The 144179-nt window shown below is 44.9% G+C and overlaps 1 protein-coding gene across 1 annotated transcript; it reads right to left on the reverse strand.

The window, feature by feature from the left end:
* Positions 1-31185: 31185 nt before the first annotated feature.
* LOC146798057 (olfactomedin-4-like) lies at positions 31186-119356 on the reverse strand. The gene is made up of 5 exons (XM_085627903.1): positions 119277-119356; positions 78132-78284; positions 63814-64020; positions 58191-58338; positions 31186-33057 (listed from the first exon to the last, which is right to left on the reverse strand). The coding sequence occupies exons 1-5, from the start codon at positions 119331-119333 to the stop codon at positions 32246-32248; spliced, it is 1377 nt and encodes a 458-aa protein (XP_085484029.1). The 5' UTR covers positions 119334-119356; the 3' UTR covers positions 31186-32245.
* Positions 119357-144179: the final 24823 nt, after the last annotated feature.

Raw genomic sequence — 144179 nt, forward strand, 5'->3', positions numbered from 1 at the left:
CGGCCTCCGAAATTGTCATACAAAAATAAAAATGTCAAGATAACTTGGTGATTAATGTTCTTCCTGGAGAGAAAAGGCGTTTTGTCAAGTGGTATTTTTAACTCATTTTATGTATCACAGAGGGTTAATGTGTGTGCTGCAAAGAATGTGTACCATGCAGATCACAAAATGCATATAGTTTAAATAGGTCAGTGCTTTTGTCAGAGAGATCCTTTCGGTAAAAAAAAAATCATCATTATGAAATGTAACCTCCAACCATCGGGTTCTGATTTACTTTCTGAGTCTGTGCTTCTCCAGACCAAGCACTCTTAAACTATACTGCCTACCAGTATGGATGACATGCAACTCTTACACCTTGTAGTCCTCTGTATTATGTAACATTTCCTATACACTGATTTACACACCTATGATTGATTGCATCTGAGTAGTGTTTGCGATGTAAAGTGCTCTGACACCCTAAACTGGTACAGGTGGCACTATTAAATACATCTGAGAGAGAGTGGTTATGGAGACTTGAGGGGGTACTGTACTGTTAAAGGGTAGTAGTGTGGGAGTCTGTGGGGAGCGCCCATGGGGGGCGCCAACAAACTTTGTCGCACAGGGCGCCACCAGCGCTAAACCCTGAACACTCTGTAGCCTGAGAGCAAGGGGTCTTCTGAATGAAGTTCGGGGGGGGGGGGGGGGTCGATGCATTATTCTCCCAAGTCAAAAACCGAGGTTGCAGCATAGACCGGATTTCAGATCCCACTAAAACGTACACAGACTTGTGTCAATGACATATCTATCTGCCAGTATGCACCCTATCATGTCTGGCAGGACGTCCCGACCCTGTGTTTCACTACCTCATATCCCCCTGCACCCCACTCCCCACGCTCACTGCCTCATATCCCCCTGTATCCCACTCCCCGTGCTCAGGGCCGGCTCTAGGGCGGTGCGACCGGTGCCACCGCACCGGCTGCTGACTTCGTGTAGGGGGCCCTAATATGATGATTTTAAAAGCACCTGCTTCTTTCCTGGACTCCTAGAAACTTTCAGCCACCTATAAAAATGTCTAAATGACTGCAGTGATTAATGCACTTCCTTAGAGAGAGGGAGAGATCAAAGTTTTGTGTAGTGGAAGTTTCTACTCATCCTAAGGTAGCGCAGAGGGTTACTATGCTTGCTGCAAAGAACGTGCAGCTCACAAAGTGCGTATAGTGTAATGTAAATAGGTCAGTGGGTCACACTTTTGTCAGAGAGACCATATTGTTCATAACTCTTTATGAGTTAAAATCCTAATGTGGAACAGTGAGCAAGTAACTGTTAGCAAAGATGCATGCAAACTGGGCTAGAGCGTTATGATTTCCCCCCAGTTTTTCATTATCCTAATGTGGCAAAATGGGTTAATTTGGGTAGAAATCAATTCTTATTAATAAAGAGAACCCCCCCATTCATGGTGCTAGGTTTTAAATTCTAGGTTTCTGATTCTCCTGACCAAGCACTCTTAAACTATCCTGCCTACCTGTATGGATGACATGTGACTCCTACACCTTCTTGTCCTCTCTCTTATGTAACATTTCCTATGCACTGATTTACACACCTATGATTGATTGTCTCTATGTAATCTGTGTGATGTAAAGTGTTGTGACACCTTACACTGATAGGAGCGGCGCTATAAAATGAATTAAATGCACCTGAGACTGAATGGTTACGGAGGCTTGAGGGGCGCTGTGAAAGGATGGTTATGAAGAACCTGTAGTGGAGGTGGTCATTGGGGGTGCCAAAAAGCATTATCGCACTGGGCCCCACGAGCGCTAAAGTCGGCCCTGCCCACGCTCACTGCCTTATATCCCTCTGTACCCAACACCTCGCGCTAACTGCCACGACATATCCCTCTGTACCCCACACCTTGCGCTAACTGTCACAACATATCCCTCTGTACCCCGCACTTCGCGCTCACTGCCACATATGCCTCTGTATCCCACTCCTCACACTCACTGCCTGATCACTCATTTTACCCTGCCATTCATCTTCTACGTGTTCTCTCCCCTTCCACTCGTTCTACCTCTGTTCACCCCTTACTTCTTTTTGTGCCTTACTTCTTTCTCAATAGCTCTACTTCTTTTCCTCTTCAGTAACATCTGTGACACATCTCTGCACTTCCTTTATATCAACGCACCCCTCTACCTCGCCTGTGTACCTCAGTCGTTATTATTCCCTCTTCCTCAGCTGTCTCTACCTGTCTCTGACACACCTCTCCCTCTCTCTACCTGGCCCTCTCTGGTTCTACGACTGCGTTATTCTCCCCTCTCCAGCTTTGATTTACCTGTCTCTGCTCCTGAATCTTTTACTTCTACACCTCACTTCTTTGTCTACCCTTCACCCCTCGCTACCCTTCTGTTTGCCTTACTACGGTCTTTACCCGACCCACCTTCAGTGCCTCTTCCCATTTCGCCTCACTCCCTCACAGCGCTCTCCTAGCATGCATCTGTTTTTCCCCTCACCACCATGCCTGCCTCTACCCCTCCTTACCTTTCTAACCAGCCTAACTTTCTACTTTCCTGTTATTCCTGGTAGTGAACCTTTCATTTCACCCCTCCGGTTGTATTATCTACGCATTCAAATTGAGTAGGTCATTGCTGTGCTCCCAACCTGACATCGAGACCCAGTCCCCTAGCCTCTCAACATGCCCAGATATAACAACAAGCATTGGCATAGCCAATTGGTCTCGCCTTTGGGACCTGCTGCAGAACTAAATACTTATACTGCCGGCATCATACTTACCCAGCGCCAAGACGCCTTGGCAGAAGTGCGCTATATAAGTTCTTCAGTCAGTGAGTCAGTCATAAGGTCCCAAAGGCGAGACCTATTGGCTATGCCAATGCTTGTTTTTCTCAGGTTGGCCTGAACATTACCCGATCCGGATTGTCTGCCATTTTAGCCCCGCCCCCATTAACATTAGCCACGCCCCTTCATTTGCCAGGTTCGCCCCCCCCTGGAAAAATTTCTGCGGACGCCCATGCTTGGCGCCCATGCATTTACAAGAGCTCAGATCTCACCATGCACTCACATAGGCTAACCTCTCACCATGCACTGTCCACACGGACTACTCTCTCACATAGGCATGCCAATCACCCTGCATGAACATCAGCTCACATCTCAACCGGCACTCACAGAGGCACACCCTGCATTCACAAGGTCTGAAGTGCATTCACAGAGGCCCCCCTTTCACACTGCATTCACACGGCTCAGCTGTCACTCTGCAATCACATGGGCTCAAAATTCACTCGGCGCTCGGACAAGTACATCATCCATCCTCGGCTCAGACGGGCTCACCTCTCACGCTGGAGTCACAACTTTAGCTCTCACTGTACACTCACAGCGCCACATATCTCAATCTGCACTCGCAGTCACACCTCTCACACTGCATTCACAGCAGGCACGCAACACCCATTGGACTCAAAGGGCTTCAGCCCCCCCTCCCCCCCCCCCCGTCGTGAGTGGCAGCCCGGGATGCCGGGCACACACGAAGCCGCACCCGAGCACTTCACAGGTCTTTAAAAGACCATTTGCATGTTAATGAGGCTTTGCTGTTGTTTCACCCCTTCTAAGAGCTCCTGCAGCTCCACTCTGCATATTGCTTAAAGATTCAGCCTCCCCCAAATTTTTTCTTAGCCCCCCCCCCCCCCCGAAATTTGGCTCTAGTTGCGCCTCTGATTCACAGCCACATCTCTCCGAGCGCTCGCGTGGGCACACATGCCTCCACAGACACTCTTCTACCAGGTGGTAGAAAGGGTTTGGATCGTTGGCGGAGGTGGGACTTTCCCCGCGGAGCCGAGGCTCGGAGCAGCTGGGCTTGGATTCATATCCTGGGATTTCTTCAGACAGCGCCACCTTTGAGAAGGTTGCTGCCCCGTTAGCTGCTCAGATGAAAGCATTCTTGGGACTGGCACTTTCATTCTCTATCACTCTCTGCACATTTGGCACATACGAAACAAAGGGCACGTCTGCAAATAGGGTGAACCGTTTCCTTGAAGGGTGACAGTACAATGTTTAAGAAACAGAAGGGGGAAATGGGCGTTTGTGTAGGGAAAGTAGAAAACACCCAAGTGATAGTCATGCAAACTAACCAAACTGACACAGTTTAATTGGTCACAGCTTGGCTTGCATTTACATTACTCCGACTTTACGAGGGAGTCTACCTTATTGGAAGCATTGAATTTCTTATCTAAGTGACGAGGCGGGCATGCAGAGGTAGTGTTTAAACCAAGCCCCGTAAGGGCTGTGAGTCCTGTTGATAGGACGACTTTAAAATACTCAGGCCCAAGCTGCTGCCAGAGGCCTAACAAAACGTGAGAGGGCCCCCCTGAACGATGTGCTGAAGGAGCCCCTCACACCAGATAGGGCTGAGGGAGGCCCCCTCCAGTATGGGTAAGACTGGGGGCTGTGGTGGCCTTTCTTACGCCCCTGCGTGCACAGCTTAACTGAGAGCAGTTAAAAATGTAAAATGACCAGGCGCGGTCAGACCAGGAACAGCGTGGGGTGGTGGAGCTGGGGCGGGGCGGGTGGGGAAGGAAGTGGACAGATGATGGAATAGGGAAAGTAAATTAAAACAAGCATTGGCATAGCCAATAGGTCTTGCTTTTGGGACCGTATAAGTATTTATTTATGCAGCACAATATCCTTGGTGCAACAACATCAACTGTTGCATGGCTAAACACTTATAAGGTACAAGGTTTAGCCATGCAACAGCTGATGTTGTTGCACCAAGGTTATTATGCTGCATAACTAAATACTTATAAGGTCCCAAAAGCGAGACCTATTGGCTATGCCAATGCTTGTTTGTTTTGATTCAAATCGGCTGATGTTGTTTCCCGTACCTTATTTCCTGGACTTTCGTAGTAAATATCTTTGCAACAAATGCCAGCCATTAAAAGGTGAAGACTGCTTGAGGAACAAAAAAGCCATATTTTGTTCATGTTAATCGCACGTACAAAGTACAAATCAGCAGCAGATTCAGAAAGGATTGGGAAACTGGGAAAAAAAGAAATCAGTTGCCGTCCATCAGATCAATGACAAAAAGGGCAAACGTAGCAGCTAGAGACATGGGCAGGTTAGCTGGCCCAGGTGGGCCTTATCTGGGATGCAAAGCTAAGTATATATTTATCACACTTGTTCATTGGACGAGAAGCATCTCACAATATGTGTCTAGCATTGGTTGAGTGATGAGACACTTTTCTAAAGGCAGTGGTTCTTTGGGGTCCCATCCCAGTGCGTTCCAGTGCAGAGCATGCTGGCCATTATAAACTGTAGCACAGCTTTTCTTCCACAGGAATTGTGAAGTGCCAGAAGCTACAGTGTGCTCTGAGCAGAAGACATAGTGAAATGCAACAGTGATGCGAGCAGCTGTAACCTGGCTACAGAAAGGCTAATAAAACAATTAAAAGAAGGAAATTACAGCTAGGAAAATATGGTAAGGGAAACTGAGCAGTGAAATTTCCGCTTTCTCTCCTGCTGTGGGTATCTACACCAACTGGTTGGAAAAACAGACGGGGGCTTGATCAATTAGACCTAAGGAAAGCTTTTGATGTGGAACCATGCCTACAAATAGTAGGCACGCTGAGTAGGACTGGAAAGAGAGTAATGCTGCCACATGAGTTAAAAACTGAATGATATGCAGCGACACTACGGTAAACATTCAGTTCTCATGTAGAAGGGCGCGGTGTGCCACAGGGATCAGGTTTTCCAAGAGTTTGGAAGATCAGGGTATCTATTTTCAGATCACGGAGGCCTGCTATGGGATCAATGCACCAGAGGGAGCCTGTCAAATGAGGCTTGAATACAACCTAGCAGGGTTGTCCGGGAGGTGAAGATATGTTTTAATGCAAGGGCAAAGTCATACCTTTCTCTAAAGTCAAACCTTTAGAGCTCACACCCAATCAAATGGGGACATGAGGTCTTCAAAAAACATCAGACTGGAGGGTTTGTAGATATTATAGTGGATGATTTAAGTATGACTAACCAATACAAAAAAGGTATTGAGAAAGAGCGTCAAAGTCCACAGCGGTCAGAATAGCGCCAAGAACATATGCTGTATCAGCACTGTACACATCATTAGTAAGATCTCATCTGAAGTACCGTATCCAGATTCGGAGACCACGTCTTCAAAAGGATAAAGACGGGTAGTGGGCAGTCCAAAGATGGGTGCAATCTGGAGCACTAGCCCTATGAAGACTGGCTAAAGCATTTAGGGCTGTGCTCGCTAATCAATGGAGAAATAAATGGGGTATGATAAGGCCTTTTAAATCCTTAAGACAAAACATGGCAACTTAGAAAACATTCCCCAGTGGCAGATCCTGCATGAAACAGGCTACAAAATATAGGACTGGAAGGGGGTGGGACTGGATACAACTCAGGAACAACTTTTGGATCTCATCTTTTTCACAGAACAAGTGTTTAAAAGGAATTGGGTGATCTTCAAGAAGATTGGTAAATACTATAAAATAATAAATTAAAATTAAAATGCCTGGAAGAACAACAGTGAAACATAGACATCACACAGTAGAGGTTATTCAGTTCAGAATTAATGTTATAGAAAACACATACTATATGGCAGCAGAAGGGGTGAGCCTGTCCCGCCTCATCTACCCCCGATTCTATATGTTTGGTTTTGTATTAGATTATTAGTTTGATGTCACAGTAGCTTCGAAAAGCTCTGTAATAGCATTGAAAGGACTCAAATGTCACCAGATGTTTATTAAGTGACACAGTGCAGAACACAGAAAAGGGACTCTCGTTGAGTTACTTGGTTAAGAGGCTGGAGAACAGAAGACCGCTAGGAGAACAGAAGACCGCTACCGAAGGAATTATTCAGTGATCAACATAACGGATATAATATACTATAAATATAATACTATAATATTGAATGTGCCACTCCGAACAGAAAGTGATCGAAACATTGCTAAAACAGCCTTTGGAAACAGTACTGAAATCCCTTTTAAACATTATTAAAACACGTACAACAATTTAATAAATATTTCATTGAGTGGTGTTTCAAAAGTTCCATTTTATTTATTCTAATTTTCTCAGCTCTAGCATTAAAATATCACAGTGGACTGCTGAATAATGTTATACCCCAGACTGACACGTGCCTGCATCCCACATTCCAAATAGTGACCGATGTGATGGTGAAAGTCGCACTGTTCCTATGCGAGGCCTTTAAACCATGTAAGGTTCCCCTGCAGTGTCCTCAGAGCTGCTGATTTACATCAGTCTAAAGTCAACAAAGTAGGACCGCGTCCATCCCACAAATCTCTGACCGTTTCTCCCACACAAAAGGAGAGCTATTTAACTAAGCATTAGATAAACTCAGAGGATCGCTACCGTAGCACCTAAAATAAACAAGAATCGGGGATGAGGGAAGCGGCAGAAAATGCTGCCCACGCTCAACAATCAATTAACACAGCTGACGGATTGGAGAAACACAAAGAACGACAATTCCTGAACAATTTTGCTAACACCTTGTTTAATGTAACTGGTGTTCATTTAAAGCACTCCAATACCTTCGGGTAGAGTTGGCGCTATGCAAAAACTGCAAAAACAAACAATAAACCTGAATAATTTAATAGCAGTAACGACGAGTGTAGCACAGGAAAATCACCCTTTATATGTCAGTAGAAAACAAGTTAGACCATTCATTTCACTATTCCGCAAAAGGATATTAGTGGCTTACGGCGCCAAAAGGTAAAAAGAGCTCAGTTTTATGAATGATTGTGTGATACATTCACTCACACCAGTGTAACGCTCGCTCATTTAGGGTCATATTATCGAGAAACTGCGTTAAAATTATCGCCGCTTTAGCAGCAGAAAACTGCCGCTAAAACATATGTTTCCTGTGGCAAAGGGTCAAGCCGTCTGACAGAGAGGGCGCCATGTCAGTACTATGATCTACCGCTGTCAGAGAGGGCCACCGAGGCGTGACGCCATGATTGCGGCCCACAACAGCTCGTCTAATGAAAACAAAACAACCTTGTGAACATGTGCGAACACAAACCTGCGTCACCCGGCTGTTCCTCCTAGGCATCGGCGCATAATTTATTATATAAATCACCATTTAGATTAACTGAACCCTGCGTTAAAAATAAGAAATGTTTAAATATCTATTCACTGCAGTTCTGAAGGCAACCGTCTGCAACCACCTATCTTGCTGTCTCACAGTTAAAGCACCAACACTAAATTTTGCTTATCGTGGCATATTCGCCTACAAATACAATGAGGCTTGTCGGTGTGTGAGCCGCTCTGATTTATGAGGGTGGGCCGCATTTTTGCCATGATCTACCACTTCAATTATCATCTGTGGTTCAAGTGAAATTGATCAATCTAGAATCCATGGAAAACTGAGCATCCGCTGCTTGCCCTCATCTGCAGCGAAATATATTTTTTAAAAGTGCAGCGATATATTGTGCGTTACGGAAAAACGAAAACCCAGTTTGCTCGGGACCATTAATAAATCGTCTGGGCCGGTTTTACGGCAGAGCGTATAATTTTTTTTTAAGACAAAAACCCTGGATCGCCTGGTGGAGTAGAAAACACTGCTATAAAATGTGCCAAAGCGGCATTAGACTAAACACTGAAATTGTAACTAAAGAGCTTACCTATGAATAGCTAACAGTTGCGCTTGTATGATGAATCTGCTTCGTTTCCGTGGTAACTGTAATTTAGATTGGATCATAAAACTTCCAGTGTCCTCCACAAAAGGCTCCTCGTTTACTTTCTAACAGGCACCGGTGACAGTCTGAAGAACAAGAGGATAAGCAGGGGCACGGTTTGCATCATTCACATACTGATCGTGCTGACTTACATTGTATGAGTCGAATGGAAGGGGCTTCTAGTCACTCCTAAGAGGCTGAGCAAACACCACCATCCCATCAATATTTGTAACAAACATTGAAAGCGTGCGTCATCGCGATCGCTCTGAAAGCGAAAGTGATCGTGATCGCGCAGGAGTTTTCAAAGTGCTGCTGAAGGCTAGCGGTTCGCGCGTGCACGGTCACGTACAAAATGTCTCTCCGAGCCAGCGCATGCACAGGGCTCAGCGAGACCTAAAAATGAATAAAACCACTTGCCTTGCGCTCGCCGCATTGCCGAGCCAGCGATGTGTGGAGTGCAAGGTAAGTGGTTTTCTTTTTTACATTTTTTTTATTTTTCCTATTCCATCATGTCGACTCCCCCACCCCAACCCCGCACCGCACACCGCTCTTACCTGCACCGGCCGCTACTGTGTTTAAAAACATCCATTTTACAATTAAAGCTTGTGGCCGCCGGCCGCACAAGCAGCAGTTGTAAACTGGATGTTTCTGACCACCCATAAGGCGGTCACATCCAAATTCTGTGGGGAACTGCCAACCTATAGTCGTGCGGTTCCATTTCGCAGCGGTGTCGATCGGCAAACATCGTAATAAGGCCCTAAATCAGCTGCTTGTTTTAGGGAACTGGGTGTTCATTAGCGTTACTTTTATAAAATAATGAAGCCTGAAGCCATGCACTAAAAACAGCTCAATTGAAGGAAAATCAAGACATTATTAAAATGACCCCAGTTAGTATTCTCCCTCTGTCAGTGACTGATGAACTGTCGAAACAACTTATAAAACAAAAGGAACAGGGTCTCTCCTTACTCATACGGGTGTATTCGCCAGTTGTCAGTTAATGCTTGTGTTTACCGTTGCATTTCACTTCATTGCTGGGTGTAGTTAGAGTGTAAATGCAGCTTGCACATCCCAGCTCTACTACTTCCTTCTGACCAGTTGGTCTCTGAGTGCAGGTGCCAATTTCAGAGTGGGAAGGGTGCAGCCAGGACTTCTTGAAAGGGTGGACGTAGACCCAAACCATGTCTCCCTCAGTATGTGTGTAGGGGGAGTGTGTTGTCTCCACAATATATGTGTGTTTATCTCCTTCAACATAAATCTGGCTGCAGCCGACATTACGTGCAGAAGTATCAATATATAACATTTGTATGTGCTACTTATGCAACAACGGCGTGCAGCCACAGTTATGCAGACACAAACATGTAGGTCTTTGAAATGACACTGCTGGGAATTAGGGCCCTGACAGACAGGTTTGTGTCAGCCCTCGTGGAATTAAAGTTTCTTTGGTATTACCAAGAGATTTTAGATGAATGAATACCTAAAGAGGGCGCGTGTGTGAAAACAAGGTGCACAACTGAAAACTTGGTCATAATGAGAACTAGAGTTACACATATGCTTTGAATGACACAAATCAACATAAACTATCAATCACTGTCATTAATCCTTCCTGCACTGTATTTTTCCTTGCTCTGGTCCTAAGAACTCTGGCTCTAGATCTAGTCTTCTGCCTCAGCTGGTGCAAAACCAGCTCTGGTGGTTGACAGGCAGCCTACAGCTGCAACCTAACCCCATGTCATGTGTAGCTAGAGACATGGGCAGGTTAGCTGGCCCAGGTGGGCCTTATCTGGGTGCAAAGCTAAGTATTTATTTATCACACTTGTTCATTGGACGAGAAGCATCTCACAATATGTGTCTAGCATTGGTTGAGTGATGAGCCACTTTTGTAAGGGCAGTGATTCTTTGGGGTCCCATCCCAGTGCGTTTCAGTGCAGAGCATGCTGGCCATTATAAACTGTAGCACAGCTTTTCTTCCACAGGAATTGTGAAGTGCCAGAAGCTACTGTGTGCTCTGAGCAGAAGACATAGTGAAATGCAACAGTGATGCGAGCAGCTGTAACCTGGCTACAGAAAGGCTAATAAAATAATTAAAAGAAGGAAATTACAGCTAGGAAAATATGGTAAGGGAAACTGAGCAGTGAAATTTCCGCTTTCTCTCCTGCTGTGGGTATCTACACCAACTGGTTGGAAAAACAGACGGGGGCTTGATCAATTAGACCTAAGGAAAGCTTTTGATGTGGAACCATGCCTACAAATAGTAGGCACGCTGAGTAGGACTGGAAAGAGAGTAATGCTGCCACATGAGTTAAAAACTGAATGATATGCAGCGACACTACGGTAAACATTCAGTTCTCATGTAGAAGGGCGCGGTGTGCCACAGGGATCAGGTTTTCCAAGAGTTTGGAAGATCAGGGTATCTATTTTCAGATCACGGAGGCCTGCTATGGGATCAATGCACCAGAGGGAGCCTGTCAAATGAGGCTTGAATACAACCTAGCAGGGTTGTCCGGGAGGTGAAGATATGTTTTAATGCAAGGGCAAAGTCATACCTTTCTCTAAAGTCAAACCTTTAGAGCTCACACCCAATCAAATGGGGACATGAGGTCTTCAAAAAACATCAGACTGGAGGGTTTGTAGTTATTATAGTGGATGATTTAAGTATGACTAACCAATACAGAAAAGGTATTGAGAAAGAGCGTCAAAGTCCACAGGGGTCAGAATAGCGCCAAGAACATATGCTGTATCAGTACTGTACACATCATTAGTAAGATCTCATCTGAAGTACCGTATCCAGATTCGGACACCACGTCTCCAAAAGGATAAAGACGGGTAGTGGGCAGTCCAAAGATGGGTGTAATCTGGAGCACTAGCCCTATGAAGACTGGCTAAAGCATTTAGGGCTGTGCTCGCTAATCAATGGAGAAATAAATGGGGTATGATAAGGCCTTTTAAATCCTTAAGACAAAACATGGCAACTTAGAAAACATTCCCCAGTGGCAGATCCTGCATGAAACAGGCTACAAAATATGGGACTGGAAGGGGGTGGGACTGGATACAACTCAGAAACAACTTTTGGATCTCATCTTTTTCACAGAACAAGTGTTTAAAAGGAATTGGGTGATCTTCAAGAAGATTGGTAAATACTATAAAATAATAAATTAAAATTAAAATGTCTGGAAGAACAACAGTGAAACATAGACATCACACAGTAGAGGTTATTCAGTTCAGAATTAATGTTATAGAAAACACATACTATATGGCAGCAGAAGGGGTGAGCCTGTCCCGCCTCATCTACCCCCGATTCTATATGTTTGGTTTTGTATTAGATTATTAGTTTGATGTCACAGTAGCTTCGAAAAGCTCTGTAATAGCATTGAAAGGACTCAAATGTCACCAGATGTTTATTAAGTGACACAGTGCAGAACACAGAAAAGGGACTCTCGTTGAGTTACTTGGTTAAGAGGCTGGAGAACAGAAGGCCGCTAGGAGAACAGAAGACCGCTACCGAAGGAATTATTCAGTGATCAACATAACGGATATAATATACTATAAATATAATACTATAATATTGAATGTGCCACTCCGAACAGAAAGTGATCGAAACATTGCTAAAACAGCCTATGGAAACAGTACTGAAATCTCTTTTAAACATTATTAAAACACGTACAACAATTTAATAAATATTTCATTGAGTGGTGTTTCAAAAGTTCCATTTTATTTATTCTAATTTTCTCAGCTCTAGCATTAAAATATCACAGTGGACTGCTGAATAATGTTATACCCCAGACTGACACGTGCCTGCATCCCACATTCCAAATAGTGACCGATGTGATGGTGAAAGTCGCACTGTTCCTATGCGAGGCCTTTAAACCATGTAAGGTTCCCCTGCAGTGTCCTCAGAGCTGCTGATTTACATCAGTCTAAAGTCAACAAAGTAGGACCGCGTCCATCCCACAAATCTCTGACCGTTTCTCCCACACAAAAGGAGAGCTATTTAACTAAGCATTAGATAAACTCAGAGGATCGCTACCGTAGCACCTAAAATAAACAAGAATCGGGGATGAGGGAAGCGGCAGAAAATGCTGCCCACGCTCAACAATCAATTAACACAGCTGACGGATTGGAGAAACACAAAGAACGACAATTCCTGAACAATTTTGCTAACACCTTGTTTAATGTAACTGGTGTTCATTTAAAGCACTCCAATACCTTCGGGTAGAGTTGGCGCTATGCAAAAACTGCAAAAACAAACAATAAACCTGAATAATTTAATAGCAGTAACGACGAGTGTAGCACAGGAAAATCACCCTTTATATGTCAGTAGAAAACAAGTTAGACCATTCATTTCACTATTCCGCAAAAGGATATTAGTGGCTTAGGGCGCCAAAAGGTAAAAAGAGCTCAGTTTTATGAATGATTGCGTGATACATTCACTCACACCAGTGTAACGCTCGCTCATTTAGGGTCATATTATCGAGAAACTGCGTTAAAATTATCGCCGCTTTAGCAGCAGAAAACTGCCGCTAAAACATATGTTTCCTGTGGCAAAGGGTCAAGCCGTCTGACAGAGAGGGCGCCATGTCAGTGCTATGATCTACCGCTGTCAGAGAGGGCCACCGAGGCGTGACGCCATGATTGCGGCCCACAACAGCTCGTCTAATGAAAACAAAACAACCTTGTGAACATGTGCGAACACAAAGCTGCGTCACCCGGCTGTTCCTCCTAGGCATCGGCGCATAATTTATTATATAAATCACCATTTAGATTGACTGAACCCTGCGTTAAAAATAAGAAATGTTTAAATATCTATTCACTGCAGTTCTGATGGCAACCGTCTGCAACCACCTATCTTGCTGTCTCACAGTTAAAGCACCAACACTAAATTTTGCTTATCGTGGCATATTCGCCTACAAATACAATGAGGCTTGTCGGTGTGTGAGCCGCTCTGATTTATGAGGGTGGGCCGCATTTTTGCCATGATCTACCACTTCAATTACCATCTGTGGTTCAAGTGAAATTGATCAATCTAGAATCCATGGAAAACTGAGCATCCGCTGCTTGCCCTCATCTGCAGCAAAATATATTTTTTAAAAGTGCAGCGATATATTGTGCGTTACGGAAAAACGAAAACCCAGTTTACTCGGGACCATTAATAAATCGTCTGGGCCGGTTTTACGGCAGAGCGTATAATTTGTTTTTTAAGACAAAAACCCTGGATCGCCTGGTGGAGTAGAAAACACTGCTATAAAATGTGCCAAAGCGGCATTAGACTAAACACTGAAATTGTAACTAAAGAGCTTGCCTATGAATAGCTAACAGTTGCGCTTGTATGATGAATCTGCTTCATTTCCGTGGTAACTGTAATTTAGATTGGATCATAAAACTTCCAGTGTCCTCCACAAAAGGCTCCTCGTTTACTTTCTAACAGGCACCGGTGACAGTCTGAAGAACAAGAGGAGAAGCAGGGGCACGGTTTGCATCATTCACATACTGATCGTGCTGACTTACATTGTGTGAGTCGAATGGAAGGGGCTTCTAGTCACTCCTAAGAGGCTGAGCAAACACCACCATCCCATCAATATTTGTAACAAACATTGAAAGCGTGCGTCATCGCGATCGCTCTGAAAGCGAAAGTGATCGTGATCGCGCAGGAGTTTTCAAAGTGCTGCTGAAGGCTAGCGGTTCGTGCGTGCACGGTCACGTGAACGCAAGCGCTAGGCCAGCACTTTGAAAACTCACATACAAAATGTCTCTCCGAGCCAGCGCATGCACAGGGCTCAGCGAGACCTAAAAATGAATAAAACCACTTGCCTTGCGCTCGCCGCATTGCCGAGCCAGCGATGTGTGGTGTGCAAGGTAAGTGATTTTCTTTTTTACATTTTTTTTATTTTTCCTATTCCATCATGTCGACTCCCCCACCCCCACCCCAACCCTGCACCGCACACCGCTCTTACCTGCACCGGCCGCTACTGTGTTTAAAAACATCCATTTTACAATTATAGCTTGTGGCCGCCGGCCGCACAAGCAGCAGTTGTAAACTGGATGTTTCTGACCACCCATAAGGCGGTCACATCCAAATTCTGTGGGGAACTGCCAACCTATAGTCGTGCGGTTCCATTTCGCAGCGGTGTCGATCGGCAAACATCGTAATAAGGCCCTAAATCAGCTGCTTGTTTTAGGGAACTGGGTGTTCATTAGCGTTACTTTTATAAAATAATGAAGCCTGAAGCCATGCACTAAAAACAGCTCAATTGAAGGAAAATCAAGACATTATTAAAATGACCCCAGTTAGTATTCTCCCTCTGTCAGTGACTGATGAACTGTCGAAACAACTTATAAAACAAAAGGAACAGGGTCTCTCCTTACTCATACGGGTGTATTCGCCAGTTGTCAGTTAATGCTTGTGTTTACCGTTGCATTTCACTTCATTGCTGGGTGTAGTTAGAGTGTAAATGCAGCTTGCACATCCCAGCTCTACTACTTCCTTCTGACCAGTTGGTCTCTGAGTGCAGGTGCCAATTTCAGAGTGGGAAGGGTGCAGCCAGGACTTCTTGAAAGGGTGGACGTAGACCCAAACCATGTCTCCCTCAGTATGTGTGTAGGGGGAGTGTGTTGTCTCCACAATATATGTGTGTTTATCTCCTTCAACATAAATCTGGCTGCAGCCGACATTACGTGCAGAAGTATCAATATATAACATTTGTATGTGCTACTTATGCAACAACGGCGTGCAGCCACAGTTATGCAGACACAAACATGTAGGTCTTTGAAATGACACTGCTGGGAATTAGGGCCCTGACAGACAGGTTTGTGTCAGCCCTCGTGGAATTAAAGTTTCTTTGGTATTACCAAGAGATTTTAGATGAATGAATACCTAAAGAGGGCGTGTGTGCGAAAACAAGGTGCACAACTGAAAACTTGGTCATAATGAGAACTAGAGTTACACATATGCTTTGAATGACACAAATCAACATAAACTATCAATCACTGTCATTAATCCTTCCTGCACTGTATTTTTCCTTGCTCTGGTCCTAAGAACTCTGGCTCTAGATCTAGTCTTCTGCCTCAGCTGGTGCAAAACCAGCTCTGGTGGTTGACAGGCAGCCTACAGCTGCAACCTAACCCCATGTCATGTGTAGCTAGAGACATGGGCAGGTTAGCTGGCCCAGGTGGGCCTTATCTGGGTGCAAAGCTAAGTATTTATTTATCACACTTGTTCATTGGACGAGAAGCATCTCACAATATGTGTCTAGCATTGGTTGAGTGATGAGCCACTTTTGTAAGGGCAGTGATTCTTTGGGGTCCCATCCCAGTGCGTTCCAGTGCAGAGCATGCTGGCCATTATAAACTGTAGCACAGCTTTTCTTCCACAGGAATTGTGAAGTGCCAGAAGCTACTGTGTGCTCTGAGCAGAAGACATAGTGAAATGCAACAGTGATGCGAGCAGCTGTAACCTGGCTACAGAAAGGCTAATAAAATAATTAAAAGAAGGAAATTACAGCTAGGAAAATATGGTAAGGCAAACTGAGCAGTGAAATTTCCGCTTTCTCTCCTGCTGTGGGTATCTACACCAACTGGTTGGAAAAACAGACGGGGGCTTGATCAATTAGACCTAAGGAAAGCTTTTGATGTGGAACCATGCCTACAAATAGTAGGCACGCTGAGTAGGACTGGAAAGAGAGTAATGCTGCCACATGAGTTAAAAACTGAATGATATGCAGCGACACTACGGTAAACATTCAGTTCTCATGTAGAAGGGCGCGGTGTGCCACAGGGATCAGGTTTTCCAAGAGTTTGGAAGATCAGGGTATCTATTTTCAGATCACGGAGGCCTGCTATGGGATCAATGCACCAGAGGGAGCCTGTCAAATGAGGCTTGAATACAACCTAGCAGGGTTGTCCGGGAGGTGAAGATATGTTTTAATGCAAGGGCAAAGTCATACCTTTCTCTAAAGTCAAACCTTTAGAGCTCACACCCAATCAAATGGGGACATGAGGTCTTCAAAAAACATCAGACTGGAGGGTTTGTAGATATTATAGTGGATGATTTAAGTATGACTAACCAATACAAAAAAGGTATTGAGAAAGAGCGTCAAAGTCCACAGCGGTCAGAATAGCGCCAAGAACATATGCTGTATCAGCACTGTACACATCATTAGTAAGATCTCATCTGAAGTACCGTATCCAGATTCGGAGACCACGTCTCCAAAAGGATAAAGACGGGTAGTGGGCAGTCCAAAGATGGGTGCAATCTGGAGCACTAGCCCTATGAAGACTGGCTAAAGCATTTAGGGCTGTGCTCGCTAATCAATGGAGAAATAAATGGGGTATGATAAGGCCTTTTAAATCCTTAAGACAAAACATGGCAACTTAGAAAACATTCCCCAGTGGCAGATCCTGCATGAAACAGGCTACAAAATATGGGACTGGAAGGGGGTGGGACTGGATACAACTCAGAAACAACTTTTGGATCTCATCTTTTTCACAGAACAAGTGTTTAAAAGGAATTGGGTGATCTTCAAGAAGATTGGTAAATACTATAAAATAATAAATTAAAATTAAAATGTCTGGAAGAACAACAGTGAAACATAGACATCACACAGTAGAGGTTATTCAGTTCAGAATTAATGTTATAGAAAACACATACTATATGGCAGCAGAAGGGGTGAGCCTGTCCCGCCTCATCTACCCCCGATTCTATATGTTTGGTTTTGTATTAGATTATTAGTTTGATGTCACAGTAGCTTCGAAAAGCTCTGTAATAGCATTGAAAGGACTCAAATGTCACCAGATGTTTATTAAGTGACACAGTGCAGAACACAGAAAAGGGACTCTCGTTGAGTTACTTGGTTAAGAGGCTGGAGAACAGAAGGCCGCTAGGAGAACAGAAGACCGCTACCGAAGGAATTATTCAGTGATCAACATAACGGATATAATATACTATAAATATAATACTATAATATTGAATGTGCCACTCCGAACAGAAAGTGATCGAAACATTGCTAAAACAGCCTTTGGAAACAGTACTGAAATCTCTTTTAAACATTATTAAAACACGTACAACAATTTAATAAATATTTCATTGAGTGGTGTTTCAAAAGTTCCATTTTATTTATTCTAATTTTCTCAGCTCTAGCATTAAAATATCACAGTGGACTGCTGAATAATGTTATACCCCAGACTGACACGTGCCTGCATCCCACATTCCAAATAGTGACCGATGTGATGGTGAAAGTCGCACTGTTCCTATGCGAGGCCTTTAAACCATGTAAGGTTCCCCTGCAGTGTCCTCAGAGCTGCTGATTTACATCAGTCTAAAGTCAACAAAGTAGGACCGCGTCCATCCCACAAATCTCTGACCGTTTCTCCCACACAAAAGGAGAGCTATTTAACTAAGCATTAGATAAACTCAGAGGATCGCTACCGTAGCACCTAAAATAAACAAGAATCGGGGATGAGGGAAGCGGCAGAAAATGCTGCCCACGCTCAACAATCAATTAACACAGCTGACGGATTGGAGAAACACAAAGAACGACAATTCCTGAACAATTTTGCTAACACCTTGTTTAATGTAACTGGTGTTCATTTAAAGCACTCCAATACCTTCGGGTAGAGTTGGCGCTATGCAAAAACTGCAAAAACAAACAATAAACCTGAATAATTTAATAGCAGTAACGACGAGTGTAGCACAGGAAAATCACCCTTTATATGTCAGTAGAAAACAAGTTAGACCATTCATTTCACTATTCCGCAAAAGGATATTAGTGGCTTAGGGCGCCAAAAGGTAAAAAGAGCTCAGTTTTATGAATGATTGCGTGATACATTCACTCACACCAGTGTAACGCTCGCTCATTTAGGGTCATATTATCGAGAAACTGCGTTAAAATTATCGCCGCTTTAGCAGCAGAAAACTGCCGCTAAAACATATGTTTCCTGTGGCAAAGGGTCAAGCCGTCTGACAGAGAGGGCGCCATGTCAGTGCTATGATCTACCGCTGTCAGAGAGGGCCACCGAGGCGTGACGCCATGATTGCGGCCCACAACAGCTCGTCTAATGAAAACAAAACAACCTTGTGAACATGTGCGAACACAAAGCTGCGTCACCCGGCTGTTCCTCCTAGGCATCGGCGCATAATTTATTATATAAATCACCATTTAGATTGACTGAACCCTGCGTTAAAAATAAGAAATGTTTAAATATCTATTCACTGCAGTTCTGATGGCAACCGTCTGCAACCACCTATCTTGCTGTCTCACAGTTAAAGCACCAACACTAAATTTTGCTTATCGTGGCATATTCGCCTACAAATACAATGAGGCTTGTCGGTGTGTGAGCCGCTCTGATTTATGAGGGTGGGCCGCATTTTTGCCATGATCTACCACTTCAATTACCATCTGTGGTTCAAGTGAAATTGATCAATCTAGAATCCATGGAAAACTGAGCATCCGCTGCTTGCCCTCATCTGCAGCAAAATATATTTTTTAAAAGTGCAGCGATATATTGTGCGTTACGGAAAAACGAAAACCCAGTTTACTCGGGACCATTAATAAATCGTCTGGGCCGGTTTTACGGCAGAGCGTATAATTTGTTTTTTAAGACAAAAACCCTGGATCGCCTGGTGGAGTAGAAAACACTGCTATAAAATGTGCCAAAGCGGCATTAGACTAAACACTGAAATTGTAACTAAAGAGCTTGCCTATGAATAGCTAACAGTTGCGCTTGTATGATGAATCTGCTTCATTTCCGTGGTAACTGTAATTTAGATTGGATCATAAAACTTCCAGTGTCCTCCACAAAAGGCTCCTCGTTTACTTTCTAACAGGCACCGGTGACAGTCTGAAGAACAAGAGGAGAAGCAGGGGCACGGTTTGCATCATTCACATACTGATCGTGCTGACTTACATTGTGTGAGTCGAATGGAAGGGGCTTCTAGTCACTCCTAAGAGGCTGAGCAAACACCACCATCCCATCAATATTTGTAACAAACATTGAAAGCGTGCGTCATCGCGATCGCTCTGAAAGCGAAAGTGATCGTGATCGCGCAGGAGTTTTCAAAGTGCTGCTGAAGGCTAGCGGTTCGTGCGTGCACGGTCACGTGAACGCAAGCGCTAGGCCAGCACTTTGAAAACTCACATACAAAATGTCTCTCCGAGCCAGCGCATGCACAGGGCTCAGCGAGACCTAAAAATGAATAAAACCACTTGCCTTGCGCTCGCCGCATTGCCGAGCCAGCGATGTGTGGTGTGCAAGGTAAGTGGTTTTCTTTTTTACATTTTTTTTATTTTTCCTATTCCATCATGTCGACTCCCCCACCCCCACCCCAACCCTGCACCGCACACCGCTCTTACCTGCACCGGCCGCTACTGTGTTTAAAAACATCCATTTTACAATTATAGCTTGTGGCCGCCGGCCGCACAAGCAGCAGTTGTAAACTGGATGTTTCTGACCACCCATAAGGCGGTCACATCCAAATTCTGTGGGGAACTGCCAACCTATAGTCGTGCGGTTCCATTTCGCAGCGGTGTCGATCGGCAAACATCGTAATAAGGCCCTAAATCAGCTGCTTGTTTTAGGGAACTGGGTGTTCATTAGCGTTACTTTTATAAAATAATGAAGCCTGAAGCCATGCACTAAAAACAGCTCAATTGAAGGAAAATCAAGACATTATTAAAATGACCCCAGTTAGTATTCTCCCTCTGTCAGTGACTGATGAACTGTCGAAACAACTTATAAAACAAAAGGAACAGGGTCTCTCCTTACTCATACGGGTGTATTCGCCAGTTGTCAGTTAATGCTTGTGTTTACCGTTGCATTTCACTTCATTGCTGGGTGTAGTTAGAGTGTAAATGCAGCTTGCACATCCCAGCTCTACTACTTCCTTCTGACCAGTTGGTCTCTGAGTGCAGGTGCCAATTTCAGAGTGGGAAGGGTGCAGCCAGGACTTCTTGAAAGGGTGGACGTAGACCCAAACCATGTCTCCCTCAGTATGTGTGTAGGGGGAGTGTGTTGTCTCCACAATATATGTGTGTTTATCTCCTTCAACATAAATCTGGCTGCAGCCGACATTACGTGCAGAAGTATCAATATATAACATTTGTATGTGCTACTTATGCAACAACGGCGTGCAGCCACAGTTATGCAGACACAAACATGTAGGTCTTTGAAATGACACTGCTGGGAATTAGGGCCCTGACAGACAGGTTTGTGTCAGCCCTCGTGGAATTAAAGTTTCTTTGGTATTACCAAGAGATTTTAGATGAATGAATACCTAAAGAGGGCGTGTGTGCGAAAACAAGGTGCACAACTGAAAACTTGGTCATAATGAGAACTAGAGTTACACATATGCTTTGAATGACACAAATCAACATAAACTATCAATCACTGTCATTAATCCTTCCTGCACTGTATTTTTCCTTGCTCTGGTCCTAAGAACTCTGGCTCTAGATCTAGTCTTCTGCCTCAGCTGGTGCAAAACCAGCTCTGGTGGTTGACAGGCAGCCTACAGCTGCAACCTAACCCCATGTCATGTGTAGCTAGAGACATGGGCAGGTTAGCTGGCCCAGGTGGGCCTTATCTGGGTGCAAAGCTAAGTATTTATTTATCACACTTGTTCATTGGACGAGAAGCATCTCACAATATGTGTCTAGCATTGGTTGAGTGATGAGCCACTTTTGTAAGGGCAGTGATTCTTTGGGGTCCCATCCCAGTGCGTTCCAGTGCAGAGCATGCTGGCCATTATAAACTGTAGCACAGCTTTTCTTCCACAGGAATTGTGAAGTGCCAGAAGCTACTGTGTGCTCTGAGCAGAAGACATAGTGAAATGCAACAGTGATGCGAGCAGCTGTAACCTGGCTACAGAAAGGCTAATAAAATAATTAAAAGAAGGAAATTACAGCTAGGAAAATATGGTAAGGGAAACTGAGCAGTGAAATTTCCGCTTTCTCTCCTGCTGTGGGTATCTACACCAACTGGTTGGAAAAACAGACGGGGGCTTGATCAATTAGACCTAAGGAAAGCTTTTGATGTGGAACCATGCCTACAAATAGTAGGCACGCTGAGTAGGACTGGAAAGAGAGTAATGCTGCCACATGAGTTAAAAACTGAATGATATGCAGCGACACTACGGTAAACATTCAGTTCTCATGTAGAAGGGCGCGGTGTGCCACAGGGATCAGGTTTTCCAAGAGTTTGGAAGATCAGGGTATCTATTTTCAGATCACGGAGGCCTGCTATGGGATCAATGCACCAGAGGGAGCCTGTCAAATGAGGCTTGAATACAACCTAGCAGGGTTGTCCGGGAGGTGAAGATATGTTTTAATGCAAGGGCAAAGTCATACCTTTCTCTAAAGTCAAACCTTTAGAGCTCACACCCAATCAAATGGGGACATGAGGTCTTCAAAAAACATCAGACTGGAGGGTTTGTAGATATTATAGTGGATGATTTAAGTATGACTAACCAATACAAAAAAGGTATTGAGAAAGAGCGTCAAAGTCCACAGCGGTCAGAATAGCGCCAAGAACATATGCTGTATCAGCACTGTACACATCATTAGTAAGATCTCATCTGAAGTACCGTATCCAGATTCGGAGACCACGTCTCCAAAAGGATAAAGACGGGTAGTGGGCAGTCCAAAGATGGGTGCAATCTGGAGCACTAGCCCTATGAAGACTGGCTAAAGCATTTAGGGCTGTGCTCGCTAATCAATGGAGAAATAAATAGGGTATGATAAGGCCTTTTAAATCCTTAAGACAAAACATGGCAACTTAGAAAACATTCCCCAGTGGCAGATCCTGCATGAAACAGGCTACACAATATGGGACTGGAAGGGGGTGGGACTGGATACAACTCAGAAACAACTTTTGGATCTCATCTTTTTCACAGAACAAGTGTTTAAAAGGAATTGGGTGATCTTCAAGAAGATTGGTAAATACTATAAAATAATAAATTAAAATGCCTGGAAGAACAACAGTGAAACATAGACATCACACAGTAGAGGTTATTCAGTTCAGAATTAATGTTATAGAAAACACATACTATATGGCAGCAGAAGGGGTGAGCCTGTCCCGCCTCATCTACCCCCGATTCTATATGTTTGGTTTTGTATTAGATTATTAGTTTGATGTCACAGTAGCTTCGAAAAGCTCTGTAATAGCATTGAAAGGACTCAAATGTCACCAGATGTTTATTAAGTGACACAGTGCAGAACACAGAAAAGGGACTCTCGTTGAGTTACTTGGTTAAGAGGCTGGAGAACAGAAGACCGCTAGGAGAACAGAAGACCGCTACCGAAGGAATTATTCAGTGATCAACATAACGGATATAATATACTATAAATATAATACTATAATATTGAATGTGCCACTCCGAACAGAAAGTGATCGAAACATTGCTAAAACAGCCTTTGGAAACAGTACTGAAATCCCTTTTAAACATTATTAAAACACGTACAACAATTTAATAAATATTTCATTGAGTGGTGTTTCAAAAGTTCCATTTTATTTATTCTAATTTTCTCAGCTCTAGCATTAAAATATCACAGTGGACTGCTGAATAATGTTATACCCCAGACTGACACGTGCCTGCATCCCACATTCCAAATAGTGACCGATGTGATGGTGAAAGTCGCACTGTTCCTATGCGAGGCCTTTAAACCATGTAAGGTTCCCCTGCAGTGTCCTCAGAGCTGCTGATTTACATCAGTCTAAAGTCAACAAAGTAGGACCGCGTCCATCCCACAAATCTCTGACCGTTTCTCCCACACAAAAGGAGAGCTATTTAACTAAGCATTAGATAAACTCAGAGGATCGCTACTGTAGCACCTAAAATAAACAAGAATCGGGGATGAGGGAAGCGGCAGAAAATGCTGCCCACGCTCAACAATCAATTAACACAGCTGACGGATTGGAGAAACACAAAGAACGACAATTCCTGAACAATTTTGCTAACACCTTGTTTAATGTAACTGGTGTTCATTTAAAGCACTCCAACACCTTCGGGTAGAGTTGGCGCTATGCAAACACTGCAAAAACAAACAATAAACCTGAATAATTTAATAGCAGTAACGACGAGTGTAGCACAGGAAAATCACCCTTTATATGTCAGTAGAAAACAAGTTAGACCATTCATTTCACTATTCCGCAAAAGGATATTAGTGGCTTAGGGCGCCAAAAGGTAAAAAGAGCTCAGTTTTATGAATGATTGTGTGATACATTCACTCACACCAGTGTAACGCTCGCTCATTTAGGGTCATATTATCGAGAAACTGCGTTAAAATTATCGCCGCTTTAGCAGCAGAAAACTGCCGCTAAAACATATGTTTCCTGTGGCAAAGGGTCAAGCCGTCTGACAGAGAGGGCGCCATGTCAGTGCTATGATCTACCGCTGTCAGAGAGGGCCACCGAGGCGTGACGCCATGATTGCGGCCCACAACAGCTCGTCTAATGAAAACAAAACAACCTTGTGAACATGTGCGAACACAAAGCTGCGTCACCCGGCTGTTCCTCCTAGGCATCGGCGCATAATTTATTATATAAATCACCATTTAGATTGACTGAACCCTGCGTTAAAAATAAGAAATGTTTAAATATCTATTCACTGCAGTTCTGAAGGCAACCGTCTGCAACCACCTATCTTGCTGTCTCACAGTTAAAGCACCAACACTAAATTTTGCTTATCGTGGCATATTCGCCTACAAATACAATGAGGCTTGTCGGTGTGTGAGCCGCTCTGATTTATGAGGGTGGGCCGCATTTTTGCCATGATCTACCACTTCAATTACCATCTGTGGTTCAAGTGAAATTGATCAATCTAGAATCCATGGAAAACTGAGCATCCGCTGCTTGCCCTCATCTGCAGCAAAATATATTTTTTAAAAGTGCAGCGATATATTGTGCGTTACGGAAAAACGAAAACCCAGTTTACTCGGGACCATTAATAAATCGTCTGGGCCGGTTTTACGGCAGAGCGTATAATTTTTTTTTAAGACAAAAACCCTGATTCGCCTGGTGGAGTAGAAAACACTGCTATAAAATGTGCCAAAGCGGCATTAGACTAAACACTGAAATTGTAACTAAAGAGCTTGCCTATGAATAGCTAACAGTTGCGCTTGTATGATGAATCTGCTTCGTTTCCGTGGTAACTGTAATTTAGATTGGATCATAAAACTTCCAGTGTCCTCCACAAAAGGCTCCTCGTTTACTTTCTAACAGGCACCGGTGACAGTCTGAAGAACAAGAGGATAAGCAGGGGCACGGTTTGCATCATTCACATACTGATCGTGCTGACTTACATTGTGTGAGTCGAATGGAAGGGGCTTCTAGTCACTCCTAAGAGGCTGAGCAAACACCACCATCCCATCAATATTTGTAACAAACATTGAAAGCGTGCGTCATCGCGATCGCTCTGAAAGCGAAAGTGATCGTGATCGCGCAGGAGTTTTCAAAGTGCTGCTGAAGGCTAGCGGTTCGTGCGTGCACGGTCACGTGAACGCAAGCGCTAGGCCAGCACTTTGAAAACTCACATACAAAATGTCTCTCCGAGCCAGCGCATGCACAGGGCTCAGCGAGACCTAAAAATGAATAAAACCACTTGCCTTGCGCTCGCCGCATTGCCGAGCCAGCGATGTGTGGAGTGCAAGGTAAGTGGTTTTCTTTTTTACATTTTTTTTATTTTTCCTATTCCATCATGTCGACTCCCCCACCCCCACCCCAACCCTGCACCGCACACCGCTCTTACCTGCACCGGCCGCTACTGTGTTTAAAAACATCCATTTTACAATTATAGCTTGTGGCCGCCGGCCGCACAAGCAGCAGTTGTAAACTGGATGTTTCTGACCACCCATAAGGCGGTCACATCCAAATTCTGTGGGGAACTGCCAACCTATAGTCGTGCGGTTCCATTTCGCAGCGGTGTCGATCGGCAAACATCGTAATAAGGCCCTAAATCAGCTGCTTGTTTTAGGGAACTGGGTATTCATTAGCGTTACTTTTAGAAAATAATGAAGCCTGAAGCCATGCACTAAAAACAGCTCAATTGAAGGAAAATCAAGACATTATTAAAATGACCCCAGTTAGTATTCTCCCTCTGTCAGTGACTGATGAACTGTCGAAACAACTTATAAAACAAAAGGAACAGGGTCTCTCCTTACTCATACGGGTGTATTCGCCAGTTGTCAGTTAATGCTTGTGTTTACCGTTGCATTTCACTTCATTGCTGGGTGTAGTTAGAGTGTAAATGCAGCTTGCACATCCCAGCTCTACTACTTCCTTCTGACCAGTTGGTCTCTGAGTGCAGGTGCCAATTTCAGAGTGGGAAGGGTGCAGCCAGGACTTCTTGAAAGGGTGGACGTAGACCCAAACCATGTCTCCCTCAGTATGTGTGTAGGGGGAGTGTGTTATCTCCACAATATACACAATATATGTGTGTTTATCTCCTTTAACATAAATCTGGCTGCAGCCGACATTACGTGCAGAAGTATCAATATATAACATTTGTATGTGCTACTTATGCAACAACGGCGTGCAGCCACAGTTATGCAGACACAAACATGTAGGTCTTTGAAATGACACTGCTGGGAATTAGGGCCCTGACAGACAGGTTTGTGTCAGCCCTCGTGGCATTAAAGTTTCTTTGGTATTACCAAGAGATTTTAGATGAATGAATACCTAAAGAGGGCGTGTGTGCGAAAACAAGGTGCACAACTGAAAACTTGGTCATAATGAGAACTAGAGTTACACATATGCTTTGAATGACACAAATCAACATAAACTATCCATCACTGTCATTAATCCTTCCTGCACTGTATTTTTCCTTGCTCTGGTCCTAAGAACTCTGGCTCTAGATCTAGTCTTCTGCCTCAGCTGGTGCAAAACCAGCTCTGGTGATTGACAGGCAGCCTACAGCTGCAACCTAACCCCATGTCATGTGTAACACTCAGCCAATCCTGAGCTCTCATCCTGCAGCACTGTGTTTGAACTAGACTTAAAGTGGTCAAACAAAGCTAAGAACTCCAGAGTTCTGCTGTGCTACAGATGCAGAAATGCCTCAAATTGGCACACAAAAAACGGACTCTCTTGGTATCACCTTGCCTTTCTCAGCAGTATTACACACGAGTCTTTTTCAGCTCTTATTCAGTTATTCACTGTGGTTGTCTTAGACACTCCCCGGTGCTAAATGGGTTGTTTCATGCATTCACCACTATTTCAGTGAAAATATGTTTGCTAATTTTAATTATGAACTTTCCTCATCCAGACCCACATCGTAATCTCTGTTTCTCGGTTGGAAAATTAAATTGGAGTCTCTTCTGACAAGCAGCGCAAGACTATTGAAAAACCAGATTATAGCTAGCCCTGTGACCCAGTGGCGTAACGAAACTTGAGAGGGCCCCCCTGCAAGGAATGTGGAGGGGCCCCCTCGGGGCTCAAACAGGAGCTCCCGGGCCAGAGCATTGTGCTGAAGGGGCCCCCTGGACCTTGGGGGCCCCCCCGCACCGCGGGGGACGCGGGGGCCTGTGTTAGTCTCCTGCTTGGAGGGAAATCCCAGGCCTCAGAGACCACCTAACTGCTGTATTCACCCAAAATAGGGTTTGGAAAGTCTCTACCTTTTCAGACTATCTTTCACCTTCTGATTCCTCTGTGCTGTGGTGCTCATTTTACAGTCTAGCTCTTTCCATCTTATGGTTTCCACCAGGAACATTCATTCATTCATCTCTAGCCTTAGGTATCACAGCTTCTTTCTTTCACTCGCAGGGTGAGATGCTGATTAACCATCATCAACACTCACTATCTTCTTCCTGACTCTTTGCAACTGTTGGTGCCTCAGTCCCTACCATGTCAGTCTGCTCAGAGGACACCATCATCTGAATCAGGTCCTAATTATTGGATGGGAAACCACTGTGGGTTAAGAGTAAACATAATGGTCCCATAATTAAAGTGTAAATAGTTGTTCATGCTTGTTCAGTAGGCAATGCTCTGATCCCACTATCGGCACGCTCACATCTGAAACAAGAAATTAAAAGATCAGACAAACCTGCCCAAAGTCTCCTGGAAGCACTCATTGGGGCACATGTATCAAGCATTTTAGTGTTTGCAAAAAAAATCGACCCGTTTGCAAACGCAAAAAATGATTTTCACATCTATCAAACCCTATTTTGCGATTTGGTAACCTGTTACTGAATCGTTTATGATTCACTGTTTGGAAGGGGCATGTTTAGGGCATCCCTTCCAAATAGCGAATCATAGTGGTATGCATGAATGTTTTGTGACTGTGAATGCGGTCGCAAAATATTCGCATTTTACCACCTACTTCAATTAGGTGGTAACTCATTCGCTAATGGGAAGGGGTCCCCAAGGGACCCCATCCCTTCTGGGAATGGCAGCAGAAACGTTTTTTCAGAGAAGGCAGTGATCCCAAGGACCACTGCCTGTTCTTAAAAAAGGAAAAGAAAACTTGTAATTTTGCTTTTTTCAATGCAACCCATTTTCCTTCAAGTTAAACATGCTGCATATTACATTTTTTGGGTGCTTTTTATAAAAGCAATCATGGATATGGTGGTCGGCTGACCCCAGCAGGCCACCATCCCCGTGATTTAAGCGATTGCTCATTAATATTCATGAGGTAGGTCATTTGGGACCCCCTCGGAATCGCAGAAAGCGTTCAGCACACTTTCATACATGCCGTTTTGCGATTTCCTAATTGTGATTTGCAAGGATTTGCAATTAGGGAATCGAAAAACGGTTACTTGATACATCTGGTCCATTGTCCCTTATTTGCTGACTCGGGTCACCCCTAAACTCCTTATGCTAGTCATTCTCAGTGAAGCCAATGAGAATAAATGCCAGCTACTCACCAGTTTTCAGACGAGTGCTCACATCCCTCCTACATCTACCATGCCCACCCCCTGGAAGAATCAGGCTGCCATGAGTACTTTGACCCATGACTCCCAAATATTAACAAAACTGGGTTTCTCTCATCTGGATGAATAAACAGCTAAAAGAGGAAACCATGCTGATGATTTACCAGTGTATCAAAATAAGTAGCTGAGCAAATTGATGAAAACGCTTCTTGGTACTAAGCACAGCAGAAAGGCACAGTTGACAGGGGAAAGCACTGGGAAGATACTGCAATAGGGGAGATGATTTGTCCCCAGGTATTAAGCAGAAAAGGGTTTTGGAGACGAAGGGTGGTGGACGATAAGTTTTATGCCTCTGAATTATAAACATATATCAGAATACCTAATTCCAGGAAGCGTGTGAAAGAGGAGAAAAAGATTATAAAACTTGTTCTATTAATTATATACTATATGTAGATACATATACTTACCTGCGATGTAAAGACTACTTGATGTACAGACTGCAATGTAAAGTAGCCTAATAACTAGTGCAGTGGGGAGTATGTGAGAAGCAGAAAGGTTTCAGGGAAAATTGAACACTTTTTTTACTTCTTTTCTCCAACTCAGAACAGGATTAAAAAACAGTATTTTATGCTTTTCAGGATGTTTCATCGAGAGCCATTGTGAAACAAAAGGCTTTGAAATGTCAATTTGTTTCATAACACACACCATTTAAACAGCTTGTACATGAACAGTACAAGTATTTCAAAATATATAAGGAATTACGTTTTTTTTGGGTAATTCAGAAGTGTGATGCAAACATAGATTTAAAAAGGAGCAAAACAAATCAGAACACTTTGCATGTTGATGTGCAAATGACACATATTTGCAGAAACCTGATTCCCAAACCTTGTACACTATAAAGTTTTACCAGTAAAACCACATCAGTAGGATAAGTTGTGGCCATTTTAATGGAAAATCTGCTAATTGCAAATAAAAGTGCTACAACTTTATGCTTCAGGTATGTATTTAAAAAAATGAGAGATTTTGAACATGATTTGAGAAACATTCCTGCTCCCGCCCTGATGACAATGCAGTTAATGAACTAAAAGGCAAGTCAACGGTCATGTGTATCCTATATGTGGCTAGATTTCCATTATATATGGAGCAAACGTGTAGTCTATTAAATCAAGCAAAAGTGTTTTTTTGTAAAGCTGATATGCTGAACTCGGGTATATAAAGGTGCTCTCATATGTGATAAAGGCATCTCAGTGAATTCAAATATTTACCCAGGATCGCATATTTTGAAACCAGTTTATGGGTCAAGAGCATTATAATTAGATCGTGTAGACTTTTTAAATTACTAGACCTGCAGGTCTTGTAATATTTTTATGATTTTTCAAGGCCTCAAAATTATATTACACAACTGTTAGGTGATATCATTGATTTGTGTCTAGAAGGTCACCTGATGTGAACGTCTTTTAGGTGTAGGTCTGGCCATTTTGACAAAAATACTATTAGGAAAAATGACTTTGGCAGGCACTATGTGTGTTTAATGCCCAAGTAAAGGGGAATAGTGTTTTCTGAAAAATATAAAACTGAGTTGCTCCTACCAGGGTTTGAATTTGTGACGTTGTTACTGGTGTGAAGACACCATTCAATTCACTGATCTTAAACCTGTCCTTTTGGTATTTCAATACATCACGGGTACACAGGTAGACTGCAACTGATCCCTTAATACAAAGTGCAATATTTGTTTTATCACTTCCAAGAATCCACTTCTCTAAACATACAGTGTTTCACTTCTTTATCACAATTGATGAATACATATGCCTCTTTTGCAGAGTAGTGATCCAGATGTACAAACTTTAGGAATACCAATTTCCTAATTGGGATTATCTCTGAATCGCATTCGAAAATCGGAATTCCTAATGTATGACTTTTTGAATTCCCAAATAGCGATTCCAAGCAGGTCGCACAGCAACCTACTTCATGAATATTAATGAGGTAGGACTCAGTTTGCGACCCATATGCAATCGCCGCCATCACAGGGATGGTGGCCTGCTGGGGTCAGCAGACCATCATGTGTATGATTGCTTTTAATAAAGTATTCCTTTTTTTTTTGCATCCCATTTTCCTTAAAAGAAAACGTGATGTGTTAAAAATAAGAAAATGAAACGTTTAGGGTTTCATTTTATCGGAGCAGGCATTGGTCCCAGGGGACCCCTTCCCATTTGCGAATGGGTTACCACCCACTTAAGAACTGGTGCTAAAGAATTAATGTTTTGCGACTGAAATTTGGTTACAAAACAGTAATATATCCAATACTGATTCGGTATTTGGAAGAGACACCCTAAACAGGCCCCTTCCAAACACCGAATAGCAACTGCAAATTGCGAGTCAGTAACAAGTTAACAAATCTCATTTTGCCTTTTGAACATTTGAAATTGCATTTTTGCGGTCCCAAACGGCTTGATTCTGAGAAACGGGACGTTTGCAACTGCAAAAATGCTTTGTACATCTTGCCCTTAGACAAGCTACCCCCATGTATCTAAAAACCATATCAGCAATCAATTGAACAAGGCAACAGTGCAAAGGTGCAACACCTATGGCCGTAGTATGCCATAGAATCAAAGCTGAATGGCAACCAAGACAAAGGCAAATGAAACTAATCATAAAACTTAAATGCTTTATTATTACATTACAATCAACATTTTATTCAAAGGCATGTAGATAACTAGTCACCTGTACAACGATAGCAAAGCACTTTCACCAAAATGATTAAAGCAAAGACTTTTGGAGCCACTGGCATTTCTGAACGATTTACTCACAAACATTGCTGCTAATGTCTCATCCTCCAAACAAAACTACTTGAGACAGCAGACACTAAAACACATGTAGTTAATGAGGCAGAGGAGTGTAGATGGTACATTTTGCATTCAGAATTTCAAGGTTTTAGTCCCAGCTTCCCACAGTTTCCTGAGCACGTCTCTTGCATTTTCTTGTGAACTTAAACAAAATGTTAGTTAGAAGTTAAAATGGAGCCCGATGTGGAGAACATTTTATCAAGTAGTTAATTGGGTTGCCTTTGATGTTTGTATTACAAATATATGAAAAAAGGTAAAATAAATACTGCTGCCTAAGATCACAGGAAGGTAATTTCCCACTTCTGGGCCGTAGCCTGGTAGTCAGAGGTAATCTGTGCTTGAAGAAGCACTCTTATGAACACGTTTGGGCTGACAGACCATGAGGTTCATCCCCAACTCCAGGCCCAGACTGAAAACTAAAATAAGACTAGGCAAAAATCTTCAAACCAAGCTGCAGGAGGCCACGACTAAAATGGGACGGTGAGGTTTTTGTGTTTCGGCTATGGTATTTCATCCTGCCCTGAAGCAGTTCTTTAGACAGCAACATACCTGGGAAATGGCAGAATGATCAAATCTACACTGCCCAACTCTCAAAGACCGTGCTTGTAGAGTAATGCCTTAGAGCCATCACAACTGTCCTTCATCTATAGAAGATTTTCATGTTAACAGACACAGTAACTAACACCTCTAAACGACAGCTTAAACTGCAGACAGTTAATATGAGGTGCCCAAAACGTAAATGTTGTGGCACACAAAATCACCATTTAAACACCAGAACACCCATAGCTCATTAACTACAGCCCCTCTTTTCCTTAGATTGCAAGCACAGTAATTCCCTAGTTGTGCCAGGTGAAGATGAGGTGGATTATCAGTTCTTGACTGAATCGGTTCTGAAGTTTACCTCATATGTGACCTCATAGCCATCGTTGTACATATAAAGCTTGTGGTCGTTGGGATTGTAGCTCAGGCTCTGCACCGTCTCCATCATCTTGTCAAAACCAATGCTTAAAGTGCCCTCCTGGCCTGTATTGGTATCGTACATGTAGAATATTTCCTCACTGCGGGTGGTCACTGACCGAGTTGCGTACATTACCCCGCAGATCATGAAGGCATTAGATGCTGACCGTTTGTAAAGGGTGGTGACCCAGTTCTTCTCTAGAGTCAAGGAGATAGGGTTCAGTTTACCAATGACAATATTTCCAACACTATCCTCTGTGGCATAAATAACCCAAAGCCCAGATTCATCAGCAGCAAAGTCTATATCCTGGAAGGACACACCAGCGTAGGAGAAGCGGTTGTTGAACACTGCGTTAGGCAAGGCCTTGCATTGCTCTACACTGCTCTGTACATTATGTGTGCAAAGGTCGCCCTTGGTGTTGCCGTTGAAGTATAGAGTATTATTATACATAATCATGCCACCACCCTGCCCATAGTATTTGGTAAGCTGCTTGTCGGTGGGCTTTTTAGACAGTAGTAAGTCGTCTAAGGTAGGATAGACACGGAATATTTTCACAACGCGACCATCTGTTTCAAGTGGAGCTACCCAATATTGGTGTTCCTTGCTTGTATTCAGTAGTGAGTCCTTTCCCCATGCACCAAATTTGTAGCTGAATCCTTTCCAGTTCAGCTGCACCGTGTAGGGTTTGCCTACACTCAAGAGGCCTCCATGGTCACAGGTACCTAATTAAATAAACAGAAAAAGACCATAAGACATGGTTGCAACACAATATAGTGGGCACATTCTGCTGGCTACATCTGTCAGTTGATTACAACATATTTAATTTTCAAGTAATTTAGCAGAAAACCCTATGCAATATCTTGTCCTTCAGTGACACATTAAACCACCTCTCAATGGGATTCTGCATTCAGGGATATCACTGAATTCCATGGCAGGTTCATAATGTGGTTGCACAATGCTATAAAACTCTTTGTCCAATCTAAAATTTAAGGAGGATGTGCTCTTCAAGGGGCAAAGGACCTTTTATCAAGGTCATGTAGTAAAGGTCATTACCATGACTGTTTTCCTTGTATTATAGGCGGAATGTTCAGATACTGTAGCAATATGATGACAAATGAAAAATTTGAAAGCAACTCTTCTAAAAATACTGCTTCCCGATAATTATTTTAAAATATGCTTCTTGTGAAAAGGGAATACTTGCTATAGTAGTTGTTCCTAAAATATATTGAAGTAAGGACAGAGTGAGAGGGCCTAATAGGTTACGACTAAGGTGAAAAGTATAGGATAGAGGGCAAATGTTGTAAACATTGAGGTTATGAGTTTATGGTTGAGGGCATAGGACTTGGGTCACAGGCTGTAGAGTTAAATGTTAAGGGTTTCAGTTATAGGCTAAGGGGTTGCGGTATAAGGGTTAGGCATTAAGAGGATAGAGTTAAGTGTTAGGGTGTAGGAGTAAGGGTAAAGGGTTAAGAGCAGAGTGATAAGTCTTAAGGGTGTAGGATTAAAGGTACAGGTCTAAGGATTTGGTATTAGTAGTTTTAGGTATAGTGGTTAGGGTTACAGGGTTAAGGGAGGAGGGTGGAGTAGTCAATGTTATTAGGTTGTGGGAATAAGTGGATCTAAGGGTTGCAGCTAATGGTTAGGGTTCTGGATAATTGTGTCAAGGGTTTGTGTTAAAAGGTTAATTAAGGGTTGAAGTGTAGGGGTTAAGGATTAGGAGTAATTGGTTATTGTTGTAAGATTAAGGGTTCTGGTTATAAGGTGAAAGCTCAGGTGTATAAAGGTAAGGGTCCTGGGGTAAAAAGTTAATGGTAAAGGATTTGGTCCTAGGGTTAAAAAGTTAGGAGTTAAGGATATAGTGTTAAGGATTGGGGGCCAGATGTACATAGAATGAGGTTTGCCAATACCTAATAGTGAATTTCTATGATTTCCTATTAGGAACTTGCACATGGCTATGTACAACAGTGTGTTTAATACTGTTTAAGATTCCCAGTGGGTCACAATTGACGTACCTCATTAGTGCGACCACTTCCTGCTCTTAAAAACACGTTTTAGCTACCATTCACATAGGGTAAGGGGTCCCCTAGGGACCACTTCCCTTTGCAAATTTGTTACTACAAATTATCCAACAGCGAATGTTTTGTGACAGAGTTCCAGTTGCAAAACATTCATACATCACCCTTCAACTCGCTATCAGGAAGGGACGCCCTTTACACGCCCCTTCCTAATACCGAATCGCAAACTCAATGTGCGATTCGGTAAAAGATTACCTAATTGCAAATGGGGCTTTGTTCATTTAGAAATTCATTTTTCCTGTCGCAAACAGCCCTAGTGTACGATTTGGGCTGTTTGCGAGCTGGGAAAAATGTTGTACATCTTGCCCTTAATGTATAGGGATTAGTGCTATGTAAAGGGTTATAAGTATACCATTAATTGTTTGGAGTGTAGGAATAAGGTTAAGGATTTGCAATTCCAAGGGCTACATGTTTAGGGACTATCAATATGAAATTAACCTCTATGATTGCAATGGTGTAGTGTCTAAGTTAAAAAAGTTATTTAATTTGTGATGTGTTAATGTGTGCTTTTTTTGTAGCCTATCAGCATGCGAAAAAACAAATCTAAGCGTTCCTTTTTACATTTAGGCTGCATTTAAATAATATCAATGTAACAAACTTCAGTTGTGAAGTGACACAATTACAAGCGTGAAAAATGAACTTGTGCAGTTCCTAAGTAATAAAAATGAAATTAATTTAGTACAACCGTTCCAATAGATCTGGCTTGTTATTTATGGGGTATGCAGTAATTGTTAGTTTTGTTGAAATCCCGGGTTGAAAGTGATGCAAGTTCTGTTATATTTTATTTTGTTGAACAATATTTTTGAATAGTAATCAATACATATATTTATTTAAAACATTGGAATAGAAAACATAACATGGAATTGTAAAACATTTAAATAGAAAGTGTTAGAAATAAGGTGGTTATTTGACTGGGGTGTAAGCCCTGGTCAAGCAGCAACCACAATCCTAGTCATGGTAAGTCACAAGCAAACACAATATGTACCTGTGCTCACCCTCTGGTAGCTTGGCACAGAGCAGTCAAGCTTAACTGGGAGGCAATGTGCAAAGTATTTGTGCAACACTTCAAACAGTAAGAACAGTGAAAACAGCACAAAAAAAGATCCCACACCAGGTTTTGAACGATAGATTATATTTTGATAAATAAAAAACCCCAAAAATATGAAACTCCAATCAAGCAAACCAAAGATATTGAATTTTGAAGTTTTAGGTTGATAAAGTGCCAAAAAGCACCAACAAGGGATATCTGGCTGCATAGGACCAACATAAAGTCACAAGTTCAGGCCGACCAGGATGGAGCGTGGGCTGGATACAAGGACCAGGTTAGGCCTGCTGAACAAAGTACCGTAAATACTGGTTGCGGAGCGTTGCGTGAGTATGAGGCAAAGAAGAGTCATTCAAGCAAATCGATGAGTTGGTTTCAAGATGCAGCGAGGCTGCAGTGCGAGATCCTGTTGTGTCATCAATGAGGATCTCGAGGATGGGGCTTGCGATGTGAAGTTCGGGCGTCAAGGATGTGATGCACATCTGCGATGAGGAGGCCGTCGTCAAGTTGCCGTCGACGAGAGATGCGTGGACCTGAGTTAGAGATTTGTCACGCCATCAGTGATATGTTTGTTCCAAAGATGCGAGTGTGATGCAGACCTTCTCCACTAGGACTAACCCACACAACAGCAGCAATGCATCGGTTCTGCTCGTAGATGCACTGCTCATCTGAGAAGAGGCTGGTAAGCATTTTAAGCCCATTTCCAAGGGTCCAGGACTGGGGTGGCACCACTTGGCAGGATAGACTCACAGAGTTCAGGTGCAGATGCAATGTTTTTGGAAGCCTGTTATGTCCCTGAGGCTTCAGATCAGGAGGCCAGCCTTCTAGCCCTTGGAGTCATCCTGTGTTCTCGGTTTAAGTAATTTAGGTCCAGTCTTTCTCACCCAAGCAAGAGGGCAGCAGGTAGCAGGCCAGCACTGCTGTGTTAGCATTTTCATACTATAACCAATATGTGCCTCTGCCTGTCTCTGAATACACATACAGGTCTGGGTTGAGTGACAGCTGGGCGTTGTGCATTCCCTCCAGATAGCCACACACAAAGGGAGCTTATGTGTGACTGATGGGCCATCAACATCCTCATGGGCCTTCCTAAGCAGGTTGGAAGGGAGACACTTACACCTGAATGGGCTGTGCTAGTCCCCATAGAAAGAGCTGCATACACCCATATAGTGAGTCAGGAGCCAGAGCAGGAAGAGGAGGGACTTTGTGCATTTCAAAGGCCTCTCTTTGAAGTCTCCCCCACTTCAAAGGCACAACTAGATATAAGTATGGGACCTCAAACACCACCACTTCAGGACACTTCTGGACCTGAGGACAATCTGCCAGGACTCTGCTGTACTCCTACTTTGCCTGCCCTTCTGCCCTTCTGGCCTGGGAGTGAGAAGGACTGGACCTGCATCTCTGCATTCCCAGGACCTAAGTTACTCCAAGGGCTTGCTGGCTTGCCTCCTGTTTTGGAGTCTCATGGATATCAAAGACTTCCATCAACTCTCCCGCAACTTCTGTGAGTCTTACCCACCAAGTGGTGCCAATCCAGTCCTGGGCCCCTGGAACTGAGTTTTCTGAGTTTTGGCAGCAAAATCCAAACATTGCTGTTGTTGCACCGGTCAGAAGCAACACATCTTCTCCAGCCCCCAAGCATCACCTGCTTCAAGGATGTTGCATTGCCGGCTGCATGGCTCGATGACATCACGACACATCGCCTACATCGCAAGTAAGCAGTCGCATCTTGGATTGCACGGCTCAGACCTGACACATCATCCACATCCAGCTGGATTGACGACGACACATTGCCTTGCCTGCTTCATGCATCAGGCCCTTTGATGGCACATCCAATGTACCTTTTTAGTGGTATAAGGTTGGTCCCTGTATCCGACCCGCCCTTTATTGCAATTGGCCTGAACTTTTGGATTGACCCCCGGTCAAGCGCGACCAGTTGTCCCAGATTGGCGCTTTATGCTTTTAAGCACTACATTTTAGTTTAATCTTTAAAAATTGTCTTGTTTCTGTTCACTAAATTAATTTCAATTTTTCTAACTAGGTGTGATTTCTTTTTGAGTGGTGTTTTCACTGTTTTACTGTTTTTAGTGTTGCACAAGTACTTTACACATTGCCTCCTATGTTAAGCCTAACTGCTCCGTGTCAAGCTACCAGAGTGTGAGCACAGATTCATTTAGGCTATGTATCTAACTTACCCTGACTAGGATTGTGGTCCCTACTTGAACAGGGTGCGTACCTCTACCATCTAGAGACCCAATTTCTAATAGTCTTAAAAAGGAAGATTTGGGCCTGTCAAGAGGTTTAACTTGCCAAGCCAACATGGAAGTTTAAAACTGCACACACAGTTTTTGCAATGGCAGGCCTGAGATATGCTTGCAGGACTACTTAAGTGGGTGACATAATCAGTGCTGCAGGCCTACTAGTAGCATTTAATTTACAGGCCCTTGGCACATGTGGTGCACTCTACTAGGGACTTATAGCTAAATTAAATATGTCATTTATGGTTATGCCAATCAAACCATGTTTAAGGGAGTGGGCACAAGTACATTAGCACTGGTCAGCAGTGGTAAAGTGCACAAAGTCCGAAGTCAAACAGAAGCAAAAATCCAGCAAAATTGGAGGCAAGCAGGCAAAGTGTTTGGGGGAGGACCACCCTAAGGCTAATGGGTCTAACAGAAAACAAATTAAGTTATATTTTGCATATTTAGGTGTCTATTCCCAAAAGTAAATCTACATATCTAGATTCACTACAATTAAATTTACTCTTACACTTTTTTGTAAATTTACTACTTTTGGCTATCCAATATTTACAAGTGTGAAGGTACTCAAAAGTGTAGGCTTAAATGTCCCTATCCCCTGAAATAGGGGAATGGAATCAAACATTCTGAAGTTCAGAAATTTTAATAATTCTGGACATTAAACTACAAAATAGCCATGAACAGTGAATGTAAAATCACAACTCTGTGACTCCAGATGACATTACATGACTGACTCCCTGTCTCATGCTTATTCCCTAAAATGCCTCCTATTTGTTCCTGCAATGCAATGGAAGAGGGAAAGGACAAGAAATAGTAAACTGCTCTTAGACTATCATTGTGTGTTGAATGGAGCAGAATCTCGGTGGGGGACACTATTCCAGCCAGTAGTTGGCTCGTGTTACCACATTAGTATTACATAGTGTGGAAATGCAGGGACTGCGGATTATTACCGTAATGATTTCTACACAAATGGTACCTCAGATTATCAGCTGCCAGTTTCTGTTAATGCTGTAAAACATGAGAAATGTGATTCAAAGCAATGCACCTTTTGAAGATAAAGATTGTCAGGGGTAGGGTTATTGATTTGGCAGGCGGGTAATTTTGGAAGGGGGTACCCGGGCAAATTTAATAAAACCACTCTGGAACAAAATTCTGAGAGAATTTCAGCTCAACCCTTGGTAGCTATGCAAAAAGCAGTACACAATCTCTAGAGAAGTACGTGCTAAGTTCATGAAGTACCAACAATTTCAAAATCAGGAAATCCACACAATAAAATTCCCAAACAAATTAAAAAATATATAATCTAATTTATGATCAAAAAGACATGAAGGTCGTCAAACTAGGCTACAGGGAATCTGAGATAAAAAAAAGTTGTTATGTTTTAGGGAAAAAGCACAAATAAAAAGTAAAGCGTTACTCAAAAGTCACTGTTAGAGGTTGACTGAGACCTAGGAATGGGTGCACAGAAAAAATATTGAGTTTTTTATTTCGACCTACATTAATATCGAGTTTAAAATATCATAGGGACAGAATATCGACATCAAGAATATCGGTGACCAGAATATCGACCTGAAGGTAAGAAATATAGTTTTTGTTAATATCGAAGTTATTAACATCGATAGTAAAAATATCGATGTATGTAATTTATATGTATGTGTTCCACATGTTTTGTTATGTTTTATATTATTTTTTTAAATATCTCTATTAATTGTTTAGAAGTTAGTAATTTTGCGTTTTAGTACCGTAGTGGGTTGTGGGTTTATAGGGGAATAGGGTGGGAAGTAATTTAATTATTTAAATTAATTCATAATTTTTAGAAATTATTAATTATTTTTAATTACATTTTGCATTTTAGTTCTGTAGCGGGTTGGGGATTTATAGGGGAATAGGGTGGGAAGTAATTTAATTGTAATCAAGTAATTATACATTTTTATTTTTTGGTATTGATAATTTATTGTTTAATTAATAATTGTTTTTTAATTAATTAGTTAATTGATAAATATATTCATTGTGCTAATTTAGTGTAGGAGCAGTTTGTGTGTTTATAGGGGAATAGGGTGAGAAGTAAGTTATTATTATCAAGTAATCATTTATTAATATTTATTGTTATTGTTAATTAATTTATTGTTAACTAATTATTAATTGGTAATTAATTTTTATTAATTATTTATTTGTATTGATAATTCATTTATTGTTAATTAGTTATTAATTGGTAATTAATTTGTATTAATTGATTAATTGATAATTATTTTAATTGTGTTAGATTTTATGCAGAGTGGGTTTGTGTTTATTGGGGAATAGGGTGGGAAGTAGTTTAATGTTACTAAAGTAATTATTAATTTCCATTTATTGGTATTTATAATTAATTTATTGTCCACTACTAGGCAGCCAATCCCTGCTACTTGTTCAGAAATTAACTACTGTCCATTCTTCCTGGGCACAGAGGCAAGTTATTATCCCCTAAGCCAGAAACGTTAACTCTCCTGGCCAAGGATGTGTATACTAGCTCTGATGGCCCTGAGTGCCATAACTGGTTTTAAACCAGTTTTGGCTCAGGCAGCACAAAACAATTTTTTACAAAGTTACTTTTCCACTCAAGTTATCAAAACTCTGATTTCACAATTAAATATGATTTTGCAATTTAAGTAGGAAATAACTTTCAAGCATCTGCATGACATCTTCTCCGGCATTTGTACGAAATAAAGGTTTGATTCCAATCTAGGCCTGTGCTGTGAAAAGCCTACCAAAGCCTATACAGTGAGATAGCTTTTGGGTTTTATTTCACTGTGAGAACACAGTATCCTCAACATGTAATATAATCTATTTTTACACATTAGCACCCTGCCCAATCTGCTAAGAAGGCACACTTTACGGGTTACTTATGAATATATAAAAATTAGGCTTTCCCTGTGCGACAAAGGAAATTTTCCTTGCCATGTATCACTACAGCGCATTTCAACTGCAGCTCCGCCAAATGACGCCTTTGGCAAAATATATTTTTGTCAAATGTGGGTAGTGTAAATACACTCTGCAGCCCACATATGACATTTAACATCCATGCAATAGGTGCATTTACAGCGTCATCTACAATGGAGTTACTGGACAGTTAAACAGACCGATTGGGTGAAACACATTTTACTAATAAAATTTTAGAGCCAAAGTTCAGACACTATGGGACTGAATAACAGTGTCACTGTACACAACATTCTAATACACTCAGCAATGGGTCCAGAAAAAGGTGCAAAATTTTGATTGACGATGCAGAAAAGGCAAATTTGCTACAAGAATCCTTACCTCAGTTCAGAAGATTACAAAAGCATGTTCTGTTATCATTGTTAAGGTGATTGGTTCAGTAGTTGGTATAGTAACCAATCTAATGGACGTCAGTAAAGACAGGAGGAGTACTTTCTGCCTTCAAAGACCCCAAAGAGCAGTGGGGACTCTGACATTTAGCAGCCCAGGTGCCAGGAGTGTCAGCAGCAGATTTCCTGTAAGGAGGTGGGGCTTCCCGTGATGAGCCATATAGTCCAATCACCATCCCCGCAGCACGGGACACCAGTGAAGATAGGAGGGGCGCTTTTGGCCTCCAGAGACCCCAAAGAGTAGAAGGTACTCCAACATCTAGCAGTCTGGGCACCAGGAGCTTCAGCTTCACTATAAGGACATGGGGCTTCCTGTGACAAGCCATATAGTCCACTCAGCACCCCTGTAGGAGGGGACGCATGCGGCTGTGTGCCCGGGCAAAGCCTGGGCCAAGGGCGGTCCCGCCTGCTCCTGTCTGCGCCAGGACAAGGCTGAACTGGGCCACCCCCCCTTGGATTTTGTTGCTGTGAATTTGGCAAGGGGCTTGAACATTTACACTGGACTATAATACTGTTAGGATCTTTGTGACCTGTGCTTGCTGTGAAAATGTGTGTTTTTGTTTATGGGGGCCAAGTGTGTATCTTTTGCCTAGCTCTCACTATTCCAATATGGGTAAAAGGAAAGTAGATTTAAAAAATGCAACTGTTAAAAGACCAAGGAAACCACACCTCAATTTTGTCTTATTTGAATAATGCAGTGGGGGTTCTTACTGATTAAATCCTGTCTGTCAAAGAAGAACTAATTTCTTCCAAAGAGGATTTTGATTCAGTTTTGGCAGCTGTAGCTCTCATTTCGGTTCACCAGGGAAGAGTTAATGAAGTTCCTTCTGGGGAGATTCCTACTATCCTCCAAACTTCGGTGATCAATAATCGTAAATTCACTTTGTTGGACTTGGCCCTTTTTGCAGGGTTATCCCCAAACCTTTTGCTTCTTCCTTCTATTTTTTCCTGACCTGTTATTGTTGGTTTTAGGACTCTGGGCACTTTACCACTGCTAATCAGTGCTAAAGTGCATATGCTCTCTGTGTAAATTGTGAACATGATTGGTTATCCATGATTGGCATATTTGACTTACTGGTCATCCCCTAGTAAAGTGCACTAAGTGTGCCGGGGCTGGTAAATCAAATACTACTAGTGTGCCTGCAGCACTGATTGTGCCACCCACATGAGTAGCCATGAAAAGATGTCTCAGGCCTGCCACTGCAGTGCCTGTGTGCAGTTTGCTAATTGCCATGTTGACTTGGCAAGTGCACCCACTTACAGGCCCTAACCTTCCCTTTTCTTTCATATAGGACACCCCTATGGTAGGCCCAAGGTACCCCACTGGGCAGGGTGCAGTATAAGTGAAAGGTAGGACATGTAATGATGTGTGTAATATGTCCTGATAGTGAAATACTGCCAATTTCGTTTTTCACTTTTGAAAGGCTATCTTGCCCCATATGACAGAATGGGGAATGCATTGTAACATTGTACAAGCATATCTTCCCATTAAGATGAGATGGAAAAACAAAGATTAGGCTCTCTGTACTCAGAATTTAATAACACATCTTTTACTAAAGATGTTTTTTAAATTGTGTGTTTGAAAATGCCACTTTTAGAAAGTTGCCGTTTTCTTGTTTAACCATTCTGTGTGCCTCTGCCTGTTTGTGTTTTGACTGTCTCGTTTTGGAGTGACAGGGGCTGGGGAGGTGCATTCTCTCAGACAGCAACGGGGGGGTTGATGTGTGTCCTGCCTTTCCCGAATGAGTCAGGGCTGGGCTGAATAGACATGGGCTGCATTCAGCGTAGGGGTAGGAGTTCTCACTAGCACCTGAATAGGCCCGGTCTGCATTTAGAGTGGTGGGAAGAGATTTTCCTTGCACCTGAATAGGGCCTGTCTGCCTTACACAATGCTGTCTCCACCTCCTACCGTGAAGCTGCACAAGAGAAGACAGAACTGGTTTGGACTGGGCTCAGAGACCCTTGCACAAAGAGAACAAACATATTTTAGGGGTATAAGTATTAGACCTAAACCCCCTGAACTTTAGACTACTTCTGGAATCAAGAGGAACCTTGGCTGAGGAGAAAAGCTGGAGAAACTGAGGTGAAGTACTGCCCCTGCTGTGTGTCTGGGGTTGGCCTGCAGTTGCTGTTCTGCCAAAGAAATGAGAAGGACTTTGCTGTGTGCTGTGTCCCCTGCTTGAGGAAAGTCTCCAAGGGCTTGGGTAGAGCTTGCCTCCTGTTTTGAAGTCTTAGGAACACAAAGACTTCACCCCCATCTCCCCTGAACTTCCTTGCTGGAAGTTCTGACCTGCAAGGAGTGCCGGTGACTGTGTGGGGCCTCTGGAGGTTGTTTCTGCTGCTGGGAGCTGGAAAGCAATGCAACAAACAAGGAAGTCGACGCATCGCTCTTCTGGAGACAGTTTTTTGACGCAACAACGCGGTGCGAGAAGAGTATCCCCGCAGCGCCTGTCGCTACTGCAATAATCGATGCATCGAGGGATTGCGGCTGAAAAGGTCGACGCAGCGCCGCTCGCAGCATCGTTCGCCGCCGCATCCCAGATTTCCACGCATTGTCACTCTGCCACAAGTTTTTCGCCAACGAATGTATTAAGCACTCTGTAGTCAGGAAGGGGGTCCAGCAGGAAAGCATTTTGGCCCCCTTTCTTTTTATCATGTATGTTAATCACCTTGAATAGACACCCATGGTACAGGGCATAGACTTTCAAAGAGCCGAGGGCAGATTGCTCCCGGCTCTCTTATGCTGTTTTAATTTACCGCTCTGATAGAACCCTACAGCAGCTTTTAGATTTGTTTGTTGACTTCATAAGTACTTTGGATTTGCCCACTAATTTTGATAAGTCTCATGTAATGATTTCAGGACCAAATAATACTAAAAGCTTAACTTTGTTCTGTACAGCGCCACACTTAGTCTAAGGCTTGACAATTTTAGGTACTCGGGTGTTTCAATTAATTCAAAACTTAATTGGCAACCTCTACTTAAGAAGAACATTGGTAATTTGATAAGAGCCTCTGATGGTGTGAATGGATTTTGTTGCCGCCTTGGCCAAAAGCCCTTAAAAATCATGTGGAATGTCTATAAGGCCAAGTGTATCCCGCTATCAACTTTTGGCAGCAAAATCTGGGGCTATGTCAATATTCATACTTTGGGTATTGCAGAAAATACATTTCTCAGAGGGCGCTTGGGTTTGGGACAATCGATTTCCATCCATTGAAATTCTTCATGAGGAGTTCTGATTGCCGTACATCGTAGTTTACATTTGTTTGTGCCTTCTCTTGCTTTGGTGTGATGTCTGGTTAACTGATGTGTTAAATTTGAACAGATTAAGGTGCCAATTCCGATCCGGTAAAAACCTGGTACGAACCGTCGGACGGAGCCGTTTCTCCGTCCGACTCGTACCCGGTGCGAAATCCATCCGAAAATGCAAGTACGATTCGCACGGAAACATCATTTCCGTACGAATTGAACAAAACACCGACCGAACAGAATCTAAACACAATTCCGATCCTGAAAGGCGCCGACCTGACGTCGGTACGCATCCAGCCTACGTTTCACGAACCAGGAAGTACGAATCGAACCGACGTCATCCCGCACGGAAAATATTTACTGGCTGCCAAAAACTGCCGGGAAATCAGGACGACACACGCAAGGAGCAGCTGGACGCGACGAACAGACATGGACCCGAACCTACGTGCCATCCCTGCCCTCCTAGCAGTCCACCTGGCGTACAGGAACCGACGCAGACGCCGCAGAAGGTCAGCACAACAACCAGGGGCAAAGGGGGGGGCAGGGGCAGGACACACAACACCAACACATGTTACCAAATCACACATGGCCTGGACATACCTGACCATCAGGGCCTGGTCACTTCCAGGGGGTGGGGGCGAGGCCAGCAACGCAAGCGTCCGCCACAACGGAAGTGGATGGTCACGCGAACCGGTACGTACCCTACCCAGGCCGCAAGAGCGTGGGTACGGAACGTACCACGCGTCCCCCTACGTCACTCCAACAATGGCGGTACGGCCCGTACCCACGTCAGAAAGGCCTTGGTACGGCTCGTAACAGCATTGCTGGGGTCATGTAGGGGTACGCGTGGTACGACCCGTAGCCACGCCCCCAAGGCCTGTGTACGGTGCGGACCCCACGGCACCGCAACAATGGGGGGATGCACCGTACCCACCCACCAAAGGCATGGGTACGGGCCGTACCCAGGCACGCAGAGCGTGGGTAGGGGTATGTACGGACCATACCCCCACCCGTGGAAGTACGGCCCGTACCCCCACCCGTGTATGTACGCACCGAACCACCACCCCAGCAGTGTATGTACGCCCCGAACCCCCACCCGTGTATGTACGCCCCCGAACCCCCACCCGTGTATGTACGCACCGAACCCCCACCCGTGTATGTACGCCCCGAACCCCCACCCGTGTATGTACGCCCCGAAACCCCACCCGTGTATGTACGCCCCCGAACCCCCACCCGTGTATGTACGCCCCGAACCCCCACCCCAGCAGTGTATGTACGCCCCGAACCCCCACCCGTGTATGTACGCCCCCGAACCCCCACCCGTGTATGTACGCACCGAACCCCCACCCGTGTATGTATGCCCCCGAACCCAACCCGTGTATGTACGCCCGAACCCCCACCCCAGCAGTGTATGTACGCCCCAAACCCCCACCCGTGTATGTACGCCCCCGAACCCTCACCCGTGTATGTACGCACCGAACCCCCACCCGTGTATGTACGCACCGAACCCCTACCCGTGTATGTACGCCCCGAAACCCCCACCCGTGTATGTACACCCCCGAACCCCCACCCGTGTATGTACGCACCGAACCCCCACCCGTGTATGTACGCACTGAACCCCCACCCGTGTATGTACGCCCCGAACCCCCACCCGTGTATGTACACCCCCGAACCCCCACCCGTGTATGTACGCCCCGAACCCCCACCCGTGTATGTACGCACCGAACCCCCACCCGTGTATGTACGCACCGAAACTGCAATAAGAATGGTGTGTGCCTAACACCCCCAGCAGTGCCCAGAGACAGGAGGGGTGTGTGCAGAGTCCTCCCAGCAGTGCCCAGACACAGGAGGGGTGGGTGCAGAGTCCTCCCAGCAGTGCCCAGACACAGGAGGGGTGTGTGCAGAGTCCTCCCAGCAGTGCCCAGACACAGGAGGGGTGTGTGCAGAGTCCTCCCAGCAGTGCCCAGACACAGGAGGGGTGGGTGCAGAGTCCTCCCAGCAGTGCCCAGACACAGGAGGGGTGTGTGCAGAGTCCTCCCAGCAGTGCCCAGACACAGGAGGGGTGGGTGCAGAGTCCTCCCAGCAGTGCCCAGACACAGGAGGGGTGTGTGCAGCGTCCTCCCAGCAGTGCCCAGACACAGGAGGGGTGGGTGCAGAGTCCTCCCAGCAGTGCCCAGACACAGGAGGGGTGGGTGCAGAGTCCTCCCAGCAGTGCCCAGACACAGGAGGGGTGGGTGCAGAGTCCTCCCAGCAGTGCCCAGACACAGGAGGGATGGGTGCAGAGTCCTCCCAGCAGTGCCCAGACACAGGAGGGGTGTGTGCAGAGTCCTCCCAGCAGTGCCCAGACACAGGAGGGGTGGGTGCAGAGTCCTCCCAGCAGTGCCCAGACACAGGAGGGGTGGGTGCAGAGTCCTCCCAGCAGTGCCCAGACACAGGAGGGGTGGGTGCAGAGTCCTCCCAGCAGTGCCCAGACACAGGAGGGGTGGGTGCAGAGTCCTCCCAGCAGTGCCCAGACATAGGACAATATACCCCATCAACAAGTTCAGTGACCAACAAGGGTGATACCCCAGATGCAGGTGGAGCCTTCGCTGAGCCAGCATGGCTATATTGAAAGGCAACCCTCACACATCCAGGAAATGTAGACACAGCACAGCACAGCATTTGGGAGACACCCTGCAGGGAAAATGGTCTGCTCCACAGAGGATGGAACACACCTTGGGACAATGTCACCATACAGTGAGAGCAAACATGACCAAATACCATTGGCAGAGACCTTTGTGATGGCACACAGATGGCAGGGTACACCCCATGAGCAGCACACTCCAACATTTCACAGACCCCTAACACATTATCACCACCCCAACTCAGGGAGCACCAGCACCAACAGCAAGTCCAGGAAAGCATCAGTGTGCAAAACCAAAAGAAAAGGCTTTATTCAGCAGGAAAATATCTCTGAGAAAATGTCCACTATGTACAAGGGCCATGGGCCAGGCCAGCAGCAAAGTCCGGGGGGGGTACACATCGGGACGTGTGTCCCCTAGCTTGCCTGCACAGTTCACATGTCCATTTCATCCACAGAAGAGGGGGCATCAGGGGGGAGGGTGGAAACAGGCACCGCAGGGACAGGAGGGGCAAGGGTAGGTGTTGTGGGTGCAGGGAGGGATGATCCTGCCACGGGGGGGTGCCAGCGCCAAAGGTGGAGGACAGAATGGCGCTGCACACGTCGGCAAGTTCCCCCAGCGACTCCCCCGCACCCAATCGAACCACAGGCCCCAAGGAGGGGGGGGGGCAGAGGGATGGGTCGCAGCGCCACTGGGGGAGGGTGTGGACAGGGTGGGGGACTGAACTCCCCTGGCCGGGTCCCGCCTCCACCGCTTGCGGGGTGGTGTCATCCTGGGGCTGGGGGGCACACTTGCAGTGGATGATGCTGTCACCGACTGTTGGCCAGGAGAGCTAAGGGGAGTGGATTTGGAGGGAGTGGGTAGTGTGGACTGCGGACTCCCACTGTGGCTGCGTGTTGTACGTTTCCCCCCCGACCCAGTGGGTGTGCCTACATCACCCTGTGTGTGCGTGACAGGAGGTGTGCGCTTAGACTTCCCTGGTGGTGTGGTGCCTGTGTCTGTTGGGGTGCGTGCACGCTGACGTCTGGATGTGCGTGGGACAGGCACGGGAGTGGGAATTGTGGATGGGGCAGGGGTAGGGGGGGGTAGGCAGCGCTGCAGAAGATCCAGTCCTGCAGTCAGTGTGGAGTCTATGGACCTCAGCAACTGCCGTTGGTCAGACTGCGCAGCCGACATGCCCTCCATGTATGCCTCCATCTGGGTCAGCACCTGGGTGTGGGCATGGAGGACATTTAGCATCGCAGTCTGACCAACCTGCAACTGCCTCAGGATGTCCACAGACTCCGCACTCACCGCAGCAGTGGTGACAGGGGCAGGGGGTGCGGTGCCTGGCAGGAAGGAGACATGTGGGGACCGAGCACGGAGGGAAGGGCCACGAGCACGTGGGAGGCCGGTGATGGAAACTGAGGTGGCGGGGGGATGTGGAGGGCTGCCTTCAGCTGGGGGGGCAGACTCCGCCACCTCTGGGAGCTCAGCCTCGGACCCGTCTGCGTCATAGTCTGTGTTGGCAGTCAACAGGTCCTCTGCCTCACTCCCCTCGGCCTCCGTGCCACTCCATGTGCCAGACAGGACAGCACTGCTGGCACTGGTGCTCAATCCCTCCTCCTGGTCCGTGCTAGTGTCTCCTTCCGTGTCCCCCGGCGATGCTGTGGGCAAGGTGAAGAGACAGGAGATAATCAGACACCTGTACACATATGTCACATGAGTCAAATATACATAGGTCACATTGCATAGCCTGAAAAGCAACAGGAGTTACACCTACAAAACAATGTACACATGTAGGCCATGGAACACACAGTTTGTCGACCCACCATGCCACTGAGAAACAATGGAGAGCATGACACAACAGCAAATCACTTCACTTCAAATTTTACAGAGGAGCCAGCCTCTGGGGACAAATGTGCACAGCATCTGCACCACACTGCGTCGTCAAAAAGGGATGAGCAGGAATCATATCCATTTACTCTTGGCACATGCTGCAAAGGCAATACATGAAACCATGCCAAACATGACCGGGTCACTGCACCTTGAGCGTATGTCCAGTCAAACATCACACACAGGCCAAACCCAGCAAGGAGGATGGAGCTCTTGACATGTAGGCCTTGTACGCACAAACCACCCACACCTGAGACAATCTCATGGAGATGGAGAAAGTATGTACACCCCTTACTCTGGGATGAAAACACATGGCCTCCACTAAATCATGACTGTACACACACTGCCCCTCGTGCGCCTGTCCACACATCATTGACAAGCAAACATCATCAGATTGTCTTAACAACACACACAGGTAATGCCCACTGTGAGTATGCACAAGCAAAATGGGTCCCCCTGTACAGTGGACACATGTAGCTACCTGTAGGTCATAACAGTTGAGCCCAGGGTACAATGCCACCCTACCCAACCCCTGGCGAAGACACAGTGAATGTCCATATTGTTTGATGACGCACATGATACCTAGGAAGAGGTGCCCCAGGGCACAGTAGTGCCCACACTCCTCCATGGTCCAGGATGGACATGACTGCAAATTAAGCAACCGTCCCTGCACTTAGCAGGCCTCCCACTCAGGCACATCATGTCAGAGGGCACACAATTGGACATGCATGCTGGAAGGCTGTACACTTTGGAGACACACCCCTATGTCGTGATTCACAATCATTGCCAAGTGACATGGACCCCACAATGACTGAAATTGGCCATGGCACACGCAAGGTCCCCAGACCTGTGACACATCACCCCCACACATGATGCTGCTAGCATTGGGCACCAGCATAAACAGCCTGCCTAAATAACCTTGTGCAAGAGTGGCTACACACAGACCAGGGAACACATGGCAAGGAGGGGAAGGGAGGGAGTGAGAACAGCACCGGGCTACTTTGGGGAGAAGTTGACGCACTGCACAATCAAACCCTGGCAGTGTATCCATGCAACTGCGCACTTACATTGGCTGGGGACACACAACTGACACACATGTACCTACCCCCTTCCTGCTGCTGCTTCTCCTGTAGGCGCCTGTCCATATCGGGGAAGACCACCGCCAGCACACGCTTCTGGATGTGGGTCAGACGACGGCGCCCACGGTTCTTACGGCTCTCAGGTGAGTCCCCCAGCAGGAGCCGTGCAATCCTCCTCGTCCAGCACCGGATGTCCTGCCAGCGTTTCCTCACCTGAGACAGGCTCCGCCTCCGACCCTCTGTACCCCTCACGGCACTGACGGCTTCCCTCCAGATCTCGCCCTTGGCAATGGCGCCTACCTGTGAGGATGCAAAAGTGAGAATACATTAATCCACATGAGCAAAGACACAGAGACACACATATAGTACAATCCTCATTATGAACAGGCCATGGTATGCATGCAACTCATTGCACCTTTGTCATAGGGACATTATCCACTGTGGAAGGCCAAATGCACTACGTGTCATTGAAAGTACACGGGTGGCATGAGGGGCACCACACACTCACTGACCAGGGATCACACTGTGCCTCACAGGCTACACCAGGATTATGTACAGCACCTCACAGCAGTCACCTGCCCCAGCACACTGATGCTACCTCAGCAGAGTACACAGACACACACAGGTACAGGACAATCACATGGCATTGCCAACTGTGGGTACACACCTCACTCTGCCCATGTGCCAGTAGACGGGGGGGTGTCACAGGTGTGGGGCTGGCTCAGCACGGCATGCACACAGCACTGCTCCCTGCTCACATCGGATGGCCAGGCTATATCCATCCCTCATGCTGCTTGTGTGCAACACTCCCCATATGCACTCACCCACATGACAGGGGACTTACACACACACCAATGTGCAGGGGACGAACACGGCCTTTGGACACTCACAGCACAGGTACAAACACACATCCATGGGTACTGTCACCTGTCACACTGGGGGGAACACAGGATCACATCTGGACTGTGGAAACAACATCCCCAGGAGGAGTATGCAGGCAGAATGTGGCATGCACCATGCTTTCATTGTCACAGTAGGCACTATGCAAGTGAGGAGTGCACACAGGATACACAGCATGCTCTGCATGGGTGACATGAGGCCTTCCACACCCTGGGACCCACTCTAAACAACAGTGCATGTCTGTCACACATGGACACAATGCCAGAATTCACTGTCACACAAAAGGGGCACAGTCTAAGCTAGTGGAGTCTGCACTCACCTGAACCCCTGGTCGACCATACAGGCTCTGGAACTGTGGGAGGATCACATCTATCAGGGCAAGGTTCTCCTCCTGGGTGAATGGCTGTGACCTCTCCACAGTCCTGGACATGGTGCCAGAGGAATCACTATCAGCAGCAGTGGTCATGGATGAATGGATGTGCAGGCAAGTGCTCTCTAATGGGACCTGGCTGCCTTATATATGCCTGGCTGGCCTGTTCACGTACAGGAGTACAGATTGATTGGTCAGTCACATTTGCATCCTACGTTTCATCCAATCCCTTCAAACCTACCCCAGTGTGTGGCTTTGCATGGTTTCAGTTTTGATGATGATGTCAAGTCAACATCCACTTTGCAACAATGTAGATTCTTTCAAACTGACTTCTGCTGGGCACCTGGTGCTCAAATTCACAATTCTAACTCAGTCTCCATGGCAACCATCATGCATTTAGGCCCTTATACTTGTCCCTCATGTGTCCCCTATGTGATTTCATACATTTACACACAGGTACGGTGCGTTCCACGCCCTAGGGCACCCCACAAGCAGTGATACGGACCGTACACGCGCTTGTACGGTCCGGATCACAATATGGGCGCTGGCGTATGCGTACGCCACAGTAGTACGGACTGTACACGCGCTTGTACGGTCCGGATCACAATATGGGCGCTGGCGTATGCGTACGCCACAGTAGTACGGACTGTACACGCGCTTGTACGGTCCGGATCACAATATGGGCGCTGGCGTATGCGTACGCCACAGTAGTACGGACTGTACACGCGCTTGTACGGTCCGGATCACAATATGGGCGCTGGCGTATGCGTACGCCACAGTAGTACGGACCATACATGCGAGTCTCGTTGCTGCAGCCGACCTGAGGAAAGAGTCTCTCCTTTGCTAGAGGATATTATTGGCTGGCGAAAGAGGTGGGGAAGGTGTAGGGGTGGGGTGGGGGGTTAGTGAGAGCAAAAACAGAGCAGGTGGCATTGAGGAATGTGAACTTTGGAAATCATAACATTTTACGGCAGCCCTTCAAGCCCCCAGGGTGATCAGAGTGAGAGCAGGGCTGAGAGATCTCTGTTAGAAGACATCAAGAGCTCTCACGTGGTAGGTCTCCGAGTGACGCACAAGCCTGTTATCCAGCTGCACAAGACAACAGCAGTGTTTTATAAAACAGAGGCTGCAGGGCGCAATTAAAGCAAGCTATCTTTGCACACATCTTTGTTTGGATACCTGTGCTGCAGTCTCTGCAAACAGTTGGGCTCACCCTTAATGGATTGGGCTGGTCCACATGCGCTGATGTCATTAAATGCACCCTATCTTCTGTTGTTTCCACAATCACAACCAAAACACATGCTAGTAAGCCATACAAAAGGGGCGCTCTCACCTCCTGAACACAATGCAAAGGAGGAAGAGTCCGGAAAGCTAAAGATTGCTCTGCCAGACTTGGAGTCAGACAGGAGAAGAACTAAAGTAAGGACAGACGGGGGACTCAGAGGGGAGTAGACAGAAAGAGCGGCAAAGACAGAGGAGGCAAGCAGCGATGAGGAGAAGGGGTGGGGGATGGGTCAAGCATCCAAGCATGAGTGGTTTGGGGGATAGAACAGGCGCTCTCAGAGAATAGCATCTGACATTTGATCATTGATTGGCTTATCAGCAAAGGAGAAAGTAGTTCCTAAAACGCATGCTAAAATGGAATGATATAGTACTTGGTCCCTGCTTTTTGGGGAGGGATGAACACAGGAAGAGGCATGAGAAATACATGCCATGGACAAATGGGGAGAAAGAATAGGAGAGGGAAGATAGAGCCAGCAAATGGGAAGCTGATGGACGGGCTAAAACCCACAAAGTATATACAACATGTCTCAAAGAGACAGTGCAAGTGCTGTCTAGCCGAGACCTAAAAAAGTAACCCGTCTCCATGTAGTGATTGTTTTCTTTTTCTTTATTTTATCTTCTTAAAAGTGCTTCATGATTAAACTGGTGGTATGCATAAGCAATTTCTAACTGTGGTGTGCACAGCCAATAGTCACATAGCATTTTCAAGAAAGAAAGCAAGGAGACTTTTGAGACGGGACCGTTTATGTTTATTGTGGCCTATTAGTTGAAAATGGTGGTCCTTTAGCAATTTTGTGCTTAATTAGCGATTCGCAAAATCGCTAATAGCTGGAAGGCCTGATAAGGCTGCTGAGCACCATGCACACACCTTTGCACCATAGTGCAAGGCTTTGTACATGAGTCTAGGATAGGTTTTGTACTGGAAGGATGCCCTTCCAGAGCAGAAAAATATGCCTAGACAAACTTTAAAAATATTCCCCCTTCGGATGTTTGCGGTATAGTACACATGCAAAGTGAAAAAAGTTAGGAGAAATAAAAGCATTCTCCTTTCATTGCCTGCTTCATAGTGGTGTTATTCTTAGCGCAAAACCCTGTGTACTATTGTTAGCAGATACGGTTTTGAGTCAAAAACCATGGGTCACCCATGTACACCCATGGAACACCTCCTTGATGCAGAGTAAGGCAAAGATGCACTTTTCTGCTTGTGTTACTTTAAGGCAACTTTCCATTGGAAAACAAGTTTTTCGCAGGAAAGTAAATAAAATAAAATTGTTCACATTTGCGTCACTTTTTTGCGGAAAACCCAGCTCAAAATTATGAAAATCGGGGACTACGTTTTTATTTTGTTCCTTTAATTTTTCTTGAAGTTGACATGTTCTGAGGTGGTATAAATTTCTCCTGGGAGAAAGTTCCAAAGCTTTGCAACAGGCAGTAGGGAGTATGTCCATGTCAGTACGGCGGATATTGAAATGTGAACAAGTAAAGGTAAAGAGGCTCAGTACCTATCAAACATTTATGACATATGCAGAGTGCTTTAAAGATTGATTGCTTTGTCACAAGTAGCTAATGTAGGTGGGACCAGATAATTGACTGAAGAGCTACAAGGGAGCCCTTGTCTAAGTCGGGCAGCCACAATCTGCACCAATTGAAGCCGATGAATGATACAGTTTGGAAGTATAGCAGTCTTCTGTTGTGGAATAACTGATATCGTTTCTAAAGTCAGAAGTTCATCAGCCAGTACAGTGGTCTAATGCTTGCAGCCAAATGCAACTACATCCTCAGGAAACCCCAAAAGCTTTTTCGTGAAGCGCTACAGACCACAGGCAACCATACCTTCATTGGCTTGAATGATGGAGGAAAACTTTCCACCCCAATAGGGGATAGTTAGGGAACTGTTAATCCAATGTCACTGGATACCCTAGAGCCCATTTTTGTTATTGAGCAACCATGCCTGGATGTTCTGTAAGCAGAATTCATGGACTCAGCAGGTGGAAAGATAGCCCAAAATCATTACACACCTGATGGGTATGGGGTCCACCCTAGCTTGCATGCAATAAGACTCTATCATTTATTGATTCAGAGGATATTACTGCTAAATCTGATGAGAAAGAGTGGGACATACTAATTTATGCAAGAGTAGCTGTCCTCTGCCTAGACCTGTGGATTTGGTAAAACTGGAGCCCGCCAATTTTTAGCAAGGTTCCCTCTACTTTAAATAATGCCAAAGGGCTGTTAATCGGAGACCGAATTCATTGCCCTGGTATTTCAAAGAATTTGCAGTGCTCAAAACCAAAAAATATGATGGCCAGTAGCATAGCAGATTCAATATGTTAAAGAGAAACCTTCATAAAAATGAGTTTATAATCTCTTTTTAAGGTAGACACAACAAATGCACTTCACCCAAAGGATTTATTCTGCTCCCTGTGTTTGAAAGGAAAATATTACTTGAGATCTTTGATCCAAATGCCACAAGGTCAATTATTATTTCCTGCGAAGTCCTAATCTGTTCTCATTCCTCATCTCTAAAGTAGAGAATATCTGCAAAACATGTTTTTGAGAAACCCTTCAAACATTTCTCCATCTCTAACCATTTCTTTAAGATTTATCTGGAGGAGACAATCAAGTCAATCTTCTCTCTCAAATCAAATTTATTTTCCTATGGTTCTCTGCTGGGTGCACCTACTCAGACAACTTGATGGATGGCCAACCCAGTGTGCAATAACATCACAGCCTCTTTAGACAGTGGTGTAGTGCCCAATCTGCTCAAAAAGGCAGCAATGCTGTGCTTACTGAAAAAGCTGGATGTGGGCCTAGTAGACCCTTATATTGTCCCAGCTAACTTGCCAGCTATAGCTAAGAGTCATGAAAATCATGGGACCCTTCAATAACATTAATTGTAGAGAGAAAGGATGTCCAATTCAGCGTCTGACCAGTTTGGAGTACTGACTCTGCTGCTGTGGCCATGATGGATTATCTCCCAGTGGCAACTAAGGTTAAAAGCACCAGTATCATGACTGTGTTACACCCGTCAATGGCAAATTACCCTGCTGACCATGGCCTGTTGATATTAAGATGAGACAGAGGAACATTGGAAATGGTGTGGTTGTGGTTTGAATCTTTTTTTATCAGATCAGAGGCAATGTGTCTACCTGCTGCCTTAGAGTCTTGCACTTCACCAACCCGTGGTGTGTCTATCAGGGCTCTGTAATCAAACAATACTAATTTAATGTCTATCTGACCTCTTTGACCACCCACATATGGCACATTTGATTTTATTTCATACCTGCCTGCTGAAACCCAGTAGGCTTCTGATGAAAGAGTACTGATCCATCAGCAGCCTCTCCGCACATGCTCTTACTGGGTGAAACTGAACTCAGGGACCGACATTTTAGAATCCATGGGAAGGCAGAAGTTGTAATTAATGGCCCATGGAGATGGGTCCCTGCTCATTGTCAGCTGAGATGGTGAAGATCTTCAGAGTAATAATTGATGTTGATCTCCATTTAAAACAGTAAGTTCCAGCTGTCATCTTGCACGCTCTTATCACATAAAGATAATCTTAACATTCATACTATCTATATCTGACTATGAAAAGATGGCACTCAGCTGGTTCTGACTCTAATTTGATGAACCTGACTTCTGAAATTCCCTTTACCACGAACTTGCTAAAAGGTGATTTTTCTGATTTGAAACCATTCAGAACACACAGCCAGAGTGGTTGTGAGGGCACCTAATGTTTGTGGGCACCCCCTATCTTAAAACGACTGGACTAACCTCTCATCAGAAATACAATCTGATTCAACGTCCTCTGTACCACTCATAAAAACTTGTTTGCTACATTTTCCAAAGACTCTGCAGAAATGGTTAATTTTGTAGATCAACAAGAGGAACCTTTGATCAGCTCAGATCATTTTCTGATATTCCCTCTTTTTGAGTCAGTGAGAACTAGAGGCAAAAGTGCTTTTGTTTTGGCTGCCAGGCTATAGAACTCTCTTACTTTGTCACTAAGAGAAATATTCCAATTTGTTGTCTTTTAGAAGGAGGCTTAAAACCTAGCTCAACTTTAATATCTTCTGTTTCATTACTTCGTCAGGAACGTTATGTTTTTGTTATCCTTTCTACTGAATATCTCGAAACTCTGTTGGGTGCGTTATCATGATTGAGCTTAAAATAACACAACAAGCATACTTATATCTGCTCCTCCGTTGAGAAATTTGAATGCTTTTCCAGTTTATAAAAGCACTTTCACCTGCCAAGGGGTATGTGAATAAACCGAAAACAGTTGAGATAGTGAGTGCTGACTTGCTTGCAGGTAGGACCTCCCTGGAACAATCACATTCCTAAATTAAGAATTTGGAAGTTTCACCATACTTACAGATTTCTGCATTTGCAAATCCCATCAGGAGCTGAAAGTTCCACTAATATTGATTCAGTGACTCAAGATTGGGATTTTGCTCTCACAGATGCATTTATTTGACCTAAATTGAATCCTGTGGTCGGATGTATCAAGCAGCTTACTGGTTGCAAATAGGCCGAATCTCAGAATCAGGCTGTTTGCTACCGAAAACATGCATTTTTGGTATCTATTGTTTCCAAATTGCGACTTGGTAACATATTATTGAGTCACAGTTTAGAATTGAGAAGACATGCCAATTTGGGATTAGGAAGGGATGTGTTTTGGGTGTCCCTTCCTAATACCAAATCACAGTGGCATGTAAGAATGTTTAACGACCGAAATGCGGTCGCTAAACATTTGCATTTTTCTACCTACTTCAAGTAGGTGGTAACCAATTCGCAAATGGGAAGGGACTCCTTCCCCTTTTTGAATGTTCATAAAAACGTTTTTTTAAGAGCAGGCATTGGTCCCATTGGCCACTGCCTACTCTTAAAAAATGACAAGAAAGCATTTCATTTTTTTCAGTTTTTAAATGAAACCCATTTTTCTTTACGGAAAAGGGGTTACATTAAAACATTTTTTACTTTATTTAAAACAAGCATTGGCATAGCCAATAGGTCTCGCCTTTGGGACCTTATAAGTGTTTAGCCATGCAACAGTTGCATAACTAAATATTTATAAGGTCCCAAAAGCGAGACCTATTGGCTATGCCAAGCGGCCGTGTGGCCGCGAAAGTGATCGCGATCAAACAGCAAAGTGAAAGTCACCGCGGTAAAAGCGGCCCGCGCGCCCGCGCACATGCACTGTAGCTCTAGGCTGGCCTGGTAGCACTTTTTGGAGCCCACTCAATAAGTCTCGCCAGACCAGCGCATGCGCTGGGTCAGGCGAGACCTAAACAGTCACAGACATGGTGGTCTGCTGACCCCAGCAGGCGACAATCCCTGTGAATTTAGCGATTCCAAAAGGGTCGCAAATTGCAACCTACCTCATTAATATTCATGAGATAGATGGGTTGCGACCCACTAGGAATCACTAAATGAAACTCAATGAATTTCATACATTAGGAATAGCGATTACATAATTGCGATTCCCAGAAAATTGTAATTAAGTAATCGCTATTCCTAATATTGATACATCTGACCCTAAGTTAGTAAAGTACTTGGTGAATCGGTTTTTAGTCTTTTGATCAATTTAAGGTAAAGTTCTACCTTTCAATTCTCTTTTCATATCTTTTCAGCACAAGATCCAATAATCTCAACGCTTTCCTATTTTTGCAAATGTAATGGAATACAACAAATATTATAGATAAAAAGTCACTGTTAGTCAGGAAAACCAATACTGACCGTAGCTTGGCGGTGGGATGGGCTTTGTCTGGTTCTTCTCACAGTCTTCCAAACGTTTCCGAAGGGACGCAATCTCCCGCCGCACAGCCATAACATTATTTTTGTCATAAGCTTCTAGCTGATTGACAAGAAGTGAAATGTTGCGAATCTGTCAAGGCCCCAAAGAAAGAGAAAGATTAAAGAAAATTATAAGGAGAAAGTAATAAAGCTTGAAATAGCAACCAGTGGAACAAAGTTCATGTAGATGGTTTATTTAAGATCTAGTAATAAACTCTACAGACACAGCTGTATCTTAGAAAAAACAGATTTGAGCACTGTCACAGGAGTGATACACTCTACTTCTGCCAATCGTTCCTTCCACCATTCAGAATGTAATTTAGCCCTCAAGTCATTATAGCTCACCGAAAGTGCTTTTGCTAACATGATGAGAGCACTTTTGGTGATAATTGACTTTTCCAGCTGGCGCGCCATACCTTGGTGTGTGACACCCATGTGGCATTTCATTACATTTTCCAAAGGCAAACACCCAAAAGATGGGTTTTGTATTGGTAAATATAAAATTATTTCCCCTGATGTGCTGGAAATTTCACCTAGCTCATGGGAGACATTGATAATTATTACCTGCACAACAGTCCTGGACACGAAAAAACACTTCTGTCATGGAATGAGTAGGTCATATAGTGGGCCTTCCAACACCCTGTCAGTTGGTGGACCAGCGCTAGAGGGAGTTTTTAATGGAAAATCTGTCTGTCTCTTAGTACTTGGAAGCTGGTGGAATCGAGAGCTGGGAGGACAGGCCACACACCTCAGGGGTACATTTGTCCTGTAATCTGCGAAATGTCTTTTTTTTTTTTCTCTTACATGTTACATGTTGTGGATATTGCATTTATGTCATTACTCCCTTGCATATTGGAAAGCGCTCTGATATCCCTCGGGATCTTGTACGCGCTATATAAAACTTTATAAATAAATAAATAGATAAATAAATAACACCAATTTCAGGCAGATGCCCAATTTCCTCCTCAGCTGTAAATAACCACATAACACTATAAACCAGATGTGACCTATGAAGCAGGTCCCATTAGGCTATGACACATCAGGATCATTTGCAAAAGGGGCATAGAACTGTCACCTTCGTCACTGAATAGGCCATCTTTAGAATGTTATTTATATAACTTCTATTTTAAAATTCAATAAATAATTCTAGTTTTGATGGTACAGACTGCAAATTTGCTCAAAATAGGAAAGATGCTGTAGAACCACAATAAGTTAGATCTTACAATCTTTAGAACAATACAGGCAACTTTTTACATTGCTCTGCCAACAGGGAAAAAATGTCAGAACATTTTTGTGATGTGATGGTAAGAGGAGGCTCCTTGCTAAACACATATCCACAATGGTTCTCAGGGCTCTTGTGCCCGTGGTGACTCACTGTCAGGATCTAAAGCACAAAAATATCCTCCAGAGTTGATGACTAGCCAATTAATCAAAGACAAAGCATTCCATGCTTCTCTCAACTTTCCGCTGCACTGGCTTCTAATACATTTCCTGAGCTGATGATAGCGGTGGAGAGTTCTGGCTGCTAAACTTTCTAATACACACTATCGTCCACACTATTTGGCCACCTTGATTAAATTTAATGAGCACCATGATTAAATGTAATGGGCATTAACACAGAGTGGGTTCAGAAACAAAAATTTAGAATGGATACACAGGTAAAGCAAGGTACCCCATACATTTTCAAGTTATAGCTTTACAGCTTTATTCGGGAACATAAAGTGATAATAACAACACAAACCAATAAAAACACAAAAAGCACTATAAATACAACTATAAACATTCTTAAAAAGAATGACTTAATGGAATAAAATCCTAATATTACCAATTAGATCTCAAACAATCACACTTTGTAAAACCTGTCCATACAATAAATAGTCACAGGTCAGGGATACATTTGTAAATCTAAAAGGCAGATCAACAATTCGTAAAATTAATTTATTTTACATATCTGGACCTTTGTAACTTAAATAAGTTACAAAAAAACACAAATTGTATCATGGTCTGATCAACTTGAGTTCATAAACTTTGAAAACGAAATCAAGATAATACTTGATTGAGACTGAGATCCAGAGTGTTCCAAAGATTTACGTAGCAGTCAATTAGATTCTTTAGACTATTAGTTGTTCTGCCAGCAGAATAGCATAGGTCACACACAGAAGCACTTGAATCGTTTTATGATTCAAAAGGGGCACATCTTGGCCAGCATTTCTAAGCTCGGCCACCAGCCCATTTGTGTAAAGTGCAAGCAGTCACCATTTGGGTCATATCTTACTCTTGCTGTCAATTCGTTCTGCAACTTTGCTCAGAAAATCAACAATGGGTACATCCACACCCATAAATTAAAAAATAGACCATTATATAAGCCTGTTCTACTTGCTGAATGCTGAAGTTAGATCCATAAAGACATAGATGTAAAGACAAGATGTAATGAACCATCTTAAACATAAGTACACTTGCATGACTATAAATGAAGATTTAAGCCTTGTTCAACGCTGTCTACCCCTGGATGAAAATTGTCTTGCCAGTCCACGAACACCTTATTTTCAAAAGTCTAAACCCTTATCCTGACCATAGTTATCCTTTCCACAACTTTAACTGTTGACTCTATCAGCGAGATAGGCGGTAGCACTTGGGGCCACTTCTGTCAACTCTTTAAAAAAAATTAGAACAATAGTAGTAGTGGACAAGAAGGGAGGAATGTTAGTATGACAAATCAAATTAAATACATTAGTTAGGAGCTGAACCCAAAGATCAATGTTTGATTTGAACAGATCAAGAGGGATTCCATCTGGTCATGGAGCATCATTGCATGGTATAGAGTTCACAGCCATCATTTCTTCTTCATTGCTAACAATTAACACAGAACTACCCAATATATTCGCAAAATCGTTTGATAATGGAGAAACCGACCAACCACAGGGATAGAAAGAGGGCTGCATCTGGATCAAGAGAGATACCGTAAATTGAATTAAAATGGTTCGCCCCCCATCAGCTCCTGACACTCGAGAAAAAAAGTAATGTACTTGTGATGACTCATCTACAACAACAGGTTGTTGTTTATAAAAAAGGCACCCGGTTTCTTAAAAGTATATCTGTCACTGCTTTCCCTCGTTGCCAAAAGTATGTTTACTGTTGTATCCAGTGGTTGTGGTTTGGATATCTGAATATACTACAAATATTATGCACAATAATATATTCCTTTTGTGAATATCCATGAAAGGTTCTAGATAGTGCTTGGGCAGCGTGGTCTATTGTAATTCAGAATTTTTAATATTTAAAAATATCCTTTGATATACATTACAGTTTTCTTTCTCTTTAGGGAATCCTGGACTGAACATATGGGTCACATGGAAAACAGCTGGTAATCAAGAGATAAAGGGCTGCTTTTAGGACAGAATTTAGTGAGAAATCCATTTGTTGCTCTTCAGAAAAGCAAGTAATATCTGTGACTTTTAAACCAATACATGGTCTATGTCAAAAAATATCGACAACAGACACACTGCTCCACCAAAATATCGTGGCCAAAAAATGGAGACCAACATTTTGAGAAGGTAAGTGCATATAGATAAGTATTCTACCTACGCTATACTTAACTCCTCATCTACATAACTTGAATATATATTTATTTTTATATATATATATATCTATATATCTATATATCTATATATATATATATATATATATATATATATATATATATATATATGATTTGCATATGGGCAGGTCTAACTGGGGTGGCATGGTGAGCAAAAGAATGATGGATTTAACCCAGGTCTCTTGACTGGGGGTGAATGTTTTGATTTGTTATGCATTCCGTCCATCAATTGTGTGTCTTTTGCTTCCAAGCCCTAAGTGTGCAGGGTATGCCCAGACATGGGTCCAGGGCTCACTGTGTCACTGGAATCAAGCTATCCTGGCAGATGAGGGGTGAAACCCCGAACCCAGTCGTAGGATGCTTGTTTCCGATCCAGGGAGGAGCTGGCTTGGCAGTTCGGGCTGGACGGTTCACATGAGGCAGAGGGCCAAGAGTGATTTGCATATGGCCAGGTCTAAACTGGGGTGGCATGGTGAGTAAAAGCATGATGGATTTAACCCAGATCTCTTGACTGGGGGTGAATGTTTTGATTTGTTCTACATTCTGTCCATCAATCGTGTGTCTTTTGCTTCCTCGCCCTAAGTGCGCCAAGTATGCTCAGACGTGGGTCTCGGGCTCAATGTGCTACTGGAATCAAGCTATCCTGGCTGATGAGGGGTGCAACCCCGAAACCCGTCCTAGGTTGCTAGTTTCCGATCCAGGGAGGATCTGGCTAGGCACTTCAGGCTGGACTGTTCCCATAAGGCGCAGGGTCAAGACTGATTTGCATAAGGCCAAGTCTAAACTGGGGTGGCATGGTTAGCAAAAGAATGATGGATTTAACCCAGATCTCTTGACTAGGGGGTGAATGTTTTGTATTTGTTCTGCATTCTGTCCATCAATTGTGTGTCTTTTGCTTCCTTGAGTTAAGTAAAGTAAACCCATATAAACTCACCTTCACAGTATTTTGGTCGTCAATGCTTTTTCCACTATATTATGGTATTATTATTTGGTGAGAATACGCAATACATATGGATAATTGGAGTGTAAAATGAATCATTTGGTACCATTTGCTACAAAAATGCTGTGAGAATCCACTAAACTTTCTACAAGAGTGTCGGACACATTCACAGCATGATACTTCTTTACATACATACTACACAGAAGCCAGTGTGAAGGAGGGCAGTATAAATCAACTTGGTGTTGTCTGTCACAATGCATGGATCCATTGTCACATTCACTGCACATGATGACTAGCACAGCATAAACTGGTCTAAATGCTAGTTACTGAAAATACACACCAAGGACAATTATTGTTTTCTTTTCTTCCTTTCTATTTCTTAAATTTTACTTCATGTGAAACCTTTTTGAATTTCACCATGGGTTTAAATCCTTGTCTCAAAGCCGAAGAAAATGAAACTCAGCTCACATTCTGTAAGAAGAGACATCTTGCATAAATAAATATAGCACAGTATCTATGGCCAGGTGTTAGGTGCTATATTTCTTGCACCTATTACATGTTATGGGCATACCATGCAGATTTTGGTGCTTAATGTAAAAAAATCTGCATGTCCCAATATTTTGCAGGCTTTCTTCCTCCCCTTAAATACTGATAGGTTTGTCCACCTGAAATTTAACATGAAATGCAGTTCTATCACACCCACTATGTACCCATGTGATAAAGAGTGCACAACTCAGAATTCCGATAAGTGAGATGACAGGAGTTACTGCACATATCGGAAATTATCCGGCCACTCATAAGGGATGTAAGAATCATATGTGCAGCTTTCGCGTGCAGTCACAATAAAGCAGGTTAGAGAAAATACTCAACATTGTCTTTTTTTTACTTGCTCTTGAGTAGGTCAATAACTACTCAGAAACTATTGATGCCAGCAAGCAAGCAAGGAGTTCAGAGGGAACTCTACCAATCGATCCATGACTGGAGCACTGTAGCACTGTTTTTTATAATCAGATACAAACTGGTCTTACCTCCTGATATAGGATATGTACAATGACATTGGTTCCATCCATAGACATATTCAGTTGCAAAATAAGAGTCTCCATCTCTTTGACTTCCAGTTTCAGCAGCTCAAAGTCCAGCTCAGTGTATGAGGATCCTTCCATCGCCTCCAAACGAACTGTCAGATTTGTAATCTTCTGTATGTAGATGTTCAGGGTTTGTTGATAGCTTTGGATCTGTAGATGGGAATTAACAGTATCTGATTATCATGAATGCAAGATGTTTCTGAAAGGGGCCATCCTGCAAATGATGTCATAGTATGTCTCAAACCTAAGCAGACATAATCAAACAAAGAAATCTCCTGAAATGTCTGTTGTTGTTCATTGTTAGCAATGCTGTTTTTCTATACACTGCATAGTGCTTTACGAGCCAACACTGAGTCCAATAATAATGCCATATGCTCATATGCCAGACAAAAAGTTTGTTATTACTGATCAATGAAGCCTGAATATGTTGTTGAATTAGCAAGCCTGAGTACCAGGGATAAAGTAGGGTGGCTGTTTTCATCACCTGAAAAGCACAGGATAAGGGGAAGGACAAAAGTTCATAGTGTACCATATTGAGTGGATCTGGTTCCATGGGAACAGAAAACGGAAGTGGGTGAGAAAGAGATACTCTGAACTGCCAGAAACATTACTGCATCATTCTTAAAAATTGGGTCTTTAGTTGGCAGAGGTATGCACCTTATTCAAGTACGGACCACCATTCTAGTTAGAGTAAGCTAGATACACACTAAAAGGTAACATATGCTCAGCTTGACACAGAGCAGTCAGTCTTATCTAACAAGGCAATGTGTAAAGTATTTGTGCAACACACACACAGTAACACAATGAAAACCCCACAAAATAATTCCACACCAGGTTGGAAAATGATTTTATGAACAAATCAAAACCAAACGATAAACATCCAATGTGTAGAACAGGAGTTATGATTTTTCTAAGAATATTTAAAATATACAGGCACATGCATCAATGTAGGCTTTTGTGATTCCTTAATTGCGATTATTAAGGAATCGCAATTAAGGAATTGCAAAAGCCTATGCTTATGGGAATCACTATAAAATTAGCGATTCCCAAACATTCCTTAATTGCGACTCGCAAATAGCGAGTCGCAATTAAGGAATACCTTCCCATTCATTCCTATGGACCTACAGGCTTAAAGGAATGAATGGGAGATTGCATGTACCAATAGGTACTCACAAATTGCGCATGAAATTTCAAGGGTACAAGGGTGTCAAAAGGACACCCTGTTGCACCCCTGAAATTGATCTGTGCACACATGTTGCACACACACATGCCCCAAGGGCATGTGTGTGTGTAATCTACAACTTTGAAAAATGCACTTTAGTGCATTTTTCAAAGTTTTTGCAAATTACCGTCAAGTACAAATTGATGGTAATTTGTGCCCCCTATTAGCGAAATCGCAAATTGCGATTTCATCATGCATAGCATTTAAGGAATGGCAATTTGCAACGCCTTAAATGCAATTGCAATTTAAGAAATCTAAAAAATGTGTGATTTCTTAAATTGTGAGAGGCTGACCGGTTGATGCATCGCAGAAGCCCTTTTTTGCAGGTGCAAATGGACGATTTTTGCGAATCGCACCGTTTGCGCTCGCAAAAATGGTTGATGCATGTGCCTGATAGTGCTTAGAGTCTTAAGGAGCCATCCTGGTATATCTGGTTGCGCATGACCGGGGAAAATCCAAACTTCATGCCGACTGCAATGGAGTGTGGGTCGTATACAGGAACCAACGTTGACCTGCTAAAAAAGTGCCTTAGATGTAGGATTCGTCGACTTTAAAGACCAATGCAAAGAGCAGAGGAGGTGATGTGTCACCGTCGATCCCTTGGATGTAGGGGATGTGTTAATTCCGATCCGCCCAGTCGGAGAAGCTTCACTAACGAACCCCTTTGGGATGCAGGTAATGCATCATCGTCGAGCTGCGCAGTCCGTCGTCATCGAGCCACATGGTTCGTCGAAGCAATGTCCTTGAGCAGCCCTGTATTGGCGTTGAATGAGATGTGTCAGTTCCGATTGGTGCTAAGCCGTTGATGCGTGGATTCTTCTGTGTCAGCACAGAAAAATCACTTCCAAGGGCCCAGAAAGGATTGGCACCACGTTTGCAAGCCAGGACTCACAGATAGCAGAGTCCAGGTGCTGTTGCAGGGTTGCAGGAAGTCTTTGATGTCCCTGAGATTTCAGAACAGGGAACAAGCCAACATGTCCTTGAAGTCACTCTGGGTTCAAGTAAGATGGGTTCAGTCCTTTCCTCAGCAGGGCAGAGGGTAGCAGGCAGCACAGCAGAGCAGAAAAACTGTTATTCCAGAGCAGCAGTCCGTCAGACTGGCAGTCCTTGTAGCAACTCAGCAGTCCTCCTTCCTGGCAAAGTTCTTCACAGGTCCAGTAGTGTGCTATTTTGGTGGGGTCAGAGGTCCAGTACTTTTACACCGTTGTGACTTTGAAGTGAGGGTGATTTCAAAGAAGGGTCTTTGAAGGGCAGTGATGTCCTTTCTTCCCAGCCCTGGCTTCAAACTACTAGTAGGGGGTAATCAGCCCTCTGTATGGGGAAAGGACACTGCATATTCAGGTAAAAGTGTCAGCTCCTCTCTCCCTTCCTGCCCAGGTAGGGCAATCAGAAGGCAGATGATACTCTGACACACCTAAACTTCCTTTGTGTGAATGCTTTCTAGTGGGTATTTACAAAGTGAAGCTGTTACCCACCCCAGACATGTATCGGAGACAGGCTTGCAGGCACACTGAGCAGTAAGAGCAGAGAAAAGCCCACTTTTTTAAACAACAAAATACCTAGAAGTCACTTAGAATGCTGCTTTTTGCTTAGACAGACTCAGGTCATTCTGTGATTTAAATGGTCTGTAGCATTTATTTACTCTCATTGAATCTTTTAGATGTTCATATCATCCGTTAAACATGTCATACTGAAAGTCCGACCTATGACTTCCATTAATAAACATACATGTAAATCAAACCTTTACAAAACATAAAATGCACAATACAATACATAAAATGTATAATGAAGGGGGTTACAATCAGAGTAAATCCAGTCAATATTACAAAATAAACAGTATACGTTATCTTAATGAATTTGTCAGATAACCATTATTTTGTATAAGAGGCTGCTAGCCACAAGGGACACCTTTGAGACCCGTCGGGGCAGAATTATACACCAAAGTACTCCCCACTGGTAAGTGTGGTTCAGTTTTTGTGTTTCCCTAGTGGTAATTATTGCTGACACGTTGCGAGCCCTAATGGCGATTATGGGGATTCTCTTCAGTGCTTAGACTGGATAAGATCTGTTACGGTTTAGTACATGCCTTAGTGTCCTGTGTTTTTATGAGGAAATGGGGGTATTCCTTTAATGTTAAGGATCTCTGTTTTCTATTCTTTTGAAGTGTTGTCCACTTTGTGACAAATGCTTGTTATCGTCAGTTGCTGCATTTACATATAGGTTGCTGCTGTCTCCTTAACGGGCGGTGGACGTCAATCCAAGACAGACAGATTAAGTGGCACGTATGTTTGGATAAGATGTTGCTTTTTTAAGCTCTTTCCTGACTCTTCGTGTTAGATGCTTCTGAACCACTGAGTGAAAGGGCATTTCTAAAATAGTAATTGTAAATGCAACTTTACTAGTAAATAGGATTTATCATTACCATTCCACAGATATAAAACATGACAAAGATACTATTTTCTAATCATGAATTATAACTTAAAAGTGTATTAAGGAATTCCCAATGTTAACCTATGAGAGGAGTAGGCCTCAGAGTAGTGAAAACGAATTTGGGTGTTTGTCCCTTATAGGACACGCAAAACTTGAAAGTACAAGTCCTACCTTTTACTTACATAGCATCTTGCCCTATGGGCTACATTGGGCATACCTTAGGGGTGACTTATATGTAATAAAAGGGGAGTTAAAGGCCTGGCAAAGGGCTTTAAATGCCAAGTCGAAGTGGCAGCATACTACACAGAAAGGCCCTGGAGTGGCATGCCTGACAAAGTTTGGGGAGGTTACTTGTGTGGGAGGCACAATCAGTGCTGCAGACCCACTAGTAGCATTTAAATTACAGGCCCTGGGTATATGGTATACCACTTTACAAGGGACTTACATGTAAATTAAATATGGCAATTGTGTATTCACCAATGTTACCATGTTTCGGGGGGAAGTACATGCACTTTATCACTGGACAGCAGTGGTAAAGTGCTCAGAGTCCTAAGGCCACCGAAAACTATCAGCTAAAAGAGAAAGTAAGGAAGCAAAATGTTTTGGGGAAGACAACCCTAAGGATGACAGGTCTAACAAACATTATCCATTTTTAGGTGCCCATCACTGTAGGAACAGTCAAGTAGGTACTGGAGAATGATCAGCTCCAGACAAAGGGCTTTATTTAGTATTTGGTGAATGTCCAGCATCCACCTAATACTAAATAGCGCCTTATTTCAAGTGTATGGGCTTCTCTATGTACTCTAAACGGAATGGATGGGACATCCGCCCCTTCTGGCAAATGTCCTGCGGCTGCCAAACTCTAAACAAAACCCAAAATATTGATTTAAGTGGCAATCATTGGGATACAGTCTTAAAAAAAAGAAAGCCTTGACTGACTGGAATAATTTTAAACCACGGTTATATTTCTAGTTAATGCAGTGGTAGAGCCTCATATGATCGAAATACATTTCAGGAAGATCTTTAATCAAATAAATAGAAATAGGGACATATATATCTATGTTTATCAATTGATGTTCTAAAATAATCGCTGCATCTGATCCATCATAAAAATGTTTGTGATTTTATAGCCCATCAGGAATCCAAACCAGGAATAAAGACAAATCTTTCCCTTGACATCTGAAAAACAAAGACAGTGCAAGGCAGGTATTCCATTGACAATTTGACATCACTTATTCTAGCTACAAAAGATTATTTTCATACTTCACTCTAAAATGACTGTTTTGAAAGTCAGATGCCCTAATTTTGAGGGGACTGTCATTCCCCATTAAACGTTTGCCTGAGTCACTGCCGTGAAATGAATTTAGAGCTATAAAGAGGATTGTAAAATATTTTAATAGCAGCCGTAAACATCACACGAAAGTACTATGAGCTAGACAGACTCCTTCGAAGGCACTTTGGAAGATTGGGAAGGTGGAAAGGGGTGATTCATTCACAAATATTTTTAAGCAGTGCCAAAAGGATAACTAACTTCAGATAGTTCTGAGGAGTAATTGGAAAAAGAATACTAACACTTCAGGGTCTGGCAAAGAACTTAGGAGCATTATTTTTCCTTAGCAGCAAATGAAGTATGTTGTTCTAAGAGAGTTACACTCTCTTAGGGCTGCTTTATCAGTTGAGGCACTGGTTAGCCCTTAGCCTATCTGGCCTTCAAAGTAGCTGCTTGCCCTCCAGTATTCAATATGGACTCATGATTTTCTTTGCTCCCCCTTTATTGTTTACTGCTTGCTTGGTATTGGAAAGCAAGGAGACCAGACCAGAGCTTTCCTTATTAATAGTTAAGGAGGGGAATAGTATCAAATTGAAATTCCTTTAAAACAAAAACTGGGGTATATACAAGAAGCTGATCAAGTAAGCAGTAAACACAGAGTAAAGTAACCCCTGTGTGGAGGAACATTTGACAATTAAGTCAAAACTATCATCATCTCCCCATAGGAGACACATTCTGATAACAGGATTGCAATAACACTTACAGTTTTTCATCAAATGACTAAGATTGTCAATGTATACTATGGGCCTGATTATGAGTTTGGCGGTGCAGCGCCAGGTCTGCTCCACCGTCTCACTGCCAAACCTGTGGTCAGGCCGCCCGCCAGGTTATGAGTGTTTCTTGTGTTATGGGGTTGTTTATTTTTTACATTCCCACAACGATGCCTCCGAAGATTGGCACAGCAATGGGAATGCCAAAAACAATTCCTGTATTGCATGGACTATAAAGTCCATGCAGTGCAGGAACTGGTGTGCATACACACTGGAGGGCACATGTTGTGCCCTCCGTGTGCATCCACATGGCATGATGTACAATGGGGCCTTTGTCTCCTCTGTGCCACGGTTTTCATAGTGGTGAAACCGCCATGAAAACTGCGGCGTAGACGAAAATTGCAATATGCTTGGTGGGACCGTGGCCGTCCTGCCAAGCAAATTACTGCCTCTACACTGCAGCACCACAACCTGGGAACGGCGGTCCCTTGGTGGTTGTGGAAGGGCAATGTTGGTCTGACCGGCCTAATTGTAATAGGGTTGTCGAAAGATTGCTACGCCCCTCGAGTCTGGCGGTCACGGACTGCCAGACTCATAATCAAGCCACTATATGTTAATATTACTAATAAACGATCAAAATAATGCAATGCCTTGAAGAGGGTGGATAGTATTAGATCACCCCATAGAAACACGTTGAGGATCTATATTTCTTAAATGACCTGCACTGAACAATTTTACATGAAAGCGTGGTTCAAAATTGTACAGTAATATATTATGGGAGATGCAACTGTTTTTAAAGACTGATGCAGTTGTCTGTTTTTAAGTCTTCATTTGTTATTTTTACTGCGCTTAGCATACATACATTTTGTCTTTAGGAACTATATGCATAAAGAAAACATGTATATGAATATATATGAATTATAGTGTATATGAATGATAATTTCTATATCTGTGATATTGCTGGTGTTTTACACTGGACTTGGGTTAATATTTGAAAGAACGTTATTTTTGATTGAATGATATTTTGTTATTTTAGCAATCCGTGGGGGAGCTCTGTGAAAATATTTAAAAATATATCAGCTATTAGGAAAGCACTTTCTTTTGTAATTCTGAAGTGTGATGGAAATATTTTAATAGGATCAAAATAATTCAAGACACTTTACATGGTGATGAGCAAATGATGAATAGTCACTGAAACCCACTTTTCACATTATAATCTGTGTAATGTGTAGTTTTATTAGCAAAACTACAAGTATGTGCAAATTTAGTGTCAGTTTCCTTGGAGAACGTGCTGTCTGGGAACAACAGTGTGTTATCACAACATGCTTTAATAATATATTTGTGACAGCGTTTGCCAAAATGCACCACAAACTACACACCAAATTCTACTACTGCTGAATGGGTGTGGTGAATTTTTTCACAATCCCTATGATTTTAGTGACTTAACACGGATGACAAAACCTCTGTTGTTTGGCTCATTAGGCCCCAGGAAGAACAAAGAGGCCTGAATCAGAAAATATTCTCTTTATGCATACACCCAAAAATATGCGGCTTGTTGGTCGTACAATATCAGTGAGAAACTCAATCCTCTGGAAGATCTTATCAGAGCAATTGAGGGGTACAGATATTTTTAACACATTGAATCAAATTTGTTTTCATTCACAGTGGAGTCGCTTAGAATGGATTGGCGTGCAGTCTACTAACGTAGATTGGAGTAGCGTATAGTGGAGTGTTAGAGAGTGCAGTCGCATAGAGTGGAGTGTCATACTATAAAAAAGCATACAGTGGTATGGCAAAGAGTGGCGTTGTGAAGAAAGGAGTGTGGTAGAGTGTAATAGCATACAGTGGAGTACTAAAGAGTGCAGTGGCATAATGTGGAGTGGTGTATAGTGGAGAGAGGTATAGTGTAGTGGCATACAGTAGAATAGCCTTGAGTGGAGTGGCATAGGGTGGAATAGCATATAGAGGAGTGGTGCACAGTGGAGTGGCGTAGAGTGTAGTGAGGTAGACTGGAGTGGCATGCAGTAGAATAGTGCACGGTAGAGTAGCATTTTCTGAAATAGCGTACTGTGGAGTAGTGTAGAGTGGAGTGGCATCCAGTGGAGTGATATACACTGTAGTGGCATAGATTGGAATAGTGTAAAGTTGATTGGAGTAGGTTGCAGTAGTGTACAGTGGAGTTGAGTACAGTGGAGTTCCACACAGTGGAATAGCCTTCAGTGGAGTGGGGTATAGTGGAGTGGCATAGAGTCGATTAGTTTAGAGTTGAGTGGCATAGTGTGCAGTTGCATAAAGGGGAATAGTGTGTACTAGAGTGGTGTAGAGTGGAGTGTGGCACAGCGGAGTGGCGTACAGTAGAGAGGCATACAATGGAGTGGCAAGGAGTGGAATAGCTTTGAGTGGAGTTTTTTACAGTGTAGTGATGTAGAGTGCAGTGGCATACAGTAAAATAGCGTTTTAGAGTTAAATAGTGTACAGTGCAGTAGCGCAGAGCACAGTGACATAGAGTGGAGAAGCATACAGTAGAGTGTGGTACATTACAGTGCATACAGTAGAATAGTGTCGAGTGGAGTATCATAGAGTGGAATAGTGCACGTGGAATAAGCGGAGAAGGGACTGGCATATTGTGGAGTGGCATACAGTGTAGTGGTATAGAGTGGAGTGGGGTGGGGTACAGTGTAGTAGCATACAGCGGAATAGCGAAAAGTACAGTGGCTTAGAGTTAAGTAGTGAACAGTGGAGTGGTGTACAGCAGAAAAGCGTACACTGGAGTGGCATAGAGTGAAGTGGTATAGAGTGGAGTGGCGTAGAGGGTAGTGTTGTACAGTGGTGTAGCGTACCGTGAAGTGGAATAATGTAGAGTTTTCTGTCATGGAGGGTAGACACATAGAGTGGAGTGACATATAGTGGAGTAGTGTAGAGTAGAGTGGTGTAGAGTGGAGTGTCACACAATAAAATAGCATTGAGTGTAGTACTGAAGAGTTTAGTGATGTAGAGTTAAGTGGTGATATTCCAGTGTACTCTATTCCAATGTTACACCACTTAACTCTACAATGCTCCACTCTATGCAACTCCTTTCTATGCCGGTAGGAAAGGAAGATGGCAGATTGACTCCGCTACGGAGTGCAGGCACCTAGAGCAGCTCCCACGTCCTCCATGCTGTACCACTAAGTTTTAAAGATATGGGAGAAAAGGAAAGGAGAAATTGGTGAAATACAGATTTATGAGCAGACCTGCTCACTCTATGAATCCTTCGGATATTTTCTCCAGCTACAGGGGTCTTCAGGTGGCTTTGGTTATTGGCTCGATTCGCGCTTTGGCTTACCGGCTCACGCCTCTCAACCATTCATTGGCTTGGCCTGGCTTCAGCTCCGGCCCCACCTCCAGTCAGCGGCATGGCCACACTGAAAGCTACTACAGTGAAAGGGGGGCACGCCGCCCATGTCTCTACTACATCGGAAGGGACCACAATGCCTGCAACAACGGATGACTCCCTGCTTGGAACTCAGAAGGGCACTGCATCAAGAGGGGTTGCTTCCCGAGTGGGCAAACCAATATTGAGACTATTACAATCAGGTAAAGACGTGGATCTCTTTCAATCTGGGGAAATATCGGGACTGTCAGTTTAAGCTAAGATTAGTAATACACTGTTGGAGGCAATTCCATCAAGCCAGGAGAATATGGCAGATAGCCAAGACCAGAGCTCGTTAAGATTTTCGGCATGCTCAGAGTCGACAGGGGTGACAGGCAGCCTGCAGGAAGTTAAACAAACTGCAGACAGAATGTTACAATTTAACATGAGGGCAACGCCACTCGAAGCCAGCAACAATGTCGGACTTGAAGCTAATAGGAATGCTATATTTAATGACGACCCCTCAGAGATGCAGGTCACAGAAGTGTCTCTGCTCCACAAAGTGTCAGCAAGCTTGCTGAAAGGAGGTAATACTAAGCCTGATGGTTCTGCTATAGAAGGCCCATGGGACTAAGTCCAGCCGGTCATGGGCTCTGGGTTACAAAGAGGATAATGCTTATGAGGGCACATCCTCTATCAGCGCTTGCCATACAGCTCAGACAGTTGAATTGGAATCCCACCAGGCTACTGGAGTGGCGCAAGAGGCACATGAGATAAATAATAGCTTAATATTAACAACTGTGCCACGGACTGTGCTGGGCTCCCTTTTGGACTCTGCAAAATCCACAGAGAATGTATATCTGGCGCCAAGTCCATCCCCGGAAAAAAAGGCAAATCTAAAATAAGCAAAAAATTGAAAAAAGCTACTAAACCTTATGGCAGCAAGCGACATAACTTCTCTGCCATTCGAACAAAGGCTGCCTCGGATGGTAGTCCCCTGCATAAATGTGTCAAATGTAAGGGGAATGTGAAAGCTATGATATCCCGACTCAAGCTCGGGAATTGGATGCGGCTCAGAACCAAAGCCGGTTGCTGGCCCCGGTCCAGGCCCACATGATCTGTCTGCCTACCAGATGCAAAGCCCCAATTTCCCGTTCATTATGTCAACATCTGGGGGCATATTAGCAAGGAAGTGGCAGAGAGAGGCGTTGGCCTTCTTGGCTTAACGCCTCTCTCCGCCACTTCGGAAACGCGAAGCTGCACCATATTATCAAGGATATGGTGCAGCCTCGCATTTCCAGCGTGCGATGGCACTAAGTTTTACAACTTAGCGCCAACGCAAGCACCCTTGCACCAGAGTGCAAGGGTGTCTGCAAGCAGGAAGGTTTGTTTATGTACAGGAAGGTGTCCCTTCCTGTACATAAACAACCGTAAAATGTCATTTTGTAACTTACATGTGTGCTGGTTCATGCAGCACTCATGTAAGTTACAATATGGCATTTAAAAAAAAGGTTTGTTTATGTACAGGAAGGGACACCTTCCTGTACATAAACAAACCATGGTTTTTGCTTTTTCCATGTGTGCTGCACAAGGCAGCACACATGGAAAAAGCAAAAAAGAGGGGAAATAAAGCATTTCTCCTCTTTTCGCCATTTTAAGACTAGGATTTTCCTGGTCTTAAGTTCGGCGCTGCCACCTATTATCGCCACCCTTGATAATAGGTGGCAGCGTCGAATTCAATGGGCGTTGCAGTGGAACGCCCACCACAACACCCACTGCAAGCCCCTTTCAGCCTAAGTTTAGCGTAAAAGGGGCTCTATTATCAAGGCAGCGATAAGCCACTTACAATGGCTTTAAGCCACGTTAATAGGGAGCTGACCCTATCGCCACCAAAAGGTCACAAAAAGTGACATTGTGATGGCAATAGGGTCTTGATAATATGCCCCCTGGTCTTTCTGGAGCCGGAGTAGACGCTACTGAAATGCCATTCCTGAAGGGCGCACAGAGTACGAAAGAGCACTCTCCTTATTACGACAGGCACGTCGGGTCCGTTAGTCGGTAGAGTTTTATTGGATTCCTATACCGGTGATAGTTTAGGATCAAGCCGTAAGGTGGAGCAACCGGATCACCAGAGAGGGAGCAAATGCGGTATAGGAATCCAATAAAACTCTACCGACTGACGGACCCGACGTGCCTGTCGTAATCCCCCATTGGAGCCAATCCCTGGCGTTTTCTTCGTTCTTATATCACACTTGGCCTGGTCTGCTAACATGCTGACTTAACCATGAGCCTGCCTCATTGTCAACCCATTGGAACCCCTTATAAGAGTTGCTTGAGGTTCGGATTTCTCCTATAACTTGAGGGTGAGAATAAGGCCTCACACCCCAACAAGGTGCTATTTGTGTGTCCCACACGATTTTGACTACCACTGCCCTGATGAAGGTGTAGCCCCTAGTGGGCCCAACACCGAAACGTGCGTTGGCTCTCTTCGCCTCGTGCCTTCCTGGAGACCTTATCTCCATACACGACCGGGAGGACACGAGTACCAGAATTGTCTTTTCTTTGGAATTACCCTTCCTTGAATTCTGATGTTTTAACCTATTTATGAACTTAAATGTTTTAATTATATGTCTGTTGAATATATGAGTATGTTGTGGGAATGAATGCCAGTATGATTGTCTTTGTTTAGTGTGGGACGTATATATCTTTATTTTGTGAAAACATTGATCGATATTGATTATATTGATTATTATCCTGATTAAAATAAACTGATATTGTGGATTTCATGACTTTTGTAATGTTCTGTTTTTTAGTATCTCACTGTCAGTCCTGGTTAGTGGTTGCACATTCAATCCTGACCCATTTTCCTTTTGGGCGTATTTATATCTTTTTTGTGTAGGCAGCTGGTATTTTCTTTTGATATTGTAATCTGGGTGGAAGATATAACAAGTGGATGCTAGCTTTGTATAGTAAACCCCAGGCCAAACTGTACTATGCCAGCTTGCAATTGTCTCCCTTTCCAATACACTGTGGCACGAGACAGGGATGTCCTTTTTCCCCACTGCTATTTGCCTTATACATTGAGCCATTCATCCGTGCAGTACACACTAACACACAGATATTACCACTGATATCAGGATCGTGTCAGCTGAAAGTTGCCGCCTATGCTGACGACATATGCAAAAACAACAATTGATAGACAGAATGCAGAACAATGACATACATTCACCCAGTACAGTGATCTGGGCCTAAATCCATCATTTTTTTGCTCACCATGCCATTCCAGTTTGAACCCAGTCATATGCAAATCAGTCTTGACCCTGTACCCAATGGAAATAGTCCAGCCCAAACTGCCAGGCCAGGTACTCCCTGGACTGGGAACATGTATCCTAGGACCGGTTTCGGGTCTCACCCCTCTTCAGCCAGGATAGCTTGACTCCAGTGGCATGGAGAGCACGGGACCCACGTCTGGGCATACCCATTCCATTTGGGGTGACAAATGCAAAAACAACAATTGATGAACAGAATGCAGAACCATGTCATACATTCACCCCAGTACAGAGATCTAGGCCTAAATCCATCGTTTTTTTGCTCACAATGCCATTCCAGTTTGAACCCAGTCATATGCAAATCAGTCTTGACCCTGTACCCAATGGAATAGTCCAGCCCGAACTGCCAGGCCAGGTCCTCCCTGGACTGGAACCAAGCATCCTAGGAACGGTATCGGGGTTTCACCCCTCTTCAGCCAGGATAGCTTGACTCCAGTGGCATGGAGAGCACGGGACCCACGTCTGGGCATACCCGTCCCAGTCGGGGTGACAAATGCAAAATCAACAATTGATTGACAGAATGCAGAACAATGACATACATTCACCCCAGTACAGAGTTCTGGGCCTAAATCCATCGATTTTTTGCTCACTATGCCATTCTAGTTTGAACCCAGTCATATGCAAATCAGTCTTGACCCTGTACCCAATGGGAACAGTCCAGCCCGAACTGCCAGGCCAGGTCCTCCCTGGACTGGAAACAAGCACCCTAGGACCGGTTTCGGGGTCTCACCCCTCTTCAGCCAGGATAGCTTGACTCCAGTGGTATGGAGAGCAGGCAACCCACGTCTGGGCATACCCGTCCCACTCGGGTGACAAATACAAAAAGAACATTTGTTGGACAGAATGCAGAGCAATGTCATACATTCACCCCAGTACAGAGATATGGGCCTTAATCCTTCGTTTTTGTGCTCACCATGACATTCCAGTTTGAACCCAGTCATATGCAAATCAGTCTTGACCCTCTACCCAATGGGAACAGTCCAGCCCGAACTGCCAGGCCAGGTCCTCCCTGAACTGGAAACAAGCATCCTAGGACCGGTTTTGGTGTTCAACCCCTCTTCAGCCAGGATAGCTTGACTCCAGTGGCATGGAGAGCACGGGACCCACGTCTGGGCATACCCGTCCCACTCGGGGTGACAAATGCAAAAACAGCAATTGATGGATAGAATGCAGAGAAATGTCATACATTCACCCCAGTACAGAGATCTGGGCCTAAATATATCGTTTTTTTGCTCACCATGCCATTCCAGTTTCAACCCCGTCATATGCACATCAGTCTTGACCCTGTACCCAATAGGAACAGTCCAGCCCGAACTGCCAGGCCAGGTCCTCCCTGGACTGCAAACAAGCATCCTAGGACCGGTTTCAGGGTTTCACCCTCTTCAGCCAGGATAGCTTTACACCAGTGGCATAGGCAGCACAGGACCCACATCTGGGCATACCCGTCCCACTCAGGGTAACAAATTCAAAAACTATTGATGGACAGAATGCAGAACAATGTCATACATTCACCCCAGTACAGAGATCTGGGCCTAAATCCATAGTTTGTTTGCTCACCATGCCATTCCAGTTTGAACCCAATCATATGCAAATCAGTCTTGACCCTGTACCCAATGGGAACAGTCCAGCCTGAACTGCCAAACCAGGTCTTCTTTGGATTGGAAACAAGCATCCTCGGACCGGTTTCGGGGTAACATCAACGAGGCTAGCTTGAATCCAGTGGCAAAGTGAGCAAGGGACCTACGCCTAGGCGTACCATGCCAATTTAGGGCAATGAAAGCAAACACAAGGAGAGTATGAGAACTGCAATGAATGCATTCTGGTCCAACTCAATGAGGCTTGTTACTTGATCAATGAATTGATTATATGACTGAATGTGATGTCTCACCTTGGTGATTTCCTGCTGGACGCTAATGGTTAGATTATAAGAAATGACTTCCAGATATTCCACTCTGTGTACAGGGAAGGTATTGTCCGGCAGGATCACAGTGCAGAGGCAAACTCCATTCTCATCCACAGATCCAGTTACATTCTGTACATCCTGTATAAATAGAATGAGAAGTTATTGATGTAAAAGGAGACATACCATGGTGTAGCCTTGGAAGTCACTGAGGTATTCAAACATAAAAAACTTACAAGTAAAAAAACAAAAACAAAATTTTATAAAAGTAAAGGACTCTCAACACCAGTATTATCCCACATACTTTCGGGGATAGCCAGTTATGTGTTGGAGAGGGTTGACTCTCCCTACTACTTCTCCAAGAGATACATTTAAAATGGAAACCCATCAACTTGGCTAAGAAGGAAACACTTAATGCTACATGAATTTGTTTCTGTATAGAGGTCACAAAATGCTAGCCACATGAGCAGTGAAGCCCCCTATAAGAAAAATGGTCAGACTTGTCAATAGAAAAGTAGGAACAAAATGTATCCTGTGTAGATATGGAGGGAGTGGGATAAACATACAATGGGAAAGGTGGACTGTAGGAAATCTACTTAATTTCAGCAGCAAATATGTTAAAGTTCTTTTCCGACTTTCTGCTTCATAGAACAACATCTCATAATCATTCTCATAGTCCTCTTTTGCCTATCATGATCATTTTCTACCACCCTTACTGTCCAAGAGAATCAATAATTAATTACCTTGGCTCAATAATTATGCAACACAGCAATTCCTAACCGTTCTTCTTCTGGAATTCATGAACCTCAGCCAGTAGTATCATACACAGTACTCCTTCTTGCAATTCTCTCTGATTGTTACATCACAAACACTAAGACCTCTGGCACGTACTCACATTGAAACTCTCTTGGTCTCACATAGAACTCACATACTTCTACTTTGTTTACTCATAAACACATTTCTGAATTGGAGCCAAAGTCCATGTTTGCCAAAGGACAACATGCCACTAGAAACAGGAAATTTATCAGACAAAGATCCTAACAAAGGAAACAAAGCGAACAAGACCGGCGGTAATTATGGCTGTTAGAATTGGGAGTCTCTAGTTGGCAGAGTTAGATACCTTTGTCCAAATAGGGGCCCTTGCTTCCAGTCAGGGTAAGGGGGATAAGCTTTTAAAATAACCCCTGCTCACCCCCTTGGTAGCTTGGCATGAGCAGACAGGCTTATAGCAGAGGCAGTGTGTAAAGCATTGGTGAACACATACAGTAATAACACTACAAATGGACACCACACCAATTTAGAAAAATTAGTAATCTTTATCTAAACCAAAACAAGACCAAACGACAAAACAACAAAACTCCACAATACAGTAAGAAAGATATCCTTAAAAATAGGTTATTCACGAAATTTAAGTTTCTTGACACAAATAACTCCACCTGGAGTTATTACAAAGTTATGACAGATGAAAATCTCAAAGTACTTCACCGACCGCAAGGTGCGCTGCGCAGGGCACGGAGTCAAGCAGACCCCCAAAGAACAGTACCTTGGAATTGATGAAAGCAAAGACGGTGCTGTGGCATCTTCCATTTCTATTCCTGTATTGGTTGCTATGCTTGTCATAGTAGTTGCGTTGTCAAGAATGACCTACTTATGTTCTAAGAAGGTTGGGGTAGGCAGTTGGAGAGCTGTTAGTAAGCTGTTTGGATCTAATGAGATGTTGCTGGGTAGGATCTTCTATTGAGAAATAAAAGTAACTTTCTTCAACTCAACTTTGTGTTGGAACCTGATGTTAAATATTACACTGGCGTAGTCGGCAGCTTTTGGCAAAAGGATGAAGATTTAAAGAAGATCCTAACACGCGTCATCAGTAAAGCGAAGCGGCATCTGTTTCATCAAGGGAAATGGTGATGCGGCAGCTGTTTACTGTGTGTCATCAATGAAAGAAAGCGGCAGCTGTTTTATTAAAGGAGTCGTGTGAGTAAGGACTTCGCTTTCTGAGGAGTTTAATTATCCTGCAGTTCGCCTTGGTAACGTTTAACACACAGTGCTGTGTTGATTTTCGGACTGTGCCGCTAATGGTCATCTTGCTTCTCCGTGTATTTGGTGTGTGTTACTCAAGAAGTACGATCTAGCAGAGCAGTGTTCGACACACAGCACGGATGTGACTTGTGGCTTTCCGTGTGTGCTTCTAATTTGGGTGTGCCTTTGGAATTCTACATATCGCTGTTCAAGTACTGTGGATGCTCCACTCATCGGGTGTGAAACCTTCGAGGCTGAACGTTTCACAGCATAGCGGCTCATCAAGGCAACATCCGAGTCTACATTTTGTTTTCAAAATCAAACAAGGAAAGAATTCGCTTAAAGAACTCACATTTCACGCGACGTTCCAGTTCCTCTTACGTGGATGCTTTAAAGCGCTGTGCGCATGTCACAGCTTTACGTCTCTGTGCGTGACCTCTGGGTGTGAAGTCAGATCGTTGCTTAGCTACGAGGTGGAGGCTTCTCTGATTCGTCTGCAAGAAAGTCAGATTGTGGTTCGTGGTTGCTTAGCTACGACACACGATCTCTGGCAAAATTTATTCAGAGCGTGTTTTGTTTCCGTGGCTAACGTGAATTGGCTTTTCACTTGTCAGGAAGAGTCGTGATTACAGACCTCTTATTTAACTGCGTCAAGTGCTTATGATCTGGTAACTCTAGGTTATACTTGTGTTTAAGCACGAGTTGTAGCAAAACTGTACTGTAATTCGACTCGCTCATCTTTGAGTTCCTTTTCTTGTTTTTGTGTCTCTTCAGCGATGCACACGCTTATTCGTGTGTGAAAGAGTATTTTGTTCAGGCACAATTATTTTCCAAGCTGAAGTCAATTTATGAGTTTTCTTGGCATGATAGAGTATTATGCAAAATTTGTTAAAGGATTCTCTGATTTGACTTCTAACATGAGACTGCTTCTCAAGAAAGGAACCAACTTTGTGTGGTCTAGAGATTGTCAGGAAGAATTTGTGAGGATCAAGGAGAGGTTAGCGATTGCCACGTTCCTACAGAGTTTTGACACTAGTTTGAAGTCTGTTTTGACTACCGATGCAAGTGATAAAGGGCTTGGTGCTGTGTTGCAACAATTGAGTCCTGATGGTATGAAGACCATCCTGTTTCTGTCACGTGGCTTAAAGGATCCTGAAACCAGGTATTCGGTTGTTGAGCGTGAGGCGTTGGCAATTTCTTGGGCGATTAAGAAACTGAAAAAATTTCTGTGGGGTGTAAGTTTTGAAGTTAGGACAGACCATAAGCCTTTAGTGGAAATTTTTGAGAACAAAGGTTTGGACTTAATCTCGAGTAGAATAACGAAATGGATGATTGGTCTTCAGGAATACTCTTTTTCAGTTAAGTATATTCCTGGTGTGGATAATGTTGTAGCGGATGTGTTCTCGAGATTGGGTTCTGAGGGGTCTAGTGATGATGGTGATAGTGATGATTGTGATGATTTGGTTTGTGTGGTTGAATGTAGTCATATTTCTCAAGAGAAATGGGTTGAAGAGGTTGCAAGAGATGATACTCTTAAAGAGGTGATGAATTTGATTCAGACTAACTGGGTTAGTGTGAAATGTGGCTCGGATGAGTCTAAACCCTTTTGGTATGTGAAGGATGAGCTAGCTGTAGAGGATGGGCTAATGTTCAGGGGCATGAGATTGGTTCCTCCAGAGAAACTGAGAATTGAGTTGGTGAAGTTGGGTCATGTCAGTCATCCAGGTATTACGAAGACTAAGGAAAGGCTGCGTTCATCGTATTGGTGGCCAGGCATGGACAAATTTATTGAGAGGCAAATACGTGATTGTGGGTTGTGTAGTATTAGTGAGAAATCGAAAGTGCCTAGGGTGCAGCCCATGATCATTAGATCTCGACCCAAAGCCCCATGGGATGATATTTCAATCGACATTTTAGGACCCATTAACATGTCAGGGTCTCAGGTGTATCTCTTAGTCATTATTGATATGTACTCTCGGTGGCCTGAGGTTTTTTTTCTAACTAGTGTTGACTCCGCAAATATCATAAAGTGTTTGAAAACTTTATTTGCTAGAGAGGGTTTGCCCAAATCGATTTTATCAGACAATGGGGTACAATTTGTATCAAAAGAAATGGAAGAATTTTTAAGTTCTTGTGGAATTTTGCATAGGAAATGTGCTCTGTATCATCCAGAGTCTAATGGGACGGTGGAAAGGTTTAATAGAGTGTTGAAGGAAACCATCACACTTGCTAAAGCTTTAACTCTGGATTGGAGGAGTGAGGTTCTTAAGAAAATTGAGGAATATAGAAGAACTCCTCATTCAACCACAGGGAAAACTCCATTTTTTTTGTTTCGAAGGAGAATTCCTAACACTTACTTGGAGCCCAGTTGGGTTAATAATTACAGTGTGAGAAAGGGTAGAGTGGATGTGTGTGATGAGGATGAATTGAAAGTAAAGGAGGATGTTGAAGTCTGTAAAAGGAAGGTGAACTTTGACAGTAGGAAACGGGTCAAGTGTGTGAAGGTAAAAGTTGGTGATCTAGTGGCTGTTAAGAAACCTGGACAAGGTGGGAATGCAAATCTAAAATATTTTAACCCCATGACTGTTATCAAAGTTTTTAAGAATGCAATCAAAACTCAAGATCATCGGGTTTGGAATTTGAACAGGGTGGTGGTTTTAAAGGACGGACATGGAAAAGTGATTGGGAATGACTTTCACACATCTTCGGATAAGGATACCTTGACGAGGAGTTTGAAGAATCCGGAGGTGGCTTTGCGACGTTCTGTGAGACATTCTTCACAACCAAAGTATTTAAAGGATTATGTATAGATAGGTAGTTTATTTATTTGTATGTTGTTTTTGTGTTTTCTGTTTATAAGGAAGGGAGATGTGTGGCATCTTCCATTTCTATTCCTGTATTGGTTGCTATGCTTGTCATAGTAGTTGCGTTGTCAAGAATGACCTACTTATGTTCTGAGAAGGTTGGGGTAGGCAGTTGGAGAGCTGTTAGTAAGCTGTTTGGATCTAATGAGATGTTGCTGGGTAGGATCTTCTATTGAGAAATAAAAGTAACTTTCTTCAACTCAACTTCGTGTTGGAACCTGATGTTAAATATTATAGGTGCATGGCGTTGGGAGGTGATGCTTCGTTGGCGCCGGGCGGCGTCTGTACCTTACAACTAAAGGGAAGGTGAAGCGTCTGCTCCTTACTGCGGTACAGTTGAGGTGACACGTCAGTTCCTTACTGTGTCAGAGAGGTGAAATCACGATGGCGGCGAGGCGGTAGTTCCTTACGATGGTGCGAAGTCGATGGATTCAGGAGTCACCCACGTCAAGGATCGGCTCTGCGTTGATGAAGCACCGGCATCGGTGAAGTAAGGGATGTGGTGCAAGTCGGGATGTTGTCTTGTGGACGTCACAAGCGGTGTCCTTGGCTCCGGTGCAGACAGCGGCCATTATGACAGCTTCAGAGTCGATGTGGTACGGCGGCAGCAGGCGTCGGGCCTACGGTGCATCGTGCTCTTCACGAGCGGAGTCCACGACTTCGGTGCAGGTTACGACATCGCTCGCCGACGTCAGTGTTGCAATTTCCTTCTGTGGCAGCTGAAACAGCAGTTCCAGATGCAAAGAGACAGAAGAAATGAAGTCTTTGTGTCCCTGAGACTTCAGAACAGGAGGCAAGCTCAGTTTCAAGCCCTTGGAGATCTTTTTTTCAAGCAGGTGACAAAGAAAACAGCAAAGTCCTTTTCTCCTTTCCTTGGCAGCAAGTAGCCACTGCAGGCCAACCCCAGACAACAAACAGCACAGAGGCAGTATTCCTTCTCAGCTTCTCTGGCTCTTCTCTTTGACAAAGGTTCCTCTTGATTCCCAGAAGTGATCTAAAGTTCTGGGGTCTGAACCCCAATATTTATACCACAAAATCCTTTGTTCTCTGAAGGCAGAGAGTGCCTGTACCCAGCCAAAACCAGTTCTGTCTTCACTGGTGCAGCTTCCTGGCAGGAGGTGGAGACAGCATTGTTGAAGGCAGACCAGGCCCAAGCAGGTGAAAGGAAATCTCTGCCCCGCCCATCAGACTTCTGGAGCCACTGCCCCCTCCAGCCCCTGTCATCCAAAAGCCAGACATGCAATGCACAAACCTAGCAGAGGCACACTGGATGGTTAGGCAAGAAAATACCTACTTTCTAAAAGTGGTATTTTCAAACACAGAATGTAAAAATCACCCTCCTTAAAAGATGCATTTTTATCATTCTGAGTTCAGGCATACTAAACTTTATTTTCTACCTCATTCCCAGGGCCAGTTATGTTTATAAGATGTTATAAACAAACTCCTCATTCTGTCATATGGGAACAGGTAGCCTTGCAATAGTAAAAAATGAAATTGGCAGTATTTCCCTATCAGGACACACCATACACATCAGAGGATGCCCTACCTTTCACACACAATGCACCCTGCCCACAGGGGTACCCTGGGCCTACCTTAGGGGTGACTTATATGTAGAAAAGGGAGGGTTTATGGACTGGCAAGTGTGTGTACTTGCCAAGTCGACATGGCAGTCCCAGACAGCACACAGGCTCTGCAATGATAGGCCAGAGTTACATTTTACAGGCTGATTCTGTGGGTGGCACCATCAGTGCTGCAGCCCACTAGCAGCATTTGATTTACAGGCTCTGGGCACACACAGTGCACTATACTAGGGTCTGACAAGTAAATCAAATATGCCAATCATGGAATCACTAATCCATAACAACAATCTACCACCCGGAGCACTTGCACTTTGGCACTGAATAGCAGTGGCAACGTGCCCAAAGCATCTAGACCAGCAATACGGAGCCTAACACTCAGCAAAAACACAGGAGGCATAGGCAAAAATGCAGATGAGACCCACGCCAATGGTGCCAGGTCTAACATGTGTCCCCTCCACCTGAAATGTGGGGAGAACTACCCATCCTCTTGGGAGTTCTCTTCACTAAGGCGCAAAAATCTGGACAGACCATCAGCATTGATGCGTTCTGTACCAGGGCGGTGTTCCACTGTGAAGTCCATCCCCTGTAGGGAGATGGACCACCTCAACAACTTTGAATTCTCACCCTTCATTTGCATCAACCATCTGAGGGGCCTATGGTCAGTCTGAACCCAGAAGTGAGTCCCGAACAAGTAGGGCCTCAGCTTCTTCAGAACCCAGACCACAGGAAATGCCTCATGCTCAATCACACTCCACCTCTGTTCCCGTGGAAGTAACCTCCTACTAATGAACTTCAGGTTGGTCTAGGCCCTCTTCATTCAGCTGTGAGAGCACAGCCCCCACACCATGCTGTGAAGCATCTGTGTGCACAATGAACTCTTCTGAGAAGTTGGATGCCTTAAGCACGGGCGCTGTGTACATGACAGATTTCAGGGAATCAAAAGCCTTCTGGCAGGCGTCAGTCCAGTTCACTTTTTTGGGCTGCTTCCTGGAAGTCAGCTCTGTCAAGGGGGCAACAATGGTGCCATACCCCTTGACCAATCTCCTGTAATACCCTGTGATTCCTTAAAAGGCTCTCACCTCTGTCCTGGTCTTGGGGGGTTCCCAAGCCAGAATTGTATCAATCTTAGGCTGTAGGGGCGCCACCTGGGAGCTTCCAACCTGGTCTCCCAAGTATCAGGGGTGGGCGTAGTGGGCGTAGTGGGCGTAGTGGGCGTAGTGGGGCTACGTGAAGCAGCGCGTAGTGTGCCCAAATCTACGCACACTCGCATGCACCGCGTAGCCCCACTACGCGCCGCCCGCCTCCCGCCCACCCTCCTTTTAAATTAATACCCTGCATGTTAAATAATTAAAAGTAAAGAGACTTACCTGAAGCGTGGCGTCTGCGGGGGGGAACAACCTTTACAACGCAACTTTTACAACGCACTACCATTACAACGAAACTGTTACAACGCGAGTGCATTGACAACGCAGGACATTACAATGCAAGTCTTTACATCGACTTGCACTAGATGGCGTGCTAACATTAAAAATAGTGTAGTTTACTATCCCAACACCTTCCCTACTGTTACGTGGACTGGAGTTGGAATAGTAAATTACACTTTTTTAATGTTAGCACGCCATCTAGTGCAAGTCGATGTAAAGACTTGCGTTGTAATGCCCTGCGTTGTCAATGCACTTGCGTTGTAAAACTTTTGTTGTAACAGCATGCGTTATAACAGCATGCGTTGTAACGTCATACATACGTCTCCGGGGCTCCCTCTTCCTTGTTTCAACTTCTTGTGACAAATGCGCATGCGCGGACGCCCGCGCATGCGCATTTCTTGCGAGAAATGCGCATGCGCGGGCGTCAGCGAATGCGCATTTGTCACAAGAAGTTGAAAATGAGGAAGAGGGAGCCCCGAGGCGCCGCGCTTCAGGTAAGTCTCTTTACTTTTAATTATTTAACATGCAGGGTATTAATTTAAAAGGAGGGTGGGCGGGAGGCGGTCGGCGGGCGGCAGGCAGCTACGCTTCGCCCTGGCGTGTGCGTAGCGCTGCCTGCTTCACCTACTTCGAAAACTGCGAAGCAGGCAGCGCTACATACACTACGTGGGTGAAGCGTAGTGTAACGCCCAGGGTTACCAAGTATACCACAGAACCCTGCCCGATCTGGCTTTTACTTTCCTTGATTGTGAGGCCTGCCCTCTGCAGAGCCTTCAACACTTCCCAGAGGTTGTGCAGATGTGCATCCCAGGTGGCATTGAACACTGTGATGTCACCCAGGTAGGCGGCACTGAAATCCTCCAGTCCCACCAACACCTGGTTGACCAACCTCTGAAAGGTGCCAAATATGGAATCACTAATCTATAACAACAATCTAGAAAAGGAGCGCTTGCACTTTGGCACAGAACAGCAGTGGCAAAGTGCCCATAGCATCTAGGCCAGCAAAACGGAGTCCAACACACAGCAAAAACACAGGAGGTAAAGGCAGAAATGCAAGGAGACCCACGCCAATGGTGCCAGGTCTAACAGTGGCCTCTCCAGAAGGCACCATGACTCAACAGGAGAGGAGCTGGGGGTCCGTCTGTATGGCTCTCAGATAATCAACATGTAAAGGGTCTACTCCTTATTTTCTTTTCATTTTTAATAAAACAAAGGTTCTGACTGTTTCAATTATCCGCCCAATCTGGTTGAGGAGTCACAGATTCGGTAAGAAGAACATAGGGTCAGATGTACAAAGTATCTTTTCAATGATTTAAACCCATTTTAAGGGTCAGTAACTTTTTTCTAACTCCTAAAAAGGGTTTAGAGATCGATAAGGAATCCTATTTGGAAGAGGTATTTGGGAGGCTTCTGATTTAAACAATTGAAAAGTTACTTACCAGTAAGATGAAGCAGTAACCCATTTGCAAAAGATAACAGGACCCCTTATACTTATGAATGTTAAACAAATGTTGGAAGGAGGCAGTGATCGAGGGGACCACAGTCCACCATCAAATACATTTTTTAAATCTGCAAACCTTTTTTAAAAAAAGCAGCCCTTTTCTTTAAGGAAAATGGACTGCACCTAAAAACATTTAAGTTTTGAAAAGATATCACGTACATGGTTTCTGCTGACCCTCTTAATTTTTATCTTTAGCAGTATCTTCCTTCCTTTCACCTCTTTATAATTAGCTTTTTAACATTAACCACTTGCCCTTTACCATCAGATCGTAAACTACTTAACCACTTCCTTTTACCCTTTCTTTTTAAACTCTTCCCCTTAACCCCACAACATTAATTCCTTGCCTCTTCCCCTTATTCTTTACCCGTTATCCTCTTACTTTTAAACCCTTACGCATACAACACTACCCTTAACCCCTTACCTTTACACTCAGTCTCTTCCCACCACACTCTTATCCTTAGAACTGTATCCCATTATCCTTAACACCATACTTTTACACCCTTAACCCCTTATCCCCTTCCTACTTATTCATAGCTCCTTAAAGACCCTTAAGTCCTCACCCCTTTACCCCTTACCCTTGTTATTACCCTTGACTCTGCACCTCACCCATAACCCCTTATGACTTTACCCAAAACATCTTATCCTTACTCCAAACCTCTTGCCCTTAAACCTACTCACTTACCCTTAATCCACATCGCCATAACTGCTTGCCTTTACACCCACTACTCTTACACATTTTTCCTTCTGCTACCACCCACCCATACCCCTTTACCCTTAACCCCTGCCTACTTCCCCTTACATTTAACCACTTACCTATCACATCTTAACCTCTACCCTTACATTTAACCCCTTTCCCTGCTCCCTTCCCCTTACCTTTGCCCCTAATCACCTATCCTTAAACCCTTACTCTGAACCCCTTACCCCTAGCCACTTAACTTTGCACCCTTCACCTCTTTCACCTGAACCCAGTGGTCTTAAAACCTTTTAATTGTGCGCCCCCACCTTTGTAAATAATTTCATTGGGCCACCAGAATGAAAATATTGATTCACAATTATTCTATGTAGTTGGCAGCTCTAAATGTATTCATTCAAATGTTGCTGTTATGTTCAGCTATCCGTTGTAAAAATGCAGCTAAGTGCACGACTGCCAACATGCTATAGACAGCCAGTTTTCTAAAGTGTAAAAGCATCCACAAAATGATCCTGAAGCACACATGTGAGGGTGGGACTTTCGGAGTTATTTGGACTCCCCCCGCCTTTTAACACTTACCCCTAGCCAAGACAGAAGTGGCAAAATACATTTTTAATGAATTGCCATTCTTTTTTTCACTAAAAACACAGCACTATTTTCAGCATGATGCTCCTCTTGGCCAGAGCCTGGACCACTCTCTGATCAATTCAAGTCTTTAAGGGGGACTCCCAACCACTTGGAAAATCTAACCCCTTACTATTAACCCCTTTACCCATTTTGCCTATCCCTTACAAATAACCCCTTTCACCTTCCCTTTAACCCCTTATGCTCATGTATTACCCTTGATTTTATCCTCTTACATTAATCTTATCCCGTTATCCTTAACTGCTATCTACAAACTACTAGTCCAATATCCCAACCCCATTACTCTTACCACTAACCCCTTACCCTTATATATAACCCCTTAACATTAACTCCTTACCCATATACTTACCCTCAATGCTTACCATTGCTCCTACCCTCTTGTCCTTACTCTTTACCCCTGACTCCCTTACTATTAATCATTTACTATTATCCACACCCACTTACCCCTACTCCTAACATTTTCTAAAAATATATTATAGATTTTCACACAACTACTTTTTTTTACATAGAAATAAGAAACATTGAGGAAGGTGAGGGAAGATCAAGGGCGATGAGATCCACATTGGGATGAAAAAAGTCATGGTAGGGGGCCAACACGAAAATAATTGATGAACAGGATAAGACACTTCAGGAAAATAAGACATTGTGGCAACGGAGAATACCACAGCCCGCACTTTGTTTAGCTAATAAAATGTATACACATTAAATTTCAAAATTAAGGGGAAAAATTGGGATTCACCACAGACATTCACAATACAATAAACAATAGAAACTTGAAACTTTACGCTTGTGGTATCTTTAGAGTAAAAAAGTATTAACTATGTTTTAGTTGCAAACAAACTCTTTCAGGGGAAAAAACGAATCCTATTCAGGCAACTGTTAAAGTGCCTCAGAGTACAACCAATTGTCACCCAGAGAGTAGTAGAAGATCTGTATTGCCTTTATTAAGAATCTGCAACACCTAAAGAGTGGTCTTTTCTGTGCTACATTGTCTTCTGAAGTCATATTGATGGGAGCCCTGCGGATTATCTTTTGAAATGCTTTTGAGTAGCTAGTCGAATATACTACTTTCAAAGTACTGCCAAAGGACAGGAAGTTATGACAAAGCCCTGACTTTTTTTGCATTAAAGTTACATCTCTTATGAAGAGAGTGGTCTGTCTGAATGCCATCAAGGTGGGGAACCTTATGCACTAAAACATGAGTTTAAATGAGGGTGTTCTGTCTTTACCATGGTTCTCTGGCATTGCATCTTCTTCATCAGGAGTTAATAAGAAGAGTTCAGGGAGCAGGGGTTGGCGATCTTCATCTTGGAATAATGATTACTCCAGGATTTATTTAAAAAAAATATATTTTTATTAAATTTCCAATAATAACATCAAATGCAGCTTCAATAACAAAGCAGCTTATCCAACATATTATAATTCACGCTGTTCCCTTTCAAACAGTGACCCCTCCCCCCACCCTCCCCATCCACCGGTGCGCCTTAAGGTATATACAGTATAATCAATTATAGAGTTCCTGGAGCAGTTTAACAACATTATTTAGCAGGGACAGTACTGTACTGGATGCTGTGAGATCAAACACAATAACTGCTGCCATTAGCCTTTAACTAGTTGGTCAATCTATTCAATTATGGGAACTGGGACTCCCCGTTCCTCTTCAAGTAAGTCCTCCTCTGAGTCTGTGTTCGGTGTCTGAAGTGCTGCAACTAAGGCTTCCCATGCCCTTGCTGTTTCATATGCTTTGTCGTTATTCATATGTGAGGCTTGTTGCAATCTAAGTATGCCCTCACTCCGTGCCTATTTGAGCAATTCTGCCTGCCATCTCACCACCTTAGTTGTAAAAGTTTAGAAAGAAATGATCCGCACACCCTTATGTCCATAAGAACATTCAAGTTTCAGGCCGATATATTAGCCTATTGTCCAATCTATAATATTCACAATCAATACAATGATTATTGGACAGGAAGTCAAGAGTGTGGTGGGAAGAGACTGAGTGTAAAGGTAAGGGGTTAAGGGTAGTTTTGTATGCGTAAGGGTTTAAGAGTCCATCGCACTGTATTTCTTCAAAGATCCAATTTTTATTTTCTTATGATGATAGATCCACAAAAGCACAAACTGCCAACACTTGTTTCGTCCTCCCTTAGACTTTGTCAAGGCAAATGACGAACTGATTCTTGATCAAATATAAATTCCACCAAGCAGCAAGGTATCCTAATATAAGTTTCCTGAGGATAACTGCAAGTTTTTTTTAAATATAACACCACCTATTTATAACAAAGTGGTTACGATAACATATCATTTGTATAATTAAAAGTGTTCATGGTAGCCCATCGATCACATGATAAGGAGATTTCTTGGCAGTAGCCTTAAAAAGTAAAGAGTATAAGCTCGATGAGCCTCCTAAAGAGATGAAAGATGGAAAAACGTCCCGACAGCAGTAGGTCTACTACTATCAGAACGTTTTTTCAGGAGAGGACGGTATCTCCTATGGTTTGGAACTTATCAGGGTTCCATCTTTCGTCTCTTTAGAAGGCTCATCTATAGATTTGGAAACCTGGACTGCTTGACTTCCTGTCCAATAATCATTGTATTGATTGTGAATATTATAGATTGGACAATAGGCTAATATATGGGCCTGAAACTTGAATGTTCTTATGGACATAAGGGTGTGCGAATCATTCCTTTCTAAACTTTTACAATTTTATCCACACAACTTGTGTGACTGGCATTTTTTGGTAGTGGATGCCAGAAAGATCAAAACAGCACCCCAACAAGATTATATATCTATACGGTTTCACACTATAAATTCTTGTTCAAACTGATCATTTGAGGTGCTATCCCATTTCTCTGTCAAGAGAACACAACTACCTGTTTTTTTTGTTATCTCCCCACCTTAATTCCCTGGCGTGATTTCCAATGCATAGTAAGCTCCCGTTTAGCCAATACCAGCCCCAAGTCTAAGAATTTGCTAGTCACTTTCGTTCTGGCAGTATGCGGAAACCAATGAAGTAGGCAAGTGCCCGGCTCTAGTGTTAACGTCTTATCAGTAATAGTATTCAAGAGGTCCAACACCTCCTCCCAATAGGTACCCAACTCCGTGCACCCCCACATCGTATGCAGGAAGTCCGCTCCCTCTAGAGCACAGCGCGGACACTGAGCCACCGCCTCCGCCTCGAAATACTGATTAAGCTTTGCGGTTGTTAGATACGCTCTATGCAGGACATAAAACTGTATCAATTGAAACCGGGCATTTCTCGTACTTTTCCATGCCCTCTTAACGAGTTGAGCCCATGTCTTCTCAGGGATTTCCCTGCCAAGATCCGCTTCCCATTTCCCCTGCAGCGCTTGCAATGGGTCCAAATTCTCTGTTAGCATTCGACGGTGTAAACACTTTATAGCCTTAAATGTCCCCGGGGCCATTACTACATATTGGCATGCCATTGAGGTTCGCGGCTCCAACAATCCCGCCCTCCAATAGCGTTGGATTGTGGCAATAAGCGCTGAATGCAACAAGTAGTCTCCTTGTGGAAGGTCATACCTATGCCGCAAGTCCTGGAAAGCCAACAAGGTCTCGTTCTCGTATAAGTCCCCCAACACCTGTATCCCCAGGATCTCCCAATTTGCCAGCGCTGACCAGTCCCCTCCATGAGGGAATGCTGTACACATACCCAGCGGTATCTCCGGGGCATACAGATGACCGAAACCGGCCCTACGCTGACTCCGGTTCCAGCACAGCCTCATCGTCCGTTCCTCAGTCGTATCTTCTGTTGTAGTCCTATAAAAGATAAGATATACCGCGGGACCCAACGACCCTCAGGGCCATCCGGACCCCGGAACTCCCTTGCTACAGCTTGTGTGAGCCACTGCAGCTGCGCCGCTAAATAATACCACTCAAAATCTGGGACTGCCATGCCCCCGTCTGCTCTCGGCCTTATCATTGTGGCCATTGCTACTCGCCTCCTGCCTGTCCCCCACAGAAACCCGCAAGTCATGGAGCGGAGCTGCCGGAACACAGAGCCCGGGATGCAAATCGGCAAAGTCCGAAAGTAGTATAGTAAACGTGGTAATGCTACCATCTTCAGGAGCGCTACCCGCCCCGCTATTGATATTGGTAACGCACTCCAGAATGCCATACTTCCCCTAAGGCTGCGTATGGCCTGACCTAGGTTGCCTTCCAGTAAATCGTCAGGGGCGTGGTAAATATTAGTACCGAGATAAGGTAGACATCTAGGTTCCCAACGAACCTCCAGCAGCTGGTGAAGCTCCTTCGTAGTCGGGGCCACTGTAAATAAGCAAGTCTTTGCCCAATTCACCTTCAACCCCGAATAACATCCAAATACACGAAGCAAGTGTCTCGCGCCATCTAAGTCCGGCGTCATGTTCCCTAGAAACATCAATAAATCATCCGCATACAGGGTAATAAACTGTACATCTCCCCGCAAATACAAATCTGCATAATAGTTCCCCAATCGGGCATAGGATGCCAGAGGCTCAATGGCGAGGGCAAACAATAATGGAGGGAATGGACATACCTGTCGCGTGTCCCGTCCAATCGGGCAAACCAAAGAGATCGTCGCACCTGTACGCACTCGCGCCGTCGCCGAACTGTATAGCAGCTCCGTCCATTCTACAAAGGATTTCCCAAGACCAAATGCATTGAGGACTCGGGACAAGTACTGCCATTCTAAACTGTCAAAAGACTTCTCAATATCTAACGAGAGAACCGCCGCATCCGGTGTATCAATGTGACGCTCTCCCAGAATTCGTAGAAGTCGACGCACGTTGGTTGCAGTGGTTCGCTTTGGAATAAAGCCCGTCTGGTCGCCATGAACCAAGTATGTCATATAGGGGAGTAGCCGGGACGCCAGGATCCTACTTAAAATCTTATAGTCCGTCGTCAACATTGATAGCGGGCGATATGCCGACAGTGACATCGAGTCTCTCCCCGGTTTTAACAGCGGAATGATAATAGCCTCTCGGGCAGAGCCCGGCAATCTCCCTAGTTCCTAGGCTTTGCGATAAACCGCCCGGTGCTTGGGGCTCAACGCGTCCACATACGCCGAATAAAATTCTATTGGCAATCCGTCTAACCCTGGAGTTTTTTTGCGCGCCATATGCTTTATTGCACTGCGTATTTCTCCCTCCGTGATTTCCTGCCCAAACAGGTCCCCCTGGTCCTCCTCAAGACGTGGTAGTCGTACCTCAGCTAAAAACTCATTCAACCCATCAGTCGCGCCCTGTAGCTTACTTTAATAGAGTGCCGCATAATATGTTAGGAACATTTCGTTAATCCCTCGCTGGGTATACTCCGGCATCCCCGAAGAGGTAGTTAAAGCTAAAATAGGCATACCCCGCGGAGCCGGATTCGCTAGCCATGCCAGGAGGGAGCCCGTCTTGTCCCTCTCCGCATGCACACGCACTAAGTATTCCTTATGGTCAAAGCAGCGTTGTCGCTCTACTTGCATCGCCACCCCCTCCCTTGCCGTCAGAACCTCATCTTGCAGTCCAGGATTCTCCGGACAAGCTATCTCTGCCCGTCGCAACCGCTGCTCCCCCTTTTCTATATCTTGCAACAGCGTTTTCTGCATACCTGTCCTGTTAGCAATGCATAAGCCCCGTATCACCACTTTCAATGCGTCCCATTCCAGGCCTAGGGTCGATGCTGTCCCCCCATACTCAAGAAAATAACGCTCTATTCCCTCGCCGATTTTGGCTCCGAACACCGGGTCCTCCAAGGCTTCCGGGCGCAACCGCTAGGTGGGGATAAGAGGCCGCTCACGGGACCATCATACCGTCAGAAGAAGCAGGTTATGGTCCAATATCGTCTTCCCCAAATACTCACTACAGCGCACTAAGGCATGAACATCCGGAGAGCACAACACCGTGTCCAGACGCACATACAAGTCATGTAGGGGAGAGTAATAGGAGTAGTCGCGCTCTCCTATATGTTGGTCTCGCCATGTGTCTATTAATACACCACTCAGCCTGCCAGTCCTTCCTAATTTTCGAAAGCTGGTGGGCGGGTGCCTGAGGCAATGGGGGGTGTGACCTGTCCAGCTCAGCAGCTGGTGGGCAGGTGCCTGAGGCAATGGCGGGTGTGACCTGTCCAGCTCAGCATCTAGGACAGAGTTAAAATCACCCCCTAATAACACTGATCCTGTCAAAAAAGGTGCCAGTGTCCCTGTTAATGTAGCGAAAAAGGATTTCTGTTCCACATTGGGGGCATACACACTGCACAATGTCACAGCTCTCCCATCCAATCTACCCATGACAGCCACATATCTGCCTTCTGGGTCCACTAAATGCTGGGTTGGCTGAAAAGGAACCCCCGCCCTCACCCAGATCAGGGCTCCCCTGGCATAGGCAGAGTATGTTGTGTAGAAAAGCTGCCCTCTCCAACGGCGCTGTAATGCCCGGCCTTCGCCTCTGTCTATATGGGTTTCCTGGAGAAAACCTATCTGCGCCCCTCTACGTACCAGGTAAGCAAGGATCTTGTGGCGTCTCACCATCGTATGCATCCCACGTGCATTCCAAGTAATACATTTCAGCTCAGGTACTGACCCCATTATGCAGCTTGTTCTCGCATCGCAACTGCCCTCCCCGTATTGGTGCACTAGTGATATGAACTTTCCCCAGCAAACCCCCAACTAACCCCCCAAACCCCCCCAACACCCCTCCCCAGAACAGGCTCCAAACAGCTAGTACCCATCCAAACAATCCAGTTAAAGTCCCTCTGGTAACTACCAGAGAGTCGCTATAATAGCGAAACAAGGGGGGGGAAGTCCAACACCAAGAAGACATGGCCCGCTGCTTTATCGCACCCCTTCGTCAAACCCCATTATAAAAGAAACTCTACCCCCCCAGAAAGGACCCCCCCAACAAGCGAGGACCCACGTGTCTTGAGCAATCCGTCAGGCCCCGCAACTCAGTTAGCGCTCTCCCATGTCTCACCTTAAAGCGACCTCCACCCGTGCCCCCGGCCCCTCTTACTAGGTGTGACATCAGATCAAGCGTCCACAATCTCATCCGCCGTTCTCGGAGTAATATGCGGCATGGTAACTCTCCCCGCATCAGTCCCATCTGAGTCTGATCCTTCTGAGCCCTTATTAGAGTCTGTCAGTCTCAGCATCGCCATGTCGCTCGCCTGGGATAACTCTGTCACAGCCTGCAGTACCGCCATTCTCTCTTTCTCTGTTTGAGTGGTGGTGGGCCTCTGTTCTTCGGTGCGTCGTCTCCTGGAGTGCCGCTCACGGCGCGGCCGAGGTGTATCCACCCTCTGTCCGCCAGTGCGTCCTGCTGCACCCATTCCCGCCCAGTAAGATTCCAGCCAGCTCCATGCTTCGTCGGGGTCATTGTGAAAGATCGTGTTGCCATCCAACGATATTCGTAGCCTTGCCGGGAACATCAGAGAGTATTGGATGCCTTCGTCCCGAAAGGCCTTCTTGACCGCCAGGAACGAAGCTCGATGGCGCTGCACATCAAGAGTGTAATCCGGGAATAGTGTCACATTGCTATTGTCCACCTTATATGGGCCAGACATACGCGCCCTGTGCAGCAAGAGGTCTCTATCTTTATAGTGGAGCAATCGGGCCACCACCGGTCTGGGTGGTCTCCCAGGTGCCAGCGGGCAGGCAGGAACACTGTGTGTCTGCTCCAAAGCGTAAAACGGAATCAGACCCTCTGGGGCCACCTCGGTACGTAACCATTTCTCCAGATAGTCAATCATACTGTCCCCTTCAATCCCTTCTGGCAGACCCACCACTCGTACGTTATTCCGTCTATTGCATCCTTTGGCGTCTTCAGCCCTCTTCTCCAGTACTTGGATCCTATGCAGAACATCACTCATTTGAACATCTAGTGCTTTCTGCGACGGCTCCAGGACCTCCAGAGTCGTCTCCGCTTGCTTCACCCGGTCTACCAGCTTTGCATGGTCAGCTCGCAGGAGACCCAGCCTCAACGACACCTGAGCAATGTCCTGCTGAAGCGCCTCCTTCGTGTCAGTGATCGCTCGGAGAATCTGATCCACCTGCTGCTGCATCATCCCCTCAGGAGGCGAATCGCACTCTCTGCACTGCCAAGTCGCCGTCCGGTTCCGGTTGTGCCCCTCCCTGTTTGCCTCACGGCTTTCCCATGGCAGCACGGCTGTTGAGTCCCCAGGCACCCCAGTTCGCTCCACCTGCGATGCAGAAATGCTGGCCCCTTCTGGCAATCAGGCCGCGGGTCCAGCGACTTGTCAGTTCCTTCCAGTCACCGTGCTCCCAGAAGCGCTGTCCGTACTACCATCTCCCACAGGGTCCACTATGCTGGAGGTGGCAATCCGGCCATACAACCAGTTCTTTAGCTCAGATGTACCAAGCGCTTGAGTTCTCCCACAATCCGGCACGTGGTGATCAAGTCCCAGACAGGCCAACGTAGCGCTCCCCGGGGTCAGTTGCGAAAGTGGGCACACACGCAGCCGGCTCCAGCCCCCAGCAGTCAGCCCACCAATACAAACAGATATCCTCGGGGCTCAGAACAGCCCTGCCCGCCACAGGACTTCTCTACAGGTATCCCGGATTCTGCTCTCCCGCAGGGCGGCTTGTACACTTCGCCTATGCACCTGGCCCCCTCAGTCTCATCGCCAGGGCACCTCGGTGCTGCTCTAAGTCTCTCACCATCTCTTGGTCATAACACCGTGCACAGGCACTCTGCAGGTAGTGTTTAGGCGTTAGTTGGAGGCCCCACCAGCTCTCCACTGTCAATGGGGAGACAACCCCACTACCGGTGGCAACACAGTGACTCCTCGGGTCCACGTGGATCAGCCTCTTCAGTTAGTAGGCTTTGCTGCTAATCCTCCCTACAGGCATCCGGGGAGCACTGCAAGCGGACCCAACAACCCCCTTCTCGTTAGGATAAGCTATCGTTCAGGTTCTACTCCTTAAATCGGCGTCCGATGGTACCACTGCACTGCCGCAATTATTTCCCCCCTCCGATCACAGCACAATGCAGCGGGCGCTTACAGCGACAGCAGACTTGTTCTCAGTGCCAATCTGCAACTTAGAAGCAGTTCTCCGTGCACTACTACAGTGAAGGCATTGTTCATGAGGCAGAGTTCACCAAGTAGCTTGACACAAACAGATCGCCCAGCTCGAGCCACCCAACAATCAGTCTGGCCCTTGAGAGTTTCACTGTTGCAGCAGGATACTGTGAGGTGCCCCTGTGGGTCCGTCCGCCAACCAGCAGTATCCAAGCACCCCCTTCTGCCTGTGTCCTGTTTAGGGGCAATCCTTATGTGAAATCTATCATGGGAGCAGCAATGGAGGAGCATCAAAGAGCCACCAGCAGGGCACGCAACGAGAAGATCCCGCTCCACCTCCGCAATCGCCGGAAGCGAGAGCCTGCAGAGCAAAGCGTCGCTGCACCAGCCAGGACTGCAACCGGGATCTTCCTGCAGTGCCGCCAGTCATCCAGCGCCGGTACGGGAGGTAGGAGCTTTATCAATGCAGACTACTACGTCTGCCACCAGTTCCCAGCTGCATGTGCCCCCCGCTGCCCCCTCAGAGTAGTATGCCGGCAAGTCCAACCGCTCCGCTCGATTCAGTACTAGCAGCGGCCAGCTCCAGGTCACTGCCGCTACGGCCCTTCAGGCCGCCGCCGGGTACCTCCAAAAGCTTCGATGGCCCGCATAAGGATCCTCCGCTGCAGGTTCCCGAATCAGCAAGGGGCAGACGCTGGGCTACACCGTACCAACCAGGTCTGTAGCCGTAGCTAATCGTCTCAACCGGTGCTACGCAGCAGGCTGGCCGCCATCTTGCCCGCACTTCAATCCAGCTTCCTCCATCTCAGCATACACTGACTTTGGCAACGGACAGCAGGACCCCTGCCAACACGCACCACTGGTCCCCACCGTCAGGGGGGCCCTCCCCCTAGGGTCGCCGGTATCCTGACTGGCGTTTGAGCAGGATAAACAGCAGGGTCGGCGCAGAGCTCTCAGCTCACGCGACCGTCCTCATCGGCGTCCAAGCCACGCCCCCCATGATTACTAAGGAGTTATGCTGGGCTGTTCAAGGGAAAGCTCTTAAAATTGCCTTCTCCACAAAATTGTGGATTTCTCTAAAAAGAAAATCAATGGAAGTGTAATGCATCTTCGGTGGAGTGAGAAAAATTTCTTCTGTTATGAAAAAGTTTTGTTAAAAGCTTTATTGTGAAATACTGAGTGAGACTATATTTTATGTGCTTCTAATTTTGAAATGCTACACTGCTCTGCTTAACTGATAGATTGCTGATTGTTTTGTTGGTATTGAGATGCTTCTATGGACATTTCAGAAATAAATTGAATAATAATTGACTCTAAATAGTTAATTGGGCTGACTGAACGCAGATTTATGTCAGGAATCAGAGACGTTTGGTAATCCTTTGAGTCTTATCTCCAGCTACCTATTTTCTAAATTTTATTAGCAATTCAGCCATTTGGCATTTGTATGTAATGCCCTAGAACAAGAAAAGCCCAACAGGAAATGAACAAGAGGAAGTGATAAGTAGGAAGCAAACAGGGTTACTGGATGTCTGGGTAGAACAGAAGGGGGTTGGGTATGGCAGGGTAAAATGCAACATTGCACTAACATTTGAGTTCAGTGTTGCACAGACGTCTCCACTGACTGGGGCTTGAGCTGGTTAAAATACAAAGCCATCAAGCAATAAAAAAGTCAACAGGTTTTCCATGGCTCATATCTCCAACTTTAGGTTAGGAATAGCCATCCTTTTAATTTTGCAAATTTCTTTCATTCTGGTTGTGCTGGGCAGAAAGCTTTGCAAGTTTGCTTCGTTTTGTGCCAGTTGTAAATTTGTGACCTAGTAAGTACAATGTACTGTCTTTGAAGGGTGTTCTGTTGGCTTCTCCCCTTGCAAAGGTGGTGGTGGGCCTTTAGTTATATTACTCTTTTTTTATTCTTCTTTTACTCCCCCTTCTGGTCCCCTGGGGAGGTTCAGCACCCTCTGTGGTTGACAATGGTTTAAAATTGGGTGCTAAGATAGATTCCCTTGACAACCTGCTAAGGTGTACCCAGCTGGAGGTCCTAGTGATTCATTCAGAGTGCCCTGTGGCTAATCTAAATGGCAAAATGGTCAGTGTGACATGAGATTTAATTGGACATGTCATAGTATGTGGATGTTATCTATATCCCACTGTTAAAATTACTCCTAGAAAAAGCCCATGTCAAACTCATCAGTTGGAGGGGGTGTGATTGCTATACTGTAATCCTCAGAGTTTACGGACAGTGTCCTTAAGGAAATGATTTAAGGGAGGAAGACCACTTTAGAGGCACCCATCTTCTCTTGGTGCCCAATGTGCACCCGGACAGGCTGATAAAAATTAGCCTTCTCAGACACAAAAAAATATTTTGGGTGTTAAGATCATGATCGACTTCCCCACAAACACTCAATGTGAGAATTTGGTTTTACCCACCAGAAAGCTATGTAAGCATTCCTGGAGGGCATCATTCAGGGAGACTCTTGGTCACAGTAAAAGCTGCAGTCTTTTCTGTTGATTTTGGTGGGGCTTAGGGTTGAGCATTCTTGTTTCATTTGAGTCAAGGAACTTTCAGGAGGAAGTGGGGCTCATTTGCTAAGCTGAGGCTCAGGCCCTGTCACTCAGCTGACCATATGATGCTTTTCTGCTTCTGAACTTCTGGGCTGGTCTGTTTAAAGTGATGATGGGTTTCGCCTTGTCTAACTAGAGTGCATCTTTTTTAGGTCGAGCATCAGCGAGCATGCGCTGTCTGCTAGACCTTTTCTCTTCAATACAACCACGTTTTCCCACCTCCTGCTTGCCATAGGTTCAGTCCACTGTCGCTCATCTTGCCTACCTCCTAACTCGTTGGCTTGGCAGATACCTCAGTTCCGTTTAAGGCTGAGAAGCACCGGCCAAGCACAAGTATCTTCCACATGCATCCTTATCTAACTTGTGAGAGATCTCCTTTTAATGTATTGTAGTCCACCCGTCGCAAACTTCTTTTGGCACTACTACCCCATTTGCTTTGTAATTATTTTTTTAAAAATTATATTTACTTTAGTTCCATTCGCCCATGTCGCACTTTAGCTTCACACGTTTGAAGCTAAAGAGGGGCGTGCTGCGATTGCCACAAAAGTAAATAAATAGATTAAAAAACAGGCGCCCTGACTTTCTTTTTTATTGATTTACTTTTTCTGCAATTGTGGCACGCCCCTCTTTAGCTTTGAATGCATGAAACTAAAGCAAAGTAAATTCTGGCTGATGGAGAATTTGATTAATAGAAATAATAAAATAGAAGTATATAATTATGGCTCTATTTACTTTTCTTATATACGGACTGTGGTGCTGAACCATATCTGTGGTGGTTTGTGTTGTATCCCCTTCAGTGGGGAGGTGCTTTTGGGCAGGGGGCTCTTCTGGTTTATTAGCACACTTTCTTGTCCATTGTTGATATTGTATGGGAGATTAACGGTACGAGTGCTGCAATTTGTGTATGGTCCACTGTCCATTGCATGAAACTAAACACGGCGTGTCCCAAATGGTAATAAAGTAAATAAATTTGAAAAAGAAACGGGAAGCAGCCTTTACTTCATTGTCGGTTTTCCCTTTAAAATGGCAGTGGCCCGCCTTTGCTTTCTATTACAATGTTGTCCTGTAATACGCTGCACATATTTCTCTTCTGATTGGTCTTTTGTTTGGCAAGCACTGTTTTGTTAAATGGGAGCTGTGAGTGGATGCTTGAATGTTGCTTCACCAAATAGTTGCAATGATGGACATTGCTCATATATAATATCCACTGTACTTAATCACTGCTGTTGTGTTGGAATCCCAGTTCACTGGCTTTAAACCTCTTGCTCAGGAATGTGTAATGCTCTGTGTACGGACTCTGGCAGCACAGACCCCAGCTCCCAAAAACTACAGTAAGGCATTGCATCCTCAGGCAAAGATTTCCCTGTAAACTTGTAGACGCCATTTTTCATCTAATAGAAGCGCACCAGCTTCTGAGGCAAAGCGCGTGTTTATTTTTTGCACCTGGTTTATGCAGTGTTCCACTTCTCTACATGGGGCATATCCCCCAATCTTTCTCATCCCAAGAGGCCATCGCCTCCTCCGACAGGCAGCCAGCTTGCTGCCATGAAACAGCTTCTACCTGCAGCTCTGTGTTCCCTGTCAGCCCACGTTTCTTTCACCCTCCTGTCAGCCCACGTTTCTTTCACCCTATCCTTGCTTTGCAAGCCCACACCAATCCTCCGAGGACCACTTCAGCTCTCACTGTTTCCGACTCCAGATGGGACCCTGGGGCATAATATCAAGCCGAATTCCGCTGCTTTATTGGCCGTTTACGGCCAAAAAGCGGCGATAATATTACGCCCAATTATCAAGGACATGCCAAAGTGTGTTTCCTTGAGTAAACAGCCCTTTGAACTCCACTTTGCATGTCAGCGATGAATATCGCTAATGACATGCAAAGTAGGCGTTCCTTTCCATGTCTCCAGGGAATTCTGCACTGACACGGCAGCGCAATGCGGGCCCCGGGGGAAGTGAAGGTCGCAGACCAGTCTTCCCCCGGGGAATTCGCGCAACGACCGGAAGGACATGGTGGGGGTGGGATCATAGGAAGGAGAGGGGCGGGAGTTGGGAGGGTATGTAGGTGTCAGGAGAGGAGTATCCGGCCTCTTCCTGACACCTGAGCACCACCGGGGGGAGAAAAAAGTTTGTGGAGAGTTATTATAGGGTTAGGCCATCTGCCGATTTGTCGATCGGCGGGGGCCTGACACTGGTTGGGAGGGCGGGGGACCGTGAATTTGCCTCAACTGGCTGGACGGCATGGTGATTTCGGTGCGCCGGACGTTGGAGCGGCATGGGGTCTTGGCTGGGCCGGCCGGGCGGATACTCTACGTCCTGGGGCGGCGTGGCTGGCGGAGTCGACCGTCCTCTTCAGGTAAGGGGTGGGGGGGCTGCCCTATCGCGGTATCCGGGATGCGGGGGGGTTGGGGGCTCTGCATGCGGGCGCGTCTGTCGTTTGCGCGAGCGTGCTGTTGAGATCCATGCGGGAGGGGGGCGGGGGGGCGGGGACAGCTCGCTCGGCAGTGCGATCTTGTCAGGCGGCTCAGGGCGGGACTGAGGCGAGGGAAGGCGGGGTATGCGTGTGTCGCCCGGCGCGCAGTCCTCATGGGTTCAAGCCTCGCGGTTGCGCCCCCCCCCCCCCCGGCTGGGATGCTGGGGCACATCACTTCATCTCCCCGTACGGAATGGGCAATGCGGGCCGGGGCCTGGGAAAGCGCCCCACTACCTTATGGCGAGTCGCGCTAAACATTAATATGCGAATTGGGCTCTGCACATTGCCCACGGGGGTCAGAGGGACGTGGTGCGGGGTGGGAGGGCAGCACGGGTGGTTGTTTTTCGGCTTGCCCAGCATTTGTGGAGTCTATTCTCTGTGGCGGACAGTGGGGCTCACCCCAGCGGCTTTACCCACAGCTAGGCGGGGTCCGGCATAGGTTCCGGGGGGGGGAAGGCGGGAGCGGGGGCAGTGTAGGAGCAGCGAGGCAGGGCGTTGCGTAGGCTGCTGCCGGGGAAGGAGGTGCAAGGGGAGTCAGGGAGCAGCAGGCAGTGGTGGCTGAGGTCATCGGAGTCCGGATGAGGGACTGCCAGGACGGCATGAGACCCGGTGGTGCTGGGGACCCACTCAGTTTAGCGACCGAGTGGGGGGGGGATCCAGGACCGGCGGAGAAGGCTGGCAGATGAGGGGTGTTGCCAGCGGGCCGCACAACGGCTCTGAGACGCTGGCCAGAAGCAGTAGGGGGGTCCGCGGCGGCCTGCCCTCCTTTGAGGGATTCGCGCATTGAGCAACGCAACCTTGTGAATCCTACCGAGTTCCGAGTATGTGCGGTGTGATGGGTGGTATGGCTGGGGTTGGGGGTGCAGATGGAAGCCTGTGACGGTGTGCGACGGAAGAGGAGTTGGTGTGCCGGATGCAGTGCGATGGGCAGGATGTCCGATGGCGTGGCGTTATATTGTGAGGTTTAGGTGTTCACGCCCTGGTTGGCACCGGGTGCTAATGTTTAGGTCAGTGCAAGGAGTGACAGGCGTCTCCAATGGGGCTTTGGAGAGGGGGATTGCCAGGGGCGGGGGGGGGGGAGTGCAGGTAACCAGTCCATTGTGTTATTTGTTTCAGGCGAGTGCGGCCTCAGACGGTGCAGGGACAAGGAGCTCCGGTCTGGAAGAGGAGGTCCTGGACAGACACTCAGGTACATGACTGAGGGGGGGGGGGGGTTTAAGTCTTGGTGTCGTACTTTGCCGATACCGTGTCCATGCCCTGGTTGTCACCGGGTGCTCAATTTCTGAGTTTATGCAATGGTATTTCCTTCAATGAGATTGGGATAAGGCTGGAGGCCTGGGGGACCCGGGGCCCACATGACGCACAGCTGGTCAGCGGGGGAGTTCGGTGGTGATACCTGCAAGGATTGGTACGTCGCCAATGGGGCCTTGGAGTGGGGGATTGCCCTGGAGGGAGGGGGGAGCGAGGTAACCAGTCCATTTGTTATTTGTTTCAGGCGAGTGCGGCCTTTCGGCGGCGCAGGGGCAAGGAGCTCTGGTCTGGAGGAGGAGGTCCTGTACGGATGCTCAGGTAAATGACTGGGGGGGGTTTAAGTCTTGGTGTCGTACTTGGCCGATACCGTGTCTACGCCCTGGTTGTCACCGGGTGCTCCATTTCTCAGTTTAGGCAATGGTATTTCCTTCACTGTGGTTGGGACAATGCTGGAGGCCAGGGGATCCCAGGGCCCACGTGACGCACAGCTGGTCAGTGGGGGAGTTCGGTGGTGATGCATACGAGGATTGGTACGGCGCCAATGGGGCCTGGGAGCGGGGTGATTGCCCTGGAGGGGGGGGGGGGGTGTGCAGGTAACCAGTCCATTCTGTTGTTTGTTTCAGGCGAGTGCGGCCTCGGACGGGGCAGGGGCAAGGAGCCCCGGGCTGGAGGTGGAGGTCCTGGACGGACGCTCAGGTAAATGTCTGGGGGGGGTTTAAGTCTTGGTCGTACGTTGCCGATACCGTGTCCACGCCCTGGTTGTCACCGGGTGCTCATTTTCTGAGTGTAGGCAATGGTATTTCCTTCAATAAGGTTGGGACAATGCTGGAGGCCTGGGGAACCCAGGGCCCATGTGACGCATAGCTGGTCCGCAGGGGTGTTCGGGGGTGATACATGCAAGGATTGGTATGTCGCCAATGGACCTTGGAGTGGGGGATTGCCCTGGAAGGGGGGGGGGTGTGGGCAGGTAACCAGTCCATTTTGTTGTTTGTTTCAGGCGAGTGCGGCCGCAGTCGGAGCGGGGGGCAAGGAGATCCAAGGGGGATGGCTGCTCCGTTTTGGCAGAGGAGGTCCTGGACGGATGCTCAGGTAAATGAAGGAGGTGGTTGAATGTCTTGGAGTTGTACTTGGAAGCTTAGGTTTCACGCCCTGGTTGGCACCGGGTGCTCATTCCTCTGTGTCTGCAATGGTAGTCCTTCAGTACGGTGGGGACGATGCTGGGGGCCTGGTGAACTCGGGGCCTGACTGACGCGCAGCGGAGGCAGCAGGGGAGTTCGGTGGTGATACATGCAGGGTAGGCAGGGGCCTGGGGGGGCCTCAGTATATGGCGCGCGAGGGTCGCGAGGCGTGACGAGGGCAGTGTTCTGCTGGTGGGGACTTGCATGGGGACTGGTGGAGGTAGTTCGTGGGCCACTTGGTAAGATATTCACCTCTCGGTAGGCGTCGCAGTAAAGGGCTGCGGGGGTGCGCCGGAGGGGTAGCGGAGGAGACGGGGAAGGCTGGGTCCGCTGCGTGAGTTAACCGGACGGGGTCGGGGGTTTTTCGGGCACTGCACGATGCGTTTGGGGATCGTCACCAGGGTTGTAGCTGGCAATAAGTTGGAAGCAGGGATTCGGACTTGCAGGGCGCAGTTTAGGTAAGGGGGCCAGGACCTGTGTCTCAATGGTAAGTCTTGTGCCTACAATTGTGAAGGATCTCGCAGGACAGGGGTTCGAGTTCCGCACATGCTGTCGGTGTCGTAAGGTGGTAACTGTCACACTCTTCTTTCCACATCAGGGGATGTGTTACGTGTCAGGGGCGAGGAGCCAACACACGGTGGTCGTGTCGTAACACCACTGAAAATATGGCGATTTCGTCGGGGGCATCTGGGAGTATGATAGTGCAGGGCACAAGAGACGAGATGACGAGGTACCGGTGGGGCAGCGGACATGGGCGCAGTGGCTGTGGTGAGGGGGAGCGCAGGGGGGGGGGAATGAGGCACCAGTGATTGGTGGTAAGCGAAGGGAGGCCTATGGCTGGGGATTTGGGGTTGCCAAATGTGGATGGTAGTTTAACGGCGCTACAGGCTGTTTCGGTTTCGTTCGAGGACTGGGGCCGACGGGAAGTGGCTCCTTTACGGAGTGGCACAAATCTTACGCCTGAGGGCGGGCACAGCGGTGTCAGCAGGAGGGCTGTTCGGGGGTGGCGGGGGGAAGTCGGAGATTGGGGAGATGGCAGCATAGGAGGGTGTGTGGTGCCGTTGTAGGGAATAGAAGGGTTTGGGCGAGGGTTTTGGAGAGATTGGGGATGGAAAGGACAGGAACATAATACTTGCGGGACTAATTATTCTTTTTCTACTGCAGGTAGGGGTAGTGGCCTGGGATCCAGTGTGGTCGCATGGACAGGCGGACACTCTCCTGAACGTTGGGCAGCACCAGAGGTGACATAGCGGGTGTACGGATGTCATCTGGCAGGGGGAACGCAGTCATTTGGGATGTATGTTTGATTGTGGGGGAACGGGGGAATTGACTCGGGGTGAGCGTGGCGGCCAGTGGGTGACTGTGCCATACGATATGGGAAATGGCTCCACTACAAGCAAAAGCATTGGGGAGAAGGTTCTTCGGAACAGGGCAGGTCTGGTTTATTCCAAGAGACTTGGCTAGGGATATGGTTCAATGACGAGGAACTTGGGAAGCGGGTTAGGAAGCAGCACTGCGCAGTGCAATGGCGGGTCTCTGGGGGATGTCTATCATGCTTACAAGGAGTCAGGCTGCAGTGAATGAGGCTGTTTGGGGGACACTGGTGGCCTGGTTGGGGAGGGGGGGGCGCTTTCATGGATGGGAAGGCTCCTGGACATGTTTCTTGGTTTACGAGGGACACTGGAGTAAGGATGGATGGGCATCCACCGATGGTGCATTGCAGAGGAGGAACTTTTGTGGGGGCGGTTAAACATGCTTTACGGCTACTAGCCCACAGGTCGGGGGGACTGTTTGAGGGGACGGTTGGTTTTGGGATGGAGCATTTTTCATGGCTGGATTGCCCTGGAAATGTACCTTGTCGGAAAGGTGCGCTGGCTGTATGGGTGCATGATAGGCCACCGAGGGTGCCTGGCAGAGGATGGATTTTGAGGACTGTCGGAAATGCTTACGGGGGTACGGCCCACAGGTAATGGGACTATTGGACGAGGCACAGGCGGTCTCGTTGGGGCTGGGACGCTCTTCAGGGTTGGGGGATTGGCTGGAAGGTTACTGGATTACAACGGATACTGGCTGTACGGGTGGATGGTCATCCACCGACGGGGCCTTGCCAAGAAGGGAGTTTGGGGGCGATGGACCAGGATTACAGGGGGACGGTCCGCGGTTAAGGAGACGGAGGGAAGAAAGACAGGTGGTTGTTTGCGATGGTACAATTTTGTCACGGGCGGGGTTCGTGTGGAAAAAGCTGCTGGTTGCCGCAGGACATAGTTTCAGGGGTGGATGGTCATCCACCTGGTGTCTAGAGCGTTAGGATGGGCAACCTGGGGGGACCGGTGGTCCTACTTCGACTAGGTGCGCCTTTCGCAGTCTGGGGTGTCCTGGCGAGAGAGAACGTTGTACGGGATGCAGGTTTTAGGGGATGGGGGGTCATCCACAGGGTGCCGCAAGGTAGACGGGATGGAGGCGAAAGGCGCACTAGAACTGGGGGTGGGGCAGGGAACCGCCCTCCGGGGGTTTCCCTGGTTGGCGGTACTTTGGAGGGGTGGGTAGTCACATACGGGCGGATCCACCCCTCGGGAGGGGAGAACGGTACACAGGTGACTGATAGCGGGCGCGGGAAGCAATGACCAATGAAGGAAATTACACTGAGGATGCTTGGAGGGCAAGTGATGGGGAGAGGAAGGAGGTCACCGAGTGAATGGGGGAAGAGTCTAACAGGTGAGATGGTTTTGAGAATGATGAAAGGAGAATGAGTCGGTATGGGTTGGGGAAAGTATATTTATTGCATTTATGTACTGTCGAATAAAGTCTAAATGATTGCAACCATGTCCTAATAAAATGGCCTTTTACGCTTCAAGTAACAGCGTGGAGTGTGGTTCTTGCGCGATGCGGGCCCCGGGGGAAGTGAAGGTCGCAGACCAGTCTTCCCCCGGGGAATTCGCGCAAGGACCGGAAGGACATGGTGGGGGTGGGATCATAGGAAGGAGATGGGCGGGAGTTGGGAGGGTATATAGGTGTCAGGAGAGGAGTATTCGGCCTCTTCCTGACACCTGAGCACCACCGGGGGGAGAAAAAAGTTTGTCCGCCCACCCACCCTACAGACATTAGGCGAAGGGTGGGGATAGATTTTGGGCTGAGCGTGCCAGTTTAGGGCAGGGTTGCAGAGTAGAGGCGTCGCGGTACTTTGGAGGGGTGGGTAGTCACATACGGGCGGATCCACCCCTCGGGAGGGGAGAACGGTACACAGGTGACTGATAGCGGGCGCGGGAAGCAATGACCAATGAAGGAAATTACACTGAGGATGCTTGGAGGGCAAGTGATGGGGAGAGGAAGGAGGTCACCGAATGAATGGGGGAAGAGTCTAACAGGTGAGATGGTTTTGAGAATGGATGAAAGGAGAATGAGTCGGTATGGGTTGGGGAAAGTATATTTATTGCATTTATGTACTGTCGAATAAAGTCTAAATGATTGCAACCATGTCCTAATAAAATGGCCTTTTACGCTTCAAGTAACAGCGTGGAGTGTGGTTCTTGCACGATATTAGCAAGCCTCGAGCAATCTCGCGATGCGATGAAACTAACCGCATTAACCGCGCTTATTGCAGGTTTGTAACGCCAGGTTTGGACCTGACTTAGTAATACTTATCATGGCAAGTGGATTGTACGGCTGAGGCAAGATCTACCTATTACCAAGGATGGGCTTATCGCTTCCGTTTTCACGCTGGATTTCCAGCGATGTCTGTGGAATTCGCCGCTATCGCAGGATTTATTATCGCTGTAGAGATATACGTTGAAAATAACGCGATATCTCGGCGATTAAATCCTGCGATACGCAGCGTTACACAGATTCGCGCAAAGCGGGAAATGCAATGTTTATCGCGTTTCCTTGATAATATGCCCCCTGTCTTTGTGAAGGCGAATCCCTCGCCTCATTGTGTGTTTTGGCACTTCCTGCTTGCAGCTTTCTGTGGCTGCCAGTATTCTGATCATCTTTCGACCTGCTGCTGCTGTGTATCTGCACCCCTCTCCTAATGCACCTTTAACCAAAAAACTATGGTAACTTCCACACTTCTGCCGTGCCAAACCCTGTCATTCAAGTCCTGCTCTCCCGTCTGGTGCCCCTTCCTGCCTGCACCATACTTCTGCTGCCATCCCCTGTTTCTTGTCTCCCCAGCACTGCTGCCCCTGTTTCTTCTCGCCCTCACAACCCTCCTCTCTGTTTACTCTCCCAACAGAAGGTCAAAAAAAGCACTATGAAGTGGGCAGCGCAGGGCTCTTCATAGCACTCTTTTTTTTGTCATCCCTTTATCCACCCCCACTTGCCCCCGGGTGCCTAGCTCCTGTCATTGCTTCTTGCCCCATCGCTCGTACCCCCTCCTGTGTCGTGTTCCCCACCATCCCACCCTTTCCTGTATTGCATATTTTCCATTCAGCTTTCTACTTTCCATTGTCTGGCGTCATGTCTGATGTACAGTAAATGGTGTCCACAGTTATTGTTGACAAATTATCATAGACGACCATGGCCAATAGCTGTTTTTTGTGACTGTAAGAAGTAGGCACTGCAACTTGTGCACGTGCTTTGCACTTCATTTACCGACCAGAAACCAAAAGACCTCACAATGCAATCATTGCCTCTTTGTTAATTTTGTAATATGAGAAACTTTGAGTGGCGTAGAAAGTGTCACGGATGGCACTAGTGCAAGCAAGAAAGCTGACCTCTCCTACCACCTGAATGTTTAATACAAGATAATAATTTTTGGGGTCGTGCAGTGGCCCCCCAATACCCAGGGCCATGATGCCACTGCACCTGCTACACTATTGATAAAAATGCTCCTGAGGACCTACTATGCAGCATTGTAGTAGAACTGCCCTCTAGGACTGTGGTTGGTAGGGGAGGCTAATATTGCTGGGTCAGATGTGTAACCAATCTCTTAGCAGTGGAGTGGTTCCGTCCTGTTGGAAGGAAGCGATAGTCTCACCTCTCCTAAAAAAATCTTCATTGGACCCTACCTGTTACGGGAACTACAGACCAATCTCCCTTTTACCATATCCAGTAAAGATAGTGGAACGCTTGGTGAGCCAAGCGCTTTCCGGTTTCCTGGAAGGTAATAATAAGCTGGGGGAAGATCAGTTTCGTTTCCGGCCTGGTCATGGGACTGAGACCGCATTGGTCACCGTGTTGGATAATCTTCGGATGCGTGCGGACAGGGGACAGTCTGCGACGCTGATACTGTTGGACCTGTCCGCCGCATTCAACATGGTTAACCATGCCATTCTATTGCCTACAGATGCACCTCTGGTACCCGTGAGAACAGTGTGCAATCTGGGGGTCAGCTTTAACGAGAAGCTCCACCTGGAATCACATGTAAACAAAGCAGTTAACAATTGCTACATGCTCATTAGAGGTCTCCGTAAGGTGTTACCACTTCTGCCACCTACGGTAAGAGGCACAGTGGCCAGGTGTGTTGTTCTCAGCCGCCTGGACTATTGCAATGCTTTACTGCTGGAGTCTCCGGGCTATTTGGTCTCGCGGCTCCAGAGCATTCAGGCAGCAACAGCAAAGCTTGTTTTAATGAGAACACGTAGATCATCAACCTCTCAGGCATTAGCTGAGCTGCATTGGCTCCCGGTGAGACAAAGGATACTGTTCAAGTCCTTGTGTATTGCTTTTAAAGCACTCCTTGGGATGGGACCTAAACCGCTTCAACGTAGGTTTAGTTGGTATGTACCTGCACGTAGCCTGCGCTCTTCGGCAGCTAATTTGGTAATGATCTGAAGGATAAAAAGATCTACTATGGGTGGGCGAGCGTTCGGCGTAGCAGCCGTGCGCTTGCTGAACAGTCTTCCCCTGGAATTGAGACAAATACAGGCATTGCTGCTGTTCCGCAAGCAAGTTAAGACCTGGCTCTTTCCTAGAGCGCAACCAGCTGACCGGCTCAGTTTATTGTTTGTGTTTGACCTCTTTTACTGTGTCTTAGCGCCAGGATGCCCATAGGGTTACAGTGCGCTTTATAAATGCAAATACATACATACAAATACTAGGCACATTCTAAGTCCTCTACACAGCTTCTGCTAGCTGCTTCTCTGGTCCAGTTGATAATTCCTCATTCTAAGGCTTCTAGACAGTGCTGCAGCTGCTTCTCTATAGTCAGTGGTATTTCCTCCTTCTAAGACTTCCAGACAGTGCTGCTAGCTGCTACTCTGATCTCGTCTGTAATTCCTCATTCTAACTCCTCTAGACAGTGCTGCTAGCTGCTACTCTGTTCCTGTCGGTAATTCCTATTTCTAAGTCTTTCTGACAGTGCTGCTAGCTTCTATCCTGATAAAATCTTTTATTTCTCATTCTAAGTCCTCTAAACAGTGCTGCTAGCTGCTACTCCAATCTCATCTGTAATTCCTCATTATAAGTCCTTTAGACAGTGCTGCAGCTGCTTCTCTGGTCTAATTGGTAATTCCTTATTCTAAGTCCTCTAGACAGTGCTGCAGCTGCTTCTCTATTCTCAGTGGTATTTCCTCCTCCTGAGTCTTCCAGACAGTGCTGCTAGCTGCTACTCAGGTCCTGTTGGTAATTCAATTTCTAAGTCTTTCAGACAGTGCTGCTAGCTTCTGCCCTGGTCCAATATGTAATTTCTCATTCTTAGTCCTCTTGGCAGTGCAGCTAGGTGCTTCTCTGTTTCTGTCGGTAATTCCCCATTCTAAATCCTCTAGACAGTGCTGTTAGTTACTTCTCTAGTCTCATCGGTAATTCCTCATTCTAAGTCCTCTAGACAGTGCTGCAGCTGCTTCTCTGGTACCGTCCGTATTTCCCACATTTTAAGACCTTTAGGCAGTGCTGCAGCTGCTTCTTTGGTCCTGCCAGTAATTCCTCATTCTGAGTTCTCTACACAGTGCTGCTAGCTGCATCTCTGGTCCAGTCAGTAATTTCTCATTCTAAATCCTCTTGCCCAGAGTTCTTCAATCTGTGGGGCGCGCCCCCCTGGGGGGGCGCAACACCATCTCAGGGGGGGCGCGCACTCCACTCTAATCGTACCTTTGTTCCCTGCGTTGCAAGTCTTCTTAGAGCACTCCGGTATGGTTGGAGGGGGGAGGGAGGGTAAATCGATGGGGCGCGACGTGCCCAAGCTTTTGTCTTGTTAACTGTCCCAGGAGGGAGTTGAAATGCTTCAGCTGTTAAAACCGAAAGCAAGTAACAGACATTCATTTCAGCTGCAGTGGGAGGCAAGTAGTCTCTTCTGCTATGAAACCAAACGCAAACTAACAGACAGTCCTGTTCCTTCGCGTTTGATTTCATTTCATAGTGGAGGAGACTCCTTGCCTCTCAATGCAGCTAAAATGACTGTCTGTTGGTTTGCTTTCAGTTTAAGCAGAGGAGATGTCCTCAGCGGCGTCACTATGGGGGTGCGGGGGGTGCGGACCGCACCGGGTGACACCCTCACATGGGGTGACACCAACAGGGCTGGTGTGCGCAGAGCAACCTAACCTTTTAGGAGGAGGAGGTGCCTGTGCGCAGTGCGCACTGTCCTCTCTCCTTTCTTTTATTTGCTTCCCTGTGAAATGCATCCAAAAAAGAAAATCACTTTTGCTGGAAATCAATGTCGTATTTTTCTGACATTTAATTCCAAAATTCAGCATCGGGAATGAAAGTTTAAAAATATGAAAAATAAATAATTAAATAAAGTAAGACAGAGTGGTAGCAAACTGTCCAGATTGATTTTATTCACACCCAAACACATTAGGGCCACTTTTACAGAGTTTGCCAGTGAAGCGCTATTTTTGTTGTCTTGGCTTTGTTTTCCTGGGCTTGGAACTAGTGCACCAATCCTGGAGGTACTGCAATGTGAGGATTGAAAAAAAAATTTGTACTGCTGCTCTGTATCTAGGGATGATGTCTTTTTTTACCATACTGCTTACGTTTTGTAAGGATATAAGCAATGGCCATTGAAATGGGTCTATTCAGGGCCCTGTTGTCATGTCCTTAACTTTTCAGGCAAAAGCACTCACTGATTTCAGAACAGTGAGTGTAAAAGTGTTAAGGTAACCATGTTGTTCCTGCTTACATTTCACATGGTTTGCAAAATTTTGCATTCCCTATGATTGTTTGCTTTTTCCAGGATGCTGTCACTTTTTTTTGTAGGCCACATATTGCTCTTGCCCAGTGCGTAATTTAAATTGAGCCGCATCCAGGTGTTCATAGCTGGCAACAATTGGGTTGTAGTTGAAGGCAGTCTGGGTTTTTCTCAGTGGGGCAGTATGGTGCTCTGTGGGGGAGAGGGTGTGGCACTATGGCCAGAGCTGCTGAATATGGAACTGGGGAACCAGGTTCAGCCTTAATAACCAGTCCGCCAGACCACTCTCCTGAGAGAGCACTATCTCATGCTAGACCTTAGAAGGCTTCGCAAGACTTTAGAAGCCCCGGTGTCGTAGCACCAACAGGTGGACCCTAGCATGACAAGTGTAGGTTAACCTTCAAGGCTTGTCCACCACTAGTCATACTGAAGTTCACCTCCAGTCTTGCGGGCAGGCCTATGAAGCAGTACACCCTAGAACAGTGACCCTGTCACTGAGATCACAGGACCCTTGAGAAGGGCCAGCTCTAGGGCAATGCAACCGGTGTGACCACACCAGGTGCTCACTTTAGGTGGAGGCTTCATTTTTGCAAGTATATTATGGTTCTAAAAGCGCTTGCTGCCTCCTTCCTGGCCTCCAGTAATTTTTGGTAACAATAAAAATGTCATGATGACTCTGGTGATTAATGTTCTTCCTAGAGAGAGATCGGAATTTTGTCTAATGGAAGATTTGACTCATGGAAAGGTAGCTCAGAGGGTTAATGTACCTGCTGCAAAGAACATGTACCATGCAGATCACAAAGTGCACATAATGTAAATAGGCCAGTGGGCTACTGCTTTTGTCAGAGAGATCCTTTTGTTACTTGCGGTTTATAAATTGAAATCCTAACATAGAACAGTGAGCTATTAACTGTCATCTACTTCGCAGCAACACAAGTCCCATTTTTTATTAACTTTTGATACGTTTGAGCTACAATTTATTAGTTTAAATGGTCAGATCATGCTGCAGATCTTGCATTATGAGGAAAATATGGCAGAGCCATTATTATTTAGAAAACATTTGCAAACTAGGATTTTTAGCCATTCATGTTTGAACTGCTGTTTTGGAAAAGGAAGAAGTGCTGATGACAGAAACTCCATTGCTCGGAGACAAATGGCTTGTGCTTCCACATTTTATCGTATTTGGGGACATTCTGTGATTAGAAGCATATCCCACTTTGTGAACACATTTTACTGTCAATAACTCATTATAACCTTAAATAATCATGTGTATCATTGGTTGATAAAACTGGGCAGTGAAACCAAACAAATACAAAAAATTGGGATGTTTGCTCATTCTGGCCACGCCTCTGGCTCTGCCCACTGATCCAATCCTTGGGTTATTCCCGCCCTCTGATTCTCCGCCCACAGTTCCCCTACTTTTTTTCCCCCACTTCGACCACTGATATATCGTGTTGCTGGATAGTGGGAACACCACACCAGTAAAAAGTACCATACCTATGATATTATAAATTCCAATAAACTGTTGACTAGCAGGTAGCCCACTGTACAACCTGATTAATGAATCATTATCACACTGTTGTTAACAGGCACATTTTGTAAATATAGAACCTACATTTACAAACGTTACTAAGGATTCTGTATGGTCCCGCTATTTGCCAACTATGTCCACTGGCGGACTCGGGCGGAGGAGGTCCATGCGGTAAGTCGTGAGGGGGTGAAACCATGAGTTACCCGCACCGGGTGACACCAACCCTAGTGACGCCACTGGATGTCCTGCCTCCCACTGTAGCTGAAGCATTTCAGCTCTATGAATTAACCCTTTCCTGGGAAGGTTAGCTTTTCCCTGAAAAGAGACAAAGTTTCTTTTAAAACTACACAGGCAGGCGCGCAAAATGCCAGCCAGCCATGTGTTGTTTAAACAGCCTGCATATTGCTTGCTTGTCTTGACACTAAATATGGTTATAAATAAAGAAGTATGTATTAATTTGTAATCTGACTTTTTGTCTTTGTGCCCTTTTATTATCAGTCATAGATCATTCAGGCAGCCTTAGTACCCAATTAAAAGTGATTTACATTTATATTTGCTGATCAAAGTATGCACAGACAAGTGCTGAAATACAGCTTTAGGTGACTGCTTATTTTTGTACCGCCTGGGACAACAAAATAATGAGCTGGCAACCCTAATCACAAGACTAGGAGTTTGTTGCAGGATCAGCACATTATTTATTTCCTCCACCCTGATCCCTGGTTACTGCCATAATAGCAATAGTTTAACACATTTAAAACCCTACGCTGCCGTCAATAACATACTGAATTACTTCAAGTGCTGGGATTGCACCTTGCATTCAGACAACTCACTCCTCATTCTCGCCCTTCACTTTCACTCTCACCCTGCACTCACAGCGATCACAATGCATTCACACTGATCCTGATGCACTCACACCATTCACCCACTTACCCTGCACTCACAGTGGTCACTCTGCGCTCACAATGCACTTGCGCTGTTCACCCTGTACCTCACCCTGCAGTCACAGGAGCACACTACCCAGCCTGCACTCATGTGACACTTCACTCACCTGTCCCCCTCACTGCTCAATCTGTAATCTCACTCACATAAGCCCACCACTAACCATACATTAATTTGCCCCACTCTGCACTTACATCCGCACCCAAATTCATATGGTCACCTCACTCACCCTGCAGTCACTCCTCTTAACCTACTCTCACACTGTTGCATGGCTCACTGTGCAATCACATGGGCACTCCTGCCACCCACACAGCGCAGAGGTTAAATGTGCCTGCTACAAAGAATTTGTACCATGCAGATCAAAGAACTGGGTGTGAGTAAACAATGAATAGTGCTATAAAACAAATGATATGGTTGCCAGAAAGGTGCTATACAGAGATGAGGTGCATCGTTGGTAAATGGTAGTGAGAGAATTCATGGAGAAGGAGGAAATGGGGGAGGGTGCGCCAAAAAAGACTGGTTCACTGTGAGCTACAAGTGCTAGGGCCAGCCCTGGCTGGGAGTATGGGCATGTTGTGCCCTATCAAGGTTTTCGTCCTAAATTACAAAAGGACACATTTACATGCACTGCAATCCAGCTTTCCAGTAAAATTAGTGGGCTGCTGCTTTGTTACAACAGTGAAAACACATCACAATCTCTGAATATTAGATGTAAACGCTTTTAGAATTTCGACTATAGTCCCTTTGCACCATTAGTAGCCTGGCTAAAGAGGGTATGGCAGAGCTGAAAGAAAATCATTTAAACTCAAAGCTGTACTGAACAAGGACCCCCAAAATATTTTGGCCCAGGGCACCCAAAATCTTTAACATGTTCCTGCCACCACAAAGTCTGTCAGACAACATTGCTCTGAAGTAAAATAGACAACATCTTTAATTTATTATTAGTTCTATTTTTTTTTAAACATAAGCCCGACGTGTCCTAAACCCTCACTGCTTCAGCCAAGCAACTTATTGTAACACCACTAAGGAATTCTCAATTAGGTTTTCGTTCAGCGCCCTCTCTGTGGACTTTCAACTTTGTCTTCGGATCCATAAATGGTTGGTGGGCAATTATCTCATTATAATGATTTCTAGAGAAGATTTGTTTCTCATGTTCCAACTCTGAGCTAGGGAGTGCTCGAAAAATCTGACAACACTCTCTCCCTTTGAGTCCCTGTTTTGGTTGAAAATGTCTGCAAAATATTCAGCTTTGAGAGAAACTGCTATCAAAACTCTCTTGCCTTTCACCTCGTTCTATTTATGTGAGATTGGGTTCACAGCACTTGCAGTATTAAAGACTAAGGGTCATATGTAGGTAACATACTATTTACCGATTGATAAATACCGAATTTTACCGATTCGGTATTTATGAATCGGTAAATAGTATGTAGGTAAATAATCGGTAATTATTACCGATTCGGTAAATATCGGTATTTATGAATCGGTATTTACCGAATCGGTAATAATGCATCCCTTCCCATTCATTCCTATGGGCCTGGAGGCCCATAGGAATGAATGGGAAGCCAGTTACTATTACCGATTCGGTAAATACCGAATCGGTAATAGGGGAGGCATTATCATGGGTGGCAGGGTGTCACATTGACACCCTGTTGCACCCCTGATTCGTGCATGTGTGCACATGTGGCGCACATACATGCCACTTTACAAATAGCACAAAAATGCTTTTTGAAAGGTATTCGTCATTTACCATCAACTTGTAGTTGGTGGTAAATAACGAATCCAGACACCAATAATGCACTCACTTGAGTGCCCCTTACATAGCATTTCTGGATTCGGTAATTTACCGAATCAGTATTTTACAGATTTCTTAAAATTCCGATTCGGTAAATACCGAATCCAGAAATCAGCCACCTACATCTCAAGTGCCTCAATACCGGTCGGTAACAGGATATTTACCGATTTTCAGCCGTTACCGACCGGTATTGAGGTACCTACATGAGGCCCTTTGTACCGTTCAAGACTGGATGTGGAGCACAATGGCAGTAGCAAAAATACATACACAGATTGACCGTCTCTGTGGCGAAAAACAGGCACACCCGTCACATTTATGTTGATGGTGTTATTATCAATCTATGTCATGGGTAAAACAAAGCATCCTAGTAAAAAGAATTTGCGCACATTTTATCTTGGAAAATGGTGTTTTGAGCTGTGTAATAAGCCTCTGTCATTTCACCACACCCACTCACAAACCTGCAGTTTACTAAACACTCTTATTGTGTTGAACATTATTTGCTGGATATGGCCCGGGATATGCGCGTGGCGGTCGATTATGTAGTGTACCAGATTCCAGAAATATCTGTCAAGTGATGGGGGGGCCCAACATGTAAAAAAATCAGCTGGGGGGGCGCAACCTACAAAAGTTTGAAGACCTCTGCTCTAGCCAGTGCAGCAGCTGCTTCTCTAGTCCCAGTGGTAATTCCCCATTCTAAGTCCTGTAGGTAATGCTGCAGCTGTGTCTCTCTTCCTAGTGGCAATTCCTCATTCTTAGTCCTCTAGACTCCTCTAATAAAAGAACAATACCGTATACAACTCTAATAGCCCTAACTTTCACAAATGTGAGACCGATTGCATTGCAAATTCTTGTTATTGCATGGCACTATGTTGGTCAGTTATTAAAAAAAAAGATTTCAACTTAAAAATATAATCAAATTGTCAGTTTTGATCTGGTAAAGTTTGGGACACATGAATCCATTTTTTTTGTAACTTCGTCTTTATATCATAAGGTTTTACCTGTCGCCAATTTACTCATGTCCACAAAATCACGAATGATTTGAAGTGTTTTAGACGCGAGCTATATTTAATGTAATTTTTTTAACTTTGTGTAAATTAGTCTGACTAATATTGGCAGGTGAAAGTAGCATTGTTTACAATGGCGCTGATCTGTACAATCCAAATATTAAACATTATGCTGGGTGCAAATTAGTTGAGGTGGGTTGGCTGAGTTTGATTTACTTTTGTTCGATTTTATCATCACTGTATTCAAGATTTGTCCGATTTTCAATACATCTACAGTTGTTTTGTGACGTTCTTCACCATTCTGTAATATAAAGGCTCTAGCAACACAATTTGGATTTTAAGTGCATTTTTTTTTTATTAAAATGCAACTACGATTTTCTAAGGTGCATGGCACAATTTTCTTTTTCTCGATCCTACCAAGAATGACTTGCAAATGAAACGTGTATTAATATAGGTTTTTTTTGTTAGCTATTGTTACCTGCAATAGGAAAACAGGATTTAATATATGATAAGCAATCGATCTTAAACTTCCAACCCATCAAAATAAGAGCATGATACTATGTTTAAGACTTTCTCTGAGAAAACCGAAATAAATACTCACCGAAGGAGGCATCTGCCCCTGCACCAAGGTCACAGCTAAAAGGACGAGCAGCAGCATCTTGCCTATTTCCTTTCAAATGTAACCAGTGTAGCCATCCAAACCCTTTTATAGAAGTGCCCTTGGTTTGGAGAAGACCAGCAAGGTTATCTCTTGTGCGTGATGAAACTGGAGCTGAAGATGACATATTTGCACATTGCAGGACCACTTTACTGCTGTTGCCTTCAAACAGGATCCACTCGATAAGATAAGGACACCAGCTGCAGAAGCTCAGAACTCCCTTTCCTAATCCTCCTGTATCCCCAGTCATGGGTTGTAAAACAACAAGCACTGGCAAAGGCAACAGGTGTGGATTATTTGAAACTGTCTTGAGGGGTTTGTGTTTAGAAATACTCCGCCTTATTCAGCTAGTGACGCTCCATTTTGAAGCATTTAGATGTAATTAGTATTAAAATGGAATATCGTCTTGACTTTGTGGCCATCCACAGTTTATACCTGCCATGTACTCTCTAGGAATCCACTACCATTCATTCTATATAACTAATTACCAGCCGATTCCCTTTCTCAGCCTCTCGCCCCACCAACTTTTACCTGATCAGTACTGTATGTCGACATCTAATAATCAGTATGTTTGGGCCAGTGCAGGTCCGACGAACACATGGATTCCCTTTTAGGTGATTAAGCTATATCTTTCCAATATGTGTCTCTCCCCTCAGCACCTTCTGGAAAAATGAAATACACCGATTTGTGGCCAAGATATCTTTATTAGGAAGTTAAATCAGACCACATGGACCAGGGACCTGGACAGTACCCTCCACCTGACACAGTCTAGAGTCTAATCCTTCGCTCCCATCTTGCCCCATGACATCAGTGGAATCCAATACCCGCATCATTCCCAGCTACAACACTTGCTCTCTCCCCCCTCACATAATATTGAAACATAGAAAAGTCAAAGAAATTGTGGTGAAAGAAAATGATGCACAAAGCACCTCAAATATGAAAAAAGCATTTACAAAGATCACAGTATGAATACACACAATAAGGCGAGAATAAAATGACCAAAAAATAATGTCTCAATTGACATTAATGTGTGTTTAGCAGGAACACTCTAATAACCCATGCAAGAACAAGACTCCAGCCCTTGAAGTTGCATAATCATTCATCCAAACAGAACTCCTCTAAATGTTTCTGAACCTGCTCACACGTTGGTTCCTCTTAAGCCACCATGTTCCCCTGTTCACAGATGCAGCTCTCCTGTTACACCCAATCCACCACTGTCTTCCCTTTCTTAACACGAATGCCCATGGTTCCCCTGAATACAACCCTAAAGCACTCTACTTCACAAATCTCTCTTGGTTCATGAGAATCATATCAAGCACTCTCCATTATGCCCTCTTCAATTTGTGGTTGTTATCAAATCATTCTTTGCAACTTTTTCCAGTATCGCCCAGTTTTTTAGAAAATCCGGTTCTTCTGAACAACACGCCTCTTCTCTCCGCTCTTCAACCACAAGGGTTCCATCTTGACTCTGACAACTGATCTTTCAGGTTAAGAAAAGGGTAAACAACAGTCACACTGTTTAGCGTAGTATGGTGAGCCCACACAGTTGAAACGTAACACAATGCAAAAGTGTCCTTAGCTCTAGTGACTTTTCAGACAGCATTTGACCAACCTGTTTATTCTGTCCACATTTGACCAACCTGTTCATTTTGCCCATCTGAGGAGAGTACAGACAGTCTTTAAATGAGTGATGCCCTATTCAACGCATGCGTCTCTTTAGAAGTAAATTGTACTCCATTGCCAGTTACAGTGACTTTGATCATATCCTGCAACAAATTCCGTGAGCTCCAATACTCCAATATCTTAGTGTGGCCCATTTGGTCACTTAATTCACCAGCAGCATCTCAAACATTAAAAAGGGTTGCAACAGATCAAAGGTGTGCACCGTGGTGCATCCAGAACCTAAACTATCGAGAGAGGAGCATCCCTTATGATTTTACATTTGTCACTCTTCGCTCACAGCAAATTTCATCACCACTTTCTCTACCACTTGATCCATCCAAGAACCCATTTGTCTCTCCTGTACAATTCATCATTACCTGTAAAAAACTAATTACTTACAGTCCAACAGTACCTTTCCAGGTCTGACAGAAAAGCACTCATCTTCCTTCATTTGATCTTCACAAGACAAACTAGAAAAACAGTAAGCCGCCTTAGCATTTAACCTGAGTAAACATTCCACTACAAACATGAACTCCCTAACTTCCTCTGTCCACCTGCTGATTCATGGTGTGACTCTCTCACTCCATTTGCATGACACCATGTTAATCAAGGGTTAATTATCACTCCTGACAACGAAAGGTATGCCAAGGAGGAGCAATGCTAAATGATGAATTGCCCTGAAACTGGCATGTGACTCTTGCTCTGTCACTGAGTAGTTGGCTTCTATTCCTTTATGAGCACGAGGAGCAAATTATACTAGTCTCTCTTGCTCCATCTTTTATTTGGGAAATTGCAGCACCCAGTCCATCAGACTGGCATCTGTTGTCAGCAGTGTTGTTCATCTATGCTCAGAGAAAGGCCATTTTCCCCATATCCCTTTGGGCTGCATCAAACGTATCCAAACAGTCCTTTGAAAATTCATATCTTAATGAATATACTATACAAGTACGTTTATGAGCAAACATTGAGTATATCTGGACAGTTTTTATGCTACTTGTTCTTAGGAAAGGGTGCCTTGAAAATGGACTCTGCCAGAAAAAGTTTATGACTGATGCTTTCACCAGAGATGGTATCTTCTAGATAGGTCAATGTTACCACATACAATGTGCACTTTTCCCTCTTACCCTCAAGGCCACTTTTTCAAGTCTCTTCAAATCTTCCATCAGTATTTTGTTATGTTCCCTTTCTCCTTTCCATGCACCAGGATGTTATCCTTGGAGACAGCCAACTGTTTTGCACCTTGTAAGCCTCTGCTCCCTGCAACATTACTGTCTCTGGGAAGATGTTAGTGAATGGCGATCAGTGCATCGCCGTTCAGTGTATTATTAAACTGCCTAGTTGTGCTTTCTAATGACGAGTTTAATATCCATTCTATGAGCATTTCCTCTAATATAATGTGTTGGGTTTCTTTTGTTATCATAATCCACTCATTTTGATTCATGTACGTAAATTACCCTTAAAGTTTACTCAGATAAAGTGTGTCATTGCGTGCATGTCTTTGAGAATGCCTGTGTATATACTTAGTGCCTGATTCATGAAGGTACAAGTACACTTTTCGGTAAGTTAAAAAAACAAAATCATATTCACAAAGGTATGTTAAGAGTAGTAACTTTACACCTGTAGAGTCTCCGCACTCACGAAGGAGACTCCACACATAAAAGATAGGACAGTCCTCTCTTTTTGTGTGTGGAGTCTCCACCACGAGTGTGGAGACTGTGCAGGCGTAAAGTCAGAGGCAGCTCTAGGGTGGTGCGATTGGTGCCACCGCACCGGCTGCTGACTTTAAAATGGCACCCCTGCAGTCTTTAGATGAGCGCTTTGCTTTCAAGTCCAATACAGTTTTAAAAGTACCTGCTGCTGTGTTCCTTGCCTCCAGCAATTTTCAGGCAACCATAAAAATGTCAAGATAACTTTTGCGATTGATGGGCCTGCTGCAGCGAGATCAGACTTTTTAATAGTCTAAGTTTTGAATCATCATAAAGTAGTGCAGGAGGTTAAAATGCCTGGTGCAAAGCAGGTGAACCATGCAGATAACAAAGTGCATACAATGTAAATAGATCAGTGGGTTACTGCTTCTGTCAGAGAGCCCCTTTTTTTAATTGCAGTTCATAGGTTAAAATCCTAGGGCTGGACTGTTCCCATAAGGAACAGGGTCAAGACTGATTTGCATATAGGCTGAGTCTGAACAGGGGTGGCGTAGTGAGCTAAAGAAGATAATGGATTAAACCCATATATGTGATTGGGGGTGAGTGTCTGAAAAGTTTCTGTGCTCCGTCCATCATCTTCTTGTGTTTGCTTTGTATGCCCTAAGTTGGCTGGGTGTGCTCAGACTTGGGTCCCTTGCTCACTTTCCCAACGGATTCAAGCTAGCCTGGCTGATGAGGGGTGTTACCCTGAAACCAGATCCAGGATGCTTGTTTCCGGTCCAGGGAAGACCTGGCTTGGCTGTTCGGGCTGGACTGTTCCAATAAGGAAAAGGGTCAATACTGATTTGCATATGGCTGGGTCTGAACTGGGATAGCATAGTGAGCTAAAGAAGATGATGGATTTAACCCAGATCTGTGACTTGGGGTGAGTGTTTGAAAAATTTCAGTGCTCCGTCCATCATCTTCTTGTGTTTGCTTTGTTCGCCCTAAGTTAGCAGGGTGTTCCCAGACCTGGGTCCCTTGCTCACTTTCACACTGGATTCAAGCTAGCCTGGCTGATGAGGGGTGTTACCCCGAAACCGATCCCAGGATGCTTGTTTCCGGTTCAGGGAAGACTGGCTTGGCAGTTTGGGCTGGACTGTTCCCATAAGGAAAAGAGTCAAGACTGATTTGCATATGGCTGGGTCTGAACTGGGGTGGCGAAATGAGCTAAAGAACGATGATGGATTCAACCAAGATCTGTGACTGGGTGTGAGTCTCTGGAAAGTTTCAGCACTCCGTCCATCATCTCCTTGTGTTTGCTTTGTTCACCCTAAGTTGGCAGGGTATGCCCAAACGTGCATTCCTTGCTCACTTTGCCACTGGATTCAAGGAAGCCTGGCTGATGAGGGGTGTTACCCTGAAACCGGTCTTAGGATGCTTGTTTCTGGTCCAGGGAAGACCTGAAATGGCAGTTCAGGCTGGGCTGTCCCATAAGAAACAGGGTGAAGACCGATTTGCATATGGCTGGGTCTGAACTGGCGTGGCAAAGTGAGCTAAAGGATGTTGATGGATTTCATTATCCTAATTTGCAAAAAGATTTCACTTGGATAGAAATCAATTCTTATTAGTAAAGCCAACCCCCAACTATGGGGTCGATTATGATGTCGTTCGGAAAGGCTCTGAATAGCATTTGATATGTCCGAATCCGAATGGGAACCCGCCTTTCCGACTAACTCGGTCACTCTTCCGGACGACCGATTATGATGACTGGAAAGCTTTGGAACTTTTTGACATGGTTCTGAAAAGCATTCGGAGTAACCGAGTCTCTCCGAGCCAAATCATAGCGGTCTACAGACCGCGTTTCCAGACGACCGATTACGATGACCGATTCAGACAGCCGTTCTGACTCGGTTTGGTCGAGACAAAAAGGCTGTCAGAATCGGATTTTGGGGGCCGGTAGCATGCCCCTCTTCACCTGTAGGCCTCCGGATGTGACCCATGGGGGTACCCATGGGTCCCCCGTTTTCAACTGTGCACATTGTGGCAGGCACCATGGGGTCCTCGCCACAGGACGCAAGGTTTTCCCCAACCACCCCTTTTTTCAATAGGAGCCTGTTTTCTCGTTCGGAGTCCGACCGAATCGTGTCCCGAAGCATCCGGACACATTGTAATCGGTCGGACGGACTCCCCAATAATGAATCATTTGAACTCAATTCGGTAGGAATGCTTTCTGGACAACATCGTAATTGGGCCCTATTGTGTTACGTTTTAAATTCTGAGTGTGTGCTTCTTCAGACCAAGCCCTTTTAAACTATATTGTCAACCAGTATGGATGACTTGTGACTCCTACATCTTGTAGTCCTCTGTCTGATCTAACACTTCCTATGCATTGATTTACACACTATGATTCATTGTCTCTGTGTAATGTGTATGCGATGTAAAGTGCTTAACACCTTACACTGGTATGAGTGGCACTATTAAACAAAATAAATACATGAGAGAGAGAGAGAGAGAGAGAGAGAGAGAGGTTAAGGAGACTTGAGGGGCACTGTTAAAGGGTGGCAATGAGGGTATCCGTGGCAGAGATTGTCATTGGGGTGCCAAAAGCATTGTCGCACCTCGCGCCACCAGCTCTAAAGCAGGACTGTGTGAAGTTACTACTTGTGATATACCTTTGTGAATATGACAAAATTGTACACTTACACAAAAGTATAAGTTTACCTTTGTGAATCAGGCCCTGATTGTCCAATATATCCCAGAAAAAAAGCATTTGGAGAGGAAATATAGTTCCATTGCTCACATGCAGCATTTCTGCCCATATCATTTAATGGGATTTCAGCTGTTAAACGTACCTTTACACTAGTTGCTAATAAAAGTGATGTGCTGTGTGGTGCTATTGTACTCTTCCCTACATGTACACAAAAATGAATGTGTGTTTTATCAGCAGGCAAATTCATATTTTTAACGATGATAATTTATGACTCTGCAAAGAAATTTAAACTGAGAGGCTTAATACTTTGCACCAGTGCAACATCTTTTCACTATTACAAAGTCAGCCAAACCAGCAGAAAGTGTTAATTAAGTATTTACTTTCCAGCTCAAAGCTTTTCTTAAATTGGGAAGCTGTCCTAATTGTAACGTAGATACTGCTTTTTGCTGCTTTCTGTCAGTAAGGCATTTATCAGTGTCCCTACTCTGCAATCCCTTTTTTTTCAATGCTTAGCCCATGAAAACTAGACAGGGTTTCGCATCAAAAGATAACTACTAATTACAGCAGGCGTTAATAAAAACATTTCTCCTAACTCTTCACAAATTGCATGTCTGCTGCACTGTACAGCAAGCATTTACATTTTAAAGTTAGTCTAAGCATACTATATTGTACTGAAAGACTTCCTTTCCAGTACAAAACCTATACTGGACCTCATGGATACATTTTTGCACTATGGTACAAAGGGGAGTGCTTGGAGCTAGACTGCCTATTTGTGTTTTCCCTTTTGTCTGCACCAAGGTATGTTTTTTGTCTGGTAAGTGGGGGGATCAATGCTCCCCCAGCCAGAATTAATCTTATACTTCCCTCCACTAGCCTTCTTACCCCCCACCCTCTACTCCAGATGCAGACAGAAGCCGCCACACACAGCAGGTGGTATTTTTGTGAGTTATACCCCTTGGAAAAAGGAAATACTAGCGGAATACAACATTGTAATTTTGTGTCTGCAGTGATTCCCTATACTGAGGGCTTTATCTCATAATTACACGGTATTGGGAGTGTTACTCCATGGTAACGGTAATTACGTGTGGGGCTTTTGCTCCCCACCAGTACCTCAAAACTCATAATCAAGGCCACATGGTATAGCTATTATGTGTTAGGGTGTAAGATGATTTTAAGGATTTTTAGAGATCTCGACCAATATTTGTATTTTGATCTACAGTTAAGAAGAATTGTATTGGTTTATACAAGATCATAACTATTTACAAAAATGTCATAGAATTACAAAAAATGCCTGATTTTTTGTAGTGAGTGAAGACGTTTGGAGCAAAGGACATATGACTGAATATGATTAATGTTTCCTTGGACCAAACTTAGTTGATTAATCATACTGAAACATGATAAAGAAACTAAATCAGAACCCTGATGTAAAATTTTTTTGAGGCCAGTACCCATGATGATAAATGTTTTAGCCATGGGGTTTATGGAGTTACCTATGGGAAAGGAGGCTATGCTTTACATTTAAGACTCACTTCCTGTGCTGTTTGGCCATCACCTTACTAGGACTTCTACACAATATTTAAAGTAATGTGTTTGCCTCTTTGTAGGAAGCTGGCTCTTTATGTGATATATCAATAATTGTGAAGAGACCAGGGGTTCCCTTACAAGTGGAGAGGGGCTTGCTATGCAATTCCAAAGTGCTCTATTAGGGGCAAGAAGCCTTAGGCTTAAAACAGAGTATGCTAGTCATTTGGAAAATACTCGCAATTGTTAATAAATGACACACACGACTCAAGAAGGAGATCCACGCCAATTTATAAAAATACCACGTACCTTTATATATGTTTAGGCATCAGAGAAAAATCGTGCAAGTAAGTACGTTTTTAAATATAAATTCTTTTCACTTTAAAAAGTGAGCAAAGTGCAATTTCAGAGTTCTGCAGTAGGCACAATACATCGACATACAAGACCAATCTCCAGGAGTTAAGGTGAGTGGTGGGCAAGGTCCAAGGCAGTACCCACAGTACACCACCACAATGTAAAAAGAGAATGCAGGTTCTGGCTAGGAACAAGTGGGCTCAGGCCTTGCATTGCTCAGGGATGGGGGGACACCTTTGGTCTGTTGTTTCTCCAGGGCCTAGGGGTGAGCAGGTGCAGAGGCGTCGAGATTTCCTTACTGGATCAGTTGGGGTATCCCGGGCCTGCATGCAGAGGCTGCAGGTGATGTAGAGGAGTGCAGGAGTGATGAATCCATGATTGACTTGAGCTCTGTAGGACCTTGTTGTCACCAGCGGCCCACTTCAACTCAGACTGGAGATGATGAGTGCAGGGATAGCTTCAGGTTTTGGGCTTTGGCATTTCTGCTGAAGAGGTCCACTGTTCACGGAAGGTCTTGAGTCTTTTTAGAAGGTAGACAGTCCTCCCAAATTTCTGCAGTCAAAACTGTAGGACAAGTTGACTATGGCTCAGTTTTCGATGAGGGCTGCGGGGCTATGGCCAAGTCAGGTGTTCTCTTCAGTCTCTTTTGCTTTCGCGGTTCTTCAGTGCCCTCTTTATTCTTAGGCCATCAGGATCTTCTTCTCTGGTACCAGGGGCTCCCCTAAATAATTTAGGGGAGTGCAGGGTAGTAGCCAGTGTGCTAATGACTCTTGGAGTCACTACGCCCCTATATGACCACTTCCTGTGGGCAGTGGGCATAACCTTGTTCCAGAGTTCCTAGGTATGGCACCACAAATATTGTTGCCTCCGAAAGATTTTGGCCACCTCGTAGTTAGCTGACCTTAGGGGTGGTACTAGCCTGGGGGTGACACGCTTACCTGGCTAGCTAATTTTCCTACATGCCCAGGGGCCAAGGGGGCTCTGGACAGGGAAGAGGCCTCCTCTCCTGTAAGGGCAGCCAGATTCTCATTCCAAGGGTGGCCTCTCTTTTGAAGCTTGCCAGTCCAAGGAGGCTAATCCGCAGGTCATCCTGCGGGAGGAGGTGTTACACCCTCTTCCCATACAGGCTTTTGTTCTAGTTGTCCTGAGAGCAGAGGCTCTTACCCTAGAAGGTCAGAACAAGGTCTCGGAATGCAGGCTGAAAGAGACCAGTTAGCAAGCACCCCAGAGGCTGGCAGGTTTTCAGGGGGCACCTCCAAGGTGCCCTCTGAGTACATGCATTGACAAATCCAACACTGGCATCAGTGTGGGTTTATCAAGACGAGATGTTTGGTACCAAATATCCCTATTTTCAGTGAAGCCATCACGAAGCTGGGAAACTCGTTTTTACCAGTGTCCAGTACATGGTTGTAAATGGCTTCCCTGGTCACTTGCACTGGCAGCAATAGGGCTGACCAGCACAGGGGCATACCTGCTCATGCATATATACCCGCACATATAATATTAAGCACCTTGAGTTAGGGCTGTCAGGCCTGCTGTAGAGGTGACTCACAAAGATCATATATATTGGTAGAGGACGTGTCGTGTTTTCCCTTTTGTCTGCACCAAGACATGCAGCCTGCAATGATAGTCATGCATATACTTGGTGAGGGACTCACTTTAGTACCTCAGGCCCCAGGGTACCATTTACATCGGGACTTACAGAGGGTGCTAAAGGTTTTGTCAATTGGGGGAACAATTGTACAGTTTTGGGAAAGATCTCTGGCATTGGGGACCTGGTTGGCAGGAGCTCAGTGCACTTTCAGTCGAAATCACAAGCAAAAAGTGGGAGCAAAGCAAAAACAAGGAGAAGATGGATGGAGTGCTGAAACTTTTCAGACACTCACCCCCAGTAACAAATCTGGGTTGAATCCATCATCGTTTTTTAGATCAATTCGCCACCCCTTTTTGGACTCAGCCATATGCAAATCAGTCTTGACCCTGTGTCTCATGGGAACAGTCCAGCCCGCACTTCCAGACCAGGTCCACCCGGGACCGAAAACAAGGATCCCGGGACCGGTTTTGGGGCAACACCACTCATCAGCCAGGCTAGCTTGAACCCAGTGGCAAAGTGAGCAAGGGACCAATGTCTGGGCATACCCTGCCAAATTAGGGCAAACAAAACAAACACAAGGAGATAATGGACAGAGTGCTGAAACTTTTCAGACACTCACCCCCAGTCACAGATCTGGGTTGAATCCATCATCGTTCTTTAGCTCACTTTGCCACCCCAGTTTGGACCCAGCCATATTCAAATCTGTCTTCACCCTGTGCCTCATGGGAACAGCCCAGCCCGAACTGTCATGCCAGGTCCTCCTTGGACCGGAAACAAGTATTCCGGTACCGGTTTCGGGGCAGCAACCCTCATCAGCCAGGCTAGCCTGAATCCAGTGGCAGAGTGAGCAAGGGACCCACGTCTAGGCATACCCTGGCAACTTAGGGAGAACAAAGCAAACACAAGGAGATGATGGATGGAGTACTGAAACTTTTCAGATACTTCCCCCCAGTCACAAATTTGAGTTGAATCCATCATCGTTTTTTAGGTCAGTTCGCCACCCCAGTTTGGATCCAGCCATGTGCAAATCAGTCTTGACCCTGTGTCTCATGGGAACAGTCCAGCCCGAACTTCCAGGCCGGATCCAACCTGAACCGAAAACAAGGATCCCGGGACCGGTTTTGGGGCAACACCACTTATCAGCCTAGCTAGCTTGAATCCAGTGGCAACGTGAGCAAGGGACCCATGTCTGGGCATACCCTGCCAACTTACGCCGAACAAAGCAAACACAAGCAGATGATGGACGGAGTGCTGAAACTTTTCAGACACTCACCCCCAGTCACAGATCTGGGTTGAATCCATCATCGTTCTTTGGCTCACTAACAGAGAGTGCTAAAGGTTTTGTCAATTGGGGGAACAATTGTACAGTTTTGGGAAAGATCTCTGGCACTGGGGACCTGGTTGGCAGGAACTCAGTGCACTTCAGTCGAAATCCTCATGCACCAGGCAAAAAGTGGGAGCAATCATGTCAAAAATGGTCCCTTTCATACACTCTTATAAACATAAAATGCATGAACAAGATTTCAAACAATGGAAATATGCAGCTTTATCAGTTTCATGTTTAGTTGTGTGTGTCTTTCTAATTTAGCATACCAAAGTGCTAAATATACTTTCACATATCAAATGTGAGACACAAACGTGTATGCGTCTGTTTGTCCTATGTGATTTCAAGTCACACAAGCATTTGAAAAACCAATAGATTTTACTTTAATGTACTAATGCAAGCAAAGAGCATTTGTGCAAACCTATGTTAACAAGGGTATTGGTGCCAGAGGGATTTATTTATCAACCCATGTTTTCAAATGGATCTCTATATTAATTATGCAGTGGACATTTATTGTGAGATTTTTTGTGTGTATGTGAATTTTAGTTAAAAATATCATGTGATTAATTATTCCTTACGGTGTGTGCATAAACCTTACTTATTGAATACCAATAAATAAATAAATAAATACTTTTAGTAAGCAGGCAAGCATTCATACTAGGCAAGTCGAATAGTGGAAGTCTACAACTCATCAAAAGTAATGTTAAAACATTTTAGATAATTCAAATAAGAAGATTTACCTTTTTCCACTAATATTTCTCTCGATCAATTCTCTCAAATGGAAACATCATATCTTAATTTCCATGATACTTTATATCTAAAATGAGCAAGGAATTGGAACACAAATAGCCACAGAGAACACAACAAAAGGCTTAACTTTTTTTAACATTATCAATACATCAGGAAAGGGCTCCTGCACTGTCACATAATAATTGAGGATGAGTGAGATTGGTCTAAACATTAAAAATGATAATGATGTTGCAGATGCATAATTTAATACACCACAGCCATCAGTACTTTATTTGCATAAATGAAAAGAAGAAAGTGTGAAAGACCACACGTTTTTTTACAAGCCCAGCTGTAGCGTTGCTGAATGCCTGGGTTGATAAATTGCAAGGCTGCCAAGGTTTGATCCCATCACATGTGTCTTTCGTCTACCAACCTTCACTTCCTGTCTCTTTGTCTCATTCTTTCAGGATTTTTTTCATCACTGCTATCTCCATTTTTTTCCAATCTCCTTATTGATTTTCATACAACCCGCTGGAAACTGGTCACCCGTCCGCAAGCAATTAAAAATGAGGCATGTTTAATCCAGTACATCAGAATCTGTTTGCCAAGGCACCACTTTATTTACTACAAGACCAACAAATAGGAGCAGATAAAAGATACACCCCCACCATGGCATTCTTTTTTCCAAATTAGGCCCCTTGTTTCCTGCACCCAGATAGGTCTCTCTTTTGAGTCCTTCCTCAGCGTCCTCCCAGAGTCCCCATATTTTTATCAAATTTCTTTGGGCAGCCTTGTGCCTGATACACCATTTTTCAAATCACGTACACCAATCCACATTGGACACCCAGGCCTTCTGCATTGAAATCTCGCCACGTTCCCACAATCACCACATCAGGTTACGGTACCATCAATGCAGTGTATAAAAAGAGGAGGGAGTGTCGGTCTAGGGACTGTTCCTCCCAGAGCGATCAGTTGAGGGTTCAGCTCCAGTGTGTAATTTAAGGCTGTGGAGAGCACTCCCAGTACTGCTGAATTTTGGGGCAACCCCACATCGTGTGTATTAGTGTACCTGTCTACCTTCACCCCCTCAGGCATAGATCTGTATCTACCCTCCCCCTACAGAACAGTCTAGTTCTTGCGAGGTAGGCCATATGAAGGAATTTCAGTTGTATGACTGCCACCCGTGGGTACCTGCAGGCAAACAAACCGTCCCCACCCAGTCGTCATACCACAGTCTGCCCAGGCCTCCCTCACAGTTCTCATGGAGATGGTCCAGTGGGAGAATGCTATTATGTAGGAGAGTCAAATATAGTCTGGATATTATGTAATTAGTAAGGGGAGGCCAAGGACTCTACATTCCAGCAGCGTTTCATTTAGGCCACCCTCAGAGCCTCTGCGTGCGGCCGAAGGAGAAATCGTAGATGTTGACAGCATAGATATTGACCCCATGAAAGTTCATATTGGTCCTGTAACTTGGGAAACTGTATCATCTCATAGCCCCTCCAAATTTGTCCCACTTTATATATTCCTATAAGATTCCATCTAACGTGGCCCTCAACCACCCAGAGTCCCCGTAAAAAATTTGGAAGCCCACAATATGGTTTCTAGTGTCAGTCTTCCTTTCCAACCCAGGGCTCTGATGGCTTTGTACCAGGTGTCAACCACCACCGCCACGGGTGTCTCCAATGGAACCAACCAATTTCTATCGTACAATTGGCGGGCATAGCCCTCTGGGTCCATGACCAACCTGTCGGCCAACACTGATGATCCCTGTTGTGAGGAAAAGGCCTAGTCATTGACTATCTGCAGTTGGGTTGCCCAATAAAATAAGCGCAGGTCAGAAAGGGCAATACCACCTTCAAAAGGTTTTCTAGTGAAGAACATCCAGGCAATCCTCGGTGGCCCACCACCCCACAGCAAGCTTTGTGTGATGTCTGCTACCTCGTGAAAGAACTCCTTTGAGACCTCGAATGGGGGTTTTGTAAGACGTAGAGAAATTTAGGGAGCTAAATCATTTTATAGAGGGTTGCCTTGCCCAACAGAGATAGTGGCAGCTTCTTCCATGGTTCTGCCTCAATTTAATACTAATATTCGATTTTTCCCAGTTTTTCTGTCAAGAGCAGGTCTCAATCTTTCATAATAAATATTCCCAGATATTTGAACACCTGTGGTTGCCACAGCAGAGGGTGTTGCCAGGTCAGGCCCGCCATACCCTTCGGAGAGCTGGAATGCCATAGATTTGTGCCAGTTAATTCTCAGCCCTGAGAAGGAGCCAAACACCTCCAGAATCTCCAGCACCCTGGGTACCGATTGATCCGGGTCTGCTAAGTACAACAGAATGTTGTCTGCATGAAGGGATATGATATCTTACCAATTTGGGTCCCATCTTAAACTGCAAAGCAGTGCATCTTGTCGGGTGCCCCTGCACAGGGGCAATTCCCTGTAGAAGACCCCAATCACTTTGACTCTGGCCACTTAGTCCTCATATAATAAGCCCACACAGGACATAAACCTCATTCATCACAATATTGTTTTATGAAAGGGGCATTTAAGGGACTCAAACGCCTTTTCGCCATCCAGAGAAAGGAGGAGTTCTGGTTCAGCGATCAAGTCGCAGCACACCAGGCAGCCGAACAATCTACGGAGATTGTGTCTGGTCACCCTATAGGGCATGAAGTGCAACTGGTCTGGGGCTACAGTGTCTCAAGTACCTGCAGGAGTCGTTGGCAAGGACTTTTGCCTTAATTTTGATTTCCAGGTTAAGAAGTGATATTGGCCGGTAGGAGGCACATTCTTCACTGGGCTTTCCCTGTTTCTATATCAAGACTATCTTCGCCCTGCAGGGGTTACGTGGTTTCTCCATTTGTTGCTTTGTTCTGTCTTTCTCTTCCTCTTTTTCCTTATTCTGTTGCTTTCTTTGGAGCAAAGTTTGATGATGAAAGAGGTTCTGGTCCCCAAAACTAAGTGCCGGTGCTCACCACCTTTAACTAGCGGCACACATAAATGACTGAATGAAATGGATTATAGTGTTTATGTGCGTGGTAAGGAAACCAAAGTGGCAGCTTGTGCAAAGGAGGACATTATGTTAAATACAACTAATTAGAGTGGAGGAACCTAATGTGAGTCTGAAAGTAATTAATATTAAGGAGAATGACTATGAAATGAGAAAGAGTATTGAGGAAAGAGGGGAATAACTGAAAGCAAGGGCTACTGAAGAGTGAAAGTGGTGAGTGAGCAAGATTTCTGAGAAGTGGTAAGTGATGAGTTGTTTTTTGGTTTTTCTTGAGTAAAGCAAGCTTGAAGCTGTGATATAAAGTTACTGGTTAAAGATCCAACATTAACGGGTTTTTCTTTGAGTTTAAAATGTTCTGAAATAGACCAAATGACAAAAGGGAGGCAATTTTAAAGTTATACCACTTGCACACAAACGGAGAGGCTGCCCATGTGTGAGCTTTGATGGCAAGGGCCTAGTCTGAGGCTGTTGTTTGCAGATCACAACATTAGATCTGATATATATTTAGAGATCTAGAGCTGTAGACTGTCTAGCCAATCATGCAAAAAGTTATAAAACCTACACAAAGCTGAACATGGAGCACAACGTATTTCCAAGGGAAATTCAATTGTTTCCTGAGGTTGAAGTATCCTGACTGGCAAGTTTTTCAAGTCACAGGGGGGCCGACCAATTAAAAAGACAAAATGCCTCATATCTCTAATCTGTTGGGGAAAACACAAAGTGGAAGACTGCTTGAGTTGGCTCATATGGGACAACATTTCTGTAGCTGCATGTCTCATATTGCAAATTGGATATAAAGAAACTGCTTGAACCTAAAGTCAGATAAAACCGAGGTATTGCTTTTTAGTCCACTTCTGGGACTCGTCATGTTGGCCATCTGACCTTGGTTCCCTTCCTTCTCCTGCTGAAAAAGCTAGAAATGTGGGAGTCATCTTTGACACCAAACTGTGCTTCTCAGAGAAAATAAATGAAATCACCGCTTCGTGCTTTTTCTTGCTCAGGACTTTAAAGAAGATCTTCTTGTTTATTCCTCTGGAACTGAAAAAAGACAGGTATGGTGGCACTCGTTATCTAAAAGATAGACTATTGCAATACCTTGTAGCTGGGCACTCTGGTAAAAAAAACTTAAATCTTTACAAAATGTAGCCGCTAGACTGATTCTGAAAATTCCTAACTTTGCTCCCTTCTCTCAATTGTTGCTGAGTCTACAGTGGCTCCCAGTCAGGAACCGGGTCAATTTTAAGGCACTGTGTCTGGTCCATAAAACTCTTCACAGGACTGTACCAGAATATTTGCAGAACGTTTTCACCTGGCACTCTCCTAGGCAGAACCTTAGATCTAGTTCATCCAGAATGGAAAATGTCCCCAGAATAAACAAAGCTAGATGGGGTGTCAGGACTTTCTCCTTCTGTGCTAGTAAACTTTGGAAGTCTCTGCCTCTAACTTTGCGCCCCCAATGCAACCTGTTGCAGTTTAGGAAGCAGCTAAAAACCTGACTTTTTGTGAATCACTCAGTTAATCTTAGTGACCTGCTCTGTCTTGGTCGAATTTCTGTTGATAAACTCACTAGTGTTCAGACTCCTTTGGGTAATTGCGCGCTTTACAAAAATAAATTACATTAGATTAGAACTGTAAGGCTCCTCAGTTGGGTGATGCAGTTGACAGTATTAAATGAAGTAGAAGTGGTGCCAGCTGTGATCCTCATTTTACCAGAAAACATCAGGTGGCCCTTTTGTTTTCCGGCATTCATTGGGCCTGCTTCAATATCTACACTTACATCAGGATTCAGGATGCAGTTGGGTGCTATAAAGCAATAACTTGAGCTCACATTATGTTGCATATATGGATATTACGTTCATGCTATTATCTTTCTGAACACCTTTCCCAGATGCTATCTTTATAAGACTGCAAGGCAAATAAAGACAGGGTCATAATTGATGACTAATGCAACCATCCCACCCAGGTTGATTGTATCAACAAAACATAAAGCTAAATCAAACATCTCCGTCCTACCTCTTGCACAAATATGTAGGGTTAGACATAAGAGAAGCAGATAAATTCAGCAGATTTAGGCCTAGATGAGCGCCAACAGTCTCTGTCATAGTGAAGGTAAATCAGACATCTTTCTTCTACTCCATAAGGCACACCTGTGCCCCTCACTGGCCTCGGCAGAGACACAAGGCTCGCCTACAGGCCCTCTTGAATGCATATATAAAGATAGTGTTAATTGGACAGTATGATCAATGCTTAATTTGAGCATCTGGTGGCAGATAGGGCCCACTGACACTCATTTTTGGTCACCACCACTTAGATTTGCTTATCAAACCTTGACCCAGAGTAAGAGAGAGAAAACACAAAAGTTGGAAAGAAGGAAGAAGAGAAAAGTGGAAAAACAATGAGAAATTGAGAAAGCAGGGATAAAAAGGATCTGAAAGAGTGAGATAAGAAGGCAGGGAGGGTTTGCTGATGGAAGGAAGAGACAAGAGCAGGAATCAAGACTACGAAGCATAAATATTCAGCACTCCCGACATTTAATGGCCCCGGTCTTGGCCTTTTGAGTAAAACTTTGGGCCTGCCCCTGGTGCCTCTTCTTTTGCAAAAGAAATACTGAGGATAATATAATTTGATCCCTAGTCCATGGGTCAGCTAAAGCCACCTCTACCTGTCTTAATGCAGTTTGTCATATTTTGAATTCACTCCAGACTCAGCTCCATGCCTACTTGGGCAGTTGCGGCTGCCTCAGAAGGGGGGTGGTGGGGTGAGGGGGGTCACAATGGATAAAAAAATTAACGTACCTTTGCGCCGCACTGCTGCACCACCTCTTCTCCGTCCTCTTCATCTGCTGGAAAGCACTGGAGGCACCCAGGCTCTCGCACTCTCCCAACCAATCACAACGCTGCATGAGCAGCGTCGTGATTGGTCTGAGTGGCCTGTTTGGCCGCTTAGACAGTGACTGGGAGCCAGGGCGTGTTCTCCACGGGCTGTGCAACACAGCCCCGTGGAGAACATGCTAAGTGCGCATGATGGTTTGGTCGGCCCAAAAGGACTGACCAAACCGAAATAAGCACGTAGAGGAGTGCAAACCACTCTTCACCCTGCCCTGGTCACAGAGCCCAGCACCACCCTGACCAGGCTCCAAGTCCCACATACAAAAATAAAATAATAATAACCGCCTGTTATCATTTTCTTTCTCATTTTTGCACTGCTGAAATAGCAGTGGGGCGACGCTCCTCCGGAAGAGCCACCACTGTACTTGGGCAGGTGCAGTGATTCCTAAATTGCCTTATGCAAAATCAATATAGCTTCCACTTCCTTTATAAAAAAAGACAAAGTACAAGTAGCCAAAATAGGGCAGGAAGAGCTATATGCTGGCTGAGAAATACAGAGAACATGGCAAAAGAGCGAAACACCCTTGTTAATTTTGACTGCGGCATTAAATTGAACAAAAAGGACTCTGCGTTATTCCTGAAGAACTTCGAGGCCCAAAGCCCAGTTTTTGGAGTTGTCCACAATGCCAACCTGAATCCCATTCCCCTCCCTGAATCCGTTCGGGAATAAAACTGCGGTGTAATATGAGATTTTAAAGAAGCACTTATATCCTTGCAGTGGGTATGAAAAAAGGATTCGCGAAATACCAATGCTGCCTAAATGCTTTTAATTTTACCGTTATATTGTTTATTGTCCTCTCTTTTTATGTTATCTCTGTGTACATGTTTAGGTTGTTTATTTGTGTGATGCCAAGTGCTTAACATAGTGAGCGCAATTTGTGCTCAATAACAAAGAAATACAATAAACAATTACTGTATTAAATATATTATTTATCACATATGCTCGTTGCCAATAGAATTACTCATTATGCAGCACAGTCTACATGTAAAAAACGGACTTTATGTCCCAGAAAGCAAAAGGTGCACAAATGCATTATCAGGAAACTTTACACGCAAAACATGATATATAACACTCACCTGTAAATTAACTACTTGGCTAATATTATTGAACAGACAGCAGTGGCATTAACAACCATAATTCACAGGAATTATGTAATATCTGTAAATTATTTGTCGTTTCCATTCCATAGGTCTTTGATCTTGTCTTTAATTATACTATCAGGGGGGCGTGGCTAAGGCGCCTCGCAAGATGGCCGCTTAGGGATTCCGCTCCGTAGTCCGGGACGCGTCTTTGAAATGCCGACGTGGTTCCCGCCTTGCCTGCTGTCTCCTTCTGCCCGCATGGTGCTCCGGATTGCTTCGTGCCTCTGGTGAGCACATTTTGGCTCTCGCCGAGTTACGCGTCATGCTGCTTTTCCCGACGGACTTATCCCCTGAGAAGCGCCCGCCATTTTGAATATGCGCTCTCTGTCAGAGACCACCGACACTGCTGATTCCTTTTTGCTTATTGATTGACCTTTTCAACAATTTGCTGTTTTTTCTTGTTTTTTACTTCTATGGACAGTTTAAATGCATTTTTACATGAGGAATGATTCCTCCTAACGTGTTGCCATGCTGCATTACTTCTGCAACTGTCTCCTCATGCTGCCTGCCATTTTGTATGTGACTTTAGGCATTTAGATAGGTCTGCTGCCTTTAATTCTTTGTACCTCAGATATCTTTATATTTTTACATTTTATCGCAAAGAGTCATATGAACACCTCCTGCTGGACATTTTTTTTACCTCATTTACTTACCTGGCTCACATATCCTACATAGGAGTTCCAATATTCCCTGTGAGTGGTTTATTCCCTCGTCTGCCTATTATCTCATCAGTGCGCATCTCCATCAACTAATTTTTTACTGGAATTTTTTGTTATGAGGCCCTGTGCGCCCTGAAGGTCAGATATATATGGGAAATCTGCGTAATCCAAAATTTGTTTTCGTTCCTTCTAAGTCCGTTCCTTTGGAGACGTCTTCTCACATTGGCCAAATGGCTGGAGTTGCCTCTACTCGTTCCTCCCCGACGCAGCCTTCTGTAAGTAAATCGTCCTCACCTGCTGCATCCTCTAAGCGCCTGAAACAGGACCCTCCTTCTCCTGATAAAGTTCCGTCTCCCATCTCTATGGAGCTTCTACTGGAGGAGATACGCGCTTTGCGTCCATTTGTGGAGGAAACCAATAGCAAGATGCAATTTCTTGAGGAGAAGTGGTCTACTATGGATAGCAGAGTATTGTCGGTGGAGCAGCAGGCATCAGAGATTCCAATTCATTCCAAACAAATTTCCTCTCTGGAACAATCGGTTCTTGCCCTACAGCAACACACATAGGATTTAGAAAATAGAAATAGAAGGAATAACCTACGCGTTTATGGTCTGCCGGAATCCCTGGAAGGAGACAACCCTGTCTCTTTTTTCACCTCCTTTCTTCTGAAACTCTTAGATATGCCATCTACCACTTCTCTCAGTATTCAAAGAGCTCACAGGCTTGGTCCTCACACATCTACTTCAACTAAACCACGAGGTATCATCATTCTGTTCCTGAAATTTACTGACCTTCTGTCAGTTCTTTCTGCAGCTCGATCTAAACGTCAACTCTCCTGGTTGGGTCAGAATGTCTATCTCTCACAGGATGTCTCTAATGCTACTGCGACTAGAAGAAAAGAATTCCTGAACCTTCGTGCTCCTCTGCGATCTCTTGGTGCTCGATATGGCTTGTTTCACCCATGTATTTTCAAAGTCACATACCAGAACCAAACATGTACTTTTCAAAATCCTGCGGACCTGAAAAACTTTATTCATATTCAAACTTCCACGGGCATGGATACTTCTGTCTCTTCTAATGGTTGAACATTTAACCTTCTTTTTTCCTTACAGGTTTTGTGTTCCTATACCCGCACGTATGGTTTCTTGTTATTCTGCAATTTGTATTACTGAGGTTTTTTAGGCAGTTTTAGTGTAGTTCTTTCCTCATGTTTATTTCCTTTTATGTTTGCTATTTAGTTATTATTGTTCTTAAGATTTATCTTCCTTCGTGTTGCATGCTAGCTGGTTATTTCTCTCCTTTATATTTTCCTGATGTTAATCGTTAACTTTGTTTACCCATTTAGATTGGTTGGTTTATTGTTATCCAATTCTTGTGGCTCCCCCTCTGCGTTCTTCCGTCCTGGTGCAGTTTGGACTCCCATACATGGGAGGCTCATCTTGTTGAGTGTCGCCATTGCCCCGTTATTTACGTCGTTTTTCTCCCCCTCAGGTATGTTGCCCTCAGTCATCCTTTTTGGATATGTACTGTCTTTTCTTGTATTTCCTCTTTCTTTTCCTTCCCCTTTATCCTTCTCTTTTTCTGTTACCCTTTGGTTGCATTTTCTCTTTTTCGTTATCCCTACTTGTTCTTTCCTTCTCTAAGTATGCTCTTTTTACTCTTTTCTTATCTATTTCTTTCTCTAATCTTCGTCTCTTTTCTCATCTTTTCTTTCTTTTACTTATTGGCATTCTCCTCTTTCCTTTTGTCCTTGTATTTTTTGTCTCTTTTACATTTTTGTTGTTTTTACATTCAAAGTTATTTCCTGGAATGTAAAAGGTTTTATTAATCCTATTAAACGACAGAGAGTCCTTTCCCACCTAGCTTCTTATAACCCAGATTTAGTCCTTTTACAAGAGACTCACCTTACGGAAACTGAGTCGCTTAAGTTGAAGTACTTCAATTTTTGAGACCCCAGAGGTGCTAGGGGTAGCACCCTATGACTTCGAGTACTTCCTGATGTGGTATTATAGAATTCTGCATATCTTGATAATATAACAAAGAACTTGGCAACAGAAGCTGAAATATGAAAAGACATCTTTATTAAACTCAAATGAGTGAGACTACGTCGCACAGAAGCCTTAGCAACTGGATGAGGCAGTCTGTAGAACAGAAACCAGTCTCCTCTTTTATGGAGAATGTTACGCTCTGGGCAACACCGCCCTTCTCTTGCAGTTGGTCATTCACATGTATACATTGCAAACGAAAAGGCAGAGTCATGATGACCATCCCACATTCCAGTTAAGCCAGCCCGTAATTATTTACCCAGCAAGGCTCAGACCCCACATCAGATATCGATAGGCCCCAATAAACATGAGCATCTCCTGTTTTGGGAAACAAGCCATAAAGCAGGAACAGTCAGGTGTGAAAGAGATTAGCCGGAGGCTTGTGTAGGATGAAAAGACTTTATGGTGTGTCAAGCCCTGATGCTAATCACAGGTGGCTAGAGGACGGGGAACTCGTGAGACCAGTTTGACCTGGGGTGGCGGAGCCAAGCTGCCCAGGTCACAGAAAGGTCAAAGGAAGGCACATGTGCTCTAAAAGGCCCGTTTTCGCTTCATGCTATATAGCCTATGTGAGGGCAACCATAAGATGGCCACCGCTACAAAATGGAACCCACGGAGTCAATGTATAATAACGTATACATAGTGCATTCATAGCTAAAACGTTACACAAAGCACTTGTACATACCGCATTGACCATTCGCGGTTCGCTAATACCGGGATAGACAGGGGTAGGGCCCTGCCTCCTACGCGGTCCCAAATATTAAAGTACGACAGACCCTCCTTTTGCCCTTACATAGGCAATAACTATACTCTCATCAATCCGAGTCCAGGTCTACAGACATGAAGTCATGGAGATGTTGCTGTAGCATCATCCTATTACTTAGCGACTCTCACGGGACACGTCTCCTTACACATGTAGTAGCACAAAGGCCACATATGGCAGGACAAAATAAGGAATACCTCTATCTAGGTGGCATAAGATCACACCCCCAACAATTAGTGATGTTTACTACTAACTAGTGTCGATGCAGAAGCTGTACAAAAGAATTGCTTACGAATTCTGATCTTTTAACCTGCTCATGTTCAGGAAAAGGGTGAAAAAAAGTGCAAAGAAACAGTGGTAGGGAAAGACATAGGTTGGGAAGAGGGTGCAGAAGTCAATTGAGTAGAGAAAAACGATCCCACCCATAAATGACAACGTCATGTTTAAAAAACACTAGAAAACTCATTATTAAAAACATATAGACAACGGGAGAAAGTAGCGACCACTATTACAAATGGAATAATAATTGTCTACAACCCTGAGCAAAAAGCAAATCCTAAAATTATTTAGTAACATTTTAGGGCTCCTATACATTTTGTATGTTCAGGTGAAACAGTGGTGACCCTCATCAATGCTCTGAGGTGAAAAGGGGGTACTCTTCCACGGAAAATGGATTTTATTCTGCTTATACTAGACAATGCCATCAAAACAAACAGTCTTCTAACACCTAATCTATACAATCACACGGAAACCTCTTGTGAAACCACCTATGCCCAGAGTCTATTCAAAAAGCCTCTCTGGCAGGCTTCTATTGTCCATCAAATTTTCTTCTGTTGTTTTCTTTTGCCTGGGCCTCTTCATTCAAGCCTTTCATGAGAAAAGTACTGCTTAGTTGGAGTGCCCTCCTGGCAAACACCCACAGCTCACTCGAAAAAGTCTCAATGTCTCAAGGCAGTGCGCCAGTATTTTTCCTTTGCGGCAGGCACTACAGGTAGTGTGCTCTCCATTGATCAAGGGCACAGGTCATCTCGTGCAGATTCGGGACCATTCTCAGACTCCAACACTCGTCATTCAGTGTCAGAGGACGCTCAGTCTGCTCTTCCATGGGCACTGGAATGTAGTGCCTTCTGTCAATCTTGGATCCGCCGGTGCACTGCACTTCCATTGAAGCAAAGGAAAAGAGGGGGGGTGTGTGGCCAAAAACTCAGGCCAAGGGGCTCAAGGGACTGCACACTGTCAGAGGTTACCAGCACATGACAGGCGCTCTTTTGCACTGGAATTCTGGTTCTGTGGCAAAACCAGCTCCTCCTTCTTTTCTGATGTTGAACGCCTTCTGATGAAGCAAGTGTGATGCTTTAAACAGTTCGTTGTATAACAAGGGGACTGTAAACAGATGGCCTGTGATTTTCAAAGGAGTGGCCACACGCCATGGGACAATTTTCGTCTAGAATACACTGTCTTTCTCAGGAAGCAATACAAATATAAAGGCAGTAGGCAAAACAGTGCCTCTAAGCTTTTCAATTGGGTTTCCGTGTGAGAGCCTCCATCATCTAAGGGTAGATAACTACACGAGAATTCTATCTAAATGGATGTCTTCACATATAGTGGCATTGTCTAATAGGGCAAACACATTTTTTTTTTCAATGATTACATATAAGTGTTTCTAAATTCCTTATCTAGGACATCTCAATAGAGAAATCACATGGTACAGATTATCATAGGCAGGTAGAAACTTTTCACATCAGGTGCACTAGGCAATACAAAGGCTAATAGTCAGATATGAAAACAAAAGACAAGAACTAGAGGGTGCTGATATTTGCATGATTAGAAACTTCTGATCCCACCGAAAATTAAAGCAGCAGGAACAAAAAGGGTAAAAACCACATAAAAAATAGACATTGAAAATTCGTCATGTTCAAAAAAGGTAAACGTAAGTTATCTCCTATCGGGATGGAAAACTTGTCTTACTATAATATAATATACTTGACAGTCAGGCTGGAAAACATTGAAGCAGGCCTAAGGACAATTCTTGAAAACCAGTCTGGTCAAACAAGAGGGGATTATACATAATATGGAGGTTCCTGGTGCATCACTGCAGTCTGGAAGTGTGTACCTAAACAATACACCTACAATAATAAATGGGCTGACTGGTGAAAGGAATACGGAAAAGGGAATTGGAACTAGGACACAACTAAAATCCCCAATAACTAAGCATGATGCGACATCGGTCAGGGAAGAAGCAACAAAAGCAATAAAAAATAAAAATCTATAGGAAGGACAAGAATTTACTTGGGTGATAGTCAGGCATGTGACACTACACCAAGAGTACGGGTGGTACACAAAAGGCCAAAGTTACATACATTTTAACTCTACCGCTGACGACTACACCATATACGGTAATCTTAGCTAATGTTCCAGTTCCTTCTGCAGGGAAAAATGAAAACCTAGTTTTCTTTTAAGAAGCAAAGGCCATATGCTACTTAGGGGACAGGACACCATTAACTAATGTAATATAGAAATTAGGCCACCTTGAGTCACAGATCTATAATTTCATCCTTAGGTCCAATCAAGGATACATAAACGTAGGGCTGCCTGTTCCTTTAAAGGAAAGGGGCAGTAACGTGACTAACTGCAGGTGACACACTTTGATCCTGTAGATCTCTTTTAGTTTTCTGTAATACCATTATAGCCAATTTAGACATGCACTGGTAAAGTGTTGTCTCTCATGTTCACAGCATGAAATATCATTATCTGTGGAATTTAGTAACCAGAACAAGTTCAACCAACTGTTGCGTAGCGATGGGCATCGTCAT

This window comes from Triturus cristatus, chromosome 9, assembly GCF_964204655.1.
Source record: "Triturus cristatus chromosome 9, aTriCri1.1, whole genome shotgun sequence".
NCBI classification, from domain to species: domain Eukaryota; kingdom Metazoa; phylum Chordata; class Amphibia; order Caudata; family Salamandridae; genus Triturus; species Triturus cristatus.

Coding starts and splice junctions, on each gene's coding strand:
- LOC146798057 (XM_085627903.1), bottom strand. CDS start 119,333: ATGCTGCTGCTCGTCCTTTTAGCTGTGACCTTGGTGCAGGGGCAGATG. Junction 58,339..63,813: donor TACATATCCTATATCAGGAG/GTAAGACCAGTT, acceptor GGGCCTTGACAG/ATTCGCAACATTTCACTTCT. Junction 33,058..58,190: donor CATCCCACCGCCAAGCTACG/GTCAGTATTGGT, acceptor TTATTTAATTAG/GTACCTGTGACCATGGAGGC.